At 49.1% G+C, this 118600-nt stretch overlaps 6 protein-coding genes, 4 long non-coding RNA genes and 2 other non-coding genes across 26 annotated transcripts; 4 read left to right on the top strand and 8 right to left on the bottom strand.

Annotated features, from left to right (window-relative positions):
* Positions 1–25188: 25188 nt before the first annotated feature.
* LPCAT3 (lysophosphatidylcholine acyltransferase 3) lies at positions 25189–67950 on the top strand. 2 transcript variants are annotated; one of them, XM_005569997.4, is made up of 13 exons: positions 25189–25423; positions 60322–60429; positions 61082–61188; positions 62267–62360; positions 62529–62566; positions 62978–63156; positions 64571–64679; positions 65445–65531; positions 65627–65793; positions 66378–66525; positions 66598–66756; positions 66859–66987; positions 67232–67950. In XM_005569997.4, the coding sequence occupies exons 1-12, from the start codon at positions 25273–25275 to the stop codon at positions 66973–66975; spliced, it is 1464 nt and encodes a 487-aa protein (XP_005570054.1). In that variant the 5' UTR covers positions 25189–25272; the 3' UTR covers positions 66976–66987; positions 67232–67950. The 2 variants fall into 2 exon arrangements, with proteins under 2 accessions (XP_005570054.1, XP_073862310.1); XM_074006209.1 differs by lacking the exon at positions 62529–62566.
* On the bottom strand, positions 38753–55929 carry LOC141408015 (uncharacterized). Of its 2 annotated transcripts, none has more exons than XR_012419942.1 (3): positions 55752–55929; positions 47469–47583; positions 38753–38870 (listed from the first exon to the last, which is right to left on the bottom strand). It is a non-coding gene; the product is annotated as an uncharacterized lncRNA (long non-coding RNA). The 2 variants fall into 2 exon arrangements; XR_012419943.1 differs by having other exon boundaries at positions 47469–47563.
* Positions 67951–68165: 215 nt separating the features above from the next.
* On the bottom strand, positions 68166–73257 carry EMG1 (EMG1 N1-specific pseudouridine methyltransferase). Of its 2 annotated transcripts, XM_005569998.3 has the most exons (6): positions 73081–73257; positions 69706–69807; positions 69453–69594; positions 68992–69050; positions 68764–68913; positions 68166–68447 (listed from the first exon to the last, which is right to left on the bottom strand). In XM_005569998.3, exons 1-6 carry the CDS (start codon positions 73246–73248, stop codon positions 68334–68336), a joined length of 735 nt encoding a protein of 244 aa, XP_005570055.1. In that variant the 5' UTR covers positions 73249–73257; the 3' UTR covers positions 68166–68333. The 2 variants fall into 2 exon arrangements, with proteins under 2 accessions (XP_005570055.1, XP_045222369.1); XM_045366434.2 differs by lacking the exon at positions 68764–68913.
* Positions 73258–73503: 246 nt separating this feature from the next.
* On the top strand, positions 73504–79714 carry PHB2 (prohibitin 2). Of its 2 annotated transcripts, none has more exons than XR_012419940.1 (10): positions 73504–73755; positions 73905–73989; positions 74596–74675; positions 75604–75788; positions 76155–76284; positions 76397–76500; positions 76927–77004; positions 78565–78641; positions 79058–79156; positions 79355–79714. XR_012419940.1 is itself a non-coding variant. In XM_065523667.1 (10 exons), exons 1-10 carry the CDS (start codon positions 73629–73631, stop codon positions 79438–79440), a joined length of 1056 nt encoding a protein of 351 aa, XP_065379739.1. In that variant the 5' UTR covers positions 73504–73628; the 3' UTR covers positions 79441–79714. The 2 variants fall into 2 exon arrangements, 1 of the variants encoding a protein (XP_065379739.1); XM_065523667.1 differs by having other exon boundaries at positions 79053–79156.
* On the top strand, positions 76570–76838 carry LOC123567825 (small nucleolar RNA U89). Its single transcript, XR_006690923.1, has one exon. It is a non-coding gene; the product is annotated as a small nucleolar RNA U89 (small nucleolar RNA).
* Positions 79715–80610: 896 nt separating the features above from the next.
* Positions 80611–81821, bottom strand: LOC123567636 (uncharacterized). Its single transcript, XR_006690738.1, has 2 exons — positions 81703–81821; positions 80611–80854 (listed from the first exon to the last, which is right to left on the bottom strand). It is a non-coding gene; the product is annotated as an uncharacterized lncRNA (long non-coding RNA).
* A 1905-nt stretch (positions 81822–83726) lies between these two features.
* On the bottom strand, positions 83727–100979 carry PTPN6 (protein tyrosine phosphatase non-receptor type 6). 9 transcript variants are annotated; one of them, XR_012419936.1, is made up of 17 exons: positions 100803–100979; positions 93523–93645; positions 93070–93264; positions 90281–90470; positions 90009–90125; positions 89791–89904; positions 89519–89615; positions 88803–88882; positions 88457–88606; positions 87914–88094; positions 87239–87370; positions 86952–87106; positions 85040–85107; positions 84796–84947; positions 84608–84699; positions 84107–84237; positions 83727–83917 (listed from the first exon to the last, which is right to left on the bottom strand). XR_012419936.1 is itself a non-coding variant. In XM_065523662.1 (16 exons), exons 1-15 carry the CDS (start codon positions 100814–100816, stop codon positions 84123–84125), a joined length of 1794 nt encoding a protein of 597 aa, XP_065379734.1. In that variant the 5' UTR covers positions 100817–100979; the 3' UTR covers positions 83727–83960; positions 84098–84122. The 9 variants fall into 9 exon arrangements, 7 of the variants coding, with proteins under 7 accessions (XP_065379734.1, XP_065379733.1, XP_065379735.1 ...); XR_012419937.1 differs by lacking the exon at positions 100803–100979 and adding an exon at positions 93734–93898; XM_065523662.1 differs by lacking the exon at positions 87914–88094 and having other exon boundaries at positions 83727–83960; positions 84098–84237.
* LOC141408014 (uncharacterized) lies at positions 98965–99837 on the bottom strand. Its single transcript, XR_012419941.1, has 2 exons — positions 99689–99837; positions 98965–99152 (listed from the first exon to the last, which is right to left on the bottom strand). It is a non-coding gene; the product is annotated as an uncharacterized lncRNA (long non-coding RNA).
* Positions 100980–101538: 559 nt separating the features above from the next.
* On the bottom strand, positions 101539–103449 carry C11H12orf57 (chromosome 11 C12orf57 homolog). 2 transcript variants are annotated; one of them, XM_005569990.4, is made up of 3 exons: positions 103310–103449; positions 102855–103031; positions 101539–101769 (listed from the first exon to the last, which is right to left on the bottom strand). In XM_005569990.4, exons 1-3 carry the CDS (start codon positions 103359–103361, stop codon positions 101618–101620), a joined length of 381 nt encoding a protein of 126 aa, XP_005570047.1. In that variant the 5' UTR covers positions 103362–103449; the 3' UTR covers positions 101539–101617. The 2 variants fall into 2 exon arrangements, with proteins under 2 accessions (XP_005570047.1, XP_015285799.1); XM_015430313.3 differs by having other exon boundaries at positions 102942–103031.
* Positions 103450–103621: 172 nt separating this feature from the next.
* On the bottom strand, positions 103622–103683 carry LOC123567758 (U7 small nuclear RNA). Its single transcript, XR_006690861.2, has one exon. It is a non-coding gene; the product is annotated as a U7 small nuclear RNA (small nuclear RNA).
* A 1493-nt stretch (positions 103684–105176) lies between these two features.
* ATN1 (atrophin 1) lies at positions 105177–113693 on the bottom strand. 2 transcript variants are annotated; one of them, XM_045366420.3, is made up of 9 exons: positions 113505–113693; positions 113223–113360; positions 112960–113073; positions 110021–112008; positions 109521–109743; positions 108348–109044; positions 106467–106610; positions 105935–106115; positions 105177–105748 (listed from the first exon to the last, which is right to left on the bottom strand). In XM_045366420.3, the coding sequence occupies exons 1-9, from the start codon at positions 113529–113531 to the stop codon at positions 105715–105717; spliced, it is 3546 nt and encodes a 1181-aa protein (XP_045222355.1). In that variant the 5' UTR covers positions 113532–113693; the 3' UTR covers positions 105177–105714. The 2 variants fall into 2 exon arrangements, with proteins under 2 accessions (XP_045222355.1, XP_045222357.1); XM_045366422.3 differs by having other exon boundaries at positions 110021–112005.
* Positions 113145–118243, top strand: LOC141408016 (uncharacterized). The gene is made up of 2 exons (XR_012419944.1): positions 113145–113379; positions 117450–118243. It is a non-coding gene; the product is annotated as an uncharacterized lncRNA (long non-coding RNA).
* The last annotated feature ends 357 nt before the right edge of the window (positions 118244–118600 follow it).

Below are 118600 nucleotides of genomic sequence, written 5' to 3'. Positions count from 1 at the left end.
TGTGCACATGATACTTTCAAACATTTTTAGAAAACTGACAAATATAATGAATGTCCCATGGTGAGCAAGTCTATGCAAACCTACCATCAAAGACCAAGCAGAAAGCTGAGAAGCCAAAAAAAAAAAAAAAAAAAAAAAAAGAGAGAGAGAGAGATTGACAAATCCAGTTTCTCAGAGAGAAACATTTAAAAGGGAAATCCGAACAGAAGCATAGTCTCAGGTGGCTTCTGTGGATTTCTGTGCCATTGCTTCCAAGCCCCAAGGCTTATAAACCATAGGGAAGGAATGTGTAGGCCAATTGAAGTTCACCCCTCAGGGAAAGGCAAGAATGCTATATGAGTCTGCTTAAGGGCAAGACTTATGGTCAGGGTTGTTTTGATCTGAAAATAGACTTTAGAGTAACAGTATAGATAAAGTAGTCTGGGCAAGGTGGCTCATGCCTGTAATCCTAGCACTTTGGGAAGCTGAGGCGGGCAGATCACCCGAGATCAGGAGTTCAAGACCAGCCTGGCCAACATGGTTAAACCCCGTCTCTACTTAAAAAAAAAAAAAATACAAAAAATTAGCTGGGCATGGTGGTGCATGCCTGCAATCCCAGTTGCTTCAGAGGCTGAGGCAGGAGAATCACTTGAACCTGGAAGGCAGAGGTTGCAGTGAGCCAAGATCATGCCACTGCACTCCAGCCTGGGTGACAAAGCAAGATTCCATCAAAAAAAAAAAAAAAAGGAAAATAAAGTATAGATAAAATCAAAATCATAGCGGCATTCCTGGAACCGGGGTTAATCAGAAGTCGACGTGGCAGATTAGCATCCATGATAGAGTTACTTTAGCCTCCACAAAGAGGTTAGCTGGTTGCTCCTATTGTCACCAAAGTGGTTAAATGATGAGCTCAGGGAATGGCTGAATTACAAAACAATTTTAAGTCTTATCCTCACAGGGTCTGCTGTTAAAGTGAGGGCATTGATTGGGAAAGAATGGGATTCTGTTCTTTGGAATGGGGACATATGGGAAGATCCTGATGAAGCTGGGAACATTGAACCCCTACATTCTGGTGGATCTTCTTTGCCAGTGAAAGAGGCCTCCCCATCCCCAGTGGAGGCATCCTACCTGAGGCTTCTCACTCACTTACTTCATAATTAAACAATTCCCCTTCACTGTATCATCATGACTCCCTCACTGCCTCTCCATTTTCCTAAAATGTGTTGAAGTGATTCATCTGCTGGCATCTCTTCTTCCATTCTGTTGGGATGATCAGACCCAACACCAGGTCATGGGGGTGACGAAGTCTAGCGGAGTCAAAGGAATGAGAAAAGACAGTTTGAGAGAGAAAGTGGGTCCAGGGGGCCATCGCTAAGAATGAAGGCCCCGAACTCTGGAAGCCCAGACTATTTATTGGTGATCAAACAAAGAAACAGGTGGTGAGAATGTGGGGGTTGAAAGGAAGTGTTGCATTAAGCATATGATTTACAGCTGTGATGGTTTAGCATCTGCTCTGCTACTTGAGATAGTGGAGAGCAGGTTCTTTTAACTCAAGACACAACCAACCCTGGGAGAGCAAGAAGCAAGGAGCCAGAAAGTCTGGACACATTCCAGAGCCACTAGCCCTGGATTCTATCCAAGCCACAAGGGGTTTTATGCCCTAGGCTTAGATTATGGTGCATCAGGGTAGCCTTCCACCCTTTAGCACAGAGCTTGGTGTTCCAAAGGCCACAAGGGGTTTTAGACCCTGGACCTGGTTTTGACTTGGTTTGAATTGCTTGACAGGACTGGTCTTGGGAACGTGCCTACTCCATTTGAGTGGAAGCATGGACATGTTCCAAGACTCTTTTACATTTTGTCAGACGTGCAAGCCCTGCCTCAGCTTCTCTCCCAACACTCAGCTTTTCTCCCAACACATTCCCTTTCCCCCAGTAGAGTCATACCTTCCATACCCACCCTTTAGTATTTTAGTGGGATCTTTAGCACAAGAGGTAAGTCAATCTGCCATTTTTATTAGAAGCTTCCTTCTTTATTTAAAAAATATTTGTATAAGTGGTCTGCTTTAAAGAGTATTTTATGTGGAGCCGGGCACGGTGGCTCATACCTGTAATTCCAGCACTTTGGGAGGTCAAGGTGGGCAGATCACAAGGTCAGGAGATTGAGACCATCCTGGCTAACACGATGAAACCCCATCTCTACTAAAAATACAAAAAATTAGCCGGGTGTGGTGGCAGGCACCTGTAGTCCCAGCTACTTGCAAGGCTAAGGTTAAGGGAGGAGACCACCCCCTCGTATTGTCTTATGCCCAATTTCTGCCTCCAAAGAAAGAATAAGTAAAAACTAAAAGGCAGAAATGAAATCCACAGTCAGACAGCCCGGCGCCACACCCTGGGCCTGGTAGTTAAAGAATGACCCCTGACCTAATAGCTTATTTGCATAAAAAAGGCACTGTGAAGATCCCTGTCCTGTTCAGTTCCTTTCTAATTACCAGTGTATGCCGCCCCCAGTCACGTACCGCTGCTTGCTCAATCGATCACAACCCTCTCACGTAGACCCCCTTAGAGTTGTGAGCCCTTAAAAGGGATAGGAATTGCTCACTCAGGGAGCTCAGCTCTTGAGACAGGAGTCTTGCCGATGCTGCCGGCCAAATAAACCCCTTCCTTCTTTAACTTGGTGTCTGAGGGGTTTTGTCTGTGGCTCTTCCTGCTACAAGGCAGGAAAATGGTGTGAACCTGGGAGGCAGAGATTGCAGTGAGCTGAGATGGTGCCACTGCACTCCAGCCTGGGCAACAGAGCAAAACTCCGTCTCAAAAAAAAAGAGTATTTTATGTGATTAATTATTCTAATAGTACTCAGTGCTTCTGCCATGAAAAGAAATAAGAGCTGGGCACGGTGGCTCACACCTGTAATCCCAGCACTTTGGGAGGCTAAGGCAGGTGGATCACCTTATATCAGGAGTTTGAGACCAGCCTGGCCAACATGGTGAAACCCTGTCTCTATTAAAAATACAAAATTTTGCTGGGTGTGGTGGCGAGCGCCTGTAGTCACAGCTACTCGGGAGGCTGAGACAGGAGAATCACTTGAATCTGGGAGGCAAAGACTGCAGTGAGCCGAGATTGCACCACTGCACTCCAGCCTGGGTGACAGACTGAGAACTACCATCTCAAAAAAAGAAAAAGAAAAGAAAAAATAATTATTGTAGTAGTTAGCTTTATGTCTTTAAAGAACATGCTAAAGTTTCTGGGTTCTCCAGAGAAACAGAACCAATAAGAGATACTATACAAGGGAACTTCAACAAGTTTGTTTTTAAAAATGGAATTAAAAGACAAAAATAAAAAACATAAACCATATTTCTCAATATAAGTTTCATGAAGGTCAAGACACTTTTGTAAGTAATTATACCAGCCATTTAGTTCATTTCTAAAGTACAAAGCGTCCTGGAAATCTAACCATGTCAATGCAGTCTTTTTTACATTATTAACTGAAGAAAAATAGGTGCCCATTACAGATGTTTTAAGATTAGGAAGCAAAAAGAAGTCAGAAGCAGTCAAATCAGGACTGTAAGGTGGATGCCCAATGATTCTCATCAAAACTCTCCCAAAATTGCCCTTGATTGATGGGAAGAAGGAGCAGGAGCATTGTGGTGGAGAAAGACTCCCTGGTGAAGCTTTCCCAGGCATTTTTCTGCTAAAGTTTTGGCTAATTTTCTCAAAACACTCTCATAAGCAGATGTTATCATTCTTTCACCCTCCAGAAGGTCAACAAGCAAAATGCCTTGAGCATCCCAAAAACTGTTGCCATGACCTCTGCTCTTAACTAGTTCACTTTTGCATTGACTGAACTACTTCCACTACTTGGTAGACATTGCTCTTTTTTCTTTGGATCAGGTATTATAAGTAAAGACATTGCTTTTATTGTGCTTTGTCTTTAGGATTTTACTGGTAAAGCCATGTTTCATCTCTTGTTGCAATTCTTCAAAGAAATGCTTCAGGATATTGATTGCCCTGGTTTAAAATTTCCATTGACAGTTCTGCTGTTGTCTGCAGCTGATCTGGGTGCAACAATTTGGCAGCTACTGAGTGGAAAGTTTGCTCACCTTCCATTTGTCAGTCAGAATTGTGAAAGCTGAATCAATTGAGATGTCTGTGGTATTGGCTATTGTGCATATTGGTTCTCTTCAATTAGGGCATGAATTTTGTCCTCAAAAATTGATGTGGATGGTTTGCTGCCAGAGGCTTCATCTTCAGCATCATCTTGTCCCATCTTAAAATGAGTTTTCCATTTGCAAACTTCTGATTTATTTGGGGTATTGTTCCCATAAACTTTTTATAAAGCATCAGTGATTTCACCATTCTTCTACCCAAGCTTCACCATGAATTTGATGCTTGTTTTTTCTTCACTTTTAGCAGAATTCATGTTGCTCTGAAAGAGACTCTTATTTTTTGTCTTTCTTTTTTCTTTTTTTTTTAATTTAAAGCAGTTTTATTTGTAACTGCCACAGGTGGGAAGCAACCAAAATGCCCTTCAGTAGGTGAGTGGATAACCATAGTCTATCCAGACAGTCCATCCACTCAGCACTAAACAGAAATGCGCTGTCATGCTATGAAAAGACATGAGAAAGTAACAACATGCTGCTAAGTGAAAGAAGCCAGCTGAAAAGGCTGTATACTGTAGGATTCCCACTGCACCACATTCTGGAACAGGCAGCACCAAGGAGATGGGAAAAGAATCAGTGGTGATTAGAAGGAAGGGATGAATGAATGGAGCACAGGGCCCTCTTGGGGCAGTGAAACTGCTGTGTGTGATGCTATAACAGTGGATGCACAGCGGATATTCATTTATCAAAACCTGCAGGCGGGCGCGGTGACTCACGCCTGTAATCGCAGCACTTTGGGAGGCCAAGGTGTGCGGATCACCTGAGGTCAGGAGTTCAAGACCAGCCTGGTCAATATGGCAAAACCCTGTCTCTACTAAAAATAGAAAAATTAGCCAGGTGTGGTGGCAGGCACCTTCAATCCCAGCTACTCCGGAGGCTGAGGCGGGAGAATCGCTTGAACCCGGGAGGCAGAGGTTGCAGTGAGCCGATATTGCACCACTGCACTCCAGCCTGGGTGACAGAGTGAGACCCCACCTCAAAAAATTAAAAAAAAAAACCCACAGAGCGTGCCACACCAAGAGGGACCCCCATGTAAACTGCGGACTTTGGGTGATCATGATGTGGCCATGTAGGGTCATTATTATAACAAATGCACTACTTGGGATGAAGGGTGTTAATAATGGGGGAGGCTGTGCATGTGTATTGTGGGGTGTCGGGGGTGTGTGGGAACTCTATCATCTGCTCAATTTTGCTATGAACCTAATACTGCTCTAAAAAATAAAGTCTATTAAAAAAAAAAAAACACAGGCTGGGTATGGTGGCACACACCTGTATTCTCAGCTGCTTGAGAGGCTGAGGTGGGAGGATTGCCTGAGGCCAGGAGTTTGAGACCAGCCTGGGCAATATAGTGAGACCTCCATCTCTGCAAAAAAACTTTAAAAATTAGCCGAGCATGGTGCCACACATCTGTACTCCCAGCTACTCAGGAGGCTGAGGAGTGAGGATCGCTTGAGCCTGGGAGTTTGAGGCTACAGTGAGCTACGATCATAAGAAAATGTAGAAGAAGGCCAGGCATGGTGGCTCACGCCTGTAATCCCAGCACTTTGGGAGGCCGAGGTGGGCAGATCACCTGAGGTTGGGAGTTTGAGACTAGCCTGACCAAGATGGAGAAACCCTGTCTCTACTAAAAAATACAAAATTAGCCAGGTGTGGTGGCACACACCTGTAATCCCAGTTACTTGGGAGGCTGAGGCAGGAGAATTGCTTGAACCCAGGAGGGAGAGGTTGCAGGGAGCTGAGGTCGCGCCATTGCACTCCAGCCTGGGCAACAAGAGCGAAACTCCATCTAAACAAAAAAAAAAAGAAAGAAAGAAAGAAAAGAGAGAAAAGAAAGAAGGAAGGAAGAAAAAGAAAGAAAAGAGAGAAAAGAAGGAAGGAAGGAAGGGAGGGAGGGAAGGAGGGAGGGAGGAAGAAAAGAAAAGAAAAGAGAAAAGAAAAGGAAAAGGAGAAAATCTTTGGGACTGGGAGTCATTGAGGAATTCTTAACCATGACAACAAAAGCAGATCCTTAAAAAGAAAAAAAATTGATAAATCAGACTTCACCAAAATTAAAAAGAAAAAAACCTTTTCTCTGCAAAACACTCCTTAAGAGGATGTAAAAGATAAGCTATGGACTGGGACAAAATATTTACAAACCACACACATACAAAAGCCGTACATCTAAAACATGTAACGACAAGGCGCAGCTGGGAGCAAGACTGAGAGGATGAGCAGTGGCAGACTTGCCGGCTGCAGCAGTGCTCCATGAGTGAGTGGCCGCTGCACGCCTGCCCCGCACGTCCAAGGCAGCTCTCGTGGCCTCCAGTTGACAGTGCCACCCGGAGTCAACCCGAGGCCAGAAGGCTCGGCCTTATGCTGGAGACCCATCCTGGGCACCTCCCGTGTTCCTTGTGGGAACATCTGCTTCTGCAGAAGGCGGAAAAGGTTGAGGTTGGAAGCTGTGCGGATGGAATTTGGAAAGAAGGAACCGTGAGAGTGCAGGGAAGGGAGGCAGGGAGCCCCCTGCACAGCAAGGTGGTGGCCAAGCACTCCAGGGAAGAGGACTTGGGCTCTGCCCAGTCCCAGAGCGTCAGATGGTGACACTCTATCTCACTGATGCTAAGGCGCACTCTCTCATCTTATCATTTCTAATGTCAGGGTGTGCCTTATAATCAACAGGCCACAAAGGTCATAAGCCACACTCGCAAGAACCAGGAAGTTAATTGGAAAATATTCCTTGTCCTTGATCATTGTGGCACAGAGGATCAGACTCACCCTGCAAACACAATCACTAGGGAAGGTGCATCTCCAAGGGGAACGCCAGCCTTTTCCACCACCCCCCACTCAGAGGAAGCCCAAATGCAAACAGACCCAGGTCAACTGGGCCCCTCTCCAGCTCCTGACCAGCAGCTCTGGATCCCTGGGTAGGGTGCAGCTGCCCTTCCCCACCGCCCCTCAGAATAACCAAAAAAGCCTGCCCACCTGCCTGAACGTGGCAGGGGAAGGACAGTTCCCTCCGTGTAAGACACGCTGCTGCATCACAGAAGCCTCCGCAGAGCGCTGGGCTGCAGAGCACAGTGCACAACTAGGGCACCTCCCTCCCTCCCCTGCCAACGCGCGCGCACACACACACACACACACACACACACACACACACACACACGGCGCACACGGCCACAAAGGCACAGCCCCAGGCCAGGAGCACACAACTGCCCTCAAATGCCCTCACCAGCCTCAAAGGGGAGGCCACGTCCACGTGACTTCAAACATCCATACTAGACTAGGATGCAACCAGGAAGCTGAGTCAGGGCCACACACCTCCTACGCCCCCATCTGTGTCCTCCCCCAACCCCTCCAAAGGAGTTTGCACAGGGGCTGGCCGGGACCCTTGGGTAGACAGCTGCAACCTCTGGAGGGCATTTCCACCATGAGCTACAAGTACTTATTGGGGTTCAGCTGGAAGGTGACTCCCTCTGACCATCTCCCCAGGACACACACGAGCTTTCTGCCATTCTCTCTGATGGGGCTGGCCTGCTTGGCATGGGAAGTCTCCACAGACAAGGCTGTCTGCAGTGACCTGATAGCTCAGTGGCTTAGAGGAAGCTAACCTCCAGCACTCCCCAGCCACAGAGCAAGGGGCTCTTTTCTTTTTTTTTTTTTTTTTTTTTTTTGAGACGGAGTCTACCTCAGTGGCCCAGGCTGGAGTGCAGTGGCTGGATCTCAGCTCACTGCAAGCTCCGCCTCCTGGGTTCACGCCATTCTCCTCCTGGGATTACAGGCTTGAGCCACCGCGCCCGGCCAAGGGGCTCTTTTCAAACGGATTTCTTACCCTTCTTAGTGTCTCAAACTAGATCCTGTCCAGACATGTTATAATAAAGTTAGTAAGAATTTATTTTGGGGCCAAAATTTTTTTAATCCATGCATAGTTTTTTTCATAGTATGCATTTTTTCATAAACTTTTTAAGACCCTCTTGTATATACTGGACTGTAGCCTGAGTCTGAAAGCCTTAGAACCAGGAGATCCAATGGTGTAAGTTTTATTCTGATTCTGAGTCCAAAACCAGAAGAATGACGTCTTAGCTCAAAGACAGAGTGTAAATTTCCATTTACTTGGCCTTTTACTCTGGTCAGCCCTTCATAGGATTGGATGAGCCCCACTCACCCTAGGGAGGACAATCTGCATTACTTAGTTTACCAATTCAAAGGCTAATCTCATCTAGAAACACCTTCACAGGTATATCCAGAATAATATTTAACCAAATATTTTGGCATTCCATGGCCCAGTCAAGCTGGCACATAAAATTAATTGTCACAAGTCCACCCCTTGTCAACTTGGCACCCACATGTATCTTCTGAAACCATTCTTATTCTCCAAATAAAAACAATGACAAGGTCATAATTCCACCCGACATGATACAATCATTCCACATACAACTGAAAATGCACTACCTCTTCCCCAGAAGAGAAGGCAAAGTCCTTAAATGATGTTTGTTCTTCTCAATATCTCATAACTTAAACACTATGACGTAAAATGTAAAATAGTTAAATACTATGATGTAGAGTCAATACATTTTATGTTACAAGACAGGAAATAAGAGAGGAAAGAAAACAAAGATATTTTATACATATTCATTACAAAACAAGGAGAGAATATCTGAGACCAGCCTGGGCAAAATGGTGATACCCCATTTCTATTAATAATAATTAATTTAAAAATAAAAAATAAATTTAAAAAAGGAGAAGTACTTATGATAATTATAGTCTTCATTTCTGTAAGTGATCATGTGATCATAGCTGATATTTATAATTACCTTTTTCCACTACCCATTCTGTATGTCCTTTGCCTTCAGCAAGCACCTCACTCAGCTGGTTGTGGTTCTTTATCTGGTAGAGTGAACCAAACCTTCATTCCTGCAGGGACTGGGCCATTAGTAGTCCTGCCTGGATTGGGCTGTTGTAGTTTTCCATCGACATTAATCACAGGCATGACAATACTAAGAGATGCACTCAGGGGGACTCCTGTATTCCAGGCATATTCCTCCTTACCTTCATCGTGAAGGAGCAGTCCAATTTCCCCTTGGTAGACAGGATCAATCACCAACCAGCACAGTAATTCCCTTCTTTGCCTGTTGTTTCAGAGGTATAAGGAGTCTGAAGTGACTGGGTGGCAGTCTTAAGATCCAGTTCAATTGAATCATTGCTCTCTCTTGGTGGGAGAATTGTTCCTGTTGGAACTAAGACCAGTAGACCAGTGTAGCATAAGGTTTCAGAAACTGGAAGCAAAAATTTTGCTAGTGGGTCACTAGGGATAATAGTGAGTGGTGCCACTCCCTTTTCTACCCCTTGATTCCCGGACCAGTGAATCTTGGCTATGGGAGAAACAGCACCATATGATGGACGCTGATTCAGAGCACATTTAGACCCCGGAGAACATATTGCTGCAGCTCTGCAATACATTGCCATCTAGCTGGTGCTGTAACTGCATCTTCAAATAATCCTATCATCTTATCACACCCATTGGTTCATGAGACATGGTAAGACCAGTGAATTCCATGAGGATGGTCTCACTGCTACACTTGTTTTGCTGAGAAGTGAGTTCCTAAATCAGAAGCAATGCTGAGTGGAATATCGTGACAATGGATAAAGCATTCTATAAGTCCACAAATGGTAATTTTGGCAGAAGCAGTGTGTAAGGATGGAAAATTGTTATCCAGAGTAAATTTCTGTTCCAATGAGAACAAAATACTGCTTCTTCCAAGATGAAAATAGTCTAATGTAATCAATCTGCCATCAGGTAGCTGACCATGCTGGTGAATGACGCCATATCAGGGACTCTGTGTTGGTCTCTGCTGCTGACAGATTGGGCGTTCAGCAGTGGCTGTAGCCAGATCAGCCTTGGTGAGTGGAAGTCCATGTTACTAAGCCCATGCATAATGTCCATCCTTGCCACCATGGCCACTTTATTCATGAGCCCACTGGGCAATGGCAGGAGTTCCTAGAGAATGAGGCTAACTGGTATCTACAGAATGGGTTAGCCAATCAATTTGTTATTTTAATAAATAACTTCTGAGATCACTCTCTGGTAAGCATTCACATGCGACACAAATATCTTCATTATTTTCCCATTCAAGAGGTCTATCCACATACCTCTTCCCCAAATTTCCTTGTCACCAATTATCCAATCATGTTCCTTCCAAGTCCCTGATCATCCATCCAAACCATTGACCACAGAACATGAATCAGAATATACTTGCACATCTGGCATCTATCTTTTCAAGAAAAGTGAACTGGCTTAAACTGCTTAAACTTCTGCACATTGGGCCACACGTATGGTGCATGCCTGTAATCCCAGCAATTCAGAATGGTGAGGTAGAGGATGACTTAAGCCCAGGAGCTCAAGACCACCCTAGGAACATAGCTGACACTGCCCCTATAAATTTTATAAAAGTAACCAAGGAAGAAAACGGGGGATAAATGAAAATTAACCCAGCTTGCAGCACACTCAGCATTAATCAGTAGGTCAGCCTGCTCCCTGACCTGCTTCTTCACAGTTGTTTGGTGCCTATTGTTCTAAAATCATGTAGACCTTAAATTATTCCCCTAAACTATCCTATAGATAACACCTAAACATTATGAAACATTAAGATTTCCCTTTGAGCTGGGTGAGGCGGCTTGTGCCTGTCATCCTAGCACTTTGGGAGGCTGAGGTGGAAGGACTGCTTGAGCCCAGGACTTTGAGACCAGCCTAAGCAATACAATGAGACCTTGTCTCTAAAAAAAAAAAAAAAAAAAAAAAAAAAAAAAAAAATTCCCTTTGAGGTAGTCCTTCAGGTCCTGCATTCTGAAGAAACTGCTCAGCTGAGAACCGCATGGACACCAGCTGATCTGAAAGATTCCACTGACTAACCTGGTCTGAAGGGCCCCACTAACTCAGCTGGTCTAAAGGACCCCACTGACTCAACTGGTCTGAAAAATGCCATTCATTCAGCTGGTGTAAAGGACCCACTGACTCCAGTGGATCTGAAGGACCCCACTGACACCAACTGATCTGAAAGATCCCACTGACACCAGCTGATCTGGAGGACCCCATCGACTCAACCGATCTGAAGAACCCCACTGACTTAGCTGATCTGAAGGACCCCATTGACTCAACTGATCTGAAGAACCCCACTGACTTAGCTGATCTGAAGGACCCCATTGACTCAACTGATCTGAAGAACCCCACTGACTTAGCTGATCTGAAGGACCCAGTTGATACCAGCTGATCTGAAGAACCCCACTGACTTCAGCTGATCTGAAGAACCCCACTGACACCAGCTGATTGGAAAGATACCACTGACTCAGCTAGTCTGAAAGATCCCACTGACTCAGCTGATCTGAAGGACTCCACTGACCCAGCTGATCTGAAGGACCCCAGTTTATCTGACTCAGCTGGTCTGAAAGACCCAACTGATACCAGCTGATCTGAAGGACCCCACTGACTCAACTGATCTGAAGAACCCCATGATGCCAGCTGATCTGAAGGACCCCACTGACACCAGCTGGTCTGAAGGACCCCATGAGGAGCTGGCCCACCAAAGAATGCAGTTTCCATATCCTGATTATTTTCTCTCTCTTGTGCTGCCCAATCAACAATCCCAATTCTCCAGCCTCTCATCCTCCACAATCCCCTTAAAAACCCCAGCTCAGAACTCCTACGGGAGATGAATTTGAGGATCTCCTCCCAGCTCCACATCTGGTTGCCCATGATAATTACATGTTTTCTCTTCTGCATCCCTGCTGTCTCAGTGTAATTGGTCTATTACTGTGCAGGAGGCATATGAACCTGTTGGTCATGTAACAAAGTGAAATCCTATCTGTTTTTATTTCTTTTTTAGATTTTGTTAAACCATAGCATTTACTGACAAATAATAATAGTGACAATAATAGTGAAAAATCATTGAAATTCCTAAGATAAACTGGTTGCTGCCATAGCTGCTCTGTCAGGTTTAGATGATGTTCCTCCACAGAATCCATGCTTGAATCTGTGGTGTACAGTTTTTAGGTGTTTCATTCAATCAGTCCCGGTGGTATTTTGTCTTCCAGCCTTTGCACTCCAGTTATACTTTCTCTTGCACTTGGCAGGGTAGTCATATTTGTCACAGGTAGACTTCTGAAGGTGATAGGCCTCAGAGCCACACCAGTGGCACAACATGTGTGTCTTATCGCAATGCTTTCAAAACAATGGCATTCCCTTCATCATCTCACTTCTGCAGACTAGACCAAAGAGACTGAAGACCTTGTCTCTTAAAAAATTTAAAAATATAAGTTATGTCCACTGAGAGTACTTTCCTTCATCACTGTCCTTCAGGGATGTCACAGAAAGGGGTTGTAGAGCTGCAGCACTCTTGGGTGGTGCATACATTTGTGCAGAACCAGGCCTAAGTCTTCTCTTCTGTCAATTGATCACAGGCAACTCCCCACGAAGTCACAGGGGCAATCTGGGAGACAAACGTAGTGTAGCAGTGATGGTGGCATTGGCCTGTCTGGAGCAGCCACTGTGCTAATGCTAGCTGCAGTGGGAAAGGTGAGTCCAGGGCTGCGCACTCTGTGGAGTCAGTGGGGGCTAGGAACAGGCAGGAGCCCCATCCCCTACTGAGTTGGCAGGGCAGGAGCCCTGGACTCTTGGGCGCAGCTACAGCCACCCAGCCATGGCTCTGGACCAGGGCATCCCTATGCTCTCAGGGGGCCAGGAGGCCACCCTGCTCCTGCAGGCTCAGAAGTGTCTGCTCTTGCTCTCTGGCCTCTCCCCTCTCCCAGCACACACCCCGATTTTGGAGCAAAGTTGAAGCTGAGCCCGGTGCTGTCACAACCCAGCGGGTGTGCACATGCTCAGGGCACCACCGACATGCCAGCCCCCTGCTGCCTCAGTTCTCTCCAGACTTTGGGCACCAGTGAGCACAGGAGGGAGACCAAGGGTGGGGGGCGCCAAGGGAAGCTTGGCACAGGCCTCCAGGCACCCTTTGGTACAAACAGCCTGGGTGCCATGTGTGGCATGCTTATGGTGGCAGGAGGCAGACAGGCTCCTGGGTGAAAAGGGGTGGGTCTCTGTTGAAACCCCACCTTCAGGCCAGGGATGTCCTGAAGCCTAGGGGCCAGGCTGCCAGGTCTGGGTGGAGTCCATAGCCTGGAGTGAAAACTTATGGTGCTTTTTCCAGGCCCACCCATAACCACCCATGGACAAATCAGCACATATTTCCTCCCTTCTGAGCCCATAAAAACCCTGGACTCAGCCAGATGTGAACAGGTGTTGGAACTACCAGCTGCAGAAAGGGGCTACCCACTACAGGCCTCCTCTCTGCTGAGAGCTGGACAGCCGTTGGGTCAACCTACCTGCAGAAAGGAGCTACCCACTATAGGTCTCCTCTCCACTGCGAACTGGACACTCTCATCAGGATGACCCACCTTGGAAAGGAGCTACCCACTACAGGTCTCCTGAGAGCTGTTCTATCACTCAGTGAAGCTCCTCTCCACCTTGCTCACCCTCCAGTTGTCTGCATACCTCATTTTTTGTGGACCAAGAACTTAGGATCTGCTGAATGGTGGGACTGAAAGGGCTGTAACACAAATAGGCCTGAAACATGGTCCCCTGCTTGCCACATTGTGGGTGACAAGAAGGAGAGAAGAGCTGTGGGGCCCTCCAAGGAGCCCAGACCTAGGGGCTCCGTGAACCAGGGCTGTGACACCCTCTTTGGGGCTGTACGGTTCCTGGTGTCTCCAAACTAGGCCCCACCATGTTCCCCTTGTCCAGACACATGTGGTATAGCTGGTCCAGCTGCAGCCTTGCATGGAGCCGGCACCTGTGCCAGCACCTGAAGCTGCCACCTGCCCCGCCACAGCAACCTGCATGCCTGACTGTGTGCAGTGGCTAGACCCCACACTCACTCACTCACACACCCCTTGCCACTCTGCACCTGGCTCACCCTTGGCAGGTGTGGGATCTGGGCCAGTAGTGTGAGCTGACCACAGCCTGCCAGGCCAAGTGGGCAGAACAAGCCCAGTAGGCATAAGCAATACTCGGGCAGAAGGCACCACCGGCCACAGAGGTTTCCAGTGGGCAAAGTGACACCCCAAGGATCCCGTGACAACAGGAGTCGGGACAGTGGACATTTGGGCCACTTCTTTTTTTTTTTTTTTTTTTTGAGACAGAGTTTCGCTCTTGTTCCCCAGGCTGGAGTGCAATGGTGCGATCTCCACTCACCACAACCTCCGCCTCCCGGGTTCAAGCGATTCTCCTGCCTCAGTCTCCCGAATAGCTGGGATTACAGGCATGCGCCACCATGCCCAGCTAATTTTGTATTTTTAGTAGAGATGGGGTTTCTCCATGTTGGTCAGGCTGGTCTCAAACTGCCAACGTCAGGTGATCCACCCACCTCAGCCTCCCAAAATGCTGAGATTACAGGCATGAGCCACCGCGCCCAACCTGCCACTTCTTCGTGTAACTTACTTGTGCCTTCATAGCCTGCTCAGCCCAACTGAAGTATATACCACTTCCATTTGATGATGGAGTTCTGCTGCATATGCCCAACTTTATGGCTTGGTGGGTCAGATAACACTCAGCTCATGCTGGGCAGCTCAGGTTGCATAGTAACTTGGCGGCCCATGGTTAAGTGTTCAGTCTCTATGGAGACTCAGTATCAGGCTAAGAGCTGTTTCTTTTTCTTTTTCTTTTTTTTCCTGCAGTTTAAATTCAATAAGAGGCCGGGTACAGTGGCTCACGCCTGTAATTCCAGCACTTTGGGAGGCTGAGGTGGGCAGATCATGAGGTCAGGAGATCAAGACCATCCTGGCTAACATGGTGAAACCCCATCTCTACTAAAAATACAAAAAAAAAAAATTAGCCGGGCTTGGTGGTGGGCACCTGCAGTCCCAGCTACTTGGGAGGCTGAGGCAGGAGAATGGCATGAACCCGGGAGGCGGAGCTTGCAGTGAGCCAAGATCACGCCACTGCGCTCCAGCCTGAGCGACAGAGCGAGACTCTGTCTCAAAAAAAATAAAAATAAAAAAATATTAACCGAGCATGATGGTGCATGCCTGCAGTCCCAGCTCCTCGGTTGGGGGCTTAGGCAGGAGGATCACCTATACCTTGGGAGGTCGAGGTTGCAGTGAACCATGATCGTGCCACTGCACTGTAGCCTGGATGACAGAGTGAGACTCTGTATATTAAAAAAAAAAAAAAAAGCATAGTAATTATCCACCAAGGCTGGCAGGGCTTTGCTCCAAATCCTAAGGAACAAAGCTCCAAACAATATCCCTTTCTCCACTGGGACTTCAAGCATCACTGGGTCTGCTAGATCATATGGCCCAAGTGATAGAGCAGCTTGCACAGCAGCCTGGACCTGTTGCAAAGCCTTCTCTTGTTCTGGCCCCTCTAAAAGCTAGCAGCTTTTTGGGTCAGTAAATGGGCTGGAGTAACACACTCAAATGAGGAATACGTTACCTCCAAGATCCAAAGAAGATCACTAGGTGTTGTGCCTCTTTTGGTTGTAGAAGGGGCCAGATGCAACAACTTATCCCTCACTATAGAAGGGATATCTCAACATGACCCACACCATTGGACCCCTGCAAATTTCACTAAAGTGGAGATCCTTAAATTTTTGTCAGATTTATTTCCCACTCTCTGATACACAAATTTCTTATGAATAAGTCTAGAATAGGTTGGGCACGGTGGCTCAGGCCTGTAATCCCAGCACTTTGGGAGGCCGAGGCAGGTGGATCACAAGGTCAGGAGTTCAAGATCAGTCTGGCCAATATGGTGAAACCCCGTATCTACTAAAAATACAAAAATTAGCCGGGTGTGGTGGTGCATGCCTGTCCCAGTTACTCAGCAGGTTGAGGCAGAAGAATCGCTTAAACCAGGGAGGCAGAGGTTGCAGTGAGCCAAGATCATACCATTGCACTCCAGCCTGGGTGACAAAGCGAGACCCTATCTCAAAAAAAAAAAAGTCTAGAATAGTTGCCACTTCTTGTTCACTAGGTCTGATCAGCATAATGTCATCAGTGTAATTGATTGCAATTGCCAATCAATGTGATATCTTGTGGAAGGGAAAGGCAATCAAGATCCCAGAAAACTAAATTATGACATAGAGCTGGGGCGTTGGACAGGCATGGTGGCTTATGCCTATAACCCTAGCACTTTGGGAGTCTGAGCCAGGAGGATCACTTGAGCCCAGGAGTTCAAGACCAGACTGGGCAATATAATGAGACCCCAACTCTACAAAAATAAAAATTAGCCAGGCATGGTGGTGCATGTGTGTGCCTATAGTCCCAGTTACTCAAGAGGCTGAGGTGGGAGGATCACTTAAGCCCAGTAGGTCAAGACTACAGTGAACCATGATTGTATCACTCCAATCACGGAGAACCATGATTGTACTCCAGCCTGGGTGACAGAGCAAGACCCTGTCTCAAAAACAAAAACAAAACAAAACAAAACAAAAGTGAGCTGGAGAGTTGATATACCTCTAAGGTAGGACAGTGAAGGTTTATTTCTGGCTTTGCTGGCTGAAATCAAACTGCTTCCAGTAATTTTTGCTAACAGATATCAAGAAAAAAAGCGGCCAGGCATGGTGGTTCACACCTGTAATCCCAGCACTTTGGGAGGCCGAGGTGAGCGGATCACCTGAGGTTGGGAGTTCGAGACCAACCTGACCAACATGAAGGAACCACGTCTCTACTAAAAATACAAAATTAGCCGGGCGTGGTGGCGCATGCCTGTAATCCCAGCTACTCAGGAGGCTGAGGCCAGAAAATCACTTGAACCTGTGAGGCAGAGGTTACAGTGAACTGAGATCGCGCCATTGCACTCCATTCTGGGCAACAAGAGCGAAACTCCATCTAAAAAAAAAAAAAAAAAAAGACGCCAAGTCCAGGAATGAAAGCTATTCAACTCCTCAAGGCCCAGAGGCTACTGCAGAAGAGGTGGACACATGAGATGGTAAGGGCTGATTTTGAAAGATAAAATAAGTTCAGTTTCTCTATAAATTAATCATTAATGTCAAAGGCACACTGATGCAAGACCAGCATATGGGCCCCTGTGTCAGATGACCAAGATTTTCTTGAAGCAGTCACTGACTCCTCAATAAAAGTTATGAAGGTTATAAAAGGCTTATGGAAGTTATATTTTATGGTCAAGATTAAAATTTTATAGATTATAAAATTTTGAAAAACAAATGAAATTGACTTCATGCTGTTTTTATTAAGGCTTGTTGTTTGGAAAATTGTCTCCCCTCTCAAAGAATGAAGATCTTTACCTTTTTTTCTGAAATCTTTCAGTTATCACTTCGGTTAAATGAATGACTTATTTTACAATGACCTGTGATCCTATTTTGTGATATCAAGTGTTGAAACCTTTGATACTTGACAAACTTTCCAAAATCAGATTATAAATTATGTCTTTTTCTGACCTAATTATTCCTTTAAGATATTAGGTTCCCTAAATTCTAAAAATGACATAATTTGGCTTATTTGTTACAAAAATTATACAAGAAGCATTGTCAAATATAAAATGGTGCTGGTTTTCTCTGGACTGTATTTGTATAAATATGATGTCGGTATGTGTTCCAAAGTTATGGGAAACTCCTGTAATTCTGATATGACTTAGTGTACATTATCAGTAATAATCAAAATTGTTATGTTAAAATTGTTGTGTACCACAGAAGTAACAAATTTCCTTGCCAATGTGTCTTTGACGATGGCTGCCCTAAAACTTTTTGTCATCCATGGACAATGGTTGTAATGTTTTGATCCTCTTTAGAAGGTGGATTTATAATCAGCTATAAAAGTCTAACAGGTGCTCTTGAATGCAGGTTTTTTATAACTTTGGAGATTGCGACACTGGAATAGAGGAAAAACTTTCCCCTATAGGACTAATGGGCTAAAATGTTCATGAATATCAAGCAGAACAGGAATTAACTGCATGGACTGAACTCATCTTTCTGACTTTTTGTTTAAAACATTGCTGATCCTGGCCAGGCATGGTGGCTCTTACCCATAATCCCAGCACTTCAGGAGGCTGAGTCAGGTGGATCACCTGAGGTCAGGAGTTTAAGACCAGCCTGGCCAACATGGTGAAACCCCATCTCTACTGAAAATGCAAAAATTAGCCAGGCGTGGTGGCAGGTGCCTATAATCCCAGCTACTTGGGAGGCTGAGGCAGAAGAATTGCTTGAACCCAGGAGGCGGAGATTGCAGTGAGCTGAGATTGCGCCACTGCACTCCAGCCTGTGTGACAGAGTGAGACTGTATCCAAAAAAAAAAAAAAAGAAAGAAAGAAAGAAAGAAAAAGAAAAAGAAATGAAAAGGGGGTAAATGTGAAAGGAAAATCTTATGGTCCCAATACTAAACTAATGAGAAAAGTCAAGCTGGGAACTGTTCAGGGCAAACCTGCCTCCCATTCTATTCAAAGTCATTCCTCTGCTCATGGAGATAGATGCATATCTGATTGCCTCTTTTGGAAAGGCCTATCATAGACTCAAAAGAATGCAACTGTTTGTCTCTTACCTACCTGTGACCTGGAAGCCCTCTCTCTGCTTTGAGCTATCCCCACCTTTCTGGAGAGAACCAATGTACTTCTTATATATACTGGTTCTCATGTCTCCCTAAGATGTATAAAACCAAGCTGTGCCCTGACCACGTTGGGCACATGTCATCAGGACTTCCTGAGGCTGTGTCATGGGTTCGCATCCTCAACCTTAGCAAAATAAATTTTCTAAATTAACTGAGGCCACTTCAGATATTTGGGGTTCACACAGCCATGCCCAGCTGTTTTGCGTTATTTATTTATTTTGATACGGAGTCTCGCTCTGTCACTTAGGCTGGAGTGCAATGGTGCGATCTCGGCTCACTGCAACCACTGCCTCCCGGGTTCAAACAATTCTTCTGCCTCAGCCTCCCAAGTAGCTGGGACTACAGGCGCCTGCCATCATGCCTGGCTAGGTTTTTTGGGGGTTTTTTTTTTTTTGTATTTTTGTAGAGAAGGGATTTCACCATGTTGGTCAGGCTGGTCTTGAACTCTTGACCTCAGGTGATCCACCCAACTCGGCCCCCCAAAGTGCCGATCACAGGCATGAGTCACTACACCCGGCCCTGTTTTGTTCTTTTAATTTTTGTAGAGAGAGAGTCTCACTATGCTCCCCAGGCTACTCTTGAACTCCTGGCCTCAAGCTCTTCTCCACCTGGACTTCACAAAGTGCTGGGATAACAGGCATCACCCTCCATGCCCAGCCACAAATTTATTTCTTACAATAATGGTGAAAGACATGTCTTCTGGATCCTTCCAGTGTGGGTGAATAGTTCTTAAATGACAATCACTCTAAATTTTCAATCTTCCTAAGCCTTCGAGTATCTTCCTCTACATTAAACCAAGGCAGGTTTGGAATTTCTGATTTACTCATTATGACCCACCTTTGATCCATGTCTCAGCCAAACAGCTAGACAAATTGTTAGAGCTCTTCCTAACTCTCTGAGTTGCAATATTAAATGTAGAACCTCTATTTAGTAAGACCATATAAATAAATTTGGCCAGATCCAGTTTTATGTTCCTTCCATTATCCCATGCCTTCGATATCCATTCCCATACATGTTCCCAAAATTTTTGTCTGTATAAATTAGACATCTTAAGCTATTCTTTTGGAGTGTCGCACACTTCCTCATGGGTCACACTTTGTCCCTCACCTTAGGGGCCTGCTGGGATTTGAGTCTAGTTACAGGTCTAGAAGCAAAGAGGGTAGGTGGGGAAGGGTCCTGGGGAGCATCAGCTTTGTCCTGCATGGCAACTGCATGGAAACCATTACAGTTTCTTAGGCAATGCAGGGTTAGTCCTCTCAGATGGGATGCTTCCACCAGGGATGGGGAAACCTCTTTCACTGGCAAAGAAGATCCATCAGAATTTAGGGGCTCAATGTCCCCAGCTTCATCAGGGTGATGAGGTTCATAAATATAAAAAAGAGGGCTTTATTTATCATAAAGGGTTGTAAGCCTACAGGGTGGCCATTCTGATAGGCCAAGAAGCATAGCCTCCAGCCAGAAGCCAGAAACAGACACTTCAAGGGAGGGCCAAAGGGAAGAGAAATTTATGCTGAGTGGGGTGGCCAAATGTACGTATTTAGTACGTTATAGGAGTGATGAGTTTTACGAAAGGATAAACATACTCATGTGCAATTGAGCTTCATGCTTCTCCACGGACCCCATGTTGAAAAATGTGGCATTAGGATGCTCTAAGGGCAGAGTTTTTGGCCCTCTGGCATCAAAAGGTGAAGCAGAGAACAGGAAAACCCTCACTGCACTCTCTGTAGACTGGTCAGAACCACTTCGTATTCAAAGCTCTCTTATCAGACATAAAAGGAGGGGACAATATGAGACAGTTGGTTGATATCACTGGTAGAGTCTTTTGAAAGAGCTAGTTTCTGTTTAGCCCTTAGGTTAGAAAACCTAAACGGGTTAAGGAGGGAGGGGTGAGCATAAGGAGGCATGCCTGGCCTCATCCCATCACGACCAATAACTCAGTTTTCAAGGTTACTCTGGGGTCCGCTTTGCCAGGAGAGGGTCCATTCGGTCAGTTAGTGGGGGCTTCGAATTTTACTTTAGTTTACAAGGGTATAGCCTATTGCTCCTCGGCTAAAAACTTGCACAGCATGTTATTATAATGAATATTGTGTATTACAATTATAATACAATTATAATGATAACTATTTGTGTGTATCTAAACACATCTAAACATAGAAAAGGTACAGTAAAAATATGGTATAAAAGATTAAAAAGGCCGGGCGCGGTGGCTCACGCCTGTAATCCCAGCACTTCAGAAGGCGGGCGGATCACCTGAGGTCGGGAGTTCGAGACAAGCCTGAACAACATGGAGAAACCATCTCTACTAAAAATACAAAATTAGCCAGGCGTGGTGGTGCGTGCCTGTAATCCCAGCTACTCGGGAGGCTTAGGCAGGAGAATCACTTGAACCCAGGAGGCGGAGGTTGCAGTGAGCCAAGATCATGCCATTGCCCTCCAGCCTGGGCAACAAGAGCGAAACTCCGTCTGAATAAAAATAAAAAATAAAATAAAATAAATTTAAAAATGGTACACTTGTATAGGCCATTTACCTGAATGGAGCTTGCAGGACTCACAATTGTTCTGGGTGAGTTGTGAGTGTGAAGAGTGTGAGAATGAATGTGAGGGCCTAGGACACTGCCATACACTATCCTGTGTGATTGCCCAGTGGGCCTCTTCCTGCCCGCTGCACACACAAAATCAATTCACTGAGACCATGGCATTGCATTAGAGGAAGAGTTTAATTGATGCAAGGCTGACCATGCCACACGGTACATGAAGCTATTACTCAAATCAATCTCCCTGAAAATCTAGAGGCTAGGATTTTTCAAAGACAGTTTGGTGGGCAGGGGCCTACGGTATAAGTGCTGCTGGTTTGTTGGGGATGCAATCAGAGCGGTATGGCAAATGATCCTCATGCCCTGATTCCACCTCTGGATGGGGTCCATAGGACTGGTTGAGTCATGAGTCCAGCTGGCGTTTGCAGAAATGCCAAAATCTGAAAAGACATCCTAAAAGGTCAACCTTAAATTCTACAACATGATGTTATCTAGATGCATAATTGGGGAAGTTACAAATCTGGTGACCTCCTGAACAATGGTTGGGAATCACTTAATTATGCCTACGTTTTAGCAGAATTCAGGCCCCTTCCATAAGCTTAACCTGGTGGCCTTTCACTAGTTTTACAAAGGTGGCTTAGTTTAGGGACGGGCTATTATCCCTGCTTTAAGGTTAACTATAAACTACATTTCTCCCAAAGTCAGTTTGGTTTATGCCCAGGAATGACCAAAGATAGCTTGGAGGTTAAAAGCATGAGGGAGGTTGGGCATAGTGCTCACACGTGTTAATCGCAGCACTTGGGGAGGCTGAGGCAGGCAGATCACTTGAGGCCAGGAGTTCAAGACTAGCCTGACCAACATGGCGAAACCCCATCTCTACTAAAAATACAAAAATTAGTTGGGCATGGTGGTGCATGCCTGTAATCCCAGCTTCTTGGGAGGCTGAGGCACAAGAATTGCTTGAACCTGGGAGGCAGAGGTTGCAGTGAGCTAAGACCATGCTCCTGCACTCCAGCCTGGGTGACATAGCAAGACTGTCTCAAAAAAAGCAAGATGAAGTCAACTATATCAGATTTCTCTTACTGTCATAATTTTGTAAAGGCAGTTTAGTTGGACTCTATAAACACTATATGTTTAGGCTTTACTGAAGTTATAAATACATATATAATTTTCTTTCTTTTTTTTTTTTCTTTTTTTTTGAGACGGAGTCTTGCTCTGTCGCACAGGCTGGAGTACAATGGCACGGTCTCAGCTCACTGCAACCTCCACCTCCCAGGTTTAAGCAGTTCTCCTGCCTCAGCCACCCAAGTAGCTAGGATTACAGGCACCCACCACTGCGTTTGGCTAATTTTTGTATTTTTAGTAGAGTCGGGATTTCATCATGTTGGCTGGGCTGGTTTCGAACTCCTGATCTCAGGTGATCTGCCTGCCTCAGCCTCCCAAAATGCTGAGATTACAGGGGTGAGCCACCGTGCCCAGCTTTTTTTCTGAGACACAGTTTTGTTCTTGTTGCCCAGGCTGGAGTGCAATGGCACGGTTTCGGCTCACTACAACCTCCACCTCCCGGGTTCAAGTGATTCTCGTGCCTCAGCCTCCCAAGTAGCTGGGATTGCAGGCGCCCAACACCACGCCTGGCTAATTTTTTTGTATTTTTAGTAGAGACAGGGTTTCACCATGTTGGCCAAGCTGGCCTCTAACTCCTGACCTCAGGTGATCCACCCACCTCGGTCTCCCAAAGTGCTGGGATTACAGGCGTGAACCACTGCGCCTGGCCTATATATATAATTTTTGGTTTCTTTGCAAGACAGAGTCTCACTCTGTCTCGCAGGTTGGAGTGTAGTGTCATGATCACGGCTCACTACAGCCTCAACCTCCCAGGCTCAAAGTGATCCTCCCACCTTAGCTTCCTGAGTAGCTGGGACTACAGGCACGTGCCACCATGCCCGTCTAACATTTTTTTTTTGTAGAGACAGGGTCTGTCTGTGTTGCCCAGGCTGGTCGCCAACTCCTGGGCTCAAGCAATCTTCCTGCCTCAACCTCCCTAAGTGCTAGGATTACAGGCATGAACCACTGTGCCTGGCCAATATAAGGCATGCAAAACTATACTAATTTTCCTTTCTGGATATATGCTGTATGTAAAGTATTAAAATAGGCATGGGATTGATAAATACCAAAGTCAGCAAAGTGGTGACCTCTGAGAAAAGAAAGAGGGAAATGCCCTCAGGAAGGGATATACCAGCTTTTCAAATGTATAGGTGATTTTTTTCTTAACCTGGGGAAGTTATATTATCCTCTACTTTTCTGTGTGAATGAAATATTTCGTTTTTTAAAATTTTGCCCAAAAAGGGAGTAGGAGTAGAGAATTTGACAGACCTTTGTTTAAATTCTGTCTGCCGCTTACTTGTAAAGGAACTTACCCGGGTTCTTAATTTTTCCAAGCCTCTGTAAGAGGACATCATCATAATAAATATTCTATTGCACAGTCAAAGCAAGTGAAATAATACGGATAAAAGTGCTTTATAAAGTGCAAATGCTGTAAAAGTATAAGCTGTAATTTTACAAGAATGCGCCACAAATTATTGTAACTAAGAGTTATTGCAAGAAACTCGTAGTATTCCTTTGTTACATACTCTCACAGAACCTTGCTTGACCTTTTCCTTCAGAGCACTTACCCTCACTTGCAACAACACGTTCATTGATGCTATTATTTGTGCACCCTCCCACCGTGGTTCTGGGCTCCTGATTCTATTCCCAAGCCCAGCACAGTCCCTGGCACATGGTAAGTGCTGGACAGAAATTTTTTCTTTTTCTTTTTTTTTTTTTTTTTTGAGACAGAGTCTCGCTCTGTCGCCCAGGCTGGAGTGCACTGGCGCGATCTCGGCTCACTACAAGCTCTGCCTCCCGGGTTCACGCCATTCTCCTGCCTCAGCCTCCCGCGTAGCTGGGACTACAGGCGCCCGCCACCACGCCTGGCTAATGTTTTGCATTTTTAGTAGAGACAGGGTTTCACCGTGTTAACCAGGATGGTCTCGATCTCCTAACCTCGTGATCCGCCCGCCTCCGCCTCCCAAAGTGCTGGGATTACAGGCTTGAGCCACTGCGCCCGCCCTGGGGCGTAATCTTAACAGGATTACCTGTAGGAAGTGAGAATGGAAAGCAGGACCTGGAGATAGGACTCTGCTGTTTTACATTACTATACTGTTAGAACTTTTATCATAAACATGTATTAGTGCAAAACTATTTGAATTTTTAATTAAAATAATAAGTGTTAAATATGCATTTCTTAATTTCATCGCCTCTCGGGGGAAGATCACGTTTTACTACACGAAATTGCATGGAAAAGGGATACATGAAATAAAAGGAGCAATGACTGCTCCTGGGGCACTGGGCTTTCCACTGAACCTCGGGGAGTGAAGGCGACTTTAACAGCCTAAGAATTTAAGAATGGGCCGGGAGGGGCCGTTAGGGGGCGCGCGCGAGGCGGCGCGGGCGTTCCCGCCTCCCCGTTACATGCCCCAGTAACCTCAGCGCCGGCGACCGGGAGTAACCTCGCGCGCGGGCTGTCCCCCCGCGCCCAGACTCTCGCCTGCTCCCGCCTCAGCCAATGGGAAGGCAGCGAACGGGCCGGCCGGTTGCTCGCCCGGGAGGACTCCTCCCGGGAGCACTTCGAACGGAGTTGAACGGTCGCCGGGCCACGGGCTCAGACCTTTCCAATGGCAGCTCTGGGTCCCGACGCCAAGCCCCGCCCAGCCCTAGGCCTCCACCGTGTGCATTCTCGGCAGGAGTCACCTTTGCCTTACAAACCTTCAGACCCGCCCTCTTCCTACCTTGCCGCTCTAGGCCCCGCCCTCTGCGCGGGTCGGCCAATAACGGGGTGAGCTGGCGCCGCGGGGCGGGCCTCTAGCCAATGCGCACGCCGTGGGCGGGCCCCGAGCCGGAATTGGGGGTGAAGCGATAGCGTTTTGCCTGCATTCGGGGCGCGCGGAGCTGGGGGGTCCCTGTGGGGCGCCCGGAGTTAAGATGGCGTCCTCAGCGGAGGGGGACGAGGGGACTGTGGTGGCGCTGGCGGGGGTTCTGCAGTCGGGTTTCCAGGAGCTGAGCCTTAACAAGTTGGCGACGTCCCTGGGCGCGTCAGAACAGGCGCTGCGGCTGATCATCTCCATCTTCCTGGGTAAGGACCCTCCTGCCTCCCTCCGCCCCTCGCGGAGTCCCCGGGGAGTAGGGGAGGAATGGGGACAGGACCGCCCTCTCTTCCCGGAGCCACCCGGGAGGGCTGTGCCGGGTGCGGGTGTGAATCCTGAAGCACACCAACAGCTATTGAGGGAAGACAGAAGTCCTGTCTCGAGTCTGGGGAGCTGTGCCCTCTGAACCTCTTCACCTTTCTCTTCAACCCCTGCCATGCCCTCTGGCCCCTCAGTCGGGCCCCCGCCCTCTTGTGCCAGGCTCTACCCGTGCTCCCACGACCTGTCTTTATTTGTCGCTCTGTTGAGTTCCACTGTCTGGCCATGTGTCCTGCTCTGTCATTAATAACCACCCCGCACACGCGCGCATCTTATCGGTAGGCATAGGGCCCCTAACTTAGGAATTTTAGCCCTTTCGTCCTTTTCAGCCCCATATTCCATATTTCATATTCTTAGTGTCTGTTTTGTTTATTGCCAGCTTGTATTATACTTTCGTCTCTTTTCTGTCCCGTTCCTACTATTTTCTTCTTATGCCATGTTGCTTTTTTTTATTTTCCAAGCCACCTACCTGTCATTTACCCTGGAATATCATTTTAATGCTGGACTTGGGAAACAGGACTAACAACCTCCTTAAAATCGATCCATACTATTCCAAGCGTTTATTACACGTGTGGTTCAAAGGATGTGGTGTATCTGAATTTATGCCACAACAAGCTGCATTACAACTGGTTTATAGGCTTTTTTACCGCATCCTCACTCCATGGTTTAATACATGGAGGCAGCATAGTACAATGGAAAAAAGTATGGGCTTTGAAGGCAAACAAATCACACCCAGCCTTGTTGCTGCTCAGAAACTGAAGGACCCTAGGCAGGCCACAAAACCTTCTGGGGCCTAATTTCCTTATCTATGAAATGAGGACAACAGTGCTTACCACATAGGATTGCTATAAAGTCCTGTAGAAAGGCCAAGATTGGGAAGTACCTGTACATATATATATACATAAAATTTAAGCAGTTGGAACGTTCTATGAAGGTTATGGAACTTTAGGAGAGGGTGGGTGGGAAGGATTAAGCAAAAGCTGTAAGTGGTGATTAGGAAACAGGACTGGGGCTAGAGCAGAGGGTTAGAGGTCTGAACCATGAGAAGTTTGAGATAAAGTTGGGCAGAAAAAGCCTTAAATGCCAGAGAGAAGTTTGGCGTTTATCCAGTAGAAGCACTGACATATAATATCACCAGAGGGTGTTAACCCAATCTAGATAATGGGATAGGCATTAATTCATATTTAAACAACCTAGCCTAATAGCATTGTTATTTGCCTATTACATATCAAACCAAGATCTTCCTTTCTTCCAAATAAAGATCACCTTTTTCTTCCTCTGTAGAATTGTAAGATTTTAAAGATGGAATGGAACTGGGGTTTTGCAATCTGCTCAGTGTCACCTAGACATCACCCAGATTTATCAGCACCCCAGTCTAGGGTTATTTGCACTACATCAGCTTTGAACTTCCTACTCTTTCATCCTTGTTTCTGACCCAGTTATTTGTTGACGTTGTAATTGGCGACTAGTGTTTACATTTGACAGGACGCAGTGGCTTATGCTTATAATCTCAACACTTTGGGAGGCCGAGGTGGGAGAGTCACTTGAGGCCAGCCTGGGCAACATTTTATTTGTCTCTGCAAAAAAATAAAAAAAAATTAGGCCAGGTGCAGGTGCAGGGGCTCATGCCTATAATCCCGGCATTTTGGGAGGCCAAGGCGGGCAGATCGCTTGAGGTCAGGAGTTCGAGACCAGCCCGGCCAACATGGTGAAACCCTGTCTCTACTAAAAATACAAAAATTAGCTGGGCGTGATGGTGGGCACCTGTAATCCCAGTTACTTGGGAGGCTGAGGCAGGAGAATCACTTGAACTCAGGAGGTGGAGGTTGCAGTGAGCCAAGTTAGCACCACTGCACCGCAGCCTGGGTGACACAGCGAGACTCTGTCTCCAAAAAAAAAAAAATTAATAAAAAAATGAGGTAGGCAGCGGGGTGCAATGGCTCACGCCTGTAATCCCAGCACTTTGGGAGGCTGAGGCGGACAGATCAGGAGGTCAGGAGATTGAGACCATCCTGGCTAACACGGTGAAACCCCGTCTCTACTAAAAATACAAAAAATTAGCCGGGCGTGGTGGCAGGCACCTGTAGTCCCAGCTGCTGGGGAGGCTGAGGCAGGAGAATGGCGTGAACCCGGGAGGAGGAGCTTGCAGTGAGCTGAGATCGTGCCACTGCACTCCAGCCAGGGCAACAGAGCCAGACTACGTCTCAAAAAAAAAAAAAAATGAGGTAGGCATGGTGGCTCATGCCATGCCTGTGGTCCCAGCTACTCCCGAGGTTGAGGTGGGAGGATCACTTGGGCCTGGGAGTTTGAGGCTACAGTGAGCCATGGCACCACTGCACTCCAGCCTGAAGGATAGAGCAAGACCCTGTCTCAAAAAAAAAAAATAGTCTTACTATTAGTAATTAGTTAGGAAACTGTTGGTTCTCAACAATAAATTGAGAATGTAACACAAGTAGCAACCAGTTATAAGGGGCAATCTGTTAAATGGAGTTAGGGCTGGAATTAGGACTTGGAATTCAACTTTTGTGTGTTGACATAACCTGCCTGTGCACTCCTGCTGGGCTATTGCTGTGTACTGTCATGGGGCATACAGCTGACTAGGAAATTGTTTTCTCCATATCCCACTCCTTCTCTCATCTTCTCTCATTACCACCAATCCTCAAAGTAATAAGCACTTGGTGTAATGCATCTACCACACTCTGGAGCCCCCTTGCTCATTCTACCATTTCCCACACCCTCCCTTCCTGTCTCACATACACTGTTGCCTTCAGTAACTCATAGTATTTCTCATTTTTAGCTCAACTTGGGGCTTCAGCTTGCCTCCTATCAGGTATAGCTCATTCATGTGGACAGGTAGGATTGTATTCCTAGTAGGCATAGGTTAAATACATATATGTAAATATAAATTGATTAAGCTTGCTGTGTGCGTGGTAGGAGTGCATTTTCGTTGTAAATATGTTTCCCTTACAAAAGGTTATTACCACTTCTGTGTATTGTAACCTAGAAACCAGTAGACTTTCAGCAGTGGAGTTCCTGGTTCTTGAACCCAGCTCTCCCAGGGAACTGGGCTACTGGAGGAAATCCTTGCTGGAGGCACCAAGAAGCCTGTAGTTCAAAATGATTTCCCGTTCACTTTCCTAATTAGATGAATTCAGGTTAAAAACACCTCCCTAAATGCAAATACCCCAAGGGAAGAGTTAGCTATATCATTCATATTTTAAAATACACGTTTTAATCAGCTAGTCTAATTACTATTTTCCTAACATCTTTCTTTTGTTACGTCAGTTCTGTGTGCTGATCTTGGGGTGAAATGCAGAGCATTAAAGCACTAGCTTTCAAACCTTTTTGACTAAGACCCATCGTAAGAAATATGTTTTGCATTGTGACCCAGAACACACAGACATGTATATGTATACAAGTATTTGAAACAAGTTTCAGGAAAGAATACTTTCCCTTAATCATAACTCACTAAGTTGATTTCATGGCTTATTAATGAGTTATAACAGTTTGAAAAATATTGAGTTAGAGGCCTGCAGTTTTTTTTTTTTTTGAGACGGAGTCTCGCTCTGTCACCCACACTGGAGTGCAGTGGCGTGATCTCGGCTCACTGCAGTCTCTGCCTCCCAGGTTCAAGTGATTCTCCTGCCTCAGCCTCACAAGTAGCTGGGACTACATGCACACGCCACCACACCCGGCTAATTTTTGTATTTTTAGAAGAGGCGGAGTTTCACCATGTTGGCTAGGATGGTCTCAATCTCCTGACCTCGTGATCCACCTGCCTCCCAAAGTGCTGGAATTATCAGTGTGAGCCACCACACCCAGCCGAGGCTCCAATTTTTAATATTCAATACTTCAAAGAAAAAGTAAGTTTACGTGGACTGCTGCACTGGAGTATTTTGAGCAGTCAGAAGACTATAAATGGAGTGTGTTTATGTTTGTGTTGTGTGTATGATTGCAAGGAGTTTGATGGAAGGATCCTGAAGAGGAATTTTGCCATGAGCCCTGGTGCTGGCAAATACTACCAGAAAACATCTCCCCTTCAACAACTTGGATCTCATCACTCCTTAATGTAACTGATACCATGAATTATTCAAATACATTTAGTAACATGCACCTACTACGGTAAAGCAGTATTCTTAACCTTGCAAGGGCAAGAGCTGTGGGTGTAGTATGAGTCATGGAGCCCTGCACTGAAAGGTATTATGGTCTGTTAGGGTACAAGAAATGGGCATAAGTACACTAATGACCCCAATAAATTTTAAGTGCCATAAGAGAGGTACAGAGCTTTATGAGATTTAAAGATGGAACATTTCATTGAAAGAAGAGTAAGGTTTCAGCATAATGAGACAGTAAGACTTAAGGAATAGCATGAGCAGAAGCACTGAGGTATGAATGTGGCAACACAGCCAAGGAAAAAGTAGCCTAGTTAGATTAAAACAGGACTTTAGAGAAGTGATGGAAAATCAGGTTGGAACTGTAGGTTAAAGAGCCTTTAAAGCCAAGGTAAAGAGTTTGTACTCACATAAGTGATAGGGAACGCTGGAGATTTTTGAATGGGGAATAATATGACTGGAGCTGTATTTAAAAAGATAATACAGCCTGGGGTGTTTTGAAGTCAGCATAGACAAGTAGTAGGCAAACTAAGGAGAAGGAAGTGATCTAGAGAGGAAGTTATAATGGCTTGGAGGCAGGCTGACTGCGCTGAGAGGAGAAAGTAGGGATCTCCTGTGACATATTCTAGGAATACCAGAACCTTTTGAAAGGCAGATTCTGTAGACACTGTCATCCCCACAGCTGCTCATGCCTGAAACCCAAGAATCAGCTTTGTTGCCTTTCTTCACTCCCCGCATCCCAGTCACCCAGTCCTATCAATACAACCTTTAGATTGTGTCTCAGATTCATCTATTCTCCATCACCACAGCCACCAGCCATCTGTCACCAGCACCACCCGAGTAGCCTCCTGACTGGTCTCTAACTCTGTTCTTGCCCCCTCAGTCCACTCTCCAAAAGCAGCCAGAGAGATCCGATCCTGTGCCTCTCCTGCTCAGAACCCTTCAGGGGCTTCCATACCTGGCTGGTAAGCCCCTGCCTCGTCCCAAGCAAGCTGACCACCTTTTAGCCACATGACCTTTGTTCAGTTCCTCAGGAAAGGCATGAAGCCTTCCCTACCTCAGAGCCTTTGCACACGCTCACCTGCTGCCTGGAGTGCCCTTCAGTCACCTGACAAACTCCTTTTCATCTTCCTCTGAGAGTTCTTCCCTGACTCTCATGTTAAATTATGTCCCCTGTTACACTTTCTCATACTGACTGGAATTTCCTTCCAAGTATATATCACACTTTGTAATTATGTATTTGTAGATGAGGGCAGAAACCATGGAAGTTTTGTTTACCACAGTGTACCCAGAGTTTAACACAGTACTTGGCTTGTAGAAAAGGCTCGATAAATGCTTGTCGAATAGGTGAATGTGTGAATGAATGACTTGGCAACTTATTAGTTGGAGGATAAAGTTGTAATTTTAAAAAGACTCCATCCTCCTGCCTGAGTAGCTGGATGGGCTAAAGACAGAGTTTTAGGAGACAGTATTGGTATCATAACTGACTCAGGGAGGGAATGAAATGCCACGGAAAAGCTTATACAGAGAAGAGGATCTTATTCATGTTGATTGGGTATGTTAATATTGCTACCCCTTGATAATAGTAATAGCTGGCATTTATTAAGGATTTTCTGCGTGCCAGACATTGTCCTCAGTGGTCAACAGGCAGTTCCCCACCTAAACCTACCAGTTACCCGTGAAGTAATTATAGTACTGTTAAGATCTCCTGGTACAGACAGGAAAGTCAGCCGTATAAAGATTGAGTAACTTGCTTAAAGTCACACTCAGTTCTGCCTGACTCAAGTTCCTGCTCTTTACCACTGAGATTGGGAGGAGCATGCGGGGGTAGAAAAGATAAATGCCCTTGGTGTCCTTTTCTCTTTTCACTCTCAGTGGTTAAACCGAGATGCAGTCAGCATATGAGCCACCTCTCAGCGTCCCAAGCTAGAGCTGGCCAAATGGAGCAGATGGCCACCCTGCTTAGTGTGAGTGTTCCCTAGTCTTCGCCATGATGGTGGCTTGGCTGTTAGACTGATCAAAAATTGCAACTGGGGGTAAGAATTCATTCCTCAGAGGTTCAGAATTAGCATCACTAAAGTTAGCGACCTTTAAAATCAAAGGAAGTCCTGCAGTTTAGTTCCCTTTGGACCAAAGTCAGGTCTGGCCCTTCAGAAAAAAATCCATTATTCAGTGCAAAAAGCTTTCTTCAGGTAGCACTGGAATCACAATATAAAGAGACCAAAGGTAAGCTAGATGAAAATTAAGCAGCATTAATGAAACAAAGAGACTTCTGACCATAACACAAAGCAGGGTCCAAAAATTCTACTACTGTAAAATAGGGAGATTGTCCTAAATGACTTTCAAGGACCCTTCCAGTTTTAAAAGTCTAGGTATATTACTCCTACATTTTTAGACTTTATTCTAGTTCATAGCCACAAATTTCATCATAATCTAAACCTTCCTGTTTGGGATTTTTTTTTTTTTTTTCTGGAGACGGAGTCTCGCTCTGTCGCCCAGGCTGGAGTGCAGTGGCCGGATCTCGGCTCACTGCAAGCTCCGTCTCCCGGGTTCACACCATTCTCCTGCCTCAGCCTCCCGAGTAGCTGGGACTACAGGCGCCCGCCACCTCGCCCGGCTAGTTTTTTGTATTTTTTAGTAGAGACGGGGTTTCACTGTGTTAGCCAGGATGGTCTCGATCTCCTGACCTCGTGATCCGCCCGTCTCGGCCTCCCAAAGTGCTGGGATTACAGGCTTGAGCCACCGCGCCCAGCCTTTTTTTTTTTTTTTTGAGACAGGGTCTCACTCTGTCACTCAGGCTGGAGTGCAGTGGTGCAGTCTCAGCTCATTGCAACCTCTGCTTCCCAGATCAAGCAATTCTTTAGCCTCAGCCTCCTAAGTAGCTGGAACTACAGGCGTGAGCCACCATGCCCGGCTAAATTTTTTGTGTGTGTGTATTTTTTGTAGAAACAGGGTTTCACCATGTTGCCCAGGATGCTCTCTAACTCGAGCTCAATCAATCCACCCGCATCACCCTCCCAAAGTGCTGAGATTACAGGCATAAACCACTGCCCCGGCCAAGAATTTCTTTTTTTTTTTTTTTTTTTTTTTTTTTTGAGACGGAGTCTCGCTCTGTCGCCCAGCCCAGGCTGGAGTGCAGTGGCGCGATCTCGGCTCACTGCAAGCTCCGCCTCCCGGGTTCACGCCATTCTCCTGCCTCAGCCTCCCGAGTAGCTGGGACTACAGGCGCCCACAACCGCGCCCGGCTAATTTTTTGTATTTTTAGTAGAGACGAGGTTTCACTGTGGTCTCGATCTCCTGACCTTGTGATCCGCCCGCCTCGGCCTCCCAAAGTGCTGGGATTACAGGCGTGAGCCACCGCGCCCGGCAAGAATTTCTTTTACATACAATTTTCCAGGTCAGGCATGGTGGCTCATGCCTGTAACCTCAGCACTTTGGGAGGCCAAAGCAAGAGGATCACTTGAGTCCAGGAGTTCAAGACCAGCCTGGGCAACATAGTGATACCTCATCTCTACAAAAAGTGAACAGAATTAACTGGGCTTGGTGGCATGTGCCTGTAGTCCCTGCTGCTTGGGAGGCTGAGGTGGAAGGATCACTGGAGCCTGGGGTCCTCCCCTCAACTCAGGACGTTGAGGCTGCCTTGAGCCAAGATCATACCTCTACACTCCAGCGTGGGCAACAGAGCAAGATTCTGCTTCAAAAATAAATAAATGAATAAATAAATAAGTAAAATTTTTTTAATTATCCAGGCATGATGGCATGCACCTATAGTCCCAGCTACTCAGGAGACCAAGGTGGGAGGATCATTTGAGCCCAGGAATTTGAGACTGCAGTGAGCTATGATGATGTCACTGCGTTCCAACCTAGATGACAGAAGAAGACCTCATCTCTAAAAATAAATATATATATTTTTTCCAACCACTTTTTATTTATACTCCAATGTCTTACATTTCATAAAACATTATGTTTTGAATTCCAATATAACTTTATTGTTAAACATGTTTATTTGCAGAAGCATGTATAAGTTAGGGTCCACGAGATTATTTGCATAAGCTAATTTACAAAAAAAATTACATAATCACTGACATGAAAGCATGTCTGGGCAGCCATGGGAGCTCATATGAGGCGTCCAGTTCAGTCGCCTTTTAAAAATATTTGCATTAGCTGGGCATGGTAGCATGTGTCTGTAGTCCTAGCTACTCAGGAGACTGAGGTGAGAGGATGCACCAGAGCCCCAGAAGTCAAGGCTGCAGTGAGCCATGATCGCACCACTGCACCAGCCTGGGCAACAGGACTAAGGCCTTGTCTCAGTCAGTCAGTCAGTCAATAAAGGTATTTGGTCTCCTAAAAGAAAGTGGCATTTTAGCTGGGCCTTAAAGGGGATGGTAAGATTCTAGTCAGGTAGAGATGAAAGAGGAGGAGTTTTCGAGCTGCAAAGAGTAATCTGGAGGTCAGGAAGAGTAAGATCCTGTCTGTCCCAGAATCTAAGGAAAAAGAAAAAAAATTTTTGAGAAAAATCTGAGGACCAGCAAGTAGTCCTCTGTAGCTAGAACAATAGAAGATCATGAAAGAGCAGTAGAGAAAAACATGATAGGCCTTTTAGGTAGGTGGGGGTCAATGACAAAGTAAGGTCGTAATGTGTGCATTGCCTTTAGAGACCTTCTGGCCTGGGTTCAAATGCTAGATCAAATAAATATGTTCTAGCTGTGTCACCATAAGCTCATTACTAAACTTCAACTACCCATTTCTTCATATTGCCACAGGCCAATTTTACTAAAGAATTGCAATTAAGAGTTAAGCAATGTATCTAATAAATAATTGTTAGATTTATATTTCATTCATAACTAGCAGCAGTATTTTGAAACAGAATACAAAATGTGTATGAATTTTTAAAGTAATACAGTCATCAGAGAAATTTTCTATTTCTGGAAGACTGCTTAGGCATACTCTTTTTTGATGTGTTCATTCTCCTTTGATCTGGAAAAGTTTGAGAACTGTTGCTCACTGGGATGTTGGGAGGACTAAATAAGATAAACTATGTAAACACTTAACCATGCCTTAAATAATTGTTCTTCCCTTCCCTGTCAATAAATATTTATTTTCTCCCTTTCCAAGGAGACACAAAGTATGGTCTTGTGACCAACAGCGTCTGTATCTCATGGGAGCCTGTTAGAAATGCAAATTCTTTGGTCTACTCCAAAACTACTAATTGAGAAACTCAGAGGACAAGGCCCAGTAATCTGTTTCAGCAAGCCAGGTTATACTTATTACTCTAGAGTTTGAGGATTACTAATTTAGTATATTTCTTCCGGTGCCTATCTTGTAGTACTTAATGTCCTGATATTACCTTTTTGAAGTGTCATTGGCTGGGCGCAGTGGCTCACGCCTGTAATCTCAGCACTTTGGGAGGCTGAGGCAGGCAGATCACCTGAGGTCAGGAGTTCGAGACTAGCCTGGCCAACGTGGTGAAACCCATTTCTACTAAAAATACAAAAATTAGCTGGGCATGGTGGCACACGTCTGTAATCCCAGCTACCTGGGAAGCTGAGACAGGAGAATCACTGGAACCCAGGAGGCAGAGGTTGTTGTGAGCCGAGATTGCGCCATTGCACTCCAGCGTGGGCGACAGAAAAAAAAAGAAAGGTCATTATATCCAGTACTCTTTGGAATAAACAAAACTCTTAGATTCCTTATGATTTAGTTTTTCCCATTTGTAGGCCTGACAGATAGGAAAGTTGGGCCTACAAAGATTGAGTAACTTGCTTAAAGTCACAGTTCTGCCTGACTCCAGAGTTCCTGCTCTGGATGTTATTTGAAGAATAACGAGATGTTGTTGTTACTATCTTCACATTATTATTATGTTGATTATCATGATCATTACATACACCATCTGTTTCACACTTTTGATGTGGTTAGATACTTTTGATGTGGTTAGATACAGAGGAGGTTTTGTTTTTTTTTTTTTTTTTTGAGAGGGAGTCTCACTTTGTAGCCCAGGCTGGAGTACAGTGGTGCAATCTCACTGCGTTGCAGTATGGAGGTGCAATTCTGCCTCCAGGGTTCAAGCAATTCTCCTGCCTCAGCCTCCAGAGTAGCTGGGATTACAGACATGCACCACCACACCTGGCTAATTTTTGTGTTTTTAGTAGAGATGGGGTTTCACCACATTGGCCAGGCTAGTCTCGAACTCCTGACATCAGGTGATCGGCCTCCGAAAGTGCTGGGATTACAGGTGTGAGCCATCACACCCAGCGGGGAGTTTTTAATAAGGTTATTGGAATAATAGCTCCATCTTTTTTGTGTTGCATCAGCCACCTTGAGCAATATAGCAGTCTCCTGATTGATCTCCTTACATTTCTTAATATAAGTGATAAATTGTGACTTGTAGATCTAACAAAAATTAGGTGCCCTCGTTGCAGCTGCCACGGAAAGCTGGTCTAATATCAAAGCAAACTATCCTTCTTCTCGAGCAGAGTTTTTAAGGTAGGAGTGTGTGTATATTGACATTTTCCTAGCAGTTGCTGAAGTTAAGGACCAGGAGATTTAGGGCCCACTTGGAGTTCTTATGGTGAAACAGTAATAGCTTCCTAGAGACCTTTAAAGCCTGTCTATAATTTGTATAGTTGAAAAGATATTGTATATATCATTATTTCTCCCTGCTTTCAAAACAGGAAGGGGGTGTGGAGAGTAACACACTAAAAAAAGGATAAGTAATTAGTTTCTGGGAAAGAATTTCCTTTTGGCCTCAAATGGACTGGTTCTGTAAGTTCCTCCCTTTTCAAGCAGAAGCTTTGAGGATAGTGAGATACGTGAAGCTCTGGACATCTTGAATGAGGTATTCTGTATTATTATACACCAAGTGTATAATAATTGTTAGTAATAGAGGCTTCTCATAGAAATGGCACTGCATTATAATTGTAGGGACAATTTGTCAGAGACTAGGTAGAAGATTATCAGACCCAAGTTTTGTTCTTGGCTTACATGAAGTCATCAAGTAGGCTATTTAAATGCTTCACTTTAACCATAGGCTGAGATTAAATTAAAAATAAAAAGCTTTTGGCCGGGCGCGGTGGCTCAAGCCTGTAATCCCAGCACTTTGGGAGGCCGAGATGGGCGGATCACGAGGTCGGGAGATCGAGACCAACCTGGCTAACACGGTGAAACCCCGTCTCTACTAAAAAGTACAAAAAACTAGCCGGGCGAGGTGGCGGGCGCCTGTAGTCCCAGCTACTCGGGAGGCTGAGGCAGGAGAATGGCGTGAACCCGGGAGGCGGAGCTTGCAGTGAGCTGAGATCCGGCCACTGCACTCCAGCCTGGGCGACAGAGTGAGACTCCGTCTCAAAAAATAAAAAATAAATAAATAAATAAATAAATAAAAAGCTTTTGTCATGGCTGGGCACGGTGGCTCATGGCTATAATCCCAGCACTTTGGGAGGCTGAGGTGGGCAGATCACCTGAGGTCAGAAATTCGAGACTGGCCTGACCAACATGGTGAAACCCCGTCTCTACTAAAAATACAAAAGTTAGCCAGGCATGGTGGGCACACACCTGTAATCCCAGCTACTCAGGAGGTTGAGGCAGGAGAATCGCTTGAACCTGGGAGGCGAAGGTTGCAGTGAGCCAAGATTGCACCATTGCATTCCAGCCTGGGGGACAGAGCAAGACTCCGTCTCAAAAAAAAAAAAAAAAAAGCTTTTGTCAATTAAAGATGCTTTTCAGTACTGAGTATTCATGTTGCTATGGCATTTTTATAAGAAAACTGGGCCGGGCGCGGTGGCTCAAGCCTGTAATCCCAGCACTTTGGGAGGCCGAGATGGGCGGATCACGAGGTCAGGAGATCGAGACCATCCTGGCTAACATGGTGAAACCCCGTCTCTACTAAAAAATACAAAAAAAAAAAACTAGCCTGGCGCGGTGGCGGGCGCCTGTAGTCCCAGCTACTCGGGAGGCTGAGGCAGGAGAATGGCGTGAACCCGGGAGGCGGAGCTTGCAGTGAGCTGAGATCCGGCCACTGCACTCCAGCCTGGGCGGCAGAGCGAGACTCCGTCTCAAAAAAAAAAAGAAAACTGTACATGGTTATATCTGCTACCTAAAATAATATATAGTGAGATGGTAATTTTACAGGCAATTAAGAATTTGCTGGCCAGGCACAGTGGCTTATACCTGTAATCCCAGCACTTTGGAAGGCCGAAGTGGGTGGATCACCTGAGGTCAGGAGTTTGAGACCAGCCTGGCCAACATGGCAAAACCCCGTCTCTACTAAAAAAAAAATCCAAAAGATTAGCCGGGCATGGTGGCGGGTGCCTGTAATCCCAGCAACTTGGGAGGCTGAGGCAGGAGAATCACTTGAACCCGGGAGGTAGAGGTTGCAGTGAGCCGAGATCGCACCATTGCACTCCAACCTGGGCAACAAGAGCAAAAACTCCGTCTCAAAAAAAAAGAATTTGCTATCATAGCAGATCCATGTGTACATACTGTATGCAAATCTTAGGAAGATATTAGATCCCAGAAGGTTAAAGTTCTGATCTCTATATATTTGTATATGCTTTAAGGAGAAGTGGCATCCATGTAGATGTGGTAAATGGCTTATAACTCTCAAGGTTTCCAATTTCTGCTGTGGTAGCAATTCTAAATTAAGATGGACTTGGACACTACTCTGGATTACTGTCCCTAAATATCAACTCCTGTTTATAAGCCAGCAGAGGCCAACTGAAATAGTACCCATAAAGTTCCTCAGCATATCCCTCAGACAGAAGTGGAAAAGATTGATTAAAGTTGGAGTACAAACATATGGGGCCCTGACCAAAAATACTGAACCATACTACTAGAAATCCCCATTCTTTAGCTAAAGGATAATCTGACTTCACTTTTAATTCTTCATTGACCATTGGTGTTCTGAAAGAATAGGAAATAATAGCAAAACATGGGAACTCCTAGATAGCATACATTTATTTTTAAAATGTATACTGTCGGCCAGGCACCATGGCTCACGCCTGTAATCCCAACACTTTGGGAGGCCAAGGTGGGCAAATCATTTGAGGTCAGGAGTTGGAGACCACCCTGGGCAACATGGTGAAACCCCATCTCTACTAAAAATACAAAAACTAACTGGGCGTGGTAGCACACACCTGTAATCCCAGCTACTCAGGAGGCTGAGGCAGGAGAGTTGCTTGAACCTGGAAGACAGAAGGTGCAGGGAGCCACGATCATGCCACTGTACTATAGCCTGGGAGAAAACAAATAAACAAAAAACACATATGGTCACCTTCCCAAGTAAACTGACCAACATCAGTTTAGGTTCACTGTAGGAGTGCCTTCCATAGGCCAGCGCCTCTCAGCCTTTCCACTAAGTACATTAAGATCCTAATAGTAATCATTGGGACCCAGGTCATCGTCTCACCAGAAGCTCCAGATTTCTTCAAGTCTTGGCCCTCTTGTTTTATATCAAAATTTTATGTGTATTATTTTTATATTTCAAAAATTCTCCCCAAATCATCAAGTAATATTGAGATGCTGATGTAGAAAAAAGTAGATTTCCAGCTGGTATGATCAGTGATAAATTGGACTTCATCAAAATTAAAAGCTTTTGTGCATCAACGGATACTATCAAAAAGGTAAAAAGCTATCCCACAGAATAGGAGAAAATATTTGTAAATCATGAGTCTAGTATTCATATGTTTAAAGAACTCTTAGAACTCAACAATAAAAAGATAACCCAATTTACAGAATGGATATGAATAGACAGTTCTCTAAAAAAGACATATACATGGCCAATAAGCTCGTGAAAAGCTGTTCAATATCTTTAGTCATTAGGGAAATGCAAATCAAAACCACAGTAAAATATCACTTCATACCTACTAGGATGGCAATAATCAAAAAAGCACACACAGGTGTTGGTGAAGATACGGAGAAATTGGAACCCTCATGGATTGCTGGTGGGAATGTAAAATGGTGCAGCCACTTGTGGAAAATCGTTTGGCAGTTCCTCAAAAAGTTCACAGCTACCGTATGACGCAGCAATTCCATTCCTAGGGTTATACCCAAGGGAACTGAAAGCATACATTCACGCAAAAACTTGTACGCAAATGTTCATAGCTTTATCATAACAGCCAAAAGTGGAAACAACCAAGCTGTCCACCAGTTGGGACAAATTGAATGAGTAAACAAAATGTTATATGCATACAATGGAATGTTAATTCAGCCATAAGAAAACAATGAAATCCTGACAACATGCTGAGACACAGATGAACCTTGAGAACTCACTACATGAAACAAGCCAGACACAAATGGCCACATATTGTCTGATTCCATTTATATGAAATACCCAGAATAAGCTAATTCATAAAGACAGAAAATAGATTGGTGGTTGCTAGGGGATAAGAGGAAGGGTGAATTGGGAATGACCGCTATGCGGTACACGGTTTCTAATGTTCTGGCATTAGATAGCAGAGATGAAAATATTCTGGCGTTAGATAGTGGAAATGGTTGCATAACACGGAATATACTAAAATCCACTGAATTGTACACTTAAAAAAAGAAGGACTCTGCATGATCAAAGAAAAAAAATGCTTTGGGTGCAAGTAGGGATAGAAGAAACGGTAAGACTGGAAAGACAGATTGTGAAGGACTTTGAATGGCAAGCTAAAGAAGCTGGCGTTCATCTTGTAGATGGGAAGCCACCAGAGTATTTTGAGCAGGGGTGACATGTTTAACGTAGTGTTACAGGAAGTTTAATTTGTGAAATGAGTAAGAGATTCTATCAGCCAGGAGAGGTAGAAGGTTCTATAAAGTCAAATTGAGGCCGGGCGCGGTGGCTCAAGCCTGTAATCCCAGCACTTTGGGAGGCCGAGACGGGCGGATCACGAGGTCAGGAGATTGAGACCATCCTGGCTAACACGGTGAAACCCCGTCTCTACTAAAAAATACAAAAAAAAAAACTAGCCGGGCGAGGTGGCGGGCGCCTGTAGTCCCAGCTACTCGGGAGGCTGAGGCAGGAGAATGGCGTAAACCCGGGAGGCGGAGCTTGCAGTGAGCTGAGATCCGGCCACTGCACTCCAGCCTGGGCGGCAGAGCGAGACTCCGTCTCAAAAAAAAAAAAAAAAAAAAGTCAAATTGAACACCCGAAGTTTCAGATTTCATGAAGGACCCTGGGTATGTGTGTATACAGGTATGTATGGGATTCGTAGCCATCTAGGGTAGGCTGAGGTGCTAATATGAATACTGAAAACTAGAGAGGTCATATAGCAGAGTAGTCAAAAACAAAAACACTCGGAACCCACACGCTGTCTGGGTTCAAATTCCAGCTCGGCCACCTTCCAGCATTGTGACCTTAGGTAAGTCACTAACCCTGTCTGTGCTTCAGCTTCCTCTTCTGTAAGATAAGGATACCCACTCATCAAGGTTGTTTTGAGGATTAAGTGAGTTAATACATACAAAGTGTTTACAATGTCAAGCTTAAAGAAAGGTCCCCGAAAATGTCAGCTGCTAGTCTGAAACTCCAGAGCACGTTTGAGAGTAGCCCACTATTGTTCTCTGTCCCGAATAACCTATGAAGTAACAGTCCTGAAGTGTTAAAAGACAAAACAAATTTTTCTTTGTGAAAAATGACCCTTTAAAACAAACTCCATCTACTAATAATGAAGCTTAGTAGTAGTAAAATGATTATTTTTAGCCATAAAATGGGTTTTCTGTATGTTAACAAATATAGTGTAGAGTTTGACAACATTCTTTGATATGAACCAGTCTCATACTTTCTGTACAGCACTGATTCTCTAAGTCAGATGCCAAGGCATGACCTCCCTTCAGGAATTGGGAATCTGCATTTTTAATAAGCATCCTAGGTAATTCTTATGCATGATACAGGTTGAGACCAGTGCAATGTACAGAAGTGGGAAAAATGGCTTGTGAAACTCAGTTGTATTTAGCACACTGTAGTAGACATAAAAATTGAAAACCCAACCTGGACAACACAGTGAGACCCAGTCTCTACTAAAATAAAATAAAATAAATAAGTGAACATTGAGAACCAATGGACAGTAGAATGTATTCAGTTCAGTGGGACATGAAACAATATTTTTGCTTAATTGAATCAAACATGTTAAAAAAAAAAAAAAAACCCACCCTACTCCCAAAGCACTCAATAAATTCTTCAGAGAGAAGGAAGAGCTTTTTGTACTACATTGCCTCTAAAATCTTGTAGGATAAGATATTTTAAGATAACTTAAAATCTTAAAGTTTTTAAGTCTAATTTTAATAACCAAATAAAATGGTTTTTATTTGAGCCAGTTTCAAGTTCTTAAAGTGACACGTAGGACTTAACAAAATCCATTATTTGTCATTTATGCTTTGCCCATTTTTACTTATTTCTTCATACTCTGAAGGAAAAAAATGCTACAAATATATGTTGGTATATAAGACAGTGCATTCCACAAATATTAGAAAATTTGTTTTTTCTTTTTTTTTTTTTGAGACGGAGTTTCACTCTTTTGTCCAGGCTGGAGTGCAATGGCACGATCTCGGCTCACTGCAACCTCTGCCTTCCGGTTTCAAGTGATTCTCCTGCCTCAGCCTCCTGAGCAGCTGGGATTACAGGCACCTGCCACCACGCCCGGCTAACTTTTGTATTTTTAGTAGAGACGGGGTTTCACCATGTTGGCCAGGCTGGTCTCGAATTCCTGACCTTGTGATCCACCAGCCTCCGCCTCCCAAAGTGTTGAGATTACAGGCGTGAGCCACTGTGCCCAGCCAGAAAAATATTTTTATAGAATTCAAACTTGTATTTTCTTTTGAAGGGCTATAGAAAGGGTGAGAGAACCCAACAACCACACTTATTCAAATTTATAAGGACAATTAGGAGTATTCTCATGGTTATCTTTAGAATCTTAGCAGGGTAAAAAAGAGTTTATTGTTTCATTTGCTGAAACTCCTGAGAAAAAGTCTCACCACGTTTGTAGTCACAGAGGTTAGATTTGGCAACTCTAAAGACAAGAGAAATTATCATGATAAGTGTTTGGAGGGGTTAGAGAGAAAATTAGTCACTTGGCAGTGTGGCAGGGCAACCTTTGGACAACCCAGTCCAGATTAGGTTAGAAGAGGAGTCGAGGACCTTTTGTCCACTGCAAACCAGTGCCACAAATGAAGTGGGAGGAGATGGGTTACCACATACTGGTTGGACTTATTTGAGAGAGAACCAGAAAGTATACAATCCCATAAGCATAAAAAATGGGGATAAAACTTCAAGTGTATATAAGGGTAAGAACAGGAGGAAACAATAACAGAGAGGGCAGGAGAGAAAGATCAGAAGGAATCAGACAGCCTGAGAAGAGCTGGGGGCTGAGTCCTGGCCTGGCCTGGCCGCTCCCCACTCCTCCGTCTGTGCCTCTGAGGGGCTTCAGTTGTCCCAAGTGAGAAACAGCTGTGCTAGATTGCTTCTACAATCCTTTCCACTCCTGGACCAAAACAGTTGCCCCTGCATCTAAAATACATAGCTTTAGCATATAAAATGCAGGTTACCTCAACTCCCCCCGACTCCCACATCTCACTCCCTTCCTTTCCCTGCCTGCCCCAATTCTGGCTGCATTCTCTTCTTGCCTCATATGGGCTCTTTTTCTCCTCCCCTTCTTTTCCAATGTCATGCAGTCTCTTGAACACTGGGTTTCAACCACTATACAGAAAAATGTTAGTGAAAAAGGAAGAGGGGTTCTATGCTGCGTGATTCTCCTTAGCCACGCACACTCCCTAGCCAGGCATACTAAACTAGGGGTGACAATGTATCACAAAGTCCAGACTCGCAGTCTTGCTGCCTCTTCTCTTCAAAGTTTGTTTCGGAAGTACCACCCCTTGCACCTCACATCCCAGCTGACTCTGCCTACCTGTCAGCCCCAGCCCTCCTCGGGCCTGCCTCAGCCTCACAGCCAGGATCCTACCAACACCAACACTGCACCAAACAACCCTTCCCAAAAGCCCCACCGGAACTAATGTGGGGACTCTGCCTATTATTAGGAACACCTTGGATGCAGCCCCTGTCCGCAGAATTCTGGCAGGAGAAGCAGAGTTTTCAGGCATATGCCTAATTTTGTTGGGGTGATGGTTGATTATTTTTTTTAAATCTAGGATTTCTGGGATCTGAAGCTTATACAATCTTGGATACCTTCTTTAAGAAAAAGAATACAAAAATATCTTCTATAAGTTTTACAAAAATATATGACCATGTGAGCACGTTGCTAGCTCCCGCCCCCACCCCACCCAGAGCCTTGGAAGGGGAGTGAAACCGAAGCTTTTTTAGCTTCATGGCAAATATGCTTCTTCCTGGGAGTACTGGGTACATTTACAGACCTTTATTTTTTACTTTCTATAGATTGAATTTAGTTAAGTCAGTTTTAAGCGGGCAAAGGCTAAAATTTCTCACCCCTAGGTGGCTCAAATTTCTGAACCTGAGATTTTATATCTTAAAATCCATTAAAAGAATACTCAGTTTTTAAGAAGTTAGGTGTAGGTATGCTTATATAAAATATTTAGACATGCATAAGTATTTTAAGTGGCCTGAAGGAAGTACATGCATGCTGCTTTTGCAAATATTTTCGCTTTTTGTTTTTGAGATGGAGTCCCACTCTGTTGCCCAGGCTGAAGTGCAGCGGCACGATCTCAGCTCACTGCAAGCTCCGCCTCCTGGGTTCACGCCATTCTCCTGCATCAGCCTCCCGAGTAGCTGGGACTACAGGCACCTGCCACCATGCCCGGCCTTTTTTTTTTTTTTTTTTTTTTTTTTTTTTTTTTTTTTTTTTGTATTTTTAGTAGAGACGGGGTTTCACTGTGTTAGCCAGGATGGTTTCAATCTCCTGACTTCGTGATCCGCCTGCCTCGGCCTCCCAAAGTGCTGGGTTTACAGGCATGAGCTACCGCACCTGGCCAAATAGTTTCACTTTTAAGCTGCACAGCAGCCCTGCAAGATGGCTGGTATTTTCCCTATTTCACAGATGAAGAAATTGAGGTTTAATGAATGTAAGTAGGCTGGGCACGGTGGCTCACACCTATAATCCCAGCACTTTAGGAGACTGAGGCGGGCGGATCACCCGAGGTCAGGAGTTCAAGACCAGCCTGGCCAACATGGTGAAACCCTGTCTCTACCAAAAGTACAAAAATTAGCCTGGCATGGTGGTACACGCCTGTAGTCCCAGCTACTTGGGAGGCCGAGGCAGGAGAATCGCTTGAACCTGAGAGGCAGAGGTTTCAGTGAGCCAAGACTGCGTCACTGCACTCCAGCCTGAGGAACAGAGCGAGACTCTGTCTCAAAAAAAAAAAAAGAATGTAAGTAATTTGCCCAAGCTGCAGAGCTAAATTTTAAACTAGATCATTCTGATTCCAAAGCCCAGATAATCTGGCTAGAAGTTGCCACCAGGGGATTTACTAATTTACAAAGAATTAGAATGCGATAAAATGCCCTGAGTACAGGCACCTGGAGTGTGATTTTTATCTTTGCTAGTAAAGCCATTTAGATGTCTTAAAGTACCTCAAAGTCAATCTGTTGCACCTGCTCTACTAAAACAAAGAAATGAGTCAACGGCCTCTTAGCTTTAACATGCTTTCTGTCTATACATTTTTATAGAATAATTTTTAGTTTTTGCAGCAGGTTTCACCAGTCAGCCAACAGGTGTGTATAACATCAATCACTAGCACTATACATGAGAAGTCTTGCTTATTAAGAGCACTCAGCTTAAATGGAGAAATTAAAGGCCTTTGGGACAGGTCAAGTTTAGGTTGTTTGGTTGGGTTGAGAGAGTAAAACTAACATTTCTTAACCTAACCCTTTTTCTTTCTTTCTCACAAGTAACAACCATCCAATAGCTTGCCTTTAAAATGTCCCCTCTATTGTTCCTCCACCAGACATTTTTGATCACTTGTCCCAGTTTCCATGAGTCCTGTATCACAGCTGTCAAAATGCTTGAGCTATTCAGGTGGAGATAACTTTCAGAAATGAACTGCTGAAGGGGACGGAGTGCCCGAGAATTAGATTAACAAAGAAAGTACACCTAAATTTAGCATTAAAATGAACTTCTAGAATATTTTTCAATAGGAAGATAAGCAAAGATAAAAATGGGCATGCTTATGTCTATAAACAGGTGCTGGAGCATAGATTGTTATCTGGAAATCAAAGAATAATAGAGCTGTAACTTTAAAAGAGCACACAGCTGGTTATTAGTGATTCACTCCCAGGTCACTGCCAAGTGCCAAGGCATGTGGCAAGAGCAGTAGAATGGAAATCAGGTGATGTGGATTCTAATTTGAGCTCTGCTCTGTTAACCTTGGGCATGCCAGTTATCCCCTTCCGGCCTTAGTTTCTTATCTACCTAATGAAGGGTTTGGAGCAGGTGATTCTTCAGTTCTAAGAATCCGTATTCATGGATAACTGTTTAGCATATGACTCAGCCCAAGGTGTACAGGATTGCTGGAGTGTGGAAGGTATGTTGGCTCCTGCCCTTACTAGCAACAAGGCTTAATCTAGTGAACAGAAAGGATCAAAGGTGGCTATATCCCCACCTCAATGTCCATGATCTACAAGTGCTCTTCCAGCTGGCAGAGTGTGTCAGTAATGAGATTTTGTATCTCATACGAAGTTCTAAGCACTGAGCCTAATCAGTTACCCATCACTTAAGTACACAGTGTCAGGCAAAGCTTAACCCTCCTTCCTATTTTTCTTTGTCTTCCTTTTCTCTGGAAGCTCTCTAACATAAGGAACTTCCATTTTGGTGAAAGAATAGAAAAGTTGAGGGACAGGCCAGGTGTGTTGTCAGTAAGACTGATCCAGCTGATTGGTTTGCCATTTAGATTGCATGGCAGACATCTGCCATAAGCACTTAAAACACACCTTCAATAGACATTAAAAAGCACACACACAGCCAAACACAGCAGCTCACACCTGTAATCCCAACACTTTTCCAGGCTGAGGCGGGAGGATTGCTTGAGCCCAGGAGTTCAAGATCAGCCTGGGCAATATAGCAAGATGCTATCTCTACAAAAAATTTAAAAATTATCTGGACATGCTGGCACGCTCCTGTGGTCTCAGCTACTCAGAGGTCTGAGATGGGAAGATCACTTGAACCCAGGAGGTCAAGACTGCAGTGAGCCGTGACTGCACCATTGCACTCCAGCCTGTGTGACAGAGCAAGACCCTGCCTCAAAACACACACACTGACTAGGCACGGTGCTCATGCCCAGCACTTTAGGAGGCTGAGGCAGGTGGATCACTTGAGGTCAGGAGTTCAAGACCAGCCTGGCCAACATGGTGAAACCCTATTCTACTAAAAATACAAAAATCAGCCATGTGGCCAGGCACGGTGGCTCTTGCCTGTAATCCCAGCACTTTGGGAAGCCGAGGCAGGAGGATCACCTGCGGTCAGGAGTTCGAGACCAGCCTGACCAACACGGTGAAACCCTGTCTCTACTAAAAATACAAAATTAGCCAGGCATGGTGGCACATGTCTGTAATCCCAGCTACTCGGGAGGCTAAGGCAGGCGAATTGCTTGAATCCAGGAGGCAGAGGTTGTGGTGAGCTGAGATCACGCCATTGCACTCCAGCCTGGGCAGCAAGAGCGAAACTCCGTCTCAAAAAAAAAAAATCAGCCATGCGTGGTGACACACAGTTGTAATCCCATCTACTTGGGAGGCTGAGGCAGGAGAATCACTTGAACCTGGGAGGCAGAGTGCAGTGAGCCAAGATTGCACCACTGCACTCCAGCCTGGGCAACAGAGTGAAACTGTGTCTTGAAAAACACACACACACACACACACAATTTGCTGTCGTTTTGGGGGCATGGTGGCACATACCTGTAGTCCTAGCTACTTGGGAGGCTAAGGCAGGAGGATCACTTGAATCCAGGAAGTTGAAACTGCCGTGAGCTGTGATTGTGCTGCTGTACTGCCTGTGCAACAGAGTGAGATACTGTCTCAAGAAAATAAAAAAATAAAGAAATAAAAACCAAGGTTTAGATGGCAACTTTAAAATGTGAAAGGAGGATATATAGTTTTTCAAAATTCTTCTAGGAGCTGTGCCAGCAAAAAGGTTTGAAGACATGAAGCCATTATATCAGTGGCATAAACATCTTTAATTTGTCCTTTTCCTTATCCTACACCTGGTCAATTGATTTTTTTTTTTTCCCATTTATCAGTTTCAGACTCTGCTTGGTTTTTCACTTTCCCATCCATTTTGTTACAGTATTTTCCCCTCTTGAAATTAGTCCAGTCTCTTGGAATGAATGCCCCATGCTCTTTCCTACCTCTGTGTCTTTACTACATTATCCTCCCTTGGAATGCCGTCATCTCCTCTGTTCAAGAACTACTCCTCCCGACTACTATGGTCGAGATTGATTTCTCTTTAACCTCTGCAACATTGGCTATTCCATACAGTTAGCACTTAGCATAGAACATCATTGTTTGATTTTGCTCCTTAAGAACAGAAAGCACCTCTTAAAATTCTACCATATTCTCCCTAATGCCTAATGCAATGCTAACCACATAGTGGGTGCTTAATAAATACTGTATTGACTGCCTAGAGTACAGAGCACTTGTTCACTCATTCCTTCGGCCATTCAGCTAATACTTTTTGAGAAATATCGTGTACCAGGAACTGTACTCAGCACTGGGGTATGGTAGGGACTAAAGTAGATGACAATCCCTGCTTTAAAAGACTGAAAAGTAAAATATATGGTATGTCAAAAGGTAGTAAGTACTGAGAGGAAAAATAGAAAAAGCAAGAAAGAAGAACAAGAAGTGTGTGATGGGGGAGGGCTACAGGGTGGGGAGGGGTAGTGTTGTATACAGTTCTACATAAGATAGTTAGGGAAGTCCTCACTGTTATCAGTGAGGACTTATGGTGACATTTTGCAAAGGACCTGAGGTGTAGGAAGGACTTGAGCTTATCTGTGGAAAGAGCCTTCCAGGCAAGGAATTTATCATGTGAAGCCACCAAGGCTGGACCTGCCTAAATTCCAGGAAGGGAGGGCTTTGGGGCTGGAGCAGAAGGGTGGAGGCCAGATTGAGAGGTGAGTCAGAGGACAGTGGGGCCTGGGCAGAGGGACAGAACTGCGGGTGCTGGCTGCACTCAGGCTTTTGATCTGAGTGAGAATGGAGGCCTTGAAAGGGCTTTGAGCAGAGGAGTGACCTGCTGACTTAAGTGGAATAGAACCCTCTAGATGCTTCATTAAGGCTAGACTGAAGGGAGGCAAAGGCAGAAATGGTGAGATTGATCAGGAGGCAACTATATAATGATAATACATTGAATATAATAATGGCATTAATAATGATAATAATCCAGAGATAGTGGCAACTCGGACCAGGGGAAGCAGTAGAGGTGGAGAGAAGTGATCAGATTTCGGATTTATTTTGAAGGTAGAACAGACAGGATTGCTGACTCTTGAGTAGTCAGCTGGGAGCTATTGATGGGTTCTGAGCAGGAGCTGAAGGAATATGACCCCAGACTGCTGGGAAGACTTGGTGCAGGCAGAGATCAGGTAGGAGGCCATTGCAAGGATTTAAGGGTGAGATCCCTAAGAGTTATTTCATGGCTAGATACAGAGAACCAATATGAAGAAGGAAAATACTTTTTTTTTTTTTTTTTTGAGATGGAGTCTGGCTCTGTTGCCCAGGCTGGAGTACAGTGGGATGATCTCGATTCACTGCAACCTCCGCCTCCTGGGTTCAAGCAATTCTCTTGCCTCAGCCTCCTGAGTAGCTGGGATTACAGGCATGCACCACCACGCCCAGCTAATTTTTGTATTTTTAGTAGAGATGGGGTTTCACCATGTTGGTCAGGCTGGTCTCGAACTCTTGACCTGGTGATCCACCTGCCTTGGCCTCCCAAAGTGCTGGGATTACAGGCGTGGAACCACCACGCCTGGGCAGGAAAACACATTTTTTAATGTTGTGTGACCTGGAGAATGGTACCACTGTTAATTTTTTAAAAAAACCCAGAGAAGTCTGATTTAGGGAGAAATTTATGCCTTAGTTATACAAAGTTTGAGATGGTAATGAAATATCAAATTACAACTGTCCTGCAAGAAGTAGAAAATGTGGAACTGAAACTTAAAGAAGTTAGAACTAAAGATGTGGATCTGTCTTTGGCATAAAGATTATATTAAGTTACTTGAGAGTAGATGAGTTTCCAAGAAGCAGTGTAGCAAGACTAGTGAAGGGCCAAGACTGGATCCTGGAGGTCAGCAACATCTAGGAGCCAGAAAAAATGCCTTCGGTGAAAGAGACAGAAAGTTGGGTCTGTTCAAATTGTAGTCAGCCAACCCATGCCAGAAGTAAGCACAGAAAGTAAGGGTGAACATTGGCCAAGCACAGTGACTGATGCCTGTAATCCCAAAGTGTTGGGAGGCCAAGGCGGGCAGATTGCTTGAGCTCAGGAGTTCGAGACCAGCCTGGGCAACATGGTGAAACTCCAGCTCTACAAGAAATTAGCCAGTCCTGTGTACACCTGTAGTCAGGGAGGCTCAGGTGGGAGGATCGCTTGAACATAGAAAGTTGAGGCTGCAGTGAGCTGTGAGCATGCCACTGCACTCCAGCGTGGGCGATAGACCAGTGACTCACGCCTGTAATCCTAGCACTTTGGGAAGCCAAGGCAGGTGGATCACTTGAGGTCAGGAGTTCGAGATTAGCCTGGCCAACATGGAGAAACCCCATCTCTACTGAAAATACAAAAATTAGCTGGGCATGGTGGTGCACACCTGTAATCCCAGCTCCTCAGGAGGCTGAGACAGGAGAATCACTTGAACTTGGGAAGCGGAGGTTGCAGTGAGCCAAGATCATGCCACTGTACTTCAGCCTGGACAACAGAGAGAGACTCTGTCTCAAAAAAAAAAAAAAAAACAAAAAAGAAAGAAAGAAAAAGAAAAATTCCAGGAGATCCATTCCTAGGTATATACCCAAGAAAATTAAAAACATAAAAATATATGTTCACACAAAAACTTGTACGTGGGCTCATACCTGTAATTTCAGCACTCTGGGAGGCCAAAGCAGGAGGATCATTTGAGGCCAGGAGTTCAAGACCAGCCTAGGCAACATAGTGAGACCCTGTCTCTGCAAAATGCATGAATGTTTGTAGCAGTATTCTTCATAATGCCTGAAAAGTGGAAACAACCCAATTGTTCGTCAACTGATGATGAATGGGTAGATCATATGCAGAGCATCCAGGCTGGGCGTAGTGGCTCATGCCTGCAATCCTAGCACTTTGGGAAGCTGAGGTGGACAGATCACTTGAGCTCAGGAATTCAAGACCAGCCTGAGCAACATAGTGAGACCTTGTCTATAAAAAAGTTTTTAAATGTTTAAAAAAAAAAAAAAAATGCAGAGTATCCATACAAAGGAATATTATTCAGCCATAAAAAGGAATGAAGTGCTGATACATGCTACAACATGGATGAACCTTGAAAACATGCTAGGTGAAATAAGCCAGACACAAAAGTCTACATATTGCATGACTCCATTTATATGAAACACCTAGAACAGGCAAATCTATAGAGACATAAAGTAGATTAATGGTTGCCAGGCTCTGGGAGTTAAGAGAGAATGGGAAATGACTGCCAACGTGTATGGGGTTTCTACTTGAGGTGATGAAGATATTCTAAAATTAGATAGATAGTGGGGATAGTTGCACAACCTTTTTTTTTTTTTCCTTTTGAGTCGGAGTCTTGCTCTGTTGCCAGGCGTAATCTCAGCTCACTGCAATCTCTGCCTCCTGGGTTCAAGCAATTCTCCTGCCTCAGCCTCCGAAGTAGCTGGGATTACAGGCGCGCACCACCACGCCCGGCTAATTTTTTGTATTTTAGTAGAGACAGGGTTTCACCATGTTGGCCAGGATGGTCTTGATCTCCTGACCTCGTGATCTGCCCGCCTCGGGCTCCCAAAGTGCTGGGATTATAGGCATGAGCCACCACACCCGGCCACAACCTTTTGAATATACTGAAAAACATTACATTTTACACTTTGAAGGGTGAATTTTATGGTAAATTATATCTCAGTAGAAAAAAATCCAGGAAACTGTATATAGTCAGCCCTCCGTATTTGTGGGTTCCACATTCATGGATTCTAAACTAATAATACAATAATAAAAATATAAATAAAAAACAATATACTAGGCCGGGCGCGGTGGCTCAAGCCTGTAATCCCAGCACTTTGGGAGGCCGAGGCGGGCGGATCACAAGGTCAGGAGATCGAGACCACAGTGAAACCCCGTCTCTACTAAAAATACAAAAAATTAGCCGGGCGCGGTGGCGGGCGCCTGTAGTCCCAGCTACTCAGGAGGCTGAGGCAGGAGAATGGCGGGAACCCGGGAGGCGGAGCTTGCAGTGAGCCGAGATCGCGCCACTGCACTCCAGCCTGGGCAACAGCGTGAGACTCCGTCTCAAAAAAAAAAAAAAAAAAAAAAAAACAATATACTATATAGCAGCTATTTTCAATAGCATTTACATTATATTAGGTATTATGAGTAATCCAGAGATGATTTAAAGTGTATGTGAAGATATGTATAGGTTACATGCAATACTACACCATATTATATAAGGGACTTGAGCATCTGTGGTGTTTGCTGGGAGTGCTAGAACCAATCCTTCATGGATACCAAGAGATAACTGTATTCAAAACTAATGAAACCAGTGAAAGAGAAGTTTCAGTAAGAATGAAAACACAGCAGGGCTGTCAAGGAAACTAGGGAGGAAGGAAAGACTACTGGATTTGGGTATTAGAAGATAAAATATTCAAACAAAACATCATTCCATATTAGCATGCAGTCCACAGACTACTCCTAAAAGTTCTGAGACCTCTTTAAGGAATCTCTTTGGGGTAAAAATTATTTTCATGATACTACTAAGATGTATTTGTCTTTTCACTGTGTTAACACTTGCACTGATGTCGCAAAATGGTGGTGGTGAAACTGCTGGCGCCTTATCACAAAGCAAGACATTGGCACCAAACTGTACTGATCACTGCATTCTTTACTGCCATGCACTCACAACCAAAACAGCCAGTTTCACTTAAGAATCCTTGATGAAGTGGTAAATTTTTTCTGGTTTTTTTTGAGTCAGGGTCTCACCCAGGCTGGAGTGCAGTGGGACCATCACAGTTCACTGCCACCTCAACTTCCTGGGCTCAGGTGATCCTACCTCAGCCTCCTGAGTAGCTGAGGCTACAGCTGTGCACCACCACACCTGGCTAATTTTTTTTTTTTTTTTTTTTTTTTTAGAGTTGGGGTTTCACCTTGTGGCCCAGGCTACATATTGTTAATTTTATCAAATGTCAGTCCTTGAATAAATCTTTTTCTTCTTTTAAACTGGTATACACCACCACACCCGGCTAATTTTTGTATTTTTAGTAGAGACGGGGTTTCACCATGTTGGCCAGGCTGGTCTGGAACTCCTGACCTCAAGTGATCCACCCGTCTTGGCCTCCCAAAGTGCTGGGAGGCATGGGTCACCATGCCTGGTCCTGAGTACATCTTTTTAACCTTGTTTGAAGAAATAGGAAATATGCATTAACCACTTCTGCTGCACACTGGTAGAGTACAGTGGTTGTCACAAGGAAAAGCATTTGGGCGATTATTTGAGTTGCATATTGATTTAGCAGCTTCTTTTTTCACTGACCACCATTTTTACTTGAAAGAATGATGGACAAACTATGGTGTTATTTAGATTTAGGCATCTGGCAGACAGTCTTTTGAAACTGTATGAAGTGAGCCTGTCACTTCAAGGTAAACAAATGACAATATTTGTAGCCAGTGATAAAATCTACACTTTCAAGTAAAAATTAGAATTTTGGAAAACTTGTATCCACTCCCATGAGCTTGACCACTTGCCAGTATATAAGGACTTTTCTGCTGAAATCAATGGTGAAATTTAAGGAATATGATTTTTTGATATGTATTCTAATGAAATATGTCAGTATTTAGAAGATCTGCCTAATAACAGTGAACCAGTATTTTCCAGTGACCCATGTGTGATGTTACAAAGTCATGCATGGTACAATATCCATTCAAAGTGCAAGAGAAGCCAATGGATTTTATTATAACAAAAGTTCCTAACTGTTAAGATACTACTACTTGTCAAGTTTTGATGTAGTGCTAAAGAATGTCCAAAATTATCTGAAAATGCAGATACTTTCTCTGTCTGTGTAAAGCCAGATTTTCTTCGTATTATTTTAACCAAACTAACATATTACAACAGATTAAATGCAGAAGCAGATTTGAGAATCCAGCCATCTTCCATTAAGTCAGACAGAGGCCATAAATTTATGAAAATGTAAAACAATGCCATTCTTCTCATTAGATGGCTTTATTTCTTTGATTGTGTTGGGAAATATAGTGGTTTTCATTTAAAGTGTGTTATTTATATTAATGTGTAGTAGTTTTACTGTTAATATTTTTACTGAATCATATCTTTTACTTTTTTTTTTAGTTTTATTTTCTTTCTTTTTTTTTTTTTTTTTTTTTTTTTTTTTTTTTTTGATATGGAGTCTCGCTCTGTTGCCTAGCCTGGAGCACAGTGGTGTGATCTCAGCTCACTGCAACCCCTGCCTCCTGGGTTCAAGCGATTCTTCTGCCTCAGCCTCCCAAGTAGCTGGGATCACAGGCGCCTGCCACCATGTCTGGCTGATTTTTGTCTTTTTAGTAGAGACAGGGTTTCACCATGTTGGCCAGGCTGGTCTCAAACTCCTGACCTCAAGTGACCCACCCACCTCGGCCTCCCAAAGTATTGGGATTACAGGCGTGAGCCACCACACCTGGCCTTTAGTCTTATTTTCTAACACAGTAGACATTGATACGTAGTTTCCACATTAACAAAAGTTGTTTGGGGTGCTCAATTTATTTTAATTTTTATTTTTTGAGACAGAGTCTCAAAAAAAACCAACTTTGTTGCCCAGGCAGGAGTGCAATGGCATCATCATAGCTTGTTGTCGCTTCTGTCTCCCCAGACTCAGGTGATCCTCCTGCCTCAGCCTCTCAAGTAGCTGGGACTACAGGCATGCGCCACCCACCCCACCCAGCTATTTTTTTTTTATTTTTTGTAGAGACAGAGTCTTGCTTTGTTGCCCAGGCTGGTCTCAAACTCCTGGGTTCAAGTGATTCTCCCGTCTCAGCCTCCCAAAGCGTTGGGATTACAGGCGTGAGCCACCACTCCCAACCAGATTTACCAGACTTAATGGAAAGAGCCCATTTCTGTTTCTTCAGATGAAACCTCGCAACTTTAGGATTAATAAGTAATCTCAACAACTATTGTTCAGGAAATAAGAAAACGTTCCCGCTAGAAATGCAGGTTGTGATAGATCTGGTCCCTGACACAAACAGCACTTGGAACTGAGTGAAGTCCAGAGACTGAAGAATACAGTTCTATCCACTCCCTGTGCTTGACTACAACCCCTGAAGAGGTCTGGTGCAAATTAAATGTATCCCAGCAGCTGCTTGAAAGACCACAGCATTTTGAATGCCCCTAGCATTAGGGCTTATAGAGCTCCCATTCTAGTAGAAGAGCCTCAGGTTTGGAGTGTACTAAACGTCATCATCCTTCATCTGCTAATAAGTTTCTGAAGGCCCTGCTTTAAACAAACAATCAAAAAGAAGGAACAGTTACAGAGCTGCCAAACAAGTTCTTACAAACCTCTGGTCTGTTACAAACCCATCTGGTGCTAATAAAGGCAAGGCATCAACCCCAATCTCCAAGCCGAGAATTTTATCCTCAGGACTGAGTACTGCGACCTGCATCCGGATGTTAGTGGGGCTGTCAAAGCCGTGTGTCGTGCTGTTAAAAGTGGAGGTCCTTCCCACTCAGACCCACAGAAGCCAACTCTGATGAGTGGGAGGGTGAGCAGGAGGGGCTTCGGTCATTTTTCATAGATTCTTCAGGTAACTGTAGCCACCATATTAAGCATTGGCTCCCATAAAAAAGCATTAAGGCCCAGAAACCTCTTGTAGGGTCACACCCTCCCTAAAAACAGCACATCCCTGAAGTGGTGGCTGGGCAGCCAGGCTCCAAAGCCTGCTGAGCTGAGCTGAGCGGCAGCCAAGAGCAAGGTTTGGTGTTTACACACTCAAAATCAGCCTGGGTTGTCACAGCAACTCACCCCAGCACAGTTCTTCCTTCTCCACGGCGGCTTCCTTCCAGGCTTTGCTGTTCTCTGTCACCGTCTTAATGTTCCTGGTAACCTGGCCTGCTGCATTCTTTTTATTTTTCTCCCAATTCCTCCACCTTCTTGTCATGTGTTTGCTAGTGTGCAATACTTCACCTGTTTGGAACTCAACAACGTCCCCTCCCACAAAACGCACCTGAAAGCAAGAAATAGCACACAAGACCTCTCAGTGGCCAGAACAGATGTTACCAGGCCTGTGCACTAAGTCCATAAGGAAAGCACCCAAGCCCCCTGCTTTTGTCTTAAAATCTTTTTTTTTACACCTTTAAAATAAGGTAATGGTTTTTAAGGCCTGCAGTAAATTGGGAGTAGGGAGAGGAACTATTGCCAAGCACCCCGGAAGTTCAAGAGGTGACTATTAATCCCAGAGTAGCAAGGAAAGGGACAGACAGGCTATAAGAAGTGGACACAATAACTCAGAACTCAGGACAGTGTAGGCCTTATTAGAGTCAGGCAGATAATTTCACATACCTCAGAACGTCATAAAGCGATCATGACATTACTCTGGAATAGCTATGATCCAGACACCTAGAAAATGTTAAACTAGATTCAAGTTAAAGAGGCAGAGTAGTATGTGTAGTGTTTTTTAATTTCAAGCATTCCAAATGGTTAAGGGTTTTCATGCTTGTCTTTAATAAACTTAGACATCTAGAACTTATGAGTGCTCTAGATAATTATCTACTCTTTTATATTTTTATTTATACCCCATTACTTAAAAAGTAAAAATAAAGCAAAAGATTGAAGACATTGACTTTTAGTCTATATAGTATCTAGTTCCTGGCTCTAGTTCTTAGCAATATTTGCTGCTAACCTGGTGTTCTATCTCTGCCAAATTTCTGCCCGTATGAAATGTATGAGACTTGATCCTATTTTCTTGCTCATTCATCTGACTGAAAGGATCATAGACGTCTCCACCTCCCTTGAGCTAGTGATCCTATATCCCATCATCTCAGTCAGCTAGAAAATGAACCATCACATGCCACCTCCTCTCAGTTACATGCTCCATAAACAGAATACCTGGCATATAGCAGGCATTTACTAAACACTTGGTCAATGAATACATGAGCCGGTAATCCACAAGATATCGGTAGAATTAACTACAGTTGACCCTTGAACAGCACAGGACCTATGGGAGCCCACCGCTTGTACAGTCAAAAATCCTCATAAAATTTTATTTATTTATTTATTTTGAGACAGAAAAAAAAAATTGCCCAAGCTGGAGTGCAGTGGCGTGATCTCAGCTCACTGCCACCTCTGCCTCCCAGGTTCAAGCAATTCTGCCTCAGCTTCCCAAGTAGCTGGGATTACAGGTGCCTGCCACCATGCCTGACTAATTTTTGTATTTTTACTAGAGACGGGGCTTCACCATGTTGGCCAGGCTTGTCTCAAACTCCTGACCTCAGGTGATCCACCCTCCTAAGCCTCCCAAAGTAGTACAGGTGTGAGCTGCTGCACCCGGCCCACACGTATAACGTTTTGTTTTTTTGTGTTTTTTTTGAGACAGAGTCTCGCTCTGTCACCAGGCTGGAGTGCAGTGACTCAGTCTCAGCTCACTGCAACCTCCGTCTCCCGGGGTCAAGTGATTCCCCTGCCTCAGCCTCTTGAGTAGCTGGGACTACAGATGCGCACCACCATGCCCAGCTAATTTTTTGTATTTTAGTAGAGACAGAATTTCACCGTGTTAGCCAGGATGGTCTCGATCTCCTGATCTCGTGATCCGCCTGCTTCGGCCTCCCAAAGTGCTGGGATTACAGGCATGAGCCACCGCACCCGGCCACATAAAACTTTTGACTCTCCAAAAACTTAGCTACTAATAGAAGACTTACTAATAGCATAAACAAGTTAACGTGTATTTTGTATGTCATTTGTATTATATATGTATTTCTTACCATGAAGTAAACTGTAGAAAAGAAAATGTTATTAAGAAAATCATAAGCAAGAGAAAATATGTTTACTCTTCCCTCAGTGGAAGCGGATCAGCATAAAGGTCTTCCTCCTCATGGTCTTCAGGCTGAGCAGGCAAAGAGGAGGAGAAAGGAAGGGTTGCCATCTCAGCAGTGGCAGAGGCAGAAGGAAGCCTAAGGGGAGCCACGCTGTTCAAAATTGTGTTGATCAAGGGTCAGCTATACTTGCATGAAGCTATAAATTTAATTAAGAGCCTAGCCCATTATGGGAACAGCAATAAAAAAAAAAAAACACCAGTTTGGGAACAGCAATAAAAAAAAAACACCAGTTAGCCAGGCGTGGTGGCTCACGCATGTAATCCTAGCACTTTGGGAGGCCAAGGCAGGTGGATCACCTGAGGTCAGGTGTTTGAGACCAGGCTGGCCAACATGGTGAAACACCGTCTCTACTAAAAATACAAAACTTGCTGGGCATGGTGATGGGCACCTGTAATCCCAGCTACTTGGGAGGCTGAAGCAGGAGAATCGCTTGAACCCAGGGGCCGGAGGTTGCAGTGAGCCAAGATCGTGCCATTGCACTCCAGCCTGGGTAAAGACAGCTAAACTCCATCTCAAAAAAAAACACCAGTTGGTCCTGGCACCAAGAAGATCAAATGGTGGATATGCTGTTATATGGGAAAAGTAGGACACACATCAGTACAGTTTGTTTGTTTTGAGACAGTCTCGCTCTGTCGCCCAGGCTGGAGTGCGGTGGCGCCATCTCAGCTCACTGCAAGCTCCACCTCCCGGGTTCACGCCATTCTTCTGCCTCAGCCTCCCAAGTAGCTGGGACTATAGGTGCCCACCACCACGCCCGGCTAATGGTTTTTGGGTTTTTTTTTTTTTGTTTTTTGTGTGTGTGCTTTTTGTGTGTGTGTATTTTTAGTAGAGATGGGGTTTCACCGTGTTAGCCAGGATGGTCTCGATCTCCTGACCTCGTGATCCATTCCTCTCGCCCTCCCATAGTGCTGGGATTACAGGCATGAGCCACCACGCCCAGACTTTTTTTTCTTTAATGTATGGGGGAATAATTACTAGAAGGACAGAAACCAACATATAATATGATTGTGCATTTACTTATTTAACAAATAATTGAGCAATTTATTTCTGTATGATACTATTCTAAGCATTTTAGAGTTAACCAAACTCACAGTAAACTGTATTGCCAATGATAAAACTGCACTTACATAATTTTAAAGCAAGAATCGCAGCAATTCATCAGGCACAGTGGCTCATGCCTGTAATCCCAACACTTTGGGAGACCAAGGCAGGAGGATTCCTTGAGCCCAGGAGTTCAAGGCCAGCCTGGGCAACATAGTGAGACCTCATGTCCACAAAAATTACAAAATAGCCAGGCATGGTGGCAAGCACCTCTGGTCCCAGCTACTCAGGAGGCTGAAGTTAGAGAATCACTTGAGCCCGGGAAGTCAAGGCTGCAGTGAGCTATGATCATGCCACTGCACTCCAGCCTGGGTGACAGAGCAAGACCCCGTCTCAAAATAAATAAAAATAAAAGCAAGAATTGCAGAAAGTATAAACCATGACCAACTCAAGAGAATAATCAGTGAAAGAATAGGCAGAATGTCTTTCCAAAAAGCAGTTGGGAGATTCCCATCCTCCACATACGCACTAGTGCAGTGGGAATGTTGCCCGGCGTGGCAGCCAGACCTCTAGATAGAACACTGAAAGTGAGTCTGCAGTAAAGCCACGGAATATGCTAATTTTAGTTTAGGAATACCAAATGGTATTGACCGCTTTTAATTCAATAAGCAACCCTTGGCCGTGTATAGTCAGTTCATGACCCATCAAGAGATCCTCTGTGGTTCAGTCATGGCCTTTGGACTATACTCTAAATCGTGGCTTTAGAAGACATTTTTCCAGTATACTTAAATGAATTTTATAACTTGATTGATGCCCAGATTATAGACTGTGAGGAGTATCTCCACATATCTTGTAACTGCTATATGCAGTCAGCAATTCCAGTATTTAGCCTGATAATTAATTTATATTTGTCCTCATAATCTGATAATACTGTGCTAGCAAGATAGATCACAAAGTGTAAATGAGTGTTTCTGGAGCATAGATGGGTACCCTCAAATCTCTGTATCTTGTTTTTTAATAGAGACGGGGTTTTGCTATGTTGCTCAGGCTGGTGTCGAACTCTTTGGCTCAAGCAATCCCCTTGCCTCAGCCTCCCAGAGTGCTGGGATTACAAGTGGGAGCCACCATGCCTAGCTTCCTTGTATCATTTTTTTTAATTCAAGTAAGAGAAAATGTCTGGCAATAGTTCATAAGCTATAATGAAACCTAGTCTTAGGACCCAGCTTTATATTGCCTCAATCAAATATTAATATCTTCAGTTCAAAATTTCCATTTACAAAAAAACTTTTGGTTCTTGGGATACTGTTATTGCCTTCTCTGTTGCCATCCATATAATGTATGTTTGTTTTTTTTTTTTTTCTCTCTCTCCCTCTGGGCTGCGTTTCATGCCAGATAAACTTCCAAACCAAATTGGGATGGCACCAGGCACAAATAACACTCTTATCTTTTTCTCCATCTAGGTTACCCCTTTGCTTTGTTTTATCGGCATTACCTTTTCTACAAGGAGAGCTACCTCATCCACCTCTACCATACCTTTACAGGCCTCTCAATTGCTTATTTTAACTTCGGTGAGTAAACTAAGTTAGTAGTGACACTGCAGTTAGAGGGAACCTGGAAGGAACAGACTTGGATGGAATTTCCTTGAGAGAATCTAATAGGTAGGGAAGTTATAATGCTCCTGCTTGCAAAGAGGGTTGTATGGACAGGAACACAGCTTAACTTTTCCTTTTTGTCTTTTGTGTACATTCCTCTGTCAGATAAAAACATTTTGAGGGTGGTTACCCTTGCCAGACCCCATCAACAAAGAATCCTCAGTTTCTCTCTGCTGTGGATGTAACTGAATGAGCCAGGCAATCTCCACTTAGATTCATTCTTCACTTCAGACATTCAAAAATACAGTAACAAGCTGGGCGTGGTGGCACTTGCCCAGGAATTCAAGGCTGCAATGAGCTATGATTGAGCTACTGCACTCAAGCCTGGACAACAGAGCAAGTCTCATCTCTAAAAAAACAAACAAAAAAAGAAAAGAAATACAATAACACCCTAATAATCCTTTTTATTTATACAACTAATTTCCATCCTCTCCTCCAAAACATGAGGTTATTCTGAAAAAAAGATCCTGATGCCAACATTTTTCCTTTATATATTATGTTGTGATTGGAAGTCTCAGGACAGGTGGGAGTGTAAAAACCAGGCTATGTTCTCTCTTCTTGCATCCAGGAAACCAGCTCTACCACTCCCTGCTATGTATTGTGCTTCAGTTCCTCATCCTTCGACTAATGGGCCGTACGATCACTGCCGTCCTCACTACCTTTTGCTTCCAGATGGTAAACGTCTTTCCCTTAGCAACTGAGGCTACAGCTGACACCAGTTCAGGGGACAGGGGTAGGCAGGAGACTGTGGTATAGAAATTAGCAGACCTAATTTCTAACCCCTCTCGCAGCACTTAGCAGTATGACTTCAGGTAGGTGGCTTATCACAGGTGTTCCATCCACAGAGTGTAATGGTAACTCTTTGCTTGCCTCAAGGAAGGGCTACCAGCTAACCCTTTGCATACTGTACCATTAGGCTCTTTGGTTTAGCCCACTATCCAGGAGGAGAGTCACTTCAAGGCAAGATAGAAAAGCAACTTAGAATGAGTCAAAGAACCTAAGCCTAGGCCAGGCACAGTGGCTCACACCTGTAATTCCAGCACCTTGGGAGACCAAGGCAGGCAGATTACTTGAGCCCAGAAGTTTAAGACTAACCCGGGCAACATGGTGAAACCCCATCTCTACAAAAAAAATATAAAAATTAGCCCTCCAGGCCGGGCGTGGTGGCTCAAGCCTGTAATCCCAGCACTTTGGGAGGCCGAGACGGGCGGATCACGAGGTCAGGAGATCGAGACCATCCTGGCTAACACGGTGAAACCCCGTCTCTACTAAAAATACAAAAAACTAGCCGGGTGAGGTGGCGGGCGCCTGTAGTCCCAGCTACTCGGGAGGCTGAGGCAGGAGAATGGCGTAAACCCGGGAGGCGGAGCTTGCAGTGAGCTGAGATCCGGCCACTGCACTCCAGCCTGGGCAACAGAGTGAGACTCCGTCTCAAAAAAAAAAAAAAAAAAAAATTAGCCCTCCAGCCTGGGCAACATGGTGAAACAAAAATAATTAAAACTTAGCCGGGTGAGGTGGCATGCACCTGTGGCCCCAGCATCTAAATTCTCATCTCAGTTTAGCCCTCATTTTGCCGAGAAGCCTTGAGCAACACTCTTCCCGTTACAGGTTTTCAGCACCTCCATTGGTAGGAATTTATTAAGGCTTTTAATGATGGGATGAGGAGAAAGGAAAAAGGAAAGAGAACATTGAATTTCAGAGCAGGGAGAAGAAATAGTAGTGATGCTGGAATACATACTTCTGCCTCTCCTAGGCCTACCTTCTGGCTGGATATTATTACACAGCCACCGGCAACTACGATATCAAGTGGACAATGCCACATTGTGTTCTGACTTTGAAGCTGATTGGTGAGTGATGGTCACTGCCTGCCTTCCTTACATGTAGGTACCTCCCCCATCTCGCTAAAAACTTCCTCGGCACCCCTCCGCCATACACTCCTGGCTGCACTCAGTCTACAGGCCACATCCTCAGTGTCCTCTCCCATCACCCTACCCACCCGTTCTCTCTCTGCTCAGGTTTGGCTGTTGACTACTTTGACGGAGGGAAAGATCAGGTAAGTACCCGTTCATCAGCAGAGAGGTTCAAGACTTAATGAAAGGGAAGAAAAAGGTTGTTAACAAAGACTGAACCCAAATTCCAGAGCAGAGCCTCTCCCTCATTCCCCAGCCTGTGCAATCTCCCTTTCAGATAGCACCGAGCAAGGATCAACAAACCTAATTTGCCCAGGATCCAGCTCTTGCACAAAGTCCAGAGATCAATGCCAGCAAGGCATTTGCTACAGCAGCAACAGCCAGCTATGCACACACATACGCATTTCCACAAGAAGCAACTATTTGTCATCCCCCAAAGAGAAGGCTATTTGAAGAACCCCAGTCAGTGGGGCACACGGGTGGGGAACACTCAAACTGGCTCTTGTGGGGAGATTCAAGGCTATCCTGAACCATGCATTCTCTTCTTGGCATAGAATTCCTTGTCCTCTGAGCAACAGAAATATGCCATACGGGGTGTTCCTTCCCTGCTGGAAGTTGCTGGTTTCTCCTACTTCTATGGGGCCTTCTTGGTAGGGCCCCAATTCTCAATGAATCACTACATGAAGCTGGTGCAGGGAGAGCTGACTGACATACCAGGAAAGATACCAAACAGGTAATCGCCCCTCTTGGTCCAGATGTTCATGTAGGTATTGCACTCACTCTGAAGTGACTCTTCTGAAAGCTGCATTCTCCAGCATGACCCTGGCGTAGAGACCTGTGTCATGCAGGCCCTGGACTGTTGTAATGGATACTCTGTGCCAGGAGTGGGCCCTTTTTAGTTTAGGGTTCTTCCAGCTATCCATTCTGACACTGGTACAAACATAAAAATCCACATTTATGCCACAGGATTTTGTCTGAACCAGTCACATTTCTGCCTTTAAAGCCTATTTTCACATATATATGAAATATATTTATGATTGATAGGTAGGTAGGTAGGTAGGTAGGTAGGTAGGTAGGTAGAGGCTGGGCACAGTGGTTTCACCTCTGTAATCCCAGCACTTTGAGAGGCTGAGGTGGGAGGATCGCTTGAGCCCAGGAGTTCTAGACCAGCCTGGCAACATAGACTCTGTCTCTACAAAAAAATACAAAAATTAGCAGGCATAGTGGCATGTGTCTGTAGTCTCAGCTACGTAGGAGGCCGAAGTGGGAGGATTGCTTGAGCCCAGGGGAGGTGGGTCAAGGCTGCAGTGAGCTTTGATCACACCACTGCACTCCATTCTGGGCGACATAGCCAAATCCTGTCTCAAAAATACTTATTTATCAGTAGGCAATGTAGGAGGGCACAGTGGCTCATGCCTGTAATCCCAACGCTCTGGGAGGCCATAACAGGAGGATCACTGGAGGCCAGGAGTTCAAACCCAGCCTGGGCAACATAGTGAGACCCCATCTCTACCAAAAAAAAATTATCCAGGCAAGGTGGTACGTGCCTATAGTCCTAGCTACTCAGGTGGCCAAGACAGGAGGATCACTTGAGCCCAAGAGTTCAAAGCCACAGTGAGCAATGACTATGCCTCTGTACTCTAGCCTGAGTGGCAGAGCAAGACCCTGTCTCTAGAAAATAAAAATTAAAAAGGTAAAAAAAAAAAAAGTTTTATTGCCAAAAGAATTCCTTCACTGAGAACTTGTTCATCCTGTGTTTCAGCATCAATTCAACCAAGAAATGAAGGAGCAGATTCAAAGTGGTTATTTTTATTGTCTTACCTCCACTGGGTTTTCAGTCCCAATGGAGACTGTGAAACCTGGCAAGACCTTGAGATCAGTAGCATCCCTGAGGGGTAAACACAAGACTGGTCCACTGTCTGCTGCCCTGACCTTCCCACAACTCTTAGAGGTTTGCAGTCCCCATTCCTCATAGCCAGCCATAGAAATCTTTCCCTGAAACAGGAAACACTGGGTAGCAGAGCTTCTCATCCCATTCCAGGTAGACAACCACACCCCTAAAAACTCCTCTCCATAACTGAAGGTCAGAGGGTGAAGGGAATAGTCTGTGCTCTCTATGACCAGGAACTTCACTCGTTCCTTTCCAGCACCATTCCTGCTCTCAAGCGCCTGAGTCTGGGCCTTTTCTACCTAGTGGGCTACACACTGCTCAGCCCCCACATCACAGAAGACTATCTCCTCACTGAAGACTATGACGTGAGTGTCTACTAAAGCAGCAGCAGCATGACCGCACCAGAGCTAGAAAATGGACAGGCAAGGATCCCTATAGATAGTAGAGAAGTAGGAAATATCACCTACAAATGCTCTAGATCTGTGAGTTGGTGTCAGTGCCAGCCAGGCCGGGACACATTCACTGGCCACCACTGAACGACCTTCGTGGGCACAGGGCTGTGCCAGCTGCACATTTAGCACCCCTCGCCTTCTCTAGGAGCCACTCCTAGCTTGCCTTATCACATCCACGTGACCCCTCAGAGCACAGCAGCTTCTGATTCTCCAGCCTATTTTCTTCTCTTGACTGATACATTTGGGCGCTTCTAGGGAATTCAGAAACCAAGGGAAGCGGGAAGTGCTGGCTTTTGCTCCTGCCCAACTGAAAAACTTGAAAACAGTTCAGTAATTCTGGGCAGGTTTCTCTCCTTAAATTTAAATCCAATATGGGCCCCTCCGTACTTAACATTCCAAATGCTCATTCCAAACACTTTGCCAACGAAGGCAAACAGGAGTTAAACACAATGCTGCCCTTGGGGCTCTCCAAGGGAAAGGTGAATGAATATTCTCCAGGCCCTCTGCTTCTTCCTCTCTGCCTGTGGTGAAGGCAATCAGGCCAGACTATTGGGGACATCTGGCAGCAGGCCTTAGGCAGGTATGAAGTAGCCAGCCACAAGTGTGAAAAGGAAGAGTGCTAAGAGAAACTGCCTAGTCATGCCATATCCCTAATGCACTGTGCTTTCTTCTCTCAAGAACCACCCCTTCTGGTTCCGCTGCATGTACATGCTGATCTGGGGCAAGTTTGTCCTGTACAAATACGTCACCTGTTGGCTGGTCACAGTAAGTAGAAAAGTTGAAACCGGGTCCTATTTAGACGAGCCATGGAGGCCAGTGTGGGGGGTGGCAAGAGCCCTAACTGAGCTATTCCCTCTTAGGAAGGAGTATGCATTTTGACGGGCCTGGGCTTCAATGGCTTTGAAGAAAAGGGCAAGGCAAAGTGGGATGCCTGTGCCAACATGAAGGTGTGGCTCTTTGAAACAAACCCCCGCTTCACTGGCACCATTGCCTCATTCAACATCAACACCAACGCCTGGGTGGCCCGGTGAGCTGCTGGTGGGGAGCCTGGACCCTGGTTCCTTCCTTCCACTGTCTTCCCAGATTGGAGGGCAGGGGTGTACCATGTTCACCCTTATGCGTCTTTCCCACCTGGGCAGAACCCCCTGTCACTCACACAGACTTTGATCCCCACCTATACCCCCCAAAAAAAACCATTCCTGTCATTTGAAAAAAAGGCAAGATACAAAAGTGCGTTGAGACCTGGGTGTTACTCCAGCTCTGCCAATGGACTTATGTCCTCCACTGCCCTGTTTATAAACTTGACTTGTTTGTCCCCACCACTAGAGTGTGGGCAGCTTGAGTGTCTGGTTCACCACTGATCTCGGCATCAGCACTCAGTCACTGCTGCTGAACCAAGTGACTCGTGCGCACACGGTCTCCAGCTCCGCCTTGGGTCTGCTTTCCATCTCTAAAATTAATCAGTCAGCACTGCCTCCTGTACCCTCTGGGGGCTACTCGTGGGAGCCCATCAGCACTCCACTCCAATCCTCAGGGTGAGGACCCAGAGGCAGGTGGCGGGATGCAAGGACCAGTCAGTTTGAGGGTCGCCCCACCCACCCTTTTCTCCAGCTACTTCTTCAAACGACTCAAGTTCCTTGGAAATAAAGAACTCTCTCAGGGTCTCTCGTTGCTATTCCTGGCCCTCTGGCATGGCCTGCACTCAGGATACCTGGTCTGCTTCCAGATGGAATTCCTCATTGTTATTGTGGAAAGACAGGTAGGCCTCCAGGGTGGGGGTGAAGGGGGATATGAGGGACAAGATGCTGATGAGCTCCTCCTCCCTCCCCAGGCTGCCAGGCTCATTCAACAGAGCCCCACCCTGAGCAACCTGGCCGCCATTACTGCCCTCCAGCCCTTCTACTATTTGGTGCAACAGACCATCCACTGGCTCTTCATGGGTTACTCCATGACTGCCTTCTGCCTCTTCACGTGGGATAAATGGCTTAAGGCAAGTGAAGGCCTGCTTATGAGACTGGGAGGGACTCACTGCAACCTCGGGCAGCGAGGGATACTCCATGCCTGTCTACCTCAGTGGCCTCTCTCTCCACAGGTGTATAAATCCGTCTATTTCCTTGGCCACGTCTTCTTCTTGAGCCTACTATTCATATTGCCTTATGTTCACAAAGCAATGGTGCCAAGGAAAGAGAAGTTAAAGAAGATGGAATGATCCATCTCCCTGGTAAGTGAATACAGCTAAGCTAAAACCACCACCAGGTTACAGAATAGAGCAACAGACTGGGGAAAAAAAATAGTATTAGAAATCTGGGGTGAATTCCAAGGATTAGCCTGGCTACTAAGGGACACAGTATGGGCAATGACTGCTGTGACTTACTGAGGCATGCTAGGAAACATCTGGAAGGGCTACAGACCAGGAAGTAGGGGAGTAACTAACCAGCCTTCCAATCACATGTCTTGTCTTGCAGGTGGCCTATGCAGGACTGGTGCAGAAACTACTTATCTCCCTTTTCATAGCACTCCTTTGCCCCAGAGCACAGAGAATGGAAAAGCCAGGGAGGTGGAAGATCGATGCTTCCAGTTGTGCCTCTGCTGCCAGCCAAGTCTTCATTTGGGACCAAAGGGGAAGCTTTTTTTTTGAAGAAGGAGTCTTGCTCTGTCACCCACGCTGGAATGCAGTGGCGCGATCTCAGCTCACCGCAACCTCCACCTCCCGGGTTCAAGTGATTTTCCTGCCTCAGCCTCCCAAGTAGCTGGGAATACAGGCGTGCCACCACGCCCAGCTAATTTTTGTATTTTCAGTAGAAACGGGGTTTCACCACGTTGGCCAGGCTGGTCTCGAACTCCTGACCTCAAGTGATTCGCCCGCCTCCGCCTCCCAAAGTGCTGGGATTACAGGCGTGAGCCACCATGCCTGGCCCAAAGGGGAAACTCTTGTGGGAGGAGCAGAGGAGTCCACATCTCCCCTCTGGCTCCCCCATGCACATTGCCTTATCTCTCCCCATCTAGCCAGGAATCTATTGTGTTTTTCTTCTGCCAAGTTACTATGATTGTGTATGTGCCGCTACTACCACCCCCCCCATGGGGGGGCGGAGAGGGGTGCGAGGCCCTGCCTGCTCCACTTTTTCTACCTTGGAACTGTATTAGATAAAATCACTTCTGTTTGTTCAGTTTTTCACCACCAGCATTCCTGACTGCTGTCTTTCACAGTTCTTCTCCACCCTTGCCGTGGCTGATTATCAGGGTTCTCTCCTTAGGGGCACAGGAATCTAGGAGCTAAAGCCTGCCTTCAAAGCATGGAACCAAACTGTAAACTATGTAACCTCGTATCTGTCCCTGAAGTCCCAGGGGAACAAACAGTTTTACACCATTAGATACTTTAGGAACCCCAAAACAACCAGGTTTGCAAGAACAGTATTCATAGGATAAACAAATAGCAAATGTACAGCCTTGGCTTCCCCAAACTCCACAGTCTCAGTGCAGAAAGATCATCTTCCAGCAGTCGGCTTAGACCAGGGTCAAAGGATGCGACCTCAACAGTTTCTGGTTTCAGAACAGGTTCTACTACTGTCAAATGACCCCCCATACTTCCTCAAAGGCTGTGGTAAGTTTTGCACAGGTGAGGGCAGCAGAAAGGGGATAGTTGCTGATGGACACCATCTTCTCTGTATATTCCACACTGACCTAAGAAGAGAACAGTTTTGTCAGCCAACTCTCACTCAGTAGCTGTTTCAACCCTTCTTTAGGTCAGGAAAACTATAGCTGAGCTAGTATTTCAGCTGTGCTGTTTAATATCAAATTCCTACAAAGGATGAAGAAGGTCCTAACTGTGACTATTACAAATATGGCAGCAGTCCTCAAAGGATGTGCACTGGGGCAGGGTGTGAAACTGTCATGTGTCTTTAGCTCATTGTAAGCATTGTTAAAATGCTTACTGCTCTGGGAATTCTATACTAAGTTCAGCTCTACCAAGAACCTCAGGGTTGAGCCCAGACCTTACCTTGCCATGGGCAAAGGCCCCTACCACAAAAACAATAGGATCACTGCTGGGCACCAGCTCACGCACATCACTGACAACCGGGATGGAAAAAGAAGTGCCAACTTTCATACATCCAACTGGAAAGTGATCTGATACTGGATTCTTAATTACCTAAAGTGAAAAAGAGAAAAGTCAGCCCCAGAAACATTCCCAGAACCAACCTTCAACTAGTAGGTTTCAATACCTCACCTTCAAGAGCTTCTGGGGGCCATCAGCTGCTCGAACACTGAGCTTGTGTAAAAGTTGAACTAGAAGGGGGAAAAAGAGTTCAGAGGTAAATGGAGACCATCGTCCTTCTCTGTCCAGTCATTATCTAACAAGGAAAACCCCATAGGTAAGATGAGTTCCCTGTGTGCTCTATATCCAGACTGGACTCCTGAAATGTTAGGAACGAACAGTTGCCAAGCATATGGCTAGCTGTACAGTGATAGGTTCAGACTCCGTCTTTCACTCAGCCAGGAAGCTACTGCAAGAACAGGAGAGTGGAGTTTCCACAAACAGAAAAATAATAGGAGTCCTTGTCCTGGTATTAATCATGTTGTTCTCCCATCTCCTCGCTTAAAAATCCGACATTTAGTTCTCCCTTTTCCTCTTCCTCCCTTCTTCCCTACAGACAAGTTCATTCTGAACTTTGTTCTAAGGCTTCTTACCCATGAGGCCACAAAAGCGGTCAAAGGTTCTGGGAATTCGGGTCTGGGGATTCACTTCAATCAGAACATTCTTCTGTGTATGGATATAAACCTGTAGCAAGCCAGCTCGGTTCAGGGGACTATCCATCAGCATCAGCAAACTCTGAGCAAAGCAGAAACCACGGCATGGTTAAGGCTGAAGAGAGGCAGCACTCAGCTGCCAACCCTTCCAAACAGAGGCTCAAAGGGTTGTGAGCACTGTCCCTGGAGTTACCTGGTGGGCGATGTCTGGCCGCACTTCCCCAGGGTCCCGTCCATTCTTCAACAATATAGACTTGTGCTTGTCACAGTTGAGTAGCTCGTATGTCTTCCCTACCTGAAGAACAGGGAACATGACCAAAGAACAGCATTACCTAGCCCACCACCACCAGCAGCTGCATCTGGAAACCTGTTAGGCAAATTCTCAGGCCCACCCTAGACCTACTAAACCAAAAACACAGGAGGTGGAGCCCAGCAAGCCCTTCAGGAGATTACTGTGCAGCCATATTTGCACTCCCCAGTAAATGGTCTTGGAAACAGGAGAAAGGGCACAACCTGTGACTTCACATTACCTACCAATACACTGGATTTAATTTTAAAACCTGTGGCTGTTAGGCAAGGCCAATGAGACATCCTGGAACTAGGCAGGAGTTAGTAGTTAGTGAGCAAGGCTGAATGCTTTGTTTATCACAGGAGCAGTATGTATGTACTATGCAAAACATACCATCACTACCATCAGTTTGCGTACACCAAACATGCACTAAGTGAAGAGCTGCAAATCTGAACAAGAAGAAATGTGAAAATTCTAATGATGCAGGAGGCAGCTGAATCAAAGAAAACGCAGAAGTAAAATGAAGAGGGGTTATTCCCAGTTTTAAGACTGGCATGGGGACAGGTGCAGTGGCTCAAGCCTGTAATCTCAGCACTCTAGGAGGCCAAGGAAGGCAAATCACTTAAGGTCAGGAGTTCAAGACCAGCCTGGGCAACATGGCAAAACCTCATCTCTACTAAAAATACAAAAACTAGCTGGGTGTGGTGGCATATGCCTGTAGTCTTAGCTACTTGGGAGGCTAAGGTGGGAGGATGGCTTGAGCCTGGGAGATGGAGGTTGCAGTGAGCCAAGATTGCACCACTTTACTCCAGCCTGGGTGACAGAGCAAGACCCTGTCTCAAAAAAAGAAAAAAAAAGATTGGCATGAGCAGAGGTACAGTTAGAATCAAGAAAAAGTAGCTAGGTGTGGTGGCTCATGCCTGTGATCCCAACAAGTTAGGAGGCCGAGGCGGGAGGATCACTTGAGCCCAGGAATTTGAGACCGGCCTGGGCAACACGGTGGGGCCCTGTCTCACCAAAAAAAAAAAAAAAAAAACAGGTGCAGTGGCATTTGCTGGCAGTCCCTGCTACTCAGGAGGATGAGGTGGGAGGACTGCTTGAGCCAGGGAGGTAGAGGCTGCAGTGAGCCATCACACCACTGCACTCTGTTGCCTGGGCAACAGAGCGAGACCCTGTCTCAAAAAAGAAACAAAAAAGTGGAAACGAAGAAAGGAAATTTTGAGGAAAATTGGGAGCTGGGACACTGAAGGGCAGTGATTATATATGAAGCTGCTTTGTAAACCACAAAATCCTAATGTATCGAGCACAAAGCCAAAAATCTGGAGTAAGAAGGGCAGGATGGGAATGACTGACAGACACTATCCTAACAACTCTGTGTACACTGAAAAAGACATCAGAAGTTTGATGATAAAGAAGTGGACTACATCTGTAGCAGCTAAAAGAAATAATTCCAAGTTGCAATTTGGAGTCCCAAGGAGCATTAGGGTGGTCAGTAAAAAGCCTAAAAACAAACTGTTATATACAAATACAGGTTTTGGAAGGCTAAGTTTTTTGTTTTGTTTTGTTTTTTTTGAGACTGAGTCTGGCTCTGTCGCCCAGGCTGGAGTGCAGTGGCCGGATCTCAGCTCACTGCATGCTCCGCCTCCCGGGTTTACGCCATTCTCCGGCCTCAGCCTCCGGAGTAGCTGGGACCACAGGCCCCCGCCACCTCGCCCGGCTAGTTTTTTTGTGTTTTTTAGTAGAGACGGGGTTTCACCGTGTTAGCCAGGATGGTCTCGATCTCCTGACCTCGTGATCCGCCCGTCTCAGCCTCCCAAAGTGCTGGGATTACAGGCTTGAGCCACCGCGCCCGGCTGGAAGGCTAAGTTTTTATGTATCACTAGAATGTTTGTATATGTCTAGCAACATTCTTGAGATACATGGCTCCAAAAAGTCTGCGAAAAAAGGGATACAGATTTTGAAATTGAATAGTTGAAGTAGCAATGTCACAGAGTAAGCACAAAGAAAGAACAAATGACGAAGAACTAAGTCCATGAGACATCCTTAGTTATAGAAGAAAAAACCTTCTTGAATGAATAATAGTTTCAACCCATTAGTAGGATATAACCATGTTTTCTATTCCTTTAATAGATTACAGGTGCAGGCCAGTAATCCCAGCTACTCTGGAGGCTGAGGCAGGAGAATCGATTGAACCCGGGAGGCGGAGGCTGCAGTAAGCCAAGATCATGCCACTACACTCCAGCCTGGGAGAGACTGAGGCTCTGTTTCGCGCACACACACACACACATGCACACACAAAGTGTATTTAGAACGAAGACTAAAATCCTGGTCTGACTTCTAAACCCATGCAATTTCTCCTGGGCCTACTCATTGAATTATTTCTAAAGGGTAAGAGAAAGGAGGAAGAACATTGCCCAAGGCTTTAAGATAGAGAATTGCTGGTTCTATTTATTACATGTGGAGAAAGACATGAATGATAGATAAAAATGCAGACGTAAAAGTGTTAAACAATAACCTGGTCTGGACAGTGTTTCCAGGTGGATATTAGAGAGAGGTGACTATGGACACTAATGAATTGAAACATGAAGCCCTTACAAAAAGGGAGGGCAGACTAGGCTACATAACTACCTTTCTCATCCGCCCAGTAACTTGTCTTGGGATGTGGAATGATGCAACAAACGAAACTTTCCTCTCCTTAGACTACTGTATCACAGAATCCTGGTAAACCAGTTGGAAGCAAAGAGGTGAGGGCTGGAATGGCATTCAAGAAGAGCAAAAGAAAATGAGTACTACCGGCCGGGCACGGTGCCTCACGCCTGTAATCCCAGCACTTTGGGAGGCCGAGGCGGGCGGATCACTTGAGGTCAGGAGTTCGAGACCAGCCTGGCCAACATAGTGAAACCCCATCTCTACTAAAAAAACCCAAAAAATTAGCCGGGCATGGTGGCGCGTGCCTGTAGTCCCAACGACTCCAGAGGCTGATTCAGGAGAATTGTTTGAACCCGGGAGGCAGAGGTTGCAGTGAGTCGAGATCGCGCCACTGCACTCCAGCCTGGGCGCCAGAGCGAAACGCCATCTCAAAAAAAAAAAAAAAAGAAAAAGAAAAATGAGCACTACCATCCCAGGATGTCAGATCAACGCACAGCCAACCAACCCATCTTCCTTCAAAAGCATCTTTCACCCCTCTCTGCTTTCTCCATCCACTCTGAGCCCCTCACCCTCATTCCACGGATCCCAGTCTATTGATTTACTACTTATCCACTTCCTGTCCCAAACTACCTTGACTGTCTCCAGACTGGCCCCTTCCAGCACCACAATAAGCCTACGGCCTCCGATCTTGTTTCCTGCCCCTAGTCGGGGCCGCTTGGGTGGCACAGCATCCCAGTCCTGTGCCTGCTCCCCACCGCTTCGTTCACGAGGCTTGAATCCACCACTGGGCGCGGCCATCTTGCAACCAGACCGGAAGTTGCGCTAACGCTCTTAAATGAGAACAGTGAGGCTTCTAATCACAAATTTCCTTCCGGCTGCCATTTTGAAAGTGGGCTTGTAAATGGCGATGACTTGCCGTCTTGCGCTGCCCTCCCTGGGAGGGCAGCCCTCCAGAAAGGGGCGGGACTTCCGTATGCGCTCTTCCTGTGCGCGAAGTTCGGGTCGGTAGTGGGCTAAGGGGGAGGGTTTCCAAGGGAGCGCACTTCCGGTGCCCTTTCTTTCGCCAGCATTACGGGCCCGAACCCTCGTGTGAAGGGTGCAGTACCTAAGCTGCAGCGGGGTAGAGGCGGGCCGGCACCCCCTTCTGACCTCCGGTGCCGCCGGCCTCAAGATCAGACATGGCCCAGAACTTGAAGGACTTGGCGGGACGGCTGCCCGCCGGGCCCCGGGGCATGGGCACGGCGCTGAAGCTGTTGCTGGGGGCCGGCGCCGTGGCGTACGGTGTCCGCGAATCCGTGTTCACTGGTGAGCAACCTTCGCCTGCTCGCCGGACGCTTCCAGTCCCTCCCCCAAACCCCTTGCCCTATCTCACCGGTCCCCGCGCCCCACCACGAGCCTAGCTAGCATTTACTCTGAGCAGCGGCCTGGCCTGATCACCACCCCTCTCCCCACAGTGGAAGGCGGGCACAGAGCCATCTTCTTCAATCGGATCGGTGGAGTGCAGCAGGACACTATCCTGGCCGAGGGCCTTCACTTCAGGTAATGGCGGGCAGAGCTTACTGACCCTGACCTTTCACCCTTGACGCCGACCCAGCAGTGGCTGTAGTGGGACGTGCAACAGGATTCAACGCTGCTCTTTTCCCTCTCTCCTCATCCCTGCTCGTAGGATAGTGGGTGCTGCGCGAACCTCCAGCAGCATATGAACTGTTGTTTTCGAAAGGGACAAGAGAATCTCTCCTTGTCGGTGGTCATGGGGAGGAGCAGGCCAAAAAACGCCTGGTGAGGGGAAACCGGGCAAAGCTAGTGAAACTGCGGCTTTTTTTGGGGAGGGGGGCGCGGGAGTTTTGCTGTGTCGCCCAGGCTGGAGTGCAGTGGCGCGATCTCGGCTCACTGCATCCTCCGCCTCCTGGGTTCAAGCGATTCTCCTGCCTCAGCCTCACGATTAGCTGGGATTACAGGCGCCCGCCACCACGCCCGACTAATTTTTGTATTTTAGTAGAGACGGGGTTTCACTATATAGGTCAAGCTGGTCTCGAACTTCTGACCTCAAATGATTCGGCCGCCCAAAGTGCTGGGATTCCAAGCGTGAGCCACCGCTCCTGGCCGAAACTGCGGCCTCTTAATACCTATCCCTGTCCCCTCCAGGATCCCCTGGTTCCAGTACCCCATTATCTATGACATTCGGGCCAGACCTCGAAAAATCTCCTCCCCTACAGGCTCCAAAGGTAGGTCTGAGCACTTGGTAATCACATGGCAGGTGGGATGATCAAGGGAGCTGGCAAGAAACCCCAGGTGAAGATGGTAGTGTCAGGCCTTTAGGCCTTAGTTTCCATGTCTGCAAGAACTGTAACAAAAATACCTGCCTCCCGGGGTCAAAGCAGCACATTCTGAACACCCTGTGTTTGCGTGCTTTCTACTGTCTCATCCCTGACGTATTCATTAAGAGTATTGTTTGTCTTTTGTCTTATGCACTGCCTAGATCAAAGCCTTGTTTTAAAGCCTTTTTTTCTAACTGCTTGACTTACTATATCTACAGTTACATCCACTAGTATACTCTGTTCAGGAGAAGTTTGTCCCTACCCTTGACTAGTTCACCTGTTCTCTCCTTCTAGACCACACATAAAAGCCATGCCTTTGAGTTTCCCAGACCTCTTCCTCCTCCACACACACACACACACACACACACACACACACGCACACACGCATACACCCTGGGTGAGGTAGGTCACCTGTAACCTGTAATGTACTTCTTTGTACTATACCTAGTGCAGGTGGCTTATTCATTTACTAGACTGCTGGGCCCTGGAATACAAGATTCATTAAGCACATTTTTGTCCCCCAAGTCCTTACAGGAGACGTGATTACGGTACAGCGTGAAAGCACCCACATTAGAGGTTGCATGGAGTACAGAGGGGGAAAGAGCAGTCAGCCCTGCTGGTGACGGGGTTGCAGTTCCAGGCTTCACAGTGGGTGAGGGTGCATTTCACCTGTGCTGCTTCATGTGTTCCTTGTCAGCCTGATTAACTCTCCTCCCCCCAGGGCAGTGCCAGGCTGTACATCATTGCACAGGGCATATAGGGAGGAACATGAAGGAGAAAAATGCTTGGGAAAGGGTGTTTGGCCTTGACCAGCCACTGCTGACCTCAATCTCAGACCTACAGATGGTGAACATCTCCCTGCGAGTGCTGTCTCGACCCAATGCTCAGGAGCTTCCTAGCATGTATCAGCGCCTAGGGCTGGACTACGAGGAACGAGTGTTGCCGTCCATTGTCAACGAGGTGCTCAAGAGTGTGGTGGCCAAGTTCAATGCCTCACAGCTGATCACCCAGCGGGCCCAGGTCTGACTCCCACCACCATCTGCATGGTGTCAGCCTTTCCCTTCTAGGCCCAGAGTACTGGGAATTAGGAAAGGCAGCTTAATAGAAGAGGATTGTCACCCTAGTGCCATTTCCACCTAAAAGCTGTGCTAATTGCCACTGTGAGATAAGGAGAGCCAGCATTAGAACTCGGTAGCACTTGGTATTAGGAAGCACAGAGGAAAATGACCAAGTCTTGGCTTTTCCTGCACCTCTTTCAGCAGAGAGGCTTATGTTATAGGTTTGCCTGACAGGAAGCTAAGGCAGCGCATATTGTATTGAGAGAGTGAAGGATTCGGGGTCGCAACCCAGTCCCCTCAAACCACCCTTCCCCACCCCTGCCCCCAGGTATCCCTGTTGATCCGCCGGGAGCTGACAGAGAGGGCCAAGGACTTCAGCCTCATCCTGGATGACGTGGCCATCACAGAGCTGAGCTTTAGCCGAGAGTACACAGCTGCTGTAGAAGCCAAACAAGTGGGTGAGTTGCACGAGCAGTGGGGTGAGGGCTTCCGAGATGCAGGAGGAGGAAAGACTCCGTGGACGGGGTTCCTGACCCAGCACACGGTCTCCCTGACTCTCTCCCGCTACAGCCCAGCAGGAGGCCCAGCGGGCCCAATTCTTGGTAGAAAAAGCGAAGCAGGAACAGCGGCAGAAGATTGTGCAGGCCGAGGGTGAGGCCGAGGCTGCCAAGATGATATCCTTCTGCGTGAGAGGTCTCGGCCCAGTCCCTAGGGCGCCTGAGTTCCCCATCCTCCTTCACGGGCAGGCTGATGAGACTAAGGCGAATGCGACTCCGTGCTCTCTGGCCCTTGGCTCCTTGTTGCGGGTGGGGGCTACAGATGAGATCTGAAATCTTAGCGGGGGTACCTGAGCCCTGACTCCCCACTGTAAGGCCAGATCAATAGCACTGCTGGCCTTGCCTTCATTTCTGCTGCTGCCCCTAGTTCCTGGCAGCAGCCTGCAGGGAGGCCCACAGGTGGGGTCCAAGGTAGAGCGGGCACAAGCCACCTGAGCGCAACCTTGGATCTGACAGCCCAGAGGAGGACTGTAGCAAGGGAGTGTGGTAAGGACGGGGCTAGGGATTGAGACCTGCCCTTGTGTGAACCTTAACCCTCCTCACCTTGGAGAAGCACTGAGCAAGAACCCTGGCTACATCAAACTTCGCAAGATCCGAGCAGCCCAGAATATCTCCAAGACGGTGAGTGTGTCAGCCCAGCGTCTCTGATGGGGCTGCCTTGAGAAAGTGCTTTCAGTTAAGGCACATTGAGGTGAGGGAATTCGAACCTTGCTTGTTCGGGTTTCTACTCAGAGTGGTTTTATGGCCGGCGCAGTGGATCACCTGAGGTCAGGAGTTCAAGACCCACCTGGCCAACATGGTGAAACCCCATCTCTACTAAAAATACAAAAGAAAATTAGCCTGCTGTGATGGCGTTTAGCTATATTCCCAGCTACTCAGGAGGCTGAGGCAGGAGAATCACTTGAACCCAGGAGGCAGAGGTTGCAGTGAACTGAGATCACGCCACTGCACTCCAACCTGGGCAACAGAGCAAGATTCCGTCTCAAAAATAAATAGCCGGGCGTGGTGGCTCACGCCTGTAATCCTAGCACTTTGGGAGGCCGAGGTGGGCGGATCACAAGGTCAGGAGTTCAAGACCAGCCTGGCCAAGATGGTGAAACCCCATCTCTACTAAAAAAATACAAAAAAAATTAGCTAGGCGTGGTAGCGGGCACCTGTACTCCCAGCTACTCAGGAGGCCGAGGCAGAGAATCGCTTGAACCTGGGAGGTAGAGGTTGCAGTGAGCCGTGATAGCACCTCTGCACTCCAGCCTGGGCAATAGAGCGAGACTCTGTCTCAAAAAAAATAAGTAAATAGGCCAGGTGCAGTGGCTCACACCTATAATCCCAGCACTTTGGGAGGCCGAGGTGGGCGGATCACGAGGTCAGGAGATCGAGACCATCCTGGCTAACACGGTGAAACCCCGTCTCTACTAAAAAAATACAAAAAATTAGCCGGGCGTGGTGGCGGGCACCTGTAGTCCCAGCTACTTGGGAGGCTGAGGCAGGAGAATGGCGTGAACCCGGGAGGCGGAGCTTGCAGTGAGCCGAGATCGCACCACTGCACTCCAGCCTGGGTGACAGAGCGAGACTCCATCTCAAAAAAAAAAAAAACTAAGTAAATAAAAAACAGCCGGGCGCGGTGGCTCAAGCCTGTAATCCCAGCACTTTGGGAGGCCGAGACGGGCGGATCACGAGGTCAGGAGATCGAGACCATCCTGGCCAACACGGTGAAACCCTGTCTCTACTAAAAATACAAAAAAAAACTAGCCGGGCGAGGTGGCGGGTGCCTGTAGTCCCAGCTACTCGGGAGGCTGAGGCAGGAGAATGGCGGGAACCCGGGGGGCGGAGCTTGCAGTGAGCCGAGATCTGGCCATTGCACTCCAGCCTGGGTGACACAGCAAGACTCCGTCTCAAAAAAAATAATAATAATAATAATAATAATAAATAAATAAATAATTGGCTTCTCCAGTACTTTTCCCCTCATCAAGAATGATTCCTCTGGATTCCCTGACCTTTTGTTCTTGCCTCTGTTACTTTGCTAATAGTCATAGGTGCTGCTCAGTGCTCTAGATCCCTAAATGAGAGTAGAAACCATGTCTTATTCATTGCTGTATCCCTGCACTAATCTGCATGTGTTCCATTAAGTGGCTACTGAATTGCAGGGGTGGAATTGAGGTCTTTGTATTTCCTGCCCTGTAGATCGCCACATCACAGAATCGCATTTATCTCACGGCTGACAACCTCGTGCTGAACCTACAGGATGAAAGTTTCACCAGGTGAGAGATGGGACCACACAGTGGGGTCTCACAAAGAACGTGGGACTTGGGTCTGGGTGCTTGGGCTCTGGAGCCTGCTACAGCTATTCATATGGCTCTGAGAGACATTGAACCAAAATTAGAAAAGGGGGTGGTTGACAGTTTCTATCTTGTGTCTCATAGGATTGATTTTATGAGATCAAATAGGATTATTCACATAAAAAGCACTTTAATTATAAAGTTTTCATCCAACCAAAAAGTGATGAAAGATGATACTGAGTGTTCTTACTCAAGAGCCCTCAAACTCCTTTGGTGCGGGGAGGGATGTTAGGAAAGGAGATGAGAAATAGCAGTGGCCATGAGAACACGCCACCTCCTTTCATGAATCAGAGATTCCTGGCTGTCAACCCTGTTTGTCTTTTCTCTTGGGAGCAAAGGAGGGTTCAAAACTGAGTGGGGCCTGAAGCTGTCAGCTAACATGTGCATTTCTCTTCTCTGCTTCCTGTTCATCTGGCGATCTGGCACCACAGAGGAAGGTAAGTTGTTGCTACTTCTGTGGGGTCCTGCAGGCCACCTTCTCCTAGTACCTGCCTCCTACCCTACTCCCTTTCCCACCTCCCCGCAGACAAACCCTCAATCGGGGTAGGAGGGTCGTAGAGGGAATGGCCTGGAGTGTCCTGCCTCTCACATTTATGTCCCCTAATAATGTCATCATCTATCTTTTTTTCCTACAGTGACAGCCTCATCAAGGGTAAGAAATGAGCCTAGTCACCAAGAACTCCACCCCCAGAGGAAGTGGATCTGCTTCTCCAGTTTTTGAGGAGCCAGCCAGGGGTCCAGCACAGCCCTACCCCGCCCCAGTATCATGCGATGGTCCCCCACACCGATCCCCTGAACCCCTCTTGGATTAAGGAAGACTGAAGACCAGCCCCTTTTCTGGGGAATTACTTTCCTCCTCCCTGTGTTAACTGGGGCTGTTGGGACATTGTGTGATTTCTCAGTGATTTCCTACAGTGTTGTTCCCTCCCTCAAGGCTGGGAGGAGACAACCACCAACCCAGGAACTCTCAATAAATTTTTATTACTTAACCTGAAGTCAAGGCTTCACGCTTCACGTGTTCACGTGGATAACGGGCAGCACGCATGCGCACGTTCACATATGCGCTCCTGAGTCTGTCTTTGTGTCTGCCAGCAGGGGGCGCAAACAAATCTGGCTGGGGCAGCTACGGGGAAGCTGGGCCTGGGCTCCAAAACAGGACCCAAACTGGGAAGGCTGGCCCTGAGTTCTGGAGGCCCAGCTGTGCTCTTCACCCCACCCTCCATTTCTCCCACACCACCTGTTTTTTTAAGGCTGGACAGCCATGGCTTTGCTGAGCCAGATTTAAAATCTGATGACCCCAACAGAGCTGCTTCCTTGGTTGCAGGGTTCCTTGTGACTGTGGGGAGCCTGCCTGTGCCTGTTGAGGCACTTCTGTGCCCAGAAGCCCGGTGGATTGCGTGGCCTGCTATAGGCCACCCACACTCCATTTCTCAGTCACCAGGCGTGAGGAGCTGCTCGCTAACAGGGCCCCCCCGTGGAGGTGGGCTTTCCCACAGCTCTGGGGCCAACGGAACAGGTGCCTGTCTGTTCAGTCCAAAGATAAGCTGACACTTATCTTCCCAAGACAGGCCTTCCTGAATCTCAGGCACCAGAGAAACAAAGCCACTGTTTATACCTGAATCTCCCACTACTGCCCATTTCCCATCCCTGCGGGGAGACAAGGAAGATGTAGAACTCAGACAAAACATGGGGGCAAAGTATGTACAGGAACTGCCAAATGCAGATAGGGCAGCAGGTGGATCTGAACAGAGGGACTGGGTTAATCAGCTTCGATTTTTAAGATGTTTTTCTCTGCTTAGGGTTGAGTATCGAAGGACAAAGCAGACGTCGCAGCCCCAATCCTGAGTTGCTGGGAGGCTGAGATCAACAATTAGACAAAAGACAGGTCAAGTGACCTGGGTCAGTCTTCCTCATGTTCCCATTCACACTTTATTTCATGTTCCCAAAGCGGGAAGACAATGGAGGTGCCTAGGGAACCAGTGTTTCCAAATCTTGCTGCAGCCGTAAAGGCAGCCATTTTGTCTTCTTCCCATTGTTCCCCTTTGCCTAGTGATTCGTCCCCCCATCCAGAGGGGTGAAGGTCAGAGGTTGTTGGTCAGTAGTCCTCCATGGTCTTCAGGGGTCCCTGAAGGTCACTGCCGAAAAACCGACCCGGGGGCCATCTTTACCAGACAGTGTTAGGAGCTTCACAATTAGACCATCCAACACTGTACTGGAAGATGGACCCAGGGCCGGCCAAAAGAGAACTACGGTGCATGCTCACCAGTTGCTACAGGGACCCTGGCCACAGGCCAGGTCAGGTCTCTTGAGAGGGGGCGAGCCAACCCCAAGCTCAAGGTCGACTGTGGGTTCTAGATCCACCAGGTGACAAATCGCACTGGGTGGGAGGAGGGGCTGGGGCCCATTGTGTCCCTTAGTGGCAGCCAGTCAACAAGAGCCACCCCTTGTACAGCACTCTCAGCTCAAGACAAGGGGCTTCCGGGGAGCGTGGGAAGTGGGGAGGGGGCTGCAGCCAGCTAAGAGCTGGGGACCTGAGGCGATGGATGTTGCTGACACAGGGACGGGGGCCTCCATCATTACCCGGCAGTATTAGAGACTCCCAACCGCACCCAAACACTGCTGGGTAAGACGAGGGCCCCCACCCAGCCCGCCCACCTTGGGTCAGGCAGCTTCAGGCCCAGGCTCCCTGCGGAAAAGCTGCAGATCCCTGGCTCCCATCCCCCCACCACCCGAGTCCCTGGGGACACTTCCTGGTGAGCCTTGCTACCCGCCACCAGCCACACCCTGGGTCGCTGATTGCTAGGCCCAGGTTGCGGTCCAAGCAGCCTTCCGAAGCCCCTCACCCGTCGGCCCCCTGCCTCTGAACCACCTTCCCCCACCCCCGCAGCCTGTCCCGACCCGCAATACACACCGATTTACCCACCCTCGTCCCCCCTCTGCAGTCCCTAGCTCAGCCCAGGACCTCTCCCCTGGTGGCCTTTACCTGTCAGCGGGCCCGCCTGCCCCCAGAGAGTGGGTGCCGGGGAGACGAAGGGGCTTTAAGGCCCCAGATTCCACGGCCTAGAGCCCGCCCTGGCCTCCGCTCTTCCTCCTTCCTTCTCCGCCTGCCGGGCAGCGCAGGCTCCTTACCTGGGCCCCGCCTGCCACCCTGCGCACAGGTGTGTCCTCCTGCCATAGGCTGCCCCTCACCGCCTTAACCCCTTCCCTCCCAGCGCCAGCCATGGGCACCTCCTCTAAGGCTTGGCCACTCCTCTGGGCCTCCCACCCTCTCCCAGGGGCCTCTTTCCTCCAACCTGCCCAGTCTCACCCCTCTCTCCAGAGGAACAAAAAGAGGGGGGCTGTTCTCAGGTCCCCTCCCCACAGCAGCTGCTGCCCCCAGGACTAGCCCATTCTTCTGTGGCCTCAGACCCTGCCCACAGCAGAGCTGGAAGGCCAGAGAGATCCCTGAGGTCAGCGAGGGGTCAGCTGGGCAGGAGTTGGGCTGTGCCGCCACGCGGTGCCCAGCCTGTGCTGGGATCCCCTGAGGGAAAGAGGAGGGAGAAGGCCCCGCCAGGCCTGTGAAGGGCAGGTGGGTCCCAGCAAGGTGCCCCTAGTGTGGAGTTACCCACCGCTACCCAGAGACCCCAGCTGGCCCGGAGCATCAGCCCTGCCCCTCGACTGAGGCCTGCAGAGGGAATGATCGCGCTCCACTCTCGGACCGAGCTGCTCCTGGACCCACCTCACAGCACAGCCCTCAGTGGAGTCCAAGTCCCACCCCAAGGGCAGGTAGCCCAAGGGCGGTTAGAGGAGGTGGGACTTGCCTTTGTGCAGCTCCGGCTGGGATAGAAAGGGCGTTGCTGGGAGCGGGGGCCTGAGCCCGACAGGTGATTGCCCCACCCGCGCCCTGGAGGGCCGTAGCCCCAGGGAGCTATTGTGTTGCTCAATCCCTAGCTGTTCTCTCTCTCGGTCTTTGTTTGCTTCCTTCTTAATACCCGCCAGCAATTATTTGATGCTTGTGATCGGGTTGTGAATCTGTCTCCCTGACCAGCCTAAATTCCAATTCGGGGGACTGCGAATGCCTGTGGTGCCGGGGCCTCTATAAGAAGGACTTGCTGAATAATGCACGCCCAGCCTCTGGGCTTTGGAACCTGTGCCGTCTCAGCCTTTCCGGGAGTGGGCGCCAGCCCTTCCTGAGGGATGAGTCCCACCGGCTTTACTCCCCAGGAGACCAGTGTTTCAAATAAAGAAGAAACACCAATCCTGACATGGGGGAAGGAAGAGGGGACCAAAAACCAAAGCAATCTTCAAGCCAGCCAGCTCTTCAAACTCTGCCCAAAAGGATAAGGGCGGCAGCAGCCTGGGTGAGGGGAGGAGCTGGGCGCACCTGGGTGCACTGAGGAGCCAGTCCCTGTTCCCGCCAGAGGGGACGCAGCAGGGCTGACCTCGGGTCTGCGCTTCCGGCTGTTAACTACTCTTCTTAGTTCAGATCTGGAAGTCGGCATCAGGGGAGTGTGATCAGGCCCCCGTGAGGGTGGCCCCAGCTGCAACTCCAGGGTAAGGAGTGTGGACTCTGGGGCCAGACGGCCTGGGTTCAAATCCCAGCTTCACTGTTCCATAACCCTGTGACCTTGGGCAAGTGACCAAGTTACTTAGTCTTTCTGTGCCTCAGTTTCCTCCACTGTAAAATGAGAATGATAAAAGTGCCTAGACTGAACTATCGTGTGTAGTCTTTTAGTGCCTGGGCACATGGCGAGCTTGTGGTGAGTCACTGTGCCCGTCTTATCGTCAGCCGTCATCTCGGTGCTTTTCATAACCACCTTGTTATGATCGCCCTCCATTTTAAAGAAGGAGACTGGGGAGCTTCGCCCACGGTCACCCTCCCACGTGTGAGGCGGAGCCCCGACCCACGTCCGTCTGACAGAAGGCGGAGCTTTCACGCGAAGGCACGCACGGTTACCCATCCTGCCCTCCGGCCGCCCACTCACTGGGCAACCACTCACTGGGCAAGCAAAGCGCTCAGAGGCGACACACAGTGATCCCAGGGCTTTATTTACAAGAGGAGAAGGGTTGGCCCTGCCTGGGGCCTGGCTGGGCTATATACAGGGTCAGGGAGAGGTGGGGGGGATGCAGCCATTTAAATTACAATAGAATGGGACGCTCCTAGGTTCAGGTTGTGAGTCTGTCCACCGTGGAAGGCTTCCGCAGGTTCAGGGCTGAGGCTGCCAAGAGAAGCGAGTGAGGGAGTGAGAGGGTGGCTGGAACCTGGAGGGGGAACAAGAAGGTCTGGGGCATCTGGGAAGCACAGAGTGAGGCTACGGCCACCCCATCCACCCAGGGAAGACAGTGGAGCCAAGGACACGGGGCAGGGCCGGGAGGACACCCAGGCAGAAGAGCTGTACCATGGCCACCTGAGGACAGCGCCGCTCACTTCCTCTTGAGGGAACCCTTGCTCTTCTCCTTGTCTGCTGACCGCTGCTTCTTCACTTTCTCCTCCCTCTTGTTCTTACTGTGCAGGTTCTCATACACATCCTCCTTGTGTCTGCAGCGGGGTGCAGGGGGGCAAGTACAGGCAGTGGGTGCAGGTCAGGAGACAGCGCGGGGGACTCGGCACTGGCAGCCCCCTCTGGCCACCCCATCTCACAGGCGACCCAGCCACTGTCCCCGCACTAGACTCCAAGCTCCTAGAGGACAGAGGCTACATCTCATACAGGAGTGCACGGCTGGTACCTAGCAGAGGCCCACACGTGGTGGGCACTCGGGAAATGCTTATGAATAGAAAGGGTGAGACCCAAGCCTGAACTTGAAGCCAGGCCCCCCCAGCTGTGACACTTGTCCTCTCCAGAAAGTGAGGATCGGGTTGGGCAGGACAAAGGGGTGGATGCCGGGCAGTGGCAGTCAGGGCCACTCACTTGGACGAGGTGCGGGAGGCCTTGGCATGGGCGTTCTTCATGGCTGGGGGGTAGGTGATGTTCCCATACTCCGACTCCTGGCCCTTCTGCGACTATGGACAGAGGGATGGTGGGAGGGTGGTGGTCCCAGCACGGCTAGGTGGCGCCTGCCCCGCACTGCAGCCCCCCAGGCCCTGCTCTGCACACACCTGCAGGACCTCCAGCTTCTTCTTGGTGGTTTCAATGAACTGGGCAATGGCCACGTAGATGAACTTGTACTGCGCCTCTGTCTGCACCATGCCTGAGCGCTGCGCCCGCACCATCTGGATGGTCTTCTGGATGTCAATGTCACAGTCCAAGCCTGGGTGGGGGGCAGTCAAACCTCAGGTCCAGGCATAGGCAGACACCGAGAGGCTGCTCAGCCCCACTCCCAAGCCCCCAGGTGCCCCTCACCCTTGGTGGAGATGTTCTCCATGAGCATGTCGATGACAATGATGGTGCCCGTGCGGCCAATGCCGGCGCTGGGGAAAGACGGGGGTACGGTCAGAGGCCAGTCAAGCCCTCCCGGGAAGGGGGGTACCCAGTGCTCAGCTCCAGCCCCAGGCACCACAGGAGCAGCCTGAGCCTCCAGTGATGGGAGGGAATGTGCCCAGGGTCACCGGGCAAGTGACGACGGACGTTTGCCCAGCTCTGCACGGGCGCGCTCCACTCTGGCTCTGTGGTGTTGACGCCGTCTCCCCGGCTGCCACCATCCTTCCCTCCTCCACTCCTCGCGCCGACTCCCCACTCCTGGTGAGTGGCTGCCCCCACCCCGGAAGACCTGGGACCCCCAAATCCCACCACTATCCTGTCGGCTCCCAGGTACCCTGAGCCCTCCCCGCCTCTCCCTGCAGGAGATCTGGTGCGTCTCTCAGCCCGGTTCACTTCGTTTTTCTTCAAACCCTGACATCAGGAAAAGGACACCCCTGAGACAGCAGGGTGCAGGCGCGCCGGGTCAGGGCGCTCGGAGGAGCAGGGCCGTAGGAAGCTTCTCTTCTTTCCCACCCCTGGGCAAACAGACGCCAGGGAGACCCCAGGCCCACCCTCGGCTGGGCCCATCAGGCTGATGCCCTGAGTCGCACTGTCTAATTTCAAACCCAGATTGTCAAAAATAACCCCCCACACCCACTTCCTTCCTGTAACGTCTAAATAAAGGCCACGGGGCTTCCAAGAAGTGTGTGATGTGTGTGTGGCGGGTGAGCAGGAGGGTAGCTCTCGGGGATGGGCCTGTCTCTGAGAGAGCAGAGGACAGAGCCGGGTCCCCGAGACAGCCCCTCGGGGGCACCTCTAGATTCAGCTGACTTGTCCCAGGACAAACAGCTGCTGGGGGAAAAGGAGGAAGCCAGAGACTGTCGCAGGCCTGGGGTCCACGGTGGGAGTGGGAAGGGACCAGAGCAAGGCAAGTTCTCATTTCCCCCATTCTCTGCCTGACATGAGTTACTAAACCAGTAACAGCGCCCCGTGTTTGAGGGCTGACGGAATTCCAGCCGCAACAACAGGGTCTCATTGAGTTCTCACTACAACCCTGAGGTCCTGATTTTACAGAGGAGGAAGCTGAGGGTTAGAAAAGTTAAGTAATTTGTCCAAGATCACGCAGCTGGTAAGCGGAGGGGCCCTGCACCCGCTGCCTCTCATCCACCCAGGCCAGGCGGGCTCAGTGGGCTCATCTGTGGGACCCCTGCTCCTCCTTGAGGCCCCCACCTCTGCACCTTACCAGGGTCTCCTGATCACAAACATGAGGGTAGATAGAGGAGCTATGTGCACCCCCAAAAAGGCATTGTCCATCCCCACACAGCCCTGGGGGCCAGGATGGGGCGCCGCCTGGGGAAGCTGGGAGAGAGGGCGGAGTCAGGAACAAGCCAAAGCCCTGGGTCTACCGATGGAAAAAGAGGAGGAACGGGGAGCACAAGCCCCATGGATGTTCCTGGGAGGCGAGAAGAAACCAACGGAGTGAGACCTGGAGAGAAAGCGGAGCAGCCAGGACCCAGGCCTCCTGTGGGTGCCTGCCCGGCCTTGCCCTGCCTAGCTTGGGCCTGGCCAGCAACTGGGTCCCAGGTTCCTCCTCTGTATTTGACAGGGTTGGGCGAGATGGTACATCTGGGGAGGGCTCTGAGGAAGACAACCACAGGCAGAGGGCCAAAGTGGGGCTGGTTCCAGCCACGTTCCACCCAGGGGTCTGGAGCCATGAGGGGACCCAGAAGAAGCTGGGAGTGAGCGGAAGGCAATAATCGTGTGAGCTAACGTGTATGTTGCTTATAACGCTCATGGCACTTAGCAGTATTTACTTCTCAGCGGCCACTACTACCATCAGGATTATCATCCTCACCTGCAGTGCACGATGATGGGCCCTGCATGAGGCAGACTTTCCTGCCGCTGGTTGATCTGGTCCAGGAAGCTGAGGACACCCCCAGGCTCACTGGGGACCCCATGGTCGGGCCAGCTCAGGTACTGGTAATGCCAGATCTCCCGAATGAGGTCCCCCTGGGCCGAGGACACAGGTTCAGTGCCCCCTGCTCCCTCGGAACACCCCACCTGTCTCGCCCTACCCAACCAGAGAGGAGAACAAGTCCGGGAGGGACTCCCGGAGCAGGGCAGGGAGTGGGGGCCGCTCACATTGTCCAGTGGGGAGACGTGTAAGGTGCGGAGTTTGTATTCGGTCGTGTCATGCTCCCCGCAGTTGGTCACAGAGTAGGGCCCATAAACGCGCTGAGTGCCCACCTCGGGCCAGTATGTGACACATTTGTTCTGGAAAGGGAGGGTCGGGTGGGGATGAGGCACAGAGCAGGGCGCTGTGGCCCATCCCAGGTCCCGCTCTAGGTTCTGAGTGCCTGGCGCCAGCCCAAACGTTTGTTGGATGGATAGATGAGCTGGCAGAGAGGCAGGAGACCTGGGCTCTCGTCTCAGATCAGCCACCAACAGGTGGTGCGACCTGGCCAGCCGCTTTACTGGTACATCCATTTGTCATTCAACAAACATTGCCGAGGCAGGCGTTGTCCCCGAAGCCGTGCAAACCAGGCTGTAGTCACAGACACAGCTAACACCCAGTCTGTGCCCCTGTGCCTGGAGGAGCTCACAGAGACAAGTGACCGGGGAGACGCCGCGCTGAGGAGCGTGGCTGGGAACGAGGAAACTCGCCCTCTAGGTCCTGGAGAAAACAAGACCTGAATTCACAGAGAAGGCAGCGCTTCAGCTGTGTCTTCAAACACGAGGCATCTGCCGGGCGGAGACAGTGTGGAGACAGAGTCATTTCCTAGCAGAAAAGAGCTTGTGCAAAGAAAGGCTGGGAACCTGAAAGAGCCGCGGCTGCTGGGAGCGGTGAGCCTTCAAGAGAAGCGTGGGAGTCACAGGGAAACCACCAGGCCTTGAACGCCAGGCCTTCGAGTGTGACTTTATCCCAAAGGTGACCAGGAGCCATGGAAGAGATTTCAGAGGGGAAGGAACTCGACCCAGTTTGTCACGGATGGCATCACTTCAACGGCAGCACAGAGGGTGCTGTGTAAGGGGAGGCTGCAGAGTGAGGGGCAGACTCCACAGACATCTATGGGGCAGGGAGGACAGGAGGGGCCTGGATGCAGACAGGTGGGGAAGGTGTAGGAGGAAGGAGGACAGCCTAAAACCTGGGTCTGGAGCTCAGAAGAGCCCAGGGGTGCATGCAGGGATCTGGGGGTTGCATCGTGTAGTCGAGACTTTGTCACTAGCCCTCAGTTTCCCAACAAGGCTGGACCCTCACCCCCGAGATCCCTTTCTGCTCTGGCATCTGACGGTTCTTTGACTTAATGGTATGACCACAAGGACGGGGCACGGATGTGGGGATGGGGCGGGGTGCCCTACCCGGCCTTTCTCCACCTCTCGGGTGGTCATGACGATGACGCGGGTGTTCTCCTGCCACGCCATCTGCCAGAAGTCGTTGACCGTGGCCTCTAGACAGCCCTGGCTGGCGATGTAGGTCTTAGTGTTCTCATCAGGGCCTAGCAGCTGGTTCTGGACACAAGCGTGGAGAGACGCACCCCAAAACAGTGAGCCCCTCAGCCCAGCACAGGGCCTGAACCACTGCTCCCCTCACCCATGCAAGAAGCCAGCTTTGGCTTTGCCCAGGTGTCTCTGGATCTAGGGTCCCCCACCAGACAGGGAATTCCCAGGGCCCAGCCTCTCCTCCCACATGACCCACACCACTGACCTTGATGTAGTTGGCATTGATATAGTCGGACCCCGGGATGTTACTGTCACGTCCCTGCAGGATCACTCGGCTGTGGTCAACTGGGAGTGGGTGGAGAGGAGGCGAGATGGCCTGGGTCAGCCAGGGACTCACCACACCTGTGTCAGACCCTCCTGAGCTAACAGGCCGTTCTGGTCTCAGAAGCCATGAGGCTTGCGGGGGACTGTGGGCAGCAGGGGTGGGGGATCATCTGTACGGAGGGAGTGAGGGGATTCACAAGAAGGAGGTTAGGAGCAAGGGGCAGCCTGCCTGCTGATGGTGGGGAGGCACTTCTGGGAGGAGTAGAGGCCTTTTGGAGAAGGGGTGTGGGGAGATGGCCCCTCCTGGAGTGGAGGGTGGAGACCTGTGAGATAGGGGCGGCGGCTGGAGCGGGGCGGTCTCCTGGGTGAATGGGGCAGGGGCGGCGGTTGGGGCGGAGCAGTCTCCTGGGTGAATGGGGCAGGGGCAGCGGCTGTAGCAGGGGAGGTCTCCTGGGTGAATGGGGCAGGGGCAGTGGCTCGGGTGGGGCGGTCTCCTGGGTGAATGGGGCAGGGGCGGCGGCTGGGGCGGGGCAGTCTCCTGGGTGAATGGGGCAGGGGCAGCGGCTGCAGCAGGGGCGGTCTCCTGGGTGAATGGGGCAGGGGCAGTGGCTGGGGTGGGGCGGTCTCCTGGGTGAATGGGGCAGGCTGGGTGCTCACAGGGCAGAATGTTCTTATAGCGGTTCTTGCCCTTGTTCTCTGGCCGCTGCCCTTCCAGACGCTGGTGCAAGTTCTTCACCTCCTGCTTCTGCAAACTCTGAGATGTGGGTGAGGAAATGAGCATCACCTCCCAGAGAGAGCACCCATCAGGGGAGCTCACGTGGGGTGGGTCAGGAGCAGAGGTGGGCAAGGGGAGGAAGGTGTCCGCCTGGGGCCCCACGCGGCCGCCACCGCCTCAGCTGCCCCAGCCCTGCCGGTTCCCCACCATGCACCTCAAACTCCTCCCAGAAGCCAGCCTTGGCTGTATCCTCGGACTCCTTCTTCTTGTTCAGTTCCAAGACTCGGTTCTCAATGTCAGCCGCATTCACCCTCGTGGCGTAGTACGGCTGGGATAGGGGAGAGCGAGAAGTCAGCAACTCAGAGGTCTCAGAAGCTCACACCTGGGGGACAGCTCAGGGGAAGGGAGGAAGCAGCTGGGTCCCCGCCTGACCTGCCGCAGGTAGACAAAGGCACCTGAGGCCTCCTCAATCCCCGTCTTCTTGAAGTGCTCCACCAGGTCCGTGAGGCTGTCGAAGGTCTCTGAACCACCCACTGTGTAGCGTCCACCCTGGAGGGAGCCAAATAAGGCCACTCACAGGGCTCGAGTCTCCCTCCCTGGGCCCCAGCCTTGAATTCAAGCCCAGGCAGACCCTCCCTGCCACCCACACTGCGGTCACAGACAGGAGCCTCAGCAGAGGCTCCCCCACCACCTGGCTGCCTTACCTCACACATGACCTTGATGTGGGTGACCCTGAGCGGGGAGCCTGGGCCAGCCTTGGGCTGGTCACTAAGCACAGATAGCACAAAATCTCCAGGCTGGCTGAGACTCTCACGCACAAGAAATGTCCAGGGCTCGCCCTTGGCCTGCAGCAGCGTCTCTGCCTGCCCTCCAGACATGTGGCCATGGTACCACCTACAGAAGGCAGCGTCAGGGAAGGTGAGACCCAGGCCACAGGGGAAGGCGCTGAGCAAAGATATTCACAGAGAGGGGCAGGAAATCAAGCACCTACTGTGGCCAGGCACTGCGCTAGATGGTTCCAAATCCACCATCGTATTGATGCCTCTCACAAACATGCTGAGGGCTGGGTATGATATTACCCCCATTTTATAGATGAGGAAACTGACGCTGAGCTGTTACTCACTGGCCTAGGGCCCCTGATGGACTCCAAGGCAAGCCTCCAGAGCTCTGTTGCCCAGGCTGGAGTGCAGGGGCACGGTTATTGCTCTCTGCAGCCTTGACCTCCCAGGCTCAAGCTATCTTAGCCCCCAGAATTCTGACCAGGCTTTGAACCCAGAGACCACCTCTGAAAGGCAGAAGGGCTGGCAATATTCCAAATATTTGGAAGAGGGAAACTAAGGAAGAGTCTCCATGAAGGATCAGGCTGTGCCCCGGCAGAGACCAGAGGCAAAGAGAAACACAGACCAAGGCCACACCACAGGGAGTGGTGGGAGATGGACAGAGAGACACAAGTCACAAGGAAGGCCAATGGGGTGCGCTCCCCCAGGGAGGCGGGGAGGACAACCCCACCAGGGAAAGAGTGGTGTAGGGGGCTCTGGGGTGCCCTGGATGATGTCACTGAAGGGGAGCCCAGGGTTCAAAAGGGTTCAAAGGGATTCAAAGGGGCTGTCGGGGCAGAAAGCAGAACTAAGCCCTTTCCCCAAAGCACACCCCTTTCCCAGGAGGAAACTGTAGCCCCACAATGCCCTGCCCCACAGGAAACCACGTGATGGAAAAAACACAAAACTCCTTCTGGGGAGAGAGTGAGAAGTGAGGTTGTGAGGTTTCCTCAGCCCAGGGACAAGGGGAGGGCGGGCAAATTTTCCAACCGCAGGGATGGGGGGAAGAGGGGAGGACCAGTCTGTCCCAACCCATCTCACCCCTGCCCAGAGGTGACTCCAGCCGAGAGACCCCCCAGAGCCTCCATACCCCATTAGGCCACTTCAGCCCACCACCTGGGGACAGGCTAGGACCCCAGGCAGCAGGGAGGGGGCTGAGCCCCTTCCCTTGGGCCCCAGGATGAGGAAGTCTCCATGCAAATGTCAGGCTGACCACAGGAAGCGCAGAGCCACCGAGGGACAGATGCAAATTCCCGCAGAGAAGGAGGTGCCACAGACAAGGCAGGGGACACAGCAGAACCTGGGAGAAAGTCTCTCACACACTCCCAGGTTCGGGGGTGACACTGGCTCCTGGGATGGGTCACCCAAAAGGGCCTTCAGTGTGGCTTCCCCGGTCTTAACCTCCTGCCCCAGCACTGCCCTCCCTTCCTTCTCTCTCTTCTCTTTGAACCCAGGCCTCAGCCTCCTCTGCAGGGGCCTCCTGGGGCCCTGCTCCTCTCTTCCAACTCTAGGCACTGGTCAGCCCGTCCTCCTCCTCCTAGCTTGAGGCAAGGAGAAACAGAGGACATGAGCTTTAGAGGGTCTCGCTGGCAGAAGCCCCCTGAGTGTTGCAGTGGGGAAGAGGAAGGGCAGGGGGCAGACATAGAGCCAGCCATGTGAGGCTCAGATGAGGAAGGCCTTGAAGGAGGCAGATCCAGGAAAGGAGGCCTCCCAGGTGGGCCACAGGGCTGCACCGCGACCGAATCCAGCTCTAAGTTTCAATCAGTGACTTGACCAAAAATATTGATGCAGTTTGGAGGCCCGAATCTAAGAAAGGCTGCAAGCTGGCAGAAGCAAGTTTCCCAATCATTTCAACAATCGATCCACGAATGCAGGGCAAGGGCAAGTCGGCTTGGCCCAGGGGTCCGTGTGAAAACCCCCTAGCGTTATTCCGCTGCCCTTTAAGAGGATCTGGCATTGAGATGTGGCTGCTGAAAGGAGCTATGGTGTCCTGAGGAGTGTTCAAAGCTCCCCAGCCCCCCATCCATGCCTTTGGAAGACCACAGGAGGAGTCGAGGAGGGCACAGGAAGGAAATGCCTGGAGTATTATTCTGTGCCTGGGACAGTGCGAGACCCTTTACACAGGTGAACACTTCACATCCTGCTTTCAGTGATCTCTGTATTTGACCCCACAGGACAGACCCATCCCCACTGGGCGGCTGGGACAAGGTGTCAAGTGTCCTGGCAACCGTTCATCCCCATCCTCATCCGCAGTGTCAGCTCCTCACTGTCCTAACATGCACTGGGGTGAGAGGCAGACGGAGGAGGGCAGGCTGGCTTCCAGAGGAAGAAGAGCTTTCTAACAACAGAGCTGGCCGGCACGATATGCTGGCCACCAGCAGTGGCCTCCCTGTGTCTAGTGGGACCTGGGCTGCAGCGGCCAGGGCCCCTGGTATAGGGCAAGGCAGCTTTCTCTGGCTTCCTCGGGGTTAGGTGGAAAGGGTGGTAGGTTAGGCTCTGAGACACCAGGCCACAGGACAGCATGAAGGAGGGACACTGAGAGCCCCAGCCGGTGCGGGGAGGGGAGGGGATGGAGGGCAGGCAGTGCCGGGTGCCAGGCTCCCTGTCTCCCTGGCCGCTCAGGGCGGGAGCCGACTCACCCCTGCTTGCGAGTGACGGGGGTACAGAGGCCTCACCTCTCACTGGTGGGATCGGAGCAGTTCAGCGGGTACTTGAGGTGGATGATGGTGCCGTCGCGGTCTTGCAGGACGCCCTGCTGCTGAGTGTAGTACTCCACCAGCTCTGTCAGCGTCGCGAACTTCTCCCCTCCATACAGGTCATAGAAATCCCCTGAGTTCTGGATCCGAATATGGGTCACCTGATCCCCCACCCTGCAGGGCACCAGGCGGTGAGGCCAGTCGGTGCAGGAGTAAAGCAGGAGGGCAGGGATCGGCTGAGGTCCTGGGTGGGGGCACACATGGGCATGGGTGGGCACAGACAGGGGTGGGGAGGGCGGGGGTGGGGCGCGAGGGCACAGACGGGACGTGGGGGTCGGGGAGTCGGCACTGCCACGGGGAACCAGGAATGAGTGGTTCAGGGCCTGGATGGCACAAGACAGTGGCCAAAACACCGGGGGTGGGGGCACCTACCTGACAGAGAGCGAGAAGTCACCCTGGTTCTTGCGACTGGGCCGAGCCAGGAAGCTGCCATGGACACCTCGGCCCTTGAGCAGGGTCTCTGCATCCAGCCCACTGAGGTCTCGGTGAAACCACCTGGGCGGCCCAGGCAGGGCAGTGAGGAGGGGTCCCGTGGGCACCAGGCACCCTTGCCTCCTGTCTACCGTGGGTGGCAGGCCCTTACCTCACCATCCTGGGGGCTTCCGGAGAGGAAGGGGGCGCAGGGAATGAGGAGGTGCAGCTAGTCTGGGCAGGCGGAGAACTCAGGGACTAAGCCTCAAATGCAGCTCCCAGTGCCAGGCCGCTTCACCACCCCTGGTGGTCCCAGTTCTGGGGCTGCCACTCCACTGGCCTGGGGCGGCCGGCAGGGCGGGGACAGGAAGAGGCGCGGCCGACCCCTTGGGGGAACTCACTTGCACTTCTCGTTTTAGAGCAGAGCAAGGGAAGAGAAGCAGAGCACGGTGGCACTGGGGGTGGGGACGGGGCCCACTTCCCACACGTCTGCAATCAAAGGCTTAGGAGCATGGCATTGCACACATGTGACAACACATGCAGTAAGGACACACGTGTGCACTGCACACTCCAGGCCCAGATCATACTTCATGCATGTGAACCGAGACGCTCACACGGCATCTCTTCCTCCTCCACCAGCTGCTTTTACACAGCCCTCCCTGGCCCACGCTAATGACAATGATGGCGGTGACAGCTGTCAGCGAGTGAGTCCTGCTGGATGCCGGGTGCTGTGCTATAATGGCGTTCACATGCCTCATCTGATTGATTTCTCACCACAGCCCTATGAAATAGGGGCTATCTTTATCATCTCACAGACAAGGAACCTGAGGCTCAGGAAGGGTAAGGCATTGCCTGAGTCCCTCAGTGAGTCAGCTGCAGTGCCAGGATTCAAACCCAGACAGGCCGGTTCCAAAGCCAATGCTTTGAACTCCTATACACCAGCCCTCAGGGCTTCAAAGAACAGAGATTAAGAGCCTCCTTGTGCAAAGGGGCTGCCATGGGAGCGGGAGACTGATAGTTAAGACCTTGCCAGTGCTTGCAAGAGAGAAGGGTGCACTTCTGTAACCAACATATGCGTTTTGTCCATGCCACTGTGGCAGAGGGATGGACAGCATGACCCTGAGCAGCCCTGTCAAACTTGGGTCCTTTCTGATTCTTGTCCCTAGGCCTCTGCCCCGCCCCAGGACTCCCACCAGGGGGCCTATCTCCGGGGGGTTGGGGACCAAGGTCCTCGCCATGGCTGATTTTCTCAGGGCTGGTTGATCTTAGAGGCCCTAAACACTAAGGTATATGATGCTCCCTGCCTGTAATTCCAAATACAAATGCCAACACCGCCAAACCAAAATGAGGAAAAGAAGCTCAACAGGGGATACATAAGAAACACATATTGATGGCTTCCCCTAGGGAGGGAAACTGGGTGGCTAGAGGACAGGGCTGGGGGGACACTTGGTTCTCTACATACCTTTTTGAATGTTATATGATGGGCATGCATTACCTTTACAAAAATAAATATGCTAACTGGGAACAATTTCTGGGAAACTTTTAGGGTGCAGGGAAGGCTCTTTGTCTCCACCTGGATGCTTTTTGCATGGGTGTGTATAAACGTGAAGTCGGCCGGGCGCAGTGGCTCACGCCTGTAATCCCAACACTTTGGGAGGCCGAGGCTGGCGGATCACGAGGTCAGGAGATCGAGACCATCCTGGCCAACATGGCGAAACCCCCTCTCTACTAAAAATACAAAAAAAATTAGCTGGACGTGGTGGTGGGCGCCTGTAATCCCAGCTACTCGGGAGGCTGAGGCAGGAGAATCACTTGAACCCAGGAAATAGAGGTTGCAGTGAGCCGAGATCACACCACTGCACTCCAGCCTGGTGACAGAGTAAGACTCTATCTCAAAAAAAAAAAAAAAAAAAAAAGTGAAGTCAGGTTGTTGTGTACTTAATGTTTATGAACATTATGCATGGTTTGCTTCAGTTAAAATAAGAAAAAAATAAAGTTTTAAGCCCAACAAGTCTAATTTTCCCATGATAACTACTTTATCATTTTTAGAAACAACAAACATTAATGTTTTCCCCCAAAAAAAGACTTTTCCACTTTTCCTTCTTCCTTTATGTTCTATTTGTTTCCGGTTTTCTTCTCTCACTGGTGCCCTGGGGAATCTGCCTGGTGGGTTTATTGCATGGTCCGGCTTTGACTACCTCTTCAGCTTGGACACCACCCTGGAGCCCCAGAACTCCACGGAACCCCCATGCCCAACGCCAAGGAGCAAGAACACAGCAAAGCGCGCTGCAGTGCGGGACACCCGCTGGTGCTCTCGCTCATCTCAGTGTTCAGAGTCCAGTGCGATGCCTGGCACTGAGCAAGTGTCTAACAAACAAACTTGTCAGTCCATAGGCACATACCTGGCCACAAGTACAGCTTCCTGGTCCTACACACACAGCCTGCTTGTCATACACAGCCAAGGATGCACACATAGTCACGGCACATGCACCTCATCATCCATGTCCACCTACACAGATACCTGGTGCAGTGCACATCCCCACGCGTGGAATGTAATTCTGACCACACACAAAGTTTCAGGTCCATGCTCAGCACCAAACACCCACTGCACCCTGGCCCCAGTACACTGTCCTTCCAGGGCTTAAACCCACTTGGTGGAAAGGAACTAACTAGGTACCCAGAAGAAACTAACTAGGCACCTCTTCCTGAACCATGGAAGAGGCAGGAATTTCTCTGAAGGGTGTCAAGCCAAGATGCAGAACTCAGACAAGAGGTACAGTTTCTGCTATCCTTTGGCAGGAAAATGAAAAACTACCTCCCTGACTTTGGTGTGGTGTGGGATTTGCAGATCACTTTCACATACATGATCTCATTTAGGCCTCAGACAGCCCTGTGATGTAGGAATAATTTTCCCCGTTTTCTTATGGGAGGAAACAAGCTCAGGGAGACTAAGAATTACAAAAGTAAGTGCCTGATAATTCAGAAGAAAAAAATATTTCCTTGGAAGCAGGAAGATAAAAGTCGAGATCAAGGCCAGGTGCAGTGGCTCACGCCTGTAATCCCAGCACTTTGTGGGGGTGAAGCTGGTGGATTGCTTGACCCCGAGTTTGAGACCAGCCTGGGAAACCTGTCTCTACAAAAAATACAGGTGTGGTGGCACAGCCCCTGTAGCCCCAGGTACTTGAGAGACTGAGATGGGAGGATCACTTGAGTGTGGGGTGGTCAAGGCTGCAGTGAGCCATGGTTATGCCGCTGTAATCCAGCCTGAGTGACAGAGTGAGACACTGTCTCAAAAAATAAAAATAAAAATAAAAATACAGCTGGATGCAGTGACTCACACCTGTAATCCCAGCACTTTGGGAGGCCGAGGTGGGAGGATCGCTTGAGGTCAGGAGTTCGACACCAGCTGGGCAACACAGTGAAACCCCGTCTCTACTAAAAATACAAAAATTAGCCAGGCGCGGTGGCAGGCGCCTGTAATCCTAGCTACTCGGGAGGCTGAGGCAGCAGAAAGGCTGGAACCTGGGAGGCGGAGCTTGCAGTGAGCCGATATTGGGCGGCTGCACTCCAGCCTGGGTGACAGTGCAAGACTCCATCTCAAAATAAATAAATATAAAAAAAATAATTTTTTTTTTTGAGACGGAGTCTCGCACTGTCGCCCAGGCTGGAGTGCAATGGCACGATCTCTGCTCACTGCAAGCTCCGCCTCCTGGGTTCACGCCATTTTCCTGCCTTAGCCTCCCGAGTAACTGGGACTACAGGCGCCCGCCACCACGCCCGGCTAATTTTTTTGTATTTTTAGTAGAGACAGGGTTTCGCCATGCTGGCCAGGATGGTCTCCATGTCCTGACCTCGTGATCTGCCCGCCTCAGCCTCCCAAAGTGCTGGGATTACAGGCGTGAGCCACCGCGCCCGGCCCAGTGAATTTTTAAAAAATTAAAAACCAAGCCAGGCGTGGTGGCTCACATCTGTAATCCCAGCACTTTGGGAGGCTGAGGTGGGCAGATCACTTGAGGTCAGGAGTTCGAGACCAGCCTGGCCAACATGGTGAAACCCCAACTCTACTGAAAATACAAAACTTAGCTGGGTGTGGTGGTACACGCCGGTAATCCCAGCTTCTCAGGAGGCTGAGGCAGGAGAATTGCTTGAACCTGGGAGGTGGAGGTTGCAGTGCGCCGAGATCGGGCCACTGCACTCTAGCCTGGGCAACAGAGTGAAACTCCGTCTCAAAAAAAAAAAATTAAAAACCATGCAGATCAAGATCAACGGTGATATAAGAAGACAGGCAGTCTGGAAGGGCGAATAAAGCAAAATAATCTGTAGAAAATTCGTGAACTTCTCTGAGCCTCAGAATCCCCGTGGACAAATGAGCTTAACAATATTTCCCAAATACTGATGTGAAAAGCTGGTAAGTGGCAGGGTTTCAGTGACGCCAGCTTTTACATTATAGTATTAATCCTCAGGCCAACACTACTTAGTAGGTGTTATTCACCCAATTATAGAAATAGAAACTAACACTCAGAGATGTTAAGTAATTGGCCAGGGTCACAAGCTAGTGAGTGGGAAGGTGGGTAAAACAAGGATGTCAGATGCCGGAGCCTGGTGCCCTTTCCACCACCAACCATACCGCAGCAGACAGCGTCGGGGTCAGATGGGATAGGCACCACCACAGCCCATGATGGAAGGTGGAGGAAGAAGTGCTCCCCCAGAGGCAACATGCATCAGGGCAAAGGGGTGGCACGCACAGAGTCCACATGTGCAGTGCCTGGCTGTGAGCAAGCTGTGTGGCTGGAGCAAAGCTGCTCTGAGAGGTTGGGACCCTGCTGTAGAGGGTCATTCAAGGCCAGGCTGAGAAACCAAGGATGGAATCTGCACCAGGGGAGGCCTGGCCAAGCTATCTGGCAGGAAAATGACCACGGAAAGGATCAAGCACCAGAAGACTCAGTTGGAACCCCATCGGTGGGGCCGACAGTGACAAGACGTGCACTGGGGCAGGAGCAGATGTGAGTGTGAGAAGCAAGAATCAGCAGGGCTGGGGAGCCACCCACCCACAAACTCACCAGTACTCTGTAATCAGGTTGTCACTTTTTCTTTTTTGTATTTTTTTTGGGGATGGAGTCTCTCCCTGTCGCCCAGGCTGGAGTACAGTGGCGCAGACTTGGCTCACTGCAACCTCTGCCTCCCAGGTTCGAGCAATTCTCCTGCCTCAGCCTCCCTAGTAGCTGGGACTACAGGTGCGCCCTACTGTGCCCGCCTAATTTTTTTTCTTTTCTTTTCTTTTCTTTTTTTGTATCTTTAGTTGAGACAGGGTTTCACTATGTCGGCCAGGCTGGTCTCGAACTCCTCCCAAAGTGCTGAGATTACAGGCGTGAGCCACCGCGCCCAGCCAGTTGTCACTTTTTCTTTCTTCTTTCTTTTGGCCAGTTGTCACTTTTTCTTTTTCTTTTTTTTCTTCTTTCCTCTTTCTCGCTTTCCTTTTCTTCCTTCTTTCTCTTTTTCTTTCTTTCTTCCTCTCCTTCCTTTCTTCCTTCCTTCCTTCCTCTCTCTCTCTCTCTCTTTTTTTGACACAGAATCTTGCTTTGTCACCCGGGCTGAAAAGTGCAGTGTCACAATCACAACTCACTGCAGTCTCAACCTCCTTGGCTCAGGTGATCCTCCTGCCTCAGCCTCCCAAGTAACTGAGACCACAGGTGCGTGCCACTATGTCCAGCTATTTAGTAGTAGTAGTCGTCATAGTTGAGATGGGGTCTCTCTGTATGTTGCCCGGCGTGGTCTTGAACTCCTAGGCTCAAGTGATCCTCCCACCTCAGTCTCCCAAACTGCTGGGACTACTACATGCTTGGGCCATCACACCCAGTATTTTTTTTTTTTTTAATAGAGATGGAATCTCTCTATGTTGCCCAGGCTTGTTTTAAACTCCTGAGCTCAAGCGATCCTCCCATCTCGGCCTCCCAAAGTGCTGGGATCACAGGCATGCACCACCTCATCTGGCCAGGTTTTCACTTTCAACATCCCAGATCCAACAAGGTCTAACCTGCCGTGGCCCTGCCTCTGCTCCACGAGGGCCCTCTGCCACGGACACACGGTCCTTTTTTTGTTTGTTCCCACATTAGGGCTTTGTGCTCACCATCTCCTCTGCCCAGGGATGCTCCTCTGCCCAGGCCTTGATCACCACATCACATGGCTGGCTCCTCTTCCTCCTCAAGCAGGTCTCAGCTCAAATGTCACCTCCTCGGGAAGGCCTCCCCGATCCCTCCAGCTAGTAATGTCACCTGCACACCCAGTCACTTGCTAGCACATGAAGCTGGTTCATTTTCTTTTTTTTTCTTTGAGACAAGGTCTCGCTCTGTCGCCCAGGCTGGTGTGCAGTGGTGCAATCACTACTCACTGCAGCCTTGACCTCCCAGGCTCATAGCTGGAACCACAGACGCATTCCACCATACCCAGCTAATTTCTTATTTTTTGTAGAGACAGGGTCTCACTATATGGCCAGGCTGGTCTCAAACTCCTGGGCTCAAGCAATCGTCTCGCCTCAGCCTCCCAATGTGCTGGGATCACAGGCGTGAACTACTACACCCAGCCGAGGCTGTTTCATTTACTGCATAACACTTCTGAGAATCTGCAATGATCCAATTTATTGGGTTATTTGTTCAGTCTGTAACCTCCCACTGGAATGTAAGCTCCGTGAGAGCAGGGACCATGTCTGTCTTGTTCACTCCAGTATTACCAGCATCTTAAACAACACCTGGTGTGTAACAGACGCTCAACACGTACCTGTTGAATGAATGATGCAGGGGAACGGGAAGTGAAAGGAAACGGAAGGAAGATGGGACCAAAGTCAGATGTTGGGAAGAGCGGGGAAGTTGGCTGGGCATGGGAGGGCCTTCGCGGGTGGCCTCTGATTGCTGTTTCAGGTGTTGTGAGCTACCCACGGGGGACAGGTCCTAAGCAGGAGACAGAAGCAGGAGCCCAGAGGCTGGAAGTAGAAATGCAATGGAGAGAACAGATACACACTTGTCAGGCGGAAAATGTTAAAGATGGGGCAGAGGGGCATGAGTGAGCCTGGGGGTCCTCACACTTTGCGGGAAGGGGAAGGTTTATAGGGATCGGAAGCAGGCGCATGGCAGGGCAGCAGCAGATCGCACTCACGCTCACATACATGATGGAGTGAGCATCAACAAGGCCCTCCCTCCCTCCAAAACTAACAGGAGACTAGGACCCAGGTGGTGCCTGGGACTTACCCACAGGACAGCATCTCTCTGTAGGGATGGGGAAGTCACAGCGGAGGGCCACAGTGGGCGGGGCTGAGCCAGGAGCACAGCTGTGCACAGCGGCCCAAGCCAGGAGAGGAAGAACCACTCAGAAATCAGCCACTTCCTCCTCGATCCAGCCTGCCAGGCCAATGGCACCGCAGGGACAAACCCTGGACTAATAGTCTCCGGGAAAAGGACAGGTGGGGCGGGGCTGGCCTGAGACCGCCCACAGTGGCCAGCTTCCCTGCAGCCCCAGTGCGGGAGTACAGCAGGCCTGCCCGCTGGGCCAGGGCCCCCTTCCCTCGGGAGAGGAGGAGCCACCTGGAGCTCCACCTGGAGCTCAAGCTGACAGAGCAGCGGGACGCTGGGTAGGAGCAAAGACCAGGAAGTAACCCTGGCTGAGGGAAGAGCAACCAATGGGGGAAAGCTCTCAGTAGGTGGAAACCAAAGGGCCTAAGGGAAAGTCCTAACAGCCCAATTCCTCAGAGAAGGAGGTGTCCCCAGTGCAGGCCCGCCCACCCACCCAGAGCGTAGAGGGGCCCAGTCCAGCCTCTCACCCTGCCCTGGGGGAAGGGGAGGAGCCTCAGGCCCTCACTGGAGCAGGGTTAGGCCCAGCCAGGAGTATAGGAAGGAGCTGTACATGGGGATGGGGCCTGGAAAGGCAGAGGGAATCTGGGAAGGTGAGATGGGGGTTGTCAAGTCTGCAAAAGACTGACACCAAGGCTAAGTCACAGGCACGTTTATTATCGTCTGGAACATCAAGGCCTTTTCTTCCCTGGCAGGGGCACAGGGAGGGCCAACTCTCAGGAGGCAGCCACGCTGCCACCAGCAGCAGGCCCGTGGGGTGGCAGGGTCATGGGCGGCAGGAACAGCGCCTTCAGCTTGCCTGACAGGCTGGCGATCTCAGGATCCTGGGCTTCATAGGACTTGACCAAGCGAGCAAATTTAAGGACACCTGCAAGAGGGAGTGGAGGGTCAAAGCTTCTTCCAAGGACCAGCTGCGTAAGACAGCTGGAGGGGGTGGTAGTTTAAGCATGAACTGCTTCCCCACTGGCTGGGCAGCTGTTTGCAAAACAGGACGCATGCAGGCCTCTGTCCTATGTGGTTTGGATCAACTTCTTGGTCTACACTGGGCACAACTAGATGGGATGCAGTGAATGAAAATATCCCAAGGCAGTGTGCTTCTTGCTCTCAGGTGAACCCTTTTAGCAGTTTAGTCACTGGAACCCCATGAATGAACACGAGACCCCAGGTCTGTAGCTGGAACGCAGGAAGGCTATGGGGCAGCAGAGCTGAATCAGTCAGCACCTTTGGGGAACACCAGGATCTCACCAAAAATTTAACCACCAACCCCCAAACAGAAATTAGCTGAAACACCCTGGAGAGACTGCAGCCACTGCTGTAATGCAGACCTCTCACTAAAAGATGGCACAACAGCGTTGACGTCCAGCTCTGCTACTACTAAAAGTCTGCACCATTAGCGTTTGCTCCCTCATCACAAAATGTAATAATAATGTGATTCACAGTACAGGTTGACCATCCTTAATTAGAAAACCCAAAATCTGAAATTATTTGAGTGCCAGTGTGAAGCCAAAAATGGAAAATTCCACACCTGACTTCATGGTGGGGGGTGGGGGTGGGGGGACTGTAGTCAAAACGCAGTCAAAACTTTGTCTCATGCACAAGATTATTCAGACTATTATATAAAATTACCTTCAGGCTATGTGCTTAAGCTGTATGTATACGAAACAAAACAATTTCGTGTTCAGATTTGAGTCCCATTCCCCAAGATATCCATGTATACGTAAATATTCCGAAATCTGAAAAAATCCGAAACACTTCTGGTCCCAAGTATTTCGGATAAGGGATACGGAACCTCTCCTGTACAAAATGCAACTCGGAGGCACAAGCTCAGGGTAGACCCTGAGCTCTGAGTGCCAACACTGTCGCCGTGTGGCGAGAAAGGGGACAACCACTCAGGGCCCCACAGATCCGGCGCCCTCTCCCGACCCAACCCCCGCCTTCCCGTGTCTGACCCACCTTCCCCGTCGCAGCTGAAGCCATAGGCTTTGATAACCTCCTGCTGGATCTGCGTGGCCACGGGCAGCACGAATTGCAGCATCTTACCCATGTCGTTGCACGCGTTATCCCGAGCCTCGTCCATGCGCACTGCATTCTCAGGGGCGGAGAACGCCTGGATCACCTCCGCCAGGACCACTGCGCGTCAGAAACATCCCAGGGAGGCGTCCCGGGTAGGCGTCGCGTCGGAGAACGGAGAGCGGGCCCAGTGGAGAGCGCAGGGAATTAGTGGATTGAGGCTATAGGTAACCCAATAAGATCCCGAGTCTTGGGGGCAAGCGCCCCACTTAGAACGACGGGACCCGGCGTCCCCTACCCTGTTTTCCCGGCGGACGAAGCCAGGTTTGTCGCCCCACATCCTCTGCCCGCATCCTCCCCGGACCGGCAACCCATGCGTTGACTACGATTATTCTCACCCTTTGCCTGCTCAGCGCTGAGGGCCGCGGGTTGGGACGCGGCGGACGCCATACGGCGTCTGAAGCTGCAAGTGCAGCGGAGATAAATGGAAAGCTCAGGAAGAAAGAGCCACGTCCTACTAACACTTCCCAAGACCAGTGGGGGCGGAAAGGAAGCAACATCCGGTGTAGCCGGAAGCCCCCAGGCGTGGTCCGAACCTTCGCATCCAAACCTTCTAACATCGTTTGCACCGGGAAAACTACCTACTAAAAGAACTTCACGGAAATTGCGCGCACTAAACAGATTCTATTGTTATGAACAAGCTATGTGAAAGGGGCTTTCCGGCAAATACCGGAAAGCCTGCTAGACAAATTCTAAAAGAGCTGTAACACTGTTGCGCATGTGTGTAGAGAGAAGAAGGGATATGCATGAACTCCACAATTGGTGAGGGTGAACTCAGGTGGCTTTTTTTCTTGTTCCTATTACTGTATAAACAACGATGCATGTTGTAACTTTCGGTAGGAAAAAGAATATTCTAAGGAACTTAAGTCATTCATTTCTAGAGTTCGCGAACATTTGCTCTCAGCCTATGCAAATGAGTTCGATGCTGATTGGCTGAGATACCAGCCAGTCACAGCCCGTTCGTTGTTGTTAAGCCCAGAGACCTGGATTCGGCAGTAAAAGCCCAGAGCAAAAGCCATTCTCGCACTTTCCTAAAATGGCCTTGTCTACTGATGGGCGACGGAGCATAACGCCCGGCCTGATTTCCCTTCCCTTCCAGGCTTTTGAGATTATCAACCACTCCCTTCTCAAACTGTAGGGTGGTTAAGGATGCCAGGTACTAATCGCCTGGATCTATTAAAACTAGCCCACCCCATCCCCGCTTCATAACTGGTTTTGTTTTTTGTTTTTGAGATGGAGTCTTGCTCTGTCGCCAAGCTGGAGTGCAGCTGGAGGGATCTTGGCTCACCACAACCACCACCTCCTGGGTTCAAGCGACTCTTCTGCCTCAGCCTCCCAAGTAGCTGGGACTACAGGTGCGCACCACCATGCCCAGCTAATTTTTTAGTAAACACAGGGTTTTGCCATGTTGGCAGGCTGGTCTCGAACTCCTGACCTCGTGATCCGCCCGCCTCGGCCTCCCGAAGTCCTGGGATTACCAGTGTGAGCCGCCGCACCTGGCCTCATAACCGTTTCTTAAACTATTCCATGGAAAGGATTCAGGACTCTGAAGCCTTTGTTCCAGAGGACTCTGGTGGCTCCTAACAGTGAGACCCCTCTGAATAGATTCCAAGACCTGACCATGTCAGAGGTGGGCTTGTCCCAGGCCTCTAGTGTTTGGTTGGTTGGGGTTTCTTTTGTTTTGAGATAGGGCCTTGCTTTGTCACCCAGGCTAGAGTGCAGTGGTGCGATCATGACTCACTGCAGCCTCGACCCCCAAGTGATCCTCTCACCTCAGCCTCCTGAGTAGCTAGGACCACAAGTGCACCACAACGCCCAGGGGATTGTTTTTTAAGATGGGGTTTCTCTATGTTGCCCAAGCTGGTTTCCAACTCCTAGGCTCAAGCAATCCACCCGCCTCAGCCTCCCAACGTGCTGGGATTACAGGCATGAGCCACAGAGCCCAGGCCCAGGCCTCCAGTATTTTGACTTCCCAGCCTTGGGACAGGAGGGAGCACTAGCACCCCCGGTACCACCTCGGGCTGAGTCAATGCTCCGGGCTCTTCAGGGATCCCCTCGCCAATTCTTCCCAGCCCGTACACCCAGTTCCTTAAGAAGGACTGGTCTCTTCCCGCTTCCCTGCCAGAGCCTGGCTGCAGTTCTAAGTACGGCTGCACTGAGACCCAGCCTCACCCCCATATCCCGCAAAGAACAGTCACAGCCATGTTCCTGGGGAGTTGTGAGGATGTTTTTGTTTGGTTGGTTTTGGTTGGGATGTTTTTTAAGAGCGTCATATAGATATTTATATATATAAATTATTAATGTGGGGAAGGGGCAAGGGGCATACATTGCAAAGGGGGCGCGCACACAGGGATCAGGGAGGGGCAGGGGTGGCACACGATGCTACGCAAAACAGCCACATCTAACAGATGAAATAATCACACCAACGGGGCAGGGGAGGGGCGGCGGCCACGGGGCTTGGGCATAGGGGAGAAGAAAAGCAGGGGGGACAAGGAAGAGAGACCTGGTCCAAGATTCTGTGCGCTTTCTGTCCCCATCCTCGCCTCCTCCCCACCTCTGCACACCACACCAGACCTTGGCCTTCTGTCTGTCCCTCCCTCCCCCACTCTGTCCAGCTGCGGAGGCCCTGCAACTGAGCAGCACCCTCTTGGCTCTGGGTGGCAGGCCAAGGGTGGGGTGGGGGGAGGGTGGGGATGCTCCAAGGTCCAATGTAGGAGCCGTGGTGCTCTCTTGATCGCAGGTTCTACAGTGGCTTGTCGCTCTCCTTCTTCAGGTGACTAGGGAAGGGGCAGTGCATAGCAGAGAGGTAAGAGACTTGAGACCAACCCTGACCTTGCCCCCTTACCAAAGGGGTTGGGAGAGGAGGGGTTCCCTCCCCCCAGGAGCACAGTGCCCAGCTGTTCCATGCCCACAGCCCCTCCCAGGCTCGCTGAGCCCATGTCCCCCTGGGGACCCTGGGGTACCTGTAATAGTCCTCCTGGGCAGGCAGCGGCACACTGTGCAGCGGGTGATGGGCATGCAGCCACTGCTGCTGTTCCAGCGCCAAGCGCTGCAGCTCAGCTGACTGTGCGTGCATGGCCTGCAGCTGATGAGCTGCTGACATTGGGGCAGAAAGGGAGGCCGGCAGGTCCCGGTAAGGGGCAGCTGTGAGCAGGAGGGGCAAGGGTCACATGACCAATGGATAACAAGCACCTGCTCTGGACCAGGGGATAGCCAGCTCCTTTACATACAAAGGTAATGAACTAAAAAGTTAGGTAACACAGCCAGTTCTGTAAGTTGCCAGTGGTAGAGTGGAATTGGGATTCAAACCTCTTAGGCTGACACTAAAACTTGTGTGTCTCTTGGGCAGAGGTTCAGCTCTCCTATTCCCATGCCCAGCTCCTCTAGGCATCTCCTCATTCCTCCTCAAGCCCAACTAGGCCCATCCCCCCACCTAAATACCTCCTTTCTGCCCTTTTCTCATTACAGCTTGCCTACCCCAACTTCCATCCTTACCAAAGAGCTGGTGACGAAGAACTTCGTTCTCGTGCAGAGGGTGAGGAAGCAGGGGGTTAGGGAGAGTTCCAGCTGGGTAGGGGATCCGAGTAAGGTGAGACCCTGAGGCCAGGGGGTCGATGAGAGGGTGCACTGAGGCAGAGGCTGGAAAGCAGAGAAGAGGAAGGTGTCACCAGAAGGCAGGTTTAGGGAAAACCATGCATTTGGGTGAAGGGATCCAAGGCTGGGAATTGAGTTGGACAAACACAAGGAGCTCCAAAGTGGAACAAAGGCAGAATGGAAGAACTAGAGGCCTGTGGGTGGGGGGGTGGACAGGCTGAGCCCTACTGGAGGAGGGACATATGGATGACAGAGGACAGGAAATTAGTCATCAGAAGGGTCTGAGGGGAAGGAGAGGGAGAGGTAGACTGCTTGAAGGAGGTGGAAGATAGAAGTTTAGGAAATAAGACAGGAAGAGGCCAGGTGCGGTGGCTCAAGCCTATAATCCCAGCACTTTGGGAGGCTGAGGCAGGCGGATCACCTGAGGTCAGGAGTTCAAGACCAGCCTGGCCAACATGGTGAAACCCTGTCTCTACTAAAAATACAAAAAAATTAGCCAGGCATGGTGGCACATGCCTAGTCCCAGCTCTTCAGGAGGCTGAGGCAGGAGAATCGCTTGAACCTGGGAGGTGGAAGCTGCACTGAGCCGAGATCGCGCCACTGCACTCTGGTTTGGGCAAAAGAGCGAGACTTGGTCTCAAATTAAAAAAAAAAAAAAAAAAAAAAAAAAGCAAGCGGGTGCAGTGGCTCACGCTTGTAATCCCAGCACTTTGGGAGGCCAAGGTGGGCGGATCACAAGGTCAAGAGATCGAGACTATCCTGGCCAACATGGTGAAACCCCGTCTCTATTAAAAATACAAAAATTAGCTGTATTTGGCGGCACACGCCTGTAGTCCCAGCAACTCAGGCAGGCAGTGCCTGCTGAGGCAGAAGAATCGTTTGAACCCGGGAGGCAGAGGTTGCAGTAAGCTGAGATCGCGCCACTGCACTCCAGCTTGGCGACAGGGCGAGACTCCGTCTCAAAAACAAAATGGTGAAAGGATAGTAAGTAAAGCTCATTATTGCCTATGACACCCAAACCCAAAGCTACAGGGCCCCTTCTAGGAAGTTACAGATCTAGAGATGGGGAAGAACATGAAAGACCTCCCACTGTGAGAAAAGGAGAAAATGGCAAAAAATAAGAGTTAAATCCAGAGAAATCAGAAAATAGGTTTGTGGATTGGGCAGGGTGGCTCACGTCTGTAATCTCAGGACTTTGGGAGGCCAAGGTGAGTGGACTGCTTTGAACTCAGGAATTTGAGACCAGCCTGGCCAATATGGCAAAACCCCATCTTTACCAAAACTACAAAAATTAGCCAGGTATGGTGACACACGCCTATAATCCCAGCTACTCTGGAGACTGAGGTAGGAGGATTACTTGAGCCCAGGAAGTTGAGGCTGCAGTGAGCTGTGACTGCACCACTACACTCCAGGCTGGGTGGCAGAGCGAGACTATGTCTCAAAAAAATAAATAAGAAGATATGTTTGTGAAGGGCTTGGGAGAATGGGGCTGTGAGGATAGAAAGGTGTGTCCTTCAAAGGCTCCCACCTGGGCCTGTCATGGGTAGGATACTAGACTATGGAGAGGACTGGGGTGTGGGGAATACAGGCTCTGTGGCCAGGCAAGGCCATGAGGAGACAAGGCTGAGAGAACGTCAGGGAGGCAAAGTTGAGGGCAGCAATCTCAGGAAAAGTTCATGCCAGGCCAGGGGAGGAAAGTCTCAGCCAGAAGAACAAAAGAGCCCAGTCATGATGGGGGAAGGTGGCCCCAAAGGGCCAGGGAGAGGAAGGAGGGGGTCTCACCTGCATGGATAGCATCTTGCTGGTGCAGGTGCAGGTGCGAGTGGATGTGGGAGTGCTGGTGGTGATGGGGAGTCACATTGAGCATCTGCAGCCGGGCCAGCGGGTCATTGCCCAGGGCCGCCACCCTTTCTGCGTGCTGCCTCTCAGCTGCCAGCCGCTCAGCATAGGACATGTCAGGCCGCAGGGCTGGCCCAGCTGCCAGTGCTAGACGTTCTCGATCCAGGGGCCCCAGGCTCGGATGAAAGGGGAAAGGGTGCAGGCCAGGTGGGCCAGGCTGCAGAGCCAGGCCCCCATGTCGGGGAAAGGGATCCAAGCCCGGCCCAGGGACCCCATGTAGGGGTTCCAGCTCACTAGGCTTCACCTCGAAGCCAGGCTTGAGGCGGTCACGGAGGTCTCGTTCACGGGCTTCCCGTTCCCTCTCCCGGGCAGCAGGATCACTGCTGTACAGGGCCGGGACATTGTAACCCAGGAGCCCCGGGTCCACTGCCCCCAGGGGCACGTAGAATGGATGGTTGCGATTGCCAGGAGACATGACATGAGGCCGGGCATATTCACTGAGAGTGCGCAAGGCTGGAGTGTCAGGACCCAGGTAGGGGGGCACTGTAGCCACCGCACTGCCCGGTTCAAATGGAGGGCGATGGGGCACTGGGCCCAGAGATGGGCATTCCACCGGAGCACGGCCCTCCTGAGCCAACTTCTGTGGGGTACAGGGAAAAGTGGAGTCAAAGCGGCAGTTATGAGAAGAGGTGGCTGGTTTCAAGCTGCCCATTTGTTTCCACAGCTGAATGCCAAAATGCCTCACCTCACTGAAACTCTGCCCACCTGGAACTTAACTGCGACCCCCCCCCCGAATATCTGCCCTTCTTGGGATCCACAGGTAGTCCCATCTGAGCAGGCCTTCTCCCAACCCAGGAATGCAGACTGCTGTCGCTGAAATCCTTTTTGGCTCCATTTCCTGGGCTGCAGTGGTACCTCCCCTCCGACAGGTGGCGACTTGATTCGCCCGCCCACCTAGCACAAGCCCCAGCCCCAGCCCCAGCCCCAGCCCCAGCCCCAGCCCCAAGCCCAGCCCCAAGCCCAGCCCCAGCCCCAGCCCCAGCCCCAGCCCCAGCCCCGCAGCGCGGCTAAGAGAGGAGGCAAAGAAGGCGGTGGCGCAGGCAGTGACGCACTCACCACGCTGCGTTCAAGCTCGCGCTCCTTCTCGCGCTCGCGCTCCTTCTCGCGTTCCCGCTCGCGCTCCCGCTCCTTTTCTTCGCGCGCGCGCTGCTCCGCCTCGCGCCGCACCTTCTCCACCAGGTCGGCCCGCTTCTTGGCCAGTTTGGAGCCCTCCAGTGGCACGAAGTACAGGTCGCTGCGCGCGCACGAGTTGAAGCCGCGATCCAGGTGTTTGTTGAACCTGCCAAGCGTGGAAGCAGCACGCGCTCAGCCGGTGCGAGATGCCGGATGGAGCCCGCGGAGCCGCGACCCCGGCGAGTGCTTGTAGCCCCCGCCTAAAAACCACCCCTGCAGGCTGAGCTGCTGCCGGCCTCACTGGCCGCTAGGCATGGACGGAGGAGAGGGGCGTGCTTTTCTAAAACACTACACCAGCACAGGGCCCCTCCCTGCTACTCCCTCTCCGTCGCCGCCTTGTCGTCCCCCTTCCAGGCCCACCTCCGCCCCACCTGGCCGCTCACCTGGCAGACTGACTGGCATGGCTGGGCACATCTACCACCTTGGGAGGGGGCGAGGGGCTGCGGGCTGGCGGAACTGGGCTCTCGGGGGTCTCATACTCCTCAGCCGGCTCCTGCTTGATCTGCGTGGCGCTCAGGGGCGGCCCTGAGGCAGGGGCCGCGGGTGGTGGTGGCAGAGATGGCAGGCCTGAGGGCCCCGCAGGTGGCAGGGGCCCAGGTCCCACGGTGGGCGAGCCCGGCTTGAAGGTCCCTGGGCCTGCAGGTGGCGAGGTTCCTCTATAGCCCGGTGGGGTCCCCGTTCGGAAGTTGGGAGGAGACCCGGGCTTGTATCCGGGTGGGGTGGCTGCCTTGTAGGCCCCCGGGGACGGGGCTCTCTTTCCGTACGGTGGGGGCCCAGGTGGGGAGGCCGTTTTGTAGCCTGCTGGCGAGGAAGCCACGGTGGCAATGACCGTGGAAAGGGTAGCCGAAGAGGTGGTGACCGTAGGCACCGGTGGGAAAGGGTAGGGCGTCCCCTGAGGTCCCTGGGAGGGGGAGGGGTGTGAACATGGGAAGGACGCTTGAGAAGTGGAAGAGGAAGAGTTGGAAGAGGAAGAGACTGGAGGGCCATTGGGGCCTGCTTGGCTGTAGGACACCTGGCTGTGAGGTGGGGGCAGGTGTGTTGGCCCTGGTGGGTAGGGCCTCAGAGACCCCAGGGAGGGAGACATGGCATAAGGGTGTGCGTGGTGGGAGCTGCCGCCCTCCAGGGGGTGGGGAAATGCTCCAGGAGGGGGCCCAGAGCTTCCGTGATGCTGCTGCTGCTGCTGCTGCTGCTGTTGCTGGTGGTGATGGTGATGTGTTGAGGCTGGTGGGTGGGCAGTGGACTGGGCCCCAGTAGATGGCGGGAAGGGGCCTGGATGGGCATTGCTGTTGGCTAAGAGGCGGCCATAGGGAGGAGGTGGTGGGGGACCCTGGCTCCACACAGCCTGGGATGGGAGAGAAGGCTGAGTATACTTGGGGGGCTGATTGGAGACAGAGAGGCTTGTTGGGGGAGGGAAAGAGTGGGGGTAACTGGGCAATGCCTGGGAAGCTGGGTAGGGGGAGGCAGAGGAAGAGGAGGAAGAACTGGAAGAGGAGGCTGCTGCAGAGCTACTACTAGAGGATGAATAAGGAAACCTCATGGGGGGTGCTGGGGCAGAAGAGGAAGCAGGAGGCAGAGAGTGGGGTGAAGGAGCCAGAGTCGGGCCCTTCTCTGGGCCAGGAGGAAGTCCACCCATACCCTGCCCCATGGCATGGGGAGAGGGCAGATGCCCAGGTAGTGGTTGGGCCCCCAGGCCAGGGGGAGAGGCTGAGGCATTGTTGAGGGGTCTCAGGGCAGGTGGGGGAGGCAGGTTCGGGGTCACATGGGGGAAGTTGGCTGGTGGTGGAGCAGAAGGCAGGTTCCCACCACCCACCGGAGTGTTAGGTGGCTTAGCTGGGGGAGCACCGCTAGCCCCAGAGCTTGATACTGAAATGGGAGTAGTGGGTGGGGGGTGCTGCTTACCCCCATTAGGGCCCCCCACTGATGAGGCAGCCCCTCCCCCCTTGGGACCCATTGGGGGTCCAGACAAAACTCCTCCACCAGCGCCCCCAGGATAGAGCTGTGGGTGAGGGGGAGGGGCCCCAGGAGGAGCCTGGAACATTCGAGATGTGGGGGGCTCCATGGGAGCATGATATCCAGTGGGTGTCACAGAAGGATGGGGTTCAAAGCTAGCCTCTGGCTGTCGAGGGGTGCTGTCTGGCGGTGGAGGGGAAGGAGGAAAGAGTGGAGGTGGGTGGTAGGGGCGGGCTGGGCCCTGGGACAGGCCAGAAGATGAGTCGGAGTCATTCTCCACACTTCCAGGGCTGTAGATGCTGGGGGACGTGCTTCGGTTGTCCTGGTCAATATCCCTAGGGTCGCTGCTGCCATCATCATTAAGGCTCCGCCCATCCAAGCTATCCAGATCAGAGGGAGACTGTGGCCGAGGGAGTTCCTGCTGTAGAAAAGGGAAGCCTCATTTTTTCTCTTTTCCTTTCCTGCTTCCCTGAGATTTAGGGCCTGTCTTGCATAAAATCATTTCCCCTCACAGCACACTGTTGTACTGTGACGTGGTGAGTACCTCTTGCCATCTGGGGATTTCCCACTTTCCCCACATTCTTGGCTGCTCCTTAGCAGCCAGTCTTGTTTCTCTCCTATAAAACCCTATTCCTTCCTCAAGGATCCATCTCAAGCACCTTGTCTTTACCCACAGCTGACTCCAAATCCCTGTCTTCCACCATCTCATAACCACCACTTTAACCATCCTCCATCCCCCAAGCCCTTGGTTCTTAGACCACTTCTGGCCGGGCACAGAGGCTCACACCTGTAATCCCAGCACTTTGGGAGGCTGAAGCAGGAGGATCACTTGAGGCCAGGAGTTCCAAACCAGCCTGGCCAACATGGTGAAACCCTATCTCTACTAAAACTACAAAAATTAGCCGGGCGTGGTGGCTCATGCCTATAATCCCAGCTACTCGGGAGGCTGAGGCACAACTGCTTCAACCCAGGAGGCGGAGGTTGCAATGAGCTGAGATTGTGCCACTGTACTCCAGCCTGGGTGACAGAACGAAACTCTGTCTCAAAAACAAACCAAAAAAAACAATAAAAAAGAAAGACCACTTCTGCATTTTCCTTAAGATTTATTTGTTCCTCCCACTAAGACTTCTCACCCAGAGACTAGAATCCCCCAACTCTTCTGGTCCCCTTTGGCCCTGCCAGGTCATCTGGTGGTCTGTCAAAGTTCTAAGACTCTCTCTGGCATATTAGAGACAGAACTGCTCTCATAAGCACTATGATCTGGCCTTTCTCTTATGTCCCAGGAGAGATCCAGCTAAGAATAGTGAGCATAAGGAAATCTGAGAAAAGAATGATCACAAGATGGGTCAGGATGGCGACAAGGGTCTCCCACCTCAGTTTTGGTCTTTTTTGGTGCATTGGTCTCCTCACTTTCACTCTCTGAGATCTCCTCACTCCGACCCTGCTTGTTGACCTTTGGGGTGGAGGCTTCCTCTACTCGGGCCTTCTGTTAGAGAGAAAGAAAATTCCTGTCTTTTCCCTACCTCCCAAGTTTCACCGTTACCCTCTGCCAAACAGGAAGTTCCCCCGACAACACACACACCCCCTCAGCCCCAGTGCCTGGGCATCCTGTGGGAGGACCTGAGGACAGAATACCTTGGCTGTCTGCCTGGACTTCTCAGCTTTGCCATCACTGCTGGACGTGCTGACCCCTCCAGGGGAGGCCCGGCCCCTCGATCTCAGTTCTTCCCGGGGCCCAGGGGCCTCTTTCTTCCGTCCACTCCTCATTGACATCTGCAGGAGGAGGAAGGAGGTAGGTAACACTGTTCTTTACACTGCAGCTAACTTTATGGTGCACATTATTTGTTCTTCTCTAGACCCTTCCTCCTAGCTTGCCTGCCCCGCCCCTCATCTTTCACATCTCTCATTTTAACTCACCGAGTCTTTATTCTGTCGTGTCTTCATTCTTCAGGCTGTGGAGACCCCATTCTCCTCTGCCTGGGCAGCTGAATACAGAAACTTCTCTGCTCCACCCCAAGTTCCCCACAGCTGTGGTCTGGGAAGCAGGATCTCCAAGTTTCCAGTATAGGCACCTGGAACTTTTGCAGGATCTGTTTTCAGTGAAACCTGTTAGAAGGAAACCATCAGAGTCTCCCACTGGGAGAATAGAGTCACAAAGGAATACTATTACGCTTGTCAGAGAACTGAGCAAGCGGCCCAACCCTAAGCCTTTAGGCCAAGAGGTACAGATACCACAAGACATTGCTGGCTTGCCCCATGGGCCACCTTAGCTATCTAAAAGGCAGGGAGATTCTGCTTAAAGTATAATCTCTTTCACCTCTGTAGAGGGCAGAAAATTCAGATGTACCTACAAGCTCCAATCCAGGAGATGACACAGTTTGACCCTTCATGATCCCTAAAGGATATTTGTGAACGCACACATTCCACGGAGCCTTGCAAAGGAACATAAAGAAATGGAGCGGGGCATGGTGGTTCACGCCTATAATCCCAGCCCTTTGGGAGGCCGAGGTGGACGGATCGCAAGGTCAGGAGTTCAAGACCAGCCTGGCCAACATGGTGAAACCCAGCCAGGCGTGGTGGCGCGTGCCTGTAATCCCAGCTACTCAGGAGGCTGAGGCAAGCAAATCACTTGAACCTGGGAAGCAGAGGTTGCAGTGAGCCGAGATCATGCCACTGCACTCCAGCCTGGGTGACAGAGTGAAACTCTGTCTCAAAAAAAAAATGACGTTCAAGTATTAATTTATTGAGTACCTTCTTTATATCAAGCCCTTCACACACATGATTTCATTTAATATTTACAACCAACCCTGAATGGTAAGCATTATTACCTTCATTATATAGGTGAGGGAACTGAGGCTCAAAGATGGTGATTGTGACTAGCTCAACCTCACACAGTGAGGAACCAGTGACAGAGCCAGAATCAAACCCACGTCTGTGACTTCAAAGCCCATGCTCTTTCTTCTATACTTTGCTATATTCTCCTCAGAAGTTGGTGGGGAGAATTCTCAGAAGGCCTAGATCAGTCACAGAGATATGAAAAGAATCTTTTCTCACATCAGAGTAGGTAGAAGAAGAATGTCCCATTCTATAATACAAAGGAACACAGCCCTACCAATCCCAAGACTAAACCTAGGTAGCCCCAAATTGTAGAAGTTCACTTTTGAGAGCCTCATAAAGGACTCATTCTCTAGTACTTGAGCTCCCTAAGGCTAGAGGAAAAGTCAGGGTTTTCACATGAATGATTAAAGACTCAAAATATCCGTGAGCAAACAATACAGATTTACCAGTTTTGAAGCCTGTCCTCCTACTTGGTATAGACGGGGTTACACAGCTCCTCAAGCCAGTCCATCCATATCTGTCTATCAGTAAGTAGGCAGGTATCTATCTTTATCCAAATCCCTAGAGCCAGCTATATTCATTTGCGCTTGTTCGTATTTCTTGCTAAGTGTCAAGTCCCTCCAAATTACTGATTGTAAGATCTTCTGAGAGCAAAAATGGTATTTTCTTATTTTTTCTTCCTTTCCACTGATGTCGTATATATACGTGTGTGCACTTTTCTTGTGATTGACCTTTAAACCCACTAACTTCAGTAGGTCTTTATTCCTGAATTAAGTGCTGCCAGCTCCAGTGGGAATAGACTAAGCTTACCCGTCTATTCTATTCTGAGTTGGTGGCCTGCTAGGTAAACGGCATGTCCATATTCTGTAGTGTATTTTTCCCAAGGAACACAGTAATTCTCACTCAGCTCCATGGAACCATACTGATGCAGGCAGTAAGGGGTGAGTTTAACCTTTCCAGGAAACTTCACAATTTACTTAGAATCACAAAATTGCTGGGACAGAGCCTGTCTTCTGAACTTTCAACTGATGTTCTGCCCAGTAGACTAGTCTTTTTTTTTTTTTTTTTTTTTGAGACAGAGTTTCACTCTTGTTGCCCAGGCTGGAATGGAGTGGCGTGATCTCACTCACTGCAACCTCCACCTCCTGGGTTCAAGCAGTTCTCCTGCCTCAGCCTCCTAAGTAGCTGGGATTACAGGCTGTGCCACCACACCCTGCTAATTTTTTTGTACTTTTAGTAGAGACAGGGTTTCACCATGTTGGTCAGAGTAGTCTCGAACTCCTGACCTCAGGTGATCTGTCTGCCATGGCCTTCCAACATGCTGAGATTACAGGCGTGAGCCACTGTGCCCGGCCAACTAGTTGTTGTTTTTTTTTTTAAGTAGATTTTCGCTGTTCTTCCCCAGGCTGGAGTGCAATGGCATGATCTCAGCTCACTGCTACCTCCGCCTCCCAGATTCAAGCGATTCTCCTGCCTCAGCTTCCCAAGTAGCTGGGATTACAAGCGCCCACCACCATGCCTGGCTAATTTTTGTATTTTTAGTAGAGACAGGGTTTCACTATGTTGGCCAGGCTGGTCTCGAACTCCTGACCTCAGGTGATCCACCCGCCTCGGCCTCCTAAAGTGCTGGGATTACAGGCGTGAGCCACCGCGCCTGGCCTTTATTATTTTTTTTTTTTTCAACTACAGCTATTTTCCCACATTTTTTAGTTGTTGTGTAGACTGGTTTTAAAATACTATCAACCAAAAAAAAAAAAAAGAAAAGAAAGAAAAAAAAATCCAAAGAACAACACCCACCATAGCAAAAGAGGAATCTTAAACAAAAAGCACAACAAAGATGACTATTTGTGACTGGTGTATCTTTGCCAGCCCTCCTAGAGAAGGGTGTCCATCTCCCTTCCCCATCACAGAACCTGTTCACCAAGTCAGTTAGGTTAGGGGATTCAAAAGGTCAGAGAAACACAGGAATGTACCTGAGGAACACAGCAATCATAGTATGCCCTTCTTTTTTAATCACCTGAAATCTGATAAAACTAGCAATGAGTAGCTTTGAAGGAGAAAAGCAGTCATAAAAGAACAAGTAATCCTGGGGATAAGGAGTGGCAGAGGAGGGAAGGAGTTAGGGTTGGATTGTGTGTGTTTCTAGACCTGGGTCATGTTTTAGCACCAGCCTACACTCCTAGCAGACAATAATTGTAACTAATATTACAGAGCACCTACTCTGTATCTGGCCACACACTAGGCACATTCACCTTCGTTACCTTACTTTAAAAAAATGATTAAGACCAGACTGGGTTGGGAGGAAAGTGAGAAATAGAAAAAGAGCCCCTAAGTAAGACCAGGAAAAGAAATTAAGAGACATATGGGATGTCAGAAGGAATACAGTGGAGTCACAAGCTCCCTGGGAGGGGCTCACAGGCTAAATTTCAGGATCATTGGCCCAGCCCCCAACATCATTCTGGACCTGCCAGACTAACCAGTCCAAAGTGACTCCTAGATAACAATGCAGCCCAGACCAGCGGATAACAATGCACTGGCCTAAGCCTTCTGAGAATCCAGGACCTTCAGGGAGGTCTCAGAGATCATCTCATCTATGGCCCCTTCATCTTAACAATGAAGTCGGACACTCCAAGAGAAGTGACTTGCCCAAGGTCACAGAGGCACAGCCAGGTCAAGAGACACAGGTGTCCTGGCTCCTATTCTATAGTATTTCCCCTGCATGAGGCTGCTTCATGCAGCCCTCTGTCCTGGGCCACCCTCACCTGGGATGGGCCTGGGAGCCCAGCCATTTCTACAAGGTCAGGGAAGAAGGCCAAAGGTTAGTTGAGGGAAGGAGGAAAAGGGTAAGTTATTCAAGAAGGGAGGCTCAAAGAGGAATTCGTTTTAGAAAATGAAAGAAAGTGCAAAGAAGCAAAAAAACAACTCTACAAAAAATAACATAATAAGGGAGGTAGAGGTCAGAACCAACTGCCAAAAGATGGTGAAATCTGAACAGGAGCATTTTCATCCTCCCATCATGCCTAGGTGGAGAGACTTGGAGAAACACCTATGATCTGCAAGGAACATATCTACCTGTTCAAACAGACTGCAACATGAAAGGGTACACGCCGCCGTGGGGAAACTCCCATCCACCAACAGATCCAGAAACATCCTCCAGAACCCAGCCCAGAGTCCCAAGGACATAGCCGCAGGCCGACGTCCAATGAAGATTCGAAGCCCCCCGCCTACCAATTGGACATCCCACTGGATCACTACCATAGCGACACAGTGGCAAAAGGTGCCCCCAAGAGACCATCCCAGGAGTCCATCTGGAAGCCACCCCTGCCCCCTCCCAGTTGCCAAAGCAACTCCTACTCTCCTATAGCACCTCAGGGAAGGGAGCTTAAAGGTACCTACCCTAGTCGAAATAAGCCCATGCACAAAGGAAGATCTTTGAGCTCAAAGCAGTAACTAAGGCCTCCCTACATAGATCACAGCTCCAGGGGCAGCGGACGCTCCGGAAATTGGAGGGTGGAGGGTGGAGGTCGCAACTTGCTTGGAGTGCCTGTAAGGTTGCTCAATTATCTCATTTCCATCCTCCCAGAACCCCTTTCTTCCCAACTCCCCCTTCTGTGTTCCTGTTTTCCTCCTCATTAGTTTTGGGATAACCCACACTACTGGGCCCCAGTGTCCTCTCCAAGAAGTAACTATGGATGGGGAAAACAGGGTCAGAGGTGACCTGGAGTAGGGGAATGAAAACCGTCACAAAGACATGGCCTTCCCACTTCCACGCTGGAAAACCTCCGGCTCTTCTCAAAGATGGACCTCTTTTTGCCCAAGCCTCCGTTTCCCCGAGGTTCATCAGCCACAGTCCCTCTTTCCACCTACCACACCCCTTTCCCGTTTCCCACTTCCCGTCCATTCCTAACGCCCCCAACCCCAGGCTCCGGAACCCGTGTTCTGGGCCTTTGGAGCTTTTTCCTGGAGCCTTCATGCCCCACCTCGCTGCCATCTCTCCTATCCCTTCTGCCTTCGCCCCGAACCCCACTCAGAGCATCCCCCGTTTTCCTCCGCCAACCCCCGCCTCGATGTTCCTCCTCTTTTGGGTCCGCGGGTCCCGGCTACCCTCTGGCCCCACAGCCTTCCTCCGGAGACCCTCCCTCCTTCCCCACCTTCCCGATCCTCCCGAAGCCCTG

This window comes from Macaca fascicularis, chromosome 11, assembly GCF_037993035.2.
Source record: "Macaca fascicularis isolate 582-1 chromosome 11, T2T-MFA8v1.1".
Classification (NCBI taxonomy): domain Eukaryota; kingdom Metazoa; phylum Chordata; class Mammalia; order Primates; family Cercopithecidae; genus Macaca; species Macaca fascicularis.
Note: the sequence above shows the minus strand (reverse complement) of the source record. Positions and strands in the feature narration are given on the sequence as shown.

Bases quoted from the DNA above. Each gene is read 5' to 3' on its own strand.
- EMG1 (XM_005569998.3), bottom strand. From the start codon at position 73,248: ATGGCCGCGCCCAGTGGTGGATTCAAGCCTCGTGAACGAAGCGGTGGG. The intron at 68,914-68,991 runs GTGAGGTATTGA...TTTTCACTTTAG, and splicing joins GCCCCCAGAAGCTCTTGAAG to GTAATTAAGAATCCAGTATC. The intron at 68,448-68,763 runs GTAAGGTCTGGG...TTCTCTTCTTAG, and splicing joins GGGCCTTTGCCCATGGCAAG to GTCAGTGTGGAATATACAGA.
- ATN1 (XM_045366420.3), bottom strand. From the start codon at position 113,531: ATGAAGACACGACAGAATAAAGACTCG. The intron at 109,045-109,520 runs GTGAGTGCGTCA...TGTACCCCACAG, and splicing joins GCGAGCTTGAACGCAGCGTG to AAGTTGGCTCAGGAGGGCCG. The intron at 106,611-108,347 runs GTGAGACCCCCT...TCTGCTTTCCAG, and splicing joins GCAAGATGCTATCCATGCAG to CCTCTGCCTCAGTGCACCCT.
- PTPN6 (XM_065523662.1), bottom strand. The intron at 93,265-93,522 runs GTAGGTGCCCCC...GGTGCCCTGCAG, and splicing joins GACTTCTCGCTCTCTGTCAG to GGTGGGGGATCAGGTGACCC. The intron at 90,471-93,069 runs GTGAGGCCTCTG...TGCCTTCTGTAG, and splicing joins TCCGATCCCACCAGTGAGAG to GTGGTACCATGGCCACATGT.
- PHB2 (XM_065523667.1), top strand. From the start codon at position 73,629: ATGGCCCAGAACTTGAAGGACTTGGCGGGACGGCTGCCCGCCGGGCCC. The intron at 75,789-76,154 runs GTCTGACTCCCA...CCCTGCCCCCAG, and splicing joins TGATCACCCAGCGGGCCCAG to GTATCCCTGTTGATCCGCCG. The intron at 78,642-79,052 runs GTGAGAGATGGG...TTCTCTTGGGAG, and splicing joins CAGGATGAAAGTTTCACCAG to CAAAGGAGGGTTCAAAACTG.
- C11H12orf57 (XM_005569990.4), bottom strand. From the start codon at position 103,361: ATGGCGTCCGCCGCGTCCCAACCCGCGGCCCTCAGCGCTGAGCAGGCA. The intron at 103,032-103,309 runs GTGAGAATAATC...TCTGACGCGCAG, and splicing joins CAGCGCTGAGCAGGCAAAGG to TGGTCCTGGCGGAGGTGATC. The intron at 101,770-102,854 runs GTGGGTCAGACA...TCCCTCTTGCAG, and splicing joins CTTCAGCTGCGACGGGGAAG to GTGTCCTTAAATTTGCTCGC.
- LPCAT3 (XM_005569997.4), top strand. From the start codon at position 25,273: ATGGCGTCCTCAGCGGAGGGGGACGAGGGGACTGTGGTGGCGCTGGCG. The intron at 60,430-61,081 runs GTGAGTAAACTA...TCTTGCATCCAG, and splicing joins AATTGCTTATTTTAACTTCG to GAAACCAGCTCTACCACTCC. The intron at 65,794-66,377 runs GTGAGCTGCTGG...CCTTTTCTCCAG, and splicing joins ACCAACGCCTGGGTGGCCCG to CTACTTCTTCAAACGACTCA.